This window comes from Electrophorus electricus, chromosome 4, assembly GCF_013358815.1.
Source record: "Electrophorus electricus isolate fEleEle1 chromosome 4, fEleEle1.pri, whole genome shotgun sequence".
Taxonomy (NCBI): Eukaryota; Metazoa; Chordata; class Actinopteri; order Gymnotiformes; family Gymnotidae; genus Electrophorus; species Electrophorus electricus.
The window spans coordinates 20,019,638-20,163,816 of NC_049538.1; the positions used below are offsets into that span (position 1 = coordinate 20,019,638).

Here is a 144,179-nt window from a genome sequence, read left to right on the forward strand (position 1 = left end):
GCTCTACACAATAACACTACCCCCTGCCCTTTCCTCAGCACATTATCTTTTCTTTTTCTTTTCTACTCTTCTTTGCGCCTTAGCCCACTGATCCAAAAAATCCTAAAATGGACACTGGGGAGAGGAGGAAGGGTGTTTAGTCTTCCTAAAAGTTCCCAGAGTGTCCCCATTCTCTCTCTCTCTGCCCCCACCCCCCGCTCTCACACAAACACACACACACACACACACACACACACACCACTAACCACACAAACATAGTCTGTGAGGAACCCCATGGTCACTAGCTGTATTTAGGCCTTGTAAACAGTGGGATGTGCATACAGGATTTGAATGTGTCAGACTAGTGGTAGAAATTACAACATTGGTGTAGACACAAAGGCAGCATTCTGCCTGAACACAGTACAAGTTAAGTAACATATTTTCACACAGTGTTGGTGTTTTTTTATTCCATGTGCAAAAGGTGCTCATGGTGTTGGGTTGAGCCATATTATTAAGTAAAAATGCCCCAAAGTTAAGAGTGAACAAAACTATCAACCAAATGCAGAAATGAAAATGCAGTTTGGTAAAATTACATGACCAAGTCATCTTATTGGCTTTCACCAAATGTTATGCAAGTGGTGTAATGTTGAGTATGATTGGCATGTCTATATCTAGAGGATACACACTCACACAATATACAAAATATATAAAGTGATATGTCTTTTTTCAAAAGAGTTAAATACTAATAGGACAGAGGTGTCCTCTCTCATTCTCAAAGAGCTGATCATTTGCAGATCCCTGCAATAGCTCCACATAAAGCTATCCATAATTTTAACCTCAGAGAAAATTCTTTAAAATTAAAGAATTTTGTCTTCCTCATGAATGGCAACATTGTTTCCATGTTTCCATGGTGTTAGAATTTTCAAATATCTCTGTCATTTTAAGGACAATAAATATCCTTCAGTATTGCTAACTGCAAACTAAACTTCTGCCAGCAGTGTTATCTTAAGAAACAAGGTGTGTATGACTGCTTTTATTCTCTCATCATCTGCTTTTGGCACATTCACTTCCTGCTGGGGTACAGCAAGAACAGGAAGGAATGGATGGTCAAATGGTCACAAATTGTGTCCTTAAAGCAGAGCCACAACAAACCGGGCACAAACCCAAGTTCCGCCTAAGTTCATGGGGATGGGAGGCCTGTTTGTTTACCAATAAATAATCTCTTTAGACAGGGAACAGAAGGCATGCCAAATGTAAGTTAAACAATTGTGGCTGATGTGAACATAGCAGTAAGATTCAGAGCGTCATAGCTTTGGTTGATCTGAACAAAAACTGGGGCAAAGGTTGTAGAGATATTGAGAGGAGCTGTACACACTCTTTTAGTTGAATGTTTTTACCTGCAAGCATGCTGTGAAAGGTTCCAGGTTGCATGTAGCTCAGGCCAAAATTTTGTCACTGGCTGAATGGATAAACAGGAAATTATATAATTATGCAGCCCTATGTAGGACTATGGAGAAAAATTGGAGTATGTCTAGAAGATTCCACTATCATGTTTTTTAGTGCTTCTATGAGGAAACCCCTGTTGGGGATCTTGATATATCTTGTCTGTTGAAGCCCATCAGTGTGTTGGAGCATTTGTGTATATTGACGTATGCCATGGAAGCACATGAGTGGTGCAAATGCTCTATCTGGTATGAACAGTGTGCATGGCTATGTGTCAGTGCTGGCTGTGTCAGGCTGATAAGGTGAACTGGTTTCGTTTACTCCAGCCCTCTAGCCCTAGGCGCTGGTGGCACCGAGACCTCCCCAGCCTTCCCCATGTCATAAACAGGTACTGCTCCTGGCATTCCAAAGGACATATAACATCCTGCTCTACTGTTCTTGCTCTGTTTTCCATAGACTCATCATCTGGTTTGATAGATCCCATGTTCCATGGGGTTCCATGGGGTTCCATGGGGTCCCCCCCCCAAAAAAAAGACTTGTCTAGTCTTTAAGGATCAAAGGCAAAAGCAAGGACAATGTATTTGTTTAAATGGATATAATGGGAAAACTCACAAAAAAAAGAAGTGTAGAACATTCTTGGCCACTTTTCTCCTTTGAAGAAATAACGGATACTGTGGGTTTGCATTCAGCCTTGCATTTCACAGGAAGCAAACAGCAATAAGGAAATAATAACTATGCGTTGCATAGTATTGATTTCATGGCTCAGACTACAGAATGTAATCATGCCCATAATAAGAAAACTCCTTCCTTAACCAAGACATTAACTGGCCCAACCCTGTAGAAGAGCCTTTGGCTATGCTTTTCAGTCTGCATGTCCTGTATGGACGGTATGTGTTGAGCATGTGTTTGAAACACAAACAGCCATGGCACTGAGGTTTCAGCTCTCCCCACTTGGGGGTGGGGTGGGGTGACCTCATGTTTGTCTTTGGGTTTGAATGTCTCCAGTAATATGTGTTTTCTTGTGGAGTCTCTGCTGCTGAGCTTTTGACTTGACACTGCTTCTGTCAGTCTGCTCAGCTGACATGTATTCAGAGTGGGAAAGCAGTAGAGTGGATGAGGAGATAGTGAATTCCATTTGTTGACCGGGAAAGGGGTACAGATATGCAAAGTGAGAAGAAAACAAAGAGAAAGATTACCAAGAGGTGAGACTATGGAAATCTTGTGTTGCACTTCTTTCTGGCTTGAGCTGCATGCTCTCTTTCTCTCCCTTCCTCTCATCTCCAAGCTCTAGGGGCTAGGTCAACAAATGAGCTCATAGTCTCCACCCTCAGAGTCCAAATTCAATACGGCTGCACATTTGCCTTCATGTATTAATACCCCACTAGCCAAGAGCAGCTGCCCATAACTCAGACCGGTAAGGTAATGCCCTGGACTACCCAGTGACTACAGAGCTTTAAACTAGCTAGCTACGTATACTTAACTAGCCTTAGGTCTGAGTGTTACAGCTGAACTTTTGTGGTCACAGTAATCTATCACAGGGGGAGCCTGCTAATTGTCAAGTCCGCTCTTAATAGCTATATGTGTTGTCTGTCCGCAGATTTTTCTGAGGAATGACTGCAATAGGTGACATAATTTCACGGAGAGGGCAGTATGTCTGGTGCGGCCGGGGGGCTACAAGACCAAATAAACATCCACACATGCAGCTGGATAAGCCTGCTTCTCAGAGACAACAATAACACAACTGTTTGTTGATGATAGTTTATTTTGCTGTGAACTGGTTAGGTGATATAAATGGTGGCATTTGATGTAGTGTAGATTGCTTTTAGGTGTTCAGCTGATGCTTACACATATAGACGAACAGATGTAGGTCAAACACGGTTATTAGAAGGGTTCCACTGATCAAAAAAATCAACAAACATGAAACATTTTCCTTTTTCTTTACATAAAATAAACAAAGTTATAATGACTATAAGTGACATGAGCATATACTCACACTCAATATTTCTCTCTCTCTCTAACACACACACACACACACACAAACACACTTGTTATTTACAACAATGAACTGTAATTTGATTTCCAGTAACAGTGATAAACCTCCTCCCGACAGCAAGAGCTGGCTGGTGAAGGGAGATGCAGCTTTCTCTGCATTGGTGATAAGCCAGACCTGAAGCGTCGCTGTTCCGCATGCCTACTTCCACCCTCTACAGACCAACAACCACCATGCAACATGTTGCGGTTGCCTTTAGCTAGGGTCATAACGGACATGGGTGTCAGGAGCCAACCACCCAAACCGCTGTCGGTTGACTCCACAACGCCTCCTGAAAGAGCTGCTGTTTGCCTTGCCAAAGTTTTGTAACTGTCATTTAGAGGGAGAAATGCGTCAAAGTGGAGTTAAATTAGGTTATGTAAACCTGGAGAATGCACTGCCTAATTTGGAACTCCAATTTAAAGTGTCTTGAAATTACTGCAGTTATAGAGACGCATCATTCATGCTGAAATAAATACTTCAAGAAATATCAAGACATTTAAAAAGGGCAAGTACTGAAGCTCCAAATAAAAACGTGTTTATAAAAGCCTGTAAGTAGGATCAAATTACAATAATTATGCCATTTTTACATCTTAAAATTAAGTGTAATGCAGTGCACCTGAATGCCTGATGTTCAAGCAAATCACTCAATCCGTATGAAAATTAATTTGTACATACACACACTTTATTAGAAACAGCTGTCTTGTACTGCACTCAATCACCCCCTTATTAGGTACATCTACCTCACAGGTGTATTTACTGCCATGCACAATTTGTCAGCTACCCTCAACTCGATTAGTACCATAGGACTGTCATAAACCAGATATTATCTGGTTGGTGGACCATTCTCAGCACAGCGGTGACACTCACATAGCAGTGGTATTGTGGTGGCTTGGTGGTGCGAGATGTTCTGGTATGAACATGTCAGTGCTAATGGAGCTTTTACACCTGTCACTTTTGCTAATAAGCTAAGAGTGGTCTGTCACCCAATCATATCTAACTAACAATGCTTCTGTACTACTTATGGAGAATTGGAGCATGACTAATACAGAGGTACCAAATGCTCTATAGTTTCTAATTGTATACATACTTTTCTAGTAAAAGGTATCCATATGCAAAATTTAAGAATTAGTAATTGTTGTATTTGCTTGCAAACCATTTGCTGCATTATATCAATTGAAATAGCTAACCCACTTGTATTGGCTGAAATAAAACATATTGAATGAAATGAAATACACTGCATGCAAAGTATTAATACTCTATCAAGTAAATAATTTATGTCATCAATGCAATTCATAAGAAAAAAACCCCAAAACATTACATACAACTCTTCTCACAGAAATTTCATATGTTCCTTCTTGTCTAACCTTATTCACATAAATAATGCAATGAATAGATCATTGTGAAGATTTCACTGTCTTTCTCTTGTAGAATTTTTTGACTGTTGCCTAATTTCAAATGTCTTTTGCATCGAAAGGACAGGATTTCCTTCCTGAATGGACGACTGTCACTACAGTCCAGAGACCGAGACCAGATCAGTGGCACAAGAAAGCCACCATTCACTCATAGATTTCAATGAAGTTAATTATCTGTTGCCTAATTGCCTTTGGGGCCTTTTGGACACTGCCATGTGTCCTGGGAAAAATGCCTGCACATAAATCTTTAAAAACAGCCAGTTGCAAAAAACAAGCCTTGTCCCGCACTGAGAGAGCCGAATGCTGAAAAGCTGGCATTTAGGCAGGTCCCAGGGGAATAACGCACAGCAGGACACAAAGATGCCTTTACCATGCAGGGATGGAATACAGCCCCTTAGCCCAGTGTTTGTAGTAATCAGATGCCTGCCCCTAAGGATCCAGCCTTGCTGCTCCATACGGGCCTAGCCTTGGTACAACATGCACCTGGGCAAGAACTGAAGAAACAGAAGGAAACGGGCAAAGGAGGAGATAGAGTGATGAGATAATGAGAGAAAGTGAGTGAAATGCAGGAGAGACAGTGCCAGACACACTTATGTCTAAACCTGTGTACCTATACAAATTATTTTTTTACAATCAGGTCTAAAGAAATAAAGAAGAAAATGTTAAGGAGTCTTTCCCTGTTCATCATTCATTTTCTAGCTCCCACATTGCCTACCCAGCAGCCATTTCTGATGGACTGTGCCAAGCTTGTCCTCATGTCAGCCACACTGCTAGGAAGAATTATGGCCTCAGGTGCCTTCACCATGTTCAGAGTTGTGGGACCATGTTCATGCGTTCATGCTTGTGCATCGGAGCAGTACCTTTTTCTTGTTTCTTTCTTGAAAAACAGGATGTGCTTCAATTACTGTGGCAGATCAGCACTTGAGGATTAACTAATGTATGACAACAACCTAAAATCTTTTTTAGGATTCTATATTTTAACCTTTCAAGACATATTAGTGATGTAAAAGCTATGGTGATGCTGCAAACATGTGTTACTGGGAAGCCTCAGTAGCCCTGGCATGCTTCTTTAATGGACTTACCACACAGCAGAGTTCTCTGATCTGTATGGCAGAGCTGTTCCTTGGCCTTTCTCAGTAAAAAGGCACAACTGTAGGCAAGTGCAACAGTAGAGGTGATGCAGGCAGCAGAGTGCGCTCTGCACGTGTGTGTATGTGCACACGCTTTTTGAGTGCATTTCATGCCCCAGCAGAGCACTGAGTTGGCGGCACAAAGCCTGGAGTCACAGCAACCCAGAAGCCCCCAAGAGGGGTGGGGGGGGGTGTAAGAGGCATAACCTCTGACCTCTGACCTTTCACAGCTGCTTTTCTGAAAAGTCCCCAATACCTTTTTCACTCCTCCCTCCCTGTCTCTTTCACTCTGGTCATGCAAGGAGAGAGCACAGACAACAGGATTTCTATACTTTCTGTGCTAAAGGCTCTGAATGCTCAATGTGTGGCTCTCATTCAGCCCCTGGGATCCAATCACAGTGACGCACACACAGTTTACTCACACACCACACACACACACACACACACACACACAGAGGCACTGCCGAGGTGGTAGCAGTTCATAACAAATGATGCTTCAAACCTGACATTTTCTTCAGTATGTCTAATTAACAAAACATGGAAAATGTAAACCGTACTTAAATATAATTACAGCAATACATGTCTGTTGCTACAATAAATAATTGCAGCAACAGACATGTACCTTTGGAAAGTTTTAAAATACAAACATTAACCAATCATAATTTATTTAATATTCACAGACACAAGCACCAGAAACACAGGAGAAGTGGCTGTTCTATGCAATTAAAATAAAACCTACACTTACTTTCGAAACTTGTTTAGGCATATACTTTTTCTTATAAAAACCTAATGCCATGGGTTTCATTATATTTTCATTTTTAACCACTATGTTGATCAGAGTCTTATTTGATCTTTCAAAAATAGAAGAAAATCTCTTTAGTCATGATCATTCATTTATCATTACAGACATTTCAGCAAAAGATGAAATGTTCACTTCTAGAAGCCAGGCCTATGTGCTACTGATTCAGTAGCACAGCCAGGTGACTGAATACTGTTTTAACCAGTGCTTCCAAAATCACTGTACTGAGGACTTCAGTCTCTGCATCTGTATGTGCTATTACTGCTTCAGCACATTTGATTCAGATAATCAGATACGTATCATGCCCTTTATAACCTGGGCATGGCATGTCCAAGTAAAACACAGAGCATGCGGTCCCTGAGACTGAGAACGGAAACAGGACCTCCTGGTCTAAGATGATGTCTTACCATATTCACGTTCATCTTGAGCCTTTTAAAAAGCTAGTCCTGCATGCTCCCTGATGAGTTCATAACATTTCATATTCCAACCACATTCCTAAAAAAGCAATACGCAGTGATCGTCATTGGTCCGCTCACAGAGCCCCCTAATGCACCCCCATTATGACTCCTCCACAAGCTCCTAATGAAATTCTGCTGTGAGCTGAAATGTGACTTTTCCTCAGGCTGATTGAGCAGCTAATGTGATGCGTCTTTGGGGCTAATTAGACAGAGAGAAGAGTTGGTCATTAATATTGATCCTCCAATGCCACGTGCAGGAGCCCGCTTCACCTGCCACTGGCTTTCCCACGCTTCGTCCAAGTCGCGCTGGCTCCGGCCCCCCGGCCTCCACACACATAGACTGTCCCCTCGCTCCCACGTCATGACAGGCACAGAGAAAAGGAGAGAGAGAGACTATAATATGATGGCCATAGTTAATGAGGATCACATTAATTTAAGCTTCTTTTCTGAAAAAGTGGGGTGGTGTTACGTAACCAATGATTGAAGCTCTTTTGTTGGAGTCAAAGCTGAGGTCTGAAATCCTACTAGTTTAGATTACATAAGAGAGCTCCATCAGCTCCGAAATACAGTTAATGACTCGCAAAGAGACAGCATCATTTTCACATCTTACTATTAGTGGGAGCGGAAGAAAGGAAAATGCTAAGTGAGTTATGTAACCTCCATCACAAATAAACTCGTGCCATTAGTCTGTTCCTGAACAATACCGAGTCATGTTCTCTAAATTACTGCACTATGGCCAAGTAGTCCCACTGTGCTTAATATTCTTCCTCTCTCTATATCCCTTTCTCCACCTAACACCTATTCTTCTATTCCATTTCATTGTTTTATTTTTTTTTTCTTTTTGTGATGTGGTCTTTTAATGTGTGTATGTGTGTATGTGTGTGTGTGTGTGTGTGTGTGTGTGTGTTTACTTCTCACTTGCCTGCCCTGTCCCTTCCCTTTGTGGCCCAGGGGAACAAGACAATGGAGGGTTTGGCGCTGGCTACACTGTAGCAGGCTCCGCTGTGTGGCTCTATCCTCGTCTCCCCTCATCTCCACAACAAAAACAGGGTCAGAGCATTCCCACGCTGCCCTGCAGGCCTGCCCTGCAGTGCCTCTTATTAGCGCACACACAGACAAACACACACCCACTCACACACCCACATAAACATGCACATATGCACACCACACATACGCTCAATCACACATGCAGACACACACACACACACACAGAAGCATGCACATATGCACACCGCACATACTCAATCATACACACACACACACACACACACACACACACACACACTCACTCACTCACTACCCCCCCCCCCCCCCAAATGTGCACACACATACTTAAAATGATCGAGTCATTGGCAGCTTGTAAGGCACACTGCTCTGAACTTCTCTGCCCTCCCTCCCACTCCTCTCCTGCTTCTCCCTCTTCCCCAGGGGGTGGGCTCTCTCCAGCTGGGCAGGCACACAAGCCTGGTACCGCATCCCGCCCCATTCAGATGTAGAGCAGGCCGGCACGCTGTTTATGTGGGGAGTGGCATGTTGCGAGATAGTTACACAATTCATTAAAAGCTATTTTGAGACACAAAGCGAATGGCTGCGACTAAACGTGCCTCCCTTTCATAGACTGAGGCCTGCCGGAAAAGCCACAAAGAGCTCTCATTGTTTTATAAGCAGTGGCCTTCATTACTGTTCTAGCCCAGGCAATGCAATACCAATTCAGCACAAAGGGCCATATTGAACTCCAATCGACCTGCGTTCTTTGGCTTTTCTGTCTTTTTGGGAATGAAAAAGAGAGAGAAGCAGACTTCACATCCTTCCCGCAGCTTGGGCTGAAGGTCAATTTACATAATTACTACTTTTCCGATTGCTTGCGTTTGCTCACTCACCTGTCTAAGAGTGACAATAGAATACGGGCCAGGAAGGCAATGTGGCTTCACCATTTGTCACTTTGGTAGTTGAATTGCTCTGCAATAAAGGCTAATTCTTATAGTGGGTTAAATCTGGCTTACAGTTTTTTTCCCCCCACAATATAAATCAGATGCAATACTGAACTCACTTTCTCAAAACTCTTCGTACAATTCCCTTTACCAACACACAATTTTAAACACTAGTTAAACACACCCCCTAAAAGCAATAAAAGCACCAAACCAATTTAGAAACATCTCAAAATCAACACATTCCACCAGAACGGTCCTTCCCAATAAAAACACCCATAACATGCTGACTGAAAAAACAGCAAACTACAATACACAATGTTTCTACTTGGAGAGTCTTGTCTTTTTTTTTTTTTTACATTTTCCTTATACATATTTGCATAGTGTGGACATGAGAAAACAGAATACAACAACATTACTATATAAACTGTATTGCAGAACATGTTAGATGAATCAGAAATTCTGCAATTTGTTCAAAAGTTTATTTTACTAGTATTTTGCAATGGCAGCTCCAAAAACAAAACTAGTCACTGTTATTGCAACAATAAAAATATATATCTCTCAGTAAATATACATGCATTCATACACACACATTTGTTGAACACATGTTACAGTGCCCTATTCAATTCTGTCTTTGTCATTTGGTCACAGGTTCCCCATGTTCTCTCGTGTAATACATCTGGGGTAAAATGCTTCGAATGCCCCATCCGTCCCTGGCAGTCTTCTGCAGATATGTCATGGCATCCAGAAGACATTGCATCAAGAAGGGACATTTAAGTATGTGGATGATGGTCATACACCTTCCACCTCTATGAGGAAAACAATTTCCTTGTGCAGCTCAAGAATGGAGAACATGCTTGGAGGAAAAGTATTGTTGTTCCCGTATGAGCTGCAAACCACTCTCAGACCACATTGTCCCAGATATTCTCTCTCACCTGAACTCCGTCTTCTCTGCTACAAGCCTTCCACAGAGATCATCCATGAATGATAAGAGGTGTCCCCATGTTGTATGGCCCAATGACAAGCTTGTGCATCAACTGTCCATTAGTGGATATCTCATTTGTTACTAAAGTTCTTGACCATCCTCTGTACTCTTCCACCACATACACACTCCTCTCTCTCCCCTGTCCATTCCTCTTCCTGTGCAAGAGTGGTTCCTCTTCTCCCAATCACTTTCCTTTGTCTGGGTGAGTCCATGTTAAACATACATATCATGATAAAGGCACCACCTTTTGTAGGGATCCTGTATTGGATAGAAAACACCTGGATAGGTCTTCTCTGTAATCAGTTGTGAAATGGGCATTTGCATTGAAACAAAAACATAAAATGTTAAGGTATAAATGAAGAAAACCATGACTCAACCCACAGTTTAGTCCACATAGACCAGTGTAATGTCAAATAATCCACAGTTTAGTCCACTTAAACTAGTGCAATATGGTGTGTAGTCTGCTTAGACTACTGTAATGTTAAATGTGTGATAAGCTTTGAAAAAGTGAACATGGAACTGAACATGTTCTGAGTATTGTACTAACAGCTTCTGGTCACATCAATGAAGTGTTCATGAAGCTAGCTAAAAAAAAAATAGACAAAGATTCACACACAGAGACCCACAAGCAGACAGACATACACACATATAAACATACACAAATGCAGAACATAAAAGCACATGCACACACAAACACACATCATTTACCAGCACGCACATTCCCACGTAACAATCCTCCAAACATTTAAGTGTAGAAGTCTGAGATCACTGCCACTCACTTGTTGTCAGTGCAGGCCTATTGCGCTTCACTTATGAGCACTCAAAACAAAACCCAGACCAAACCAAAAGTCCTTCTGCTACCAGATGAAAAAGGCCAAGATGACCCATCAAGGTTGTCAGGCTGACCTCTATGATGCCTGTGAAAGTAACTAACTCTTATGCACCCTATTAATCTTAAGGGCTTACACTACACTACTTAAAGTGCTATAAGAGACAGTGGAAAGAAACATTGATTTGAAAGGAAGCCTCAGCTTTGTTTTCCTGCATGCAACCTTGCACATGCCATCTCCATGCAATTCCCATTTTCATTATATGCTCTGCAATTCCCAACCCTGTTATACACGCTTAAGGACCAGGAGCTGCTCCTTCCCTGTCTGTGCTGAGAGTAAATTCAGATGAACACAGAGCTTTGCTTTTGCATGCATTTCTCTCCTGCTGCCTGAAGGATGGAGATGAAGAAACAGAGAGGATGAAAAAGCACTTCCTCTTCAGAAAGCAGACTGGTGCCAGTGCTGAGTGTTTTTATCCTCCTCTCCCTTTCTTTCTTATGTGTTACTCCCTTCCTCAGGGACAGATCTGGGATAAATGAGCACCTTGCTCAATTTGCATTTGAAAATAGCCACACCTCTTGAGTGGCCACAACAAAGATAACATGTGTCCTTATGAATTTCCAATAGCATTTGTGAGTTGATTTTAGCATCTGGAAATTTAAGTGAATTTCAAAACAGGCGGAACACTACCGCAGGCACTAATAACAGCATTCCTGTCCAGACTGTTATACATTGGTGGGGGAGGGGGTGGGTTGACAAATGGGGCCATAATATGGGGTACCTCTGGGCAGGAGTGTGGTTGAACTCAACAGGTATAATCTTAGATAAAATTAAGGGCACAGAAAATGTGTGCCCTAAGAAAACAAGCAGGAGGCCAGGTAGCCATACTCCTGAGCAAAGCAGGTGGACCTCTGCACAGTTTTTTAGCACCTGTGTGTTACAAACCAGCAGACTGCATAGGACTGTAATCATGTGGGGACTGCTCTGGCATTCATGGTAGTTATTTGGCCCCAGTGAAAAGGAGCAGTCTATGGGTCTGGCATGGCCCTGGGGCATATTGGGTTATTTGCTGCTGAGTGAGTGGTGCATGCTGATTGTGATGGAGGGTGATTCAGAGTCTTTCTCCAGTGCCTGCTCAGCTTGCTCATTATGGCCGGCATCCGGCACCGCAGCCGCAGCATGACAGGACCTGGGGCCCTTAGATGTGTAGAGAGATGGAGGGGATTTATAAAAGGCCAAGATCAAAGCTGCCACTCATCCTTGCGTAGAGGACAGTACACACACACACACACGCTCACAGCACAGATTTAGGAAAACCAAGAAAAAGGTTCATATATTTTATCTTTTAAATCCTTTGTTACTGTGATATTTTTTATCAAAGGGTGGTGGCCTGTAGGATGAAGGTATGTCTTTTACATAAAAACCTTGATGAACTGTGATCATGGCCTTTGTTCATCTTTGTTTTTTTTTTTAATCTACATAACACTATATGGACAAACTACCAAGAAGTGTATTGCTTTAGTTTTCAAGATCATTCTATTGCATGCCCACATAATCTAATTTTAGAACCTGACCATCATACAGGCCTGTTGTCACATTTCTGATGATGTAATGAACAAAAAGTATTCAGATAATCAATGACATGGCAATCACACACCATGCCAGGAAAATAATGGCAGAAAACACAAAAACGACAAGATGTTGACACCTGGCTGAGCTGAAGGCCTATTTTGCTCCATTATTTTTGCAGTTTGACAGCTCCATATGGGTTCTGGCACAGAACAGGACAAAATGCTGGCATTCGCTGATTCTAAAAGAGCTTTACCCTGGCATGCCTTTAGAGAGGCTCCTACCCTACAGTCCACTGAGAAATACTGCAGAAAAGGAAAAAAAACCAAAACAATAATTAGCTGATAGTCATTTGTCAAGCGGGAATCAAGAGTCTCTAAGAGACAAAGAGTATCATGGATGACAGTGTGATTATACTATATAAAGACAAGCGAGAAGTTCGATGAACAAACACATCATCACTACAGTGCTTGTAGCTTGCCGCGACCTATTAGGCCCTTGGCTTGGTAAAAATGCTGCCACCACGCGGGATTTCTGGTCCGTTTTCCCATCCACCACAGTAGGATTTCCTGCCCACCAGCCTTTCACATGGCGCAGCAGGACAAATGTTGACAGGGTGTACTACGCATAAGTCTGAAAGTTAATTCCAGTAATGATCATTTGTTATTGATGTTGTTCTATAATCGATAAAAAAAAAATCCATTTTGGTGGAAAAAACAGGACTACTGTGGCTGACTGTTTCGCGAGTTCTCGAGTGGGCCTCGGTAGTTGCACTAAATGAACTGCATTACGGACAGGAAATGTAGGTCCATCTAAAACGACCGAATAATTCAACTACAACCGTATTGGTAACAATGATCGAGTTTAAAACTCATCCGCAGATACAGTGATTTGCACTCTGTGCAGTTTTAGTAAACAGCAAAATTGTGGAATTCGCAATAAAGTTGTATGTAAGATACGCTTACCGTTCAAGTACTAACAACTTGAGGGAACATCTCGAAAATACGCATCCATATGAGTATGGCGGAAGGATTTTTATGCTGCCAGCTAGCGTTACCGTTTGGGGAGTAACGGTGTTAAGAATGTAAGTAGCCTGCTTTCCCCCCTTTTTAATAGCTCTGCATTGTAAATTATTCCTCGGGGTAAAACATCTTTGTTGTCACGTTTCTCAGAATTGTCTGCCTTTAATTTATTTAAAAAAAAAAAAAAAACTACTGTAAATAAACGCTGGCTACGCTTCTGACTAAATAGATATTGAGAGAGAAGCTTCCTGCACTGCAAGTCCCCAAGAGTTATTTTTTTCCCCCGTTTCGACTCAAGGAAAAGTTAAAAGACGTATTTATGTTGAAATAAACATACCTGTACACGTAGTTATGTTGTGTTGGTTTTCCTTCTTATGGACGTAATGCGTAAAAATAGATACTCGAATGGTTCGAACCTGCGCGGTTTTGTTTTTTTTAGAGGGAATAATGGCACGTCATTTTGGCCAATTTTTCACAGCTCTATTTGTTATGGTGCCTGTGCGACGAGCTTCAGTGCAAGAAGGAGCATAACATAACCACAGTGTGCGAGAGAATATAGTGCCAGTGCATTTGCCTTTAAATGAAGTGTATCTCCCCACAGGCACGAAGACATGAAGTTTTATTCCTCTGTTTTTATCACATTTGTACAGTAGGTTAAAGAGAATGTTTTTGGCCCCAGAGCTTGCCACACTGATTAAGGTTTAAAACTGTAAACACTCAGTCTGTCTTACTGTGAGGACTGGAGTAAAATAGCACAATTAAACTTGAAACTTGTTTGTAAAAACTTTCACAGAGTGACATGACACTTTCTTTGTAAGAGGGAAAAGCACTGCAGTCCAGTCCTGTGCTTCTGCATTTCAGCTCTCCATAGATATAATATCTAACAATGCTACCAATATAGGCCGAACAGGATGCAGTGATGACTACTGTCAAATTTTCAGCCTATTTTCCAAATAATTCAAATATGAACAATGTTATTCCTCTCTTCTCCTTAAGAGTTACTTTTCTATAAATATTTGTCAAGGTTTGGTGATACATGCTGGGTAGGTATGTTTATCTATGCCTTTGTGTAGACAGTGAAGAGAACTCCCAGAGGGCCTAGAGCAGCTGACATACTTGAAGGTGTTTCCCAAGATCTGCACTCAGGATTATGTGAGTGCCACTGTACAGTCGTGCATATGCAGACACGTCATTGCATGGGAATTTATGTGTTAACCAAATGTGGACTACCCTATGCATTCACAATTACCATAGAACCAGTAGGTATGTAACTGACATCAGCACAATGCAGACATCAGTTTGATTTTTAAGATATTGTAACTACTAATGACATATAATGACATAAATGACACTAATCTAATCTAATGACATCTAATGACACTAATGACATAAAAGAAATGGTTGTTGACTTCAGGAGAGCAAGGCGAGATCACTCCCCGCTTGCCATCAACAGCTTCTCAGTGGAGATCGTCAAGAACATCGAGTTCCTTGGTGTTCACATAGCAGAGAACCTCACCTGGACCCTGAACACCAGTTCCATCACCAAGAGAGCCCAGCAACGTGTTTACTTCCTTCGGAAGCTGAGGGAAGCCCATCTCCCATCACCCATCCTCACTACCTTCTACAGAGGTACTGTAGAGAGCATCCTGAGCAGCTGCATCATTACCTGGTTTGGGAACTGCACCGCCTTTGACCGCAAGACCCTCCAGAGAATAGTGAGAACAGCTGAGAAGATCATTGGGATCTCTCTTCCCTCCATCACGAACATCTATATAACACGCTGCATCCGGAAAGCCACCAACATTGTGAAAGACCCCACACACCCTTCACATGAACTGTTCACCCTTTTGCCATCTGGAAGAAGGTACCGCAGCATCCAGTCCCGCACCTCCAGACTGTGCAACAGCTTCTTCCCAGAAGCCATTAGACTCCTGAACTCTGGCTAACTCCAATTCCAATTCAGATTCCAAAATGGGCACTTTTATACATGCTTATATACAGTCACACACACACACACACACACACACACACACACATACATACATACATACATATCTATACACACACTCACACATTGTTTTGCATCGGACTAGTGCAGAAGTCAAACCTCACACAAATAAACGATGCACTCCTGTTGCAGTCTTGCACATTATCCTACTTGCTGCTACAGTACTGTACTAAACCAGCACTGTACTCTGAACTGTTCTGGCTGCTACCGGTGACTGCTATGTTCAGGGTAGCATGTCACTGATTCCTATGCACAACTCGCTTTACATATGCCCAGTACTGTGTACTGGACTAAATAATTGCACTGTCTACTTTTTTGTATTTGTCCTGTCCTGTATTTATTAATGTTTATTTAATGACATTTTTGCACTATATTGGACTGTTTGCACTTGTGTAGCATGTTGTCTGTTGCACTGTTTTGTGTTGCACCATGGTCCTGGAGGAACATTGTCTCATTTTTGTTGTGTACTTGTATATAGCTGAAATGACAATAAAACCTCTTTGAACTTTGAACATCATTCTATGTCATTTGTAGTGTGCACGGAATAGTTGGTTAAAGGTGTTTCATAGGATTATGGTTATGGTTAGATGTAGACTTGGGCTATGGAACACCCTTGGCAATTAGATGAGAAACACCATCAAAAGAAAATGAGAAGTAGAAATAACTGCATAAAATGTTTCAATTTCACATCTTTGCACCATCAGTGTGCAGTGTCTGGAGAAATCTGTAGTCACTGCTTTGACAGACAGGTAGAAGGTGTTGTCATGCAAAAGTGCTATGGCCTATGTTGTAAGATTTAGGGACTCAGCTGTAGGCTGCTTCTGTTTCTAACAGGACAGGGTAGCGTGCAGAGGGAGGTAAATGGGTCATCACTCACATCCATACCTCTTACATAACCCCTGTGTGAACAGTGTATTGGATGCGCAGACTCCGCTGGGAGCCTAACACGAGTGTCTATGCTGACATGTTCAGAGAGGCTAACTACGTTGCGTTGTGATCCAAGGGTATGTGTGGGAGTCGACATCGTAATTTATTCACAAATAAACTAGCGCAGGGCATGCAGCATGTGTACGCGTGCGTTAATCGTTTCATTAATTAGACAACAGCATTACATTGTCAGTGATTTGAGAAATGGAGACAAAAGTGCATACACAAAACTATTGAGTATGCCTATTATCTACAGCGCTCTGCTATGGCTACGGTGGAAAAATTGCTCGGTGAACATTCATTAACATCTGATCAAGCCGCTCCGAGCTTGAGCTAGAACCCAAGAGCTCTTCGGCAGTGCTTGTTCTGGCTTTTAATGAGAAACAATACGGCATCTGTTGAAACGGCAGGATATCTTGTAGCATTAAAGCCACCATGAACGTACAAATATTTCGATAGAGGTAGGCTCATCATTTTTATCGTAATGCAGAACACAAAATACTTGTTCTTTCTTGCTGTCATCTTACTGTCTTGGCACATCACATGTTTTGGTGGAGAGCGGAAAGAAAAGGGAATATATATATATATATATATATATATATATATATATATATATATATATATATATATATATATATATATATAAAACATTTGACGTGAGAGACAATGCGCAGCTGAACTGACACAGCAAATCCGTGTTTGAATTCCGCCAAATTGACTGTTTGACCATCTGTGATTCTGTGGCATGCCGCGCCAGAATCAGATTAGCTAGTTAATGTATTCTAGTCCAGAGGCCTGGGTAGGGCCCGGCCTAGATGGGAAGTCATGAACTTGCTTATTTACCTCTCAGATCGCTAAATACGGCCATAACCTGTGGTCTAGGTTAGGTTAGGGGTCCCCGTATACATAGAGCACAATTTTGTCTGTCTTATAATAAAACACTTGCTTGATTAAGCGAATAACTAGGTTTAACGTGATCAGCGAATTTATACATCGTGGGTCTTGATAATGTGACATTTTAATACAGTCAAAGCAACTTGGACGCAAACTACGATGCGCCTGGATTTATAAATAGATAGATAGATAGATAGATAGATAGACAGACAGACAGACAGATTGATAGATTGATAGATTGATAGATTGATTGATTAATTTCGGCATTCCTTTCATATCCAGTCACAGTTTGTCGTTGCTAAACCTACTAAAAAATGCAATAAACTTACATATCTCTGTACGTTTATTAAAGTTGGCTCTGGGGCACGCTCATAAATAAATAGATAAGAAAACAGATAGACATAATCTCACTTTGCAGCTGCTATTCAAACATGAAGTCAACAGCAAGCAGTTGTACGAACAAGGTTAGTGGTGACATCCTGTGGTGGAAGTAATCATTTTCCATTAAATCTACCAACACAGCATTCCAGTCCCATTGGCTACACATCAAAATGTGCAAAAAGGCTTTAAGAAATACACACGGACCACTAAGATTAATAATGTGATGGCTAAATTCTAATGTGATTAAAATATGTATGGAGATTAAAGGTGTATGAGGAGGATTTTGATATTCAGTCTGCTGAGACTCTCTGAAATGCAGAGTGATCAAATGTCTAATATGACCTGAAGCACTACAAAATTAAATGCTAAATGAAGAGTTAAAATGCATTTAAATGGACCTAATAGCAGTAGTTTAACAACACGTACCACTATGTTTCAAATACAAGGATTCCTTAAGAATAATATGTAAATGAAACTTTTACTATTTGTCACTGATATGAGAAGAATGGTAACTTTTGCATTGCTATTACAAGAATGGTAACCAGAGCTAAATAGTTTCTAAGGGAAAAAAGTTTCACACATTTTGATAAAAATACTTTATTTCTTTATAAATCCACATATAGTACCTATGAAAGCATAAAATTCCATCCCAGGACATTATTATTTTCACTTATAATTCAAATCATAAATGGCTGAAGGTGTACCTCACATACAAATACGTATACAGTCAATTGGAGAGAAGAAATTCTTCATTAGGCCTGCTTTCAAAACGGCCCATTTATTGTTGAACATTGTTTTTAATGTCTGTGAAAGTCAAGGTGTCTTAAAAGTCAGAGTATTCAGGTTTTGTTGGTACATATCATTTTAAAATGTTTCGGTGCAGGGTGAGTAACGAAATCCTAGTAGTGACTTTTCCTTTCGTATAAATCTTCAGAACCCATGTACAATCAGCTAAACAGATGTCCAATTTCCCTCAAAAGGGAGGGAAAGTTACAGAGAGAGAATTGAGACAATAGAAGAGTAGAATATATTATCAAGTGCCTGAAAAGTTCACCAAATGGTTACTCAGTATACTGATTTTTTAACAACCTGCACTAACACTGTATTTCCATCAACCATTATCTGTTAAAGTCGAACATTTTAATCCTTTGGCTTTGCACCTTTGCACAGACTGGACTTCCCACGGTGACTGAATATTGAAACTCAGTCTCGATAATTATTCAGTTTCCATAGGTTCATGAAAGAATAGCCACACAAGTCCAATGAGGGTAATTTTTTTTTTTCTTTCTTATTCTTTTCTCTAGGAATGATGGCCTGTGGTTGGGACAAACTCTTGCCCAAATGCTCCAAAACAGGGTCATTAATGTCCATTGTTTGTGTAGGAGCTTGCATAAGGGACCGAAAACAGTTGTTACTGGCTTCCACCCACTTCTTCTCCCAGTAGTATACTGGCTCCAATCCCAGGCAATTCTTATTAGCCTCCAGCTTGTGTTTGCCTAGAAGAACCAGAAGTAGAGATGTTAGAGCCAGCTGCTGCCTATTTTAAAAAAAGGAAAAAATTGTAACATGTGGCAAAGACTACGCTGAATAAAATAAATAATAATAAAATAAAAACAATGGTAGTTTCATTTAAAAAGTTCTTAAAAATGAAATAAAATTACTTAGAATTGTGTGCCTACAGTATTTGCAGCAGGAGGAAACTCAACCTACATGGCTGCAGTTCTACAGATTTCTGCTGAAGCGTTTCATAACCATGCCTTACTCAGCAGATTTAGAATATGAGGAGCATATGGAAGGTAAATTCAGCATGTTAAAAACCCTGCAGACAGACTGGCTTTCCAGAAGGTTCCTAGACTTCTTTCACTCATGTGCTTTTCAATACTTCCTGAACAGCATTAGCATCGGAGAAAGCATAGTCCAATATGAAATAAACAGCTCTTCCAGACAACATAAGCTAACTGAGCATAAATGAAAAGGGACAATGAGGGGGGAAGTCGTATGGGGTAACCGAGTGAGGCCAGACGCCGTTTTCATGCTCCAGCTCACTAGTGATCTGCAAGCAGCAACACGCTAACGCTAAGTCCTAACTATTTTTAGCACAGACTAGCCTGACGCAGTCAGGAGGGATTCTGGGTCGGAACTGTTGTTGGCAGGAAGATGATGAAGAGGTTATGGCACACTTTTGGTAGCATGCAAACAACAGTGATTACCCTCAACGACAGGGCCCCATCCCTTCCACCGCATGCTGTTCCCCCTAAAGATTAGCCCATCTGTCTCCATATCTGAAGCTCAAAGCTTTTGCCCCTCTATAACTGTCTAACCCCTCTCACCTTTTCACCTATCTTCACTTCACATCAAAACATCCCTATTCTCCTATCTCCCGCATCATCCGTTCTTGCTTTTTTATATTCTGTACTACCTGTCTTCTCTCTCTATGGCTCTTTTGAAATGCGCTCTATCTTTTGCCATGTTGTATTCTCTCCACTTTTCAGGCCAAGGTAAAAAAAAGAATTCCAGGTTAGCTAGAGAACTCAGTGCATGTTTTCTTCCATTTCTTCTTGCACTATACTCAAGACCAGTTGCTAAAGGAAATGTCCACAAGAAATGGACACTACCTGCTGTGATTCACATTATATTCTGAATTGCAGTTGAACATGTACCTCAGGATAAATAGTAGATAAACTTTTACTCAGAGAGAGTCCAGCTTCATTGCAGCTTTAGAAAGGTTCTCTGTCATCCTGAGAGCAGTTATAAATTAAGCAGTATTATTTTATGATGGCCATCCTCCTTATATTTTCACAGTATAGGACACTTCCTAAACTCCAAAACTTTAAAATTTTTTAAGTCTGATCACATAATGAATCTCTCCGCATCTAATTATATAGAAGGATAAACACTTATGGAATAATCTTATGAAATGTTCATTTGCTTCAGACTGTGGTCAGGCTGGAATCAGCTTCTGCTATTACAGGGCATGCTTTCACACCAAACACGACTGACAGGAGCACCTTTCATACCGGTATACCTGTTCATGGCCATTTTTACAACATGCTCTGCCAAAGCACTTCAGTAGAACTAACCCATGACCAATTGACCAAGATGCCTGTCTCACGTTATGTCCATGATGTTAAATGGAGTAATCTCAAGAAGCCAAGCGTTCTAAACCAGCAGCTATAACCCTACCCCTCTAACCTGGCCACCCAACCACCCATGTGCCCAGCTTTGGCAAGAATTAGCCATTCTCCACATCCCACACTGAGCTCCATTCACACTCAAACTGCACAGTTGTGGAGGAGATTGACTCTCCAGATGCACTCGAGCTGCAACTAAAATACACCTTAATGTCGCTGGGGCGCTGATGATTGGTTTCGCAGAAAAGAAAATACGAGAGCCAGCACGAGGACAGGTGGCAAGCCAAGTGGGGGCTTATTTTCCTCTACAACCTCGCTCCCCCTTGCCCTCCTTCCCTCTCTCACTGCATCTAGGTGCTGTGTGAGGTTTATGATGATTGCTTATTCCCACCAGTTCTCAGACACGTGGGTGGGGGTCGTGGAAGTGGTGGCTGAAATAGAGGGATTTTCATCACTTTCTCTTTGTGGACGTAATGCTGCCGTGAAGTGGATATTTAAATACACCCCCTGCTTCACACAAATACCTATGTACAGCTCTAATGCTTCATAACAACAAAGTAAGCATATGCTTGTTAATCCTTAGTAGGGATTATCATAACAAATGGACATAATGTGCTGATATACAAAGGCGTCTGGCGAACATAATAGTGAATGTTGTAAACATTCACTATTATGTTCACTGGAGTCTCCTTACTCTTACAAAAAAGCAATACAAACACATTTGAACTAATCTGTAGTCAGTCTGTCCATTTCAAGACAGATAAAGGAAAAATATCTCTTTGTTAGGCTGTAATGTATGTACTAACTGGCAGTACTAACAAATACTAAATGTCTCACCATCTGCAACATTGTGAGGTTCTATGACTACCAGTTGCTTAGCAACAAATCTTAACAGAAGAAGAAAAGATGAACTCACCTTGGACAGGAGGTAATCTTCAGTAAGGCAGAGAGACCCCAGCACCAGAAACAAACAAACAAAAAAAACAACAACAAAAAACAAAAACCATACAGAAGAGGAGAGTTGGTTGGGTGGTGTAGCAGAGCTTGACCCTGTGTTATTGCGATATAGAATCCTCCTCTCTCACTGACTTCCCATAGTCGGGATTCAAGTCCACCACTGTGGTGCCTTTCAGGGTACCATAACCCCTCTCCTGGGCTGCGTAGCCCTCTGGTCTCTCCTGGCTCAGTGGGGCTGAGGGCTTGCTGGCAGCGCCCGAGCAGGAGGAGGAGCGGGGAGGGGGGCCCACCACCAGGGCTGCCCCCTGCTGGCTACCGTTGGTCTGTGAGCAGACGTTGCTGACGCGGGCGGCCTTCTGCTTGTAATGCTGGCTGTGAAGCTTGTACTTCATCAGCAGGATGAAGATGAAGACGAGCACGGACGCCACAATGATGCCGCCAATAACGATGATCATAGTGCCACCCAGGAACTGGTCATGGAGCGATCGGCAGTGGTGGAAGTCGCGCTCAGTGCTGAACGCAACGCAGCCCACCAGACGGGTGGCTGTGAGTGCCGTGATGCCGTCGTCATACACGGCCAGCACGCACAGCTCATAGTCGCGCGACGATGCTAGGTCGTTCAGCTGGAACAGCTTGTGGGAGGCGGGAATCATCCTGAGATCGTGTGTGTATGTGTAGAAGCGAGAGAGAGGGAGAAAGTGAGTGATGGGCAGAGGAAAGTGGAAAGTGGGGGAAAAATGGCAAGAAAAAAATTAAAGATTTTTTATTTGAGAAAGATATAAAGACATACATGGCCCTGTATTATTGTAGAAATAAGGAAAATATGTGAAATGCAAAATGCAGAAAAATCAAACAATACACAATGGAGCAATACGTTTTGTTACATTTAGTGTCTGGTATCACTGTAGCACTGACAGTATTGCTCAAGCTTACCACAGTGAAGGGCAGGACAAATCAAAGCATTCTCTACTTGTGACTAGGGAGATGCCTGATTGGCTGGCACACTGCATAGCGACAGGGGATAAAAAGAATCCTGCAGTTTCTAGCGAATAGCAATTGCAGGGACCCCTGGCAATAAACAGCTCATGGCACAATTGGGACTCAGTCCCGCACACTGATAATAAGGGACATTAAAGATAGGCTGTGAGTGGTTAAATGTGTATTCCTTGAAATTTTTATATATATATATATATATATATATATATATATATATATATATATATATATATATATATATATATATATTTTGTGTGTGTGTGTGTTTGCAAGGCACACTACTGTCTGTGTTTATTAGCACACTACTGTCTGTGCTTTATAGAAGTCACCTACATTGCTTGCGGACAAGTCTAGCACAGCCTTCACAGGTGAACGACTGACCCTACAACTTACATTCCGATTACAGTCAAATTACTTGTGACCTTCACATTGTAATACACACTCACACACAGACACACATGCATGCTCCTCTACCATGCATGGCCATGTGTAAATATTATGTGTTGCTCCCCAGGTTGTGTGTGCCATTCAGTCAGTGGGGGGTTTTCTGACAAGGCTTTTTGACCTATGTTTCCTTTCTATTTATCAGTGTTACTGCAACGCCCTGGTGTACTGGCCTGATAAGATAAAGACCTGCTTGTATAGGGTAGTTGTTCTCTGTGTGTTTGTGTTTGTGTGAGTTTGACCATGAAGTTGTTCATGTGTAAAATTACTCATGTAAGGTAATGCTTGGAGCAAGTGAGGTCACATATTTCAGAAACATTCAACATGTATTGGATATGAATTGTAATCCTCTATTGTGTAACAGAGTCATGCACATCACATGAAGATCTAAGAACAGCATAGGGCACTTTCAATATTACCATCAAGGACCATATAAATATTGTGCTTTTTCCTCTCTACAAACCAGTGGAACCAAATTATCTGCATTTGAGGCACTGTAAAATTCACCCTGCCTCAGTAAAACCAGCTGTGATGGGGCCACATCTGATCGTCCCAGCACATCATTCCTGTGCATGGTCTGCTTTCCCATAAACAGGCTGCTTGAGTGACAGTGCTGCAGCATGCCACAGCGGCTGTAAGTGTGGCCAGCCCCCTATAGCCACCTGAGCCTGGCTAGGCTGCTCTACAATCAGCCTCTAACAAGCTGCCACACCGAGCCTGCGGCGGGCCGCGTGACCGACACATATTGAGTAGGGCTTCTCCCCTTCATGACTGCAGCAGACGCCTGCTAAACAGCTGTGGGGTGTGGGGTGGTATGTTATATCCTGCAGTCACGTTGCCTGGGCATGCAACGGGTGAAAGGTCAGGAGGGTGGCGGGGCACACGGAGGTCACCGCATTTGACACGTTAGGAGTGTGGCACTGCGTGGCAGAAGTGGTGCGGTTTAATTACCTACTTGTAGCATGCTGTGAGAGAAAATCTAGAGAAATGAATGGGAGAGAGAGAGACTGGGTGTCTTCGTGCGCTGGGGATTCAGTAAGCCTTCTCCTAATGACAGCTGACAGTAACCTTCTCCGACATGACCTGCACCTCACCCTATTCTAATAATCTACTTCCTAATAAGCCACTTTCTAAAACCTCCCTCTGCCATGTGCTCAGCATCTTCATTGTTCTCATGGCAACCATTCCTGTTCCCTCTGCCGGACCCACCTTAACCCAGCTCTGGGTCGCTTTCTATGCCATCTCTCACCACTGCCATGTACCCTCACCCTGCCCAGCGTTTCTCCAGCCAGTTCTACTTATTCGGCATCTCATGATTCCCTGGAGACCTGACATTTGCCTTGGGTTTCAAATGTACACTATGAAGTCTTCCTCGAGCGTCTGGTGTTTTCTGAGCTTGAATGTATACCCGCATTATGCTTTTGACACCTGTTCTTCCCCTTTCCTTCTTGATCTTACCACTCCTTTCCCCTCACTTAAAAGTTTGCAGCACCTGACCCTTCCGCTCTTTGCTGCCAGCTGCTTCATGTTCTCAGGCAGCTTCTCATCTTGCAGCTTCCTACACTATCCAGACTTTATCCGACTCCCTTTATCAAACCCCCCCCAAGGTCACACTCTATAAACAATCTCTGGTTCTCTCAACCCTTTAGGACAGCCTGCACCTTGAGTTATTTTCTACCAACCTCTCACTGTCTGCAGGGAGTCTGCAGCATGTATACCTAATTGATTCTGAAAGGCATTTTGATTACTCTCCACCATCGTAAACCAAAAGCACTCCCTTTGCTTTTTGCATAATTAACAGCAAATTGCTTTTCGTATGTATCTTTTTATGCTCGTAATCTGTCCAGGGGGACATGGCAGAAATTAATTACACCCTCCCAGACCCCTTTAATGAGGAATCACTAGAGTTAGTGGTGAAGGGGCCAGGACAGAATATTAAGAGAGAAAAATCAATGTAGTCATTCCTGCATGGTGGAAATCCCCGAAACAGGAGTTTGTGCACAAAGAGTTCAAGTGAATTCAAGCAACCAGGAAAATTCAACAATCCTTAAGGCATCTTGGGCTGCATGAGAGTATTGGTTTTTCATCTTATTAGTGGAGAACGCAGAGCATGTGTCTTTTAATAAATCATTGCTGGCTGTGGCCTTTTGAGTGATGGAGTGACTCCTAATTGAGCACCTTAAGAGCAGACTAGGACTAGAGATGGGCTTTTGGAATGCTGCGAAACGCAACAGTTCTGGCTCGCCTCCAAGGCTGGACTTCTGCAAGCCCATCCATTGTCTAATGCAGATCCTGCTTGGCAAACATCAGGCAGCTGCTGCTAATAACTTGGCATTCCTTTCATATGTACAGAAATTATGAGACTTGAGACTTGACAGGGATTCTCCTCAGGCAGAGGATGCTCAAAATGAATGGGAATGGCCCTTTCATTGTCATATAATGTAGAAAAGAGACCTGCTAGATCACTGCGTATCAGAACCTGTCTTTGAAACATATTGCTGTGTCCCTGTGTGGATGCCATCTAAAGCCATTTGTATTGATCAGTGGAATTTGGGTTTTTTCTCCTAAACTGAAGAGGATTCAGCTGAGGAGCAACAAAAGGCTTACTCTTTGAAGCTTGTTCCCTACAAACAAAATGCAGAATCAATTCATTAATCAATTAGAATAGTATCAGCTTTAGAAACCTGTTTGTGTAGAGAGCCATTATAATCTGATGAGTTCTCATAATAAAGAGAAAGAAAAGAGTGCTATCCAAGTGGATGCTTACCAGATCATTTGAAAATATTGTGTACAATCAGGGCAATGTTTATTGATCTGATACACAAGCCACTCAGTTGTAAACAGAGTCCATGGCAAACATCACCTGATCTTTCTTAATATTAATTTAAACTCAGCAATGACAAATGATGCTCCAGATATTCCTGAAAGACCGTTTCCCCAGTTATTCTGAATCCCATTTTAGTGTCAACACATCTACTGTGCTCTTCTATCAAAGAGGAAAAGAAGTGAGACATATTAAAACATATTAAAACATGACACAACATATTAACAGGAATCTGGATATCACCAAGGGATTATGTCTAAAACATGATGATAATGATACATAATCTTATTTCATTTATCCTCTGATTTACATTTGATGGGAGTAACACAAATTAACTGTAGAGGTTCTGTTTCCATAAAACATCCATCAGTCCAAACTGCATTGTCCCTACCTGTACTAAACCTGTACAATTTGGATTGACTAGAGGAATCTCTTTTTTAGCAGTAACTGCTTTCTGTAGCTACTAATTAGCTGTGCTTAGTGGTTAAGGTGTTTTAGCATCTGCATTTTAGGCCAATTTATAATGGCTCACCCTGCTTCTTTTGAGTTTCTTTTGAGATTACAGATACCCTGACATTTTGCTGCAGAATCTCCTATAACATGGAGATCATTCTTCAGCCTTTGCAAATCCATCATATGCATACACATGCTGTCATACTTGTTCGATCATGCTTCAAAGCTCAGATTAGGTTTTCATGTTAGGAGGCTGCGCTTATTTTTTTTTCAAGCAAAAAACAATGTACATTTGCCAAGAACTTCAACTTTCATCTCATCTGTCCTTAAAAAAGGTTTCAGTGGTACTGCACAACATCTAGTTGGTGTTCAGCAAACTTGTGATGGACAGCTATTATATTTGGGGCAGCAGTGCTTTCCCCTGTGGTAACCTCCCAAGAACACAACTTTTTTATTGTTTTTCTTGTAAAGTGTACCTGATTTTGAAATGTTGGAGGCTCAATTCCTATGAGTGGGAACAACTTTTCTTTGGAGGTCCCCAGAAATCATTTTGATTGAGCCATACTGCTGGATATAATTCTGTGGTGTATAGCAGGTAACCAAGATTGTGTCTTTTTTAAAGCAGGGCAGATCCAGTCCAGACACTGATTTGACTGGAACACTTGACTCCAAGTAACCGCTTTCAAGAGGTATTCATTCTATAGCATATCAATCAGAGGAACTTAGCCATCATTTGTTTTGATTGTTTAATCCATTTGTTCAATAAAATGTAACTTTAGAACCTTGAGGATAGGGAGTAACTAAGCATCATGTTTTTCAAGGAGTAATGCCAAAGGTAGACAGATTCCATGGAATTGTATGGTTGAGAAGAGGATTTGGGCAGCAACAGATTTAACTAGAATCTTTATAGTTGTATGCTATGATTATTCCCTCAATTATTGTTTGGATGACAGTGGTAAGTGAAGCTGAGCAGATGCTTCATGCGACTGAGTTTCATTAAACTGAACCACAGTACTAGCATGGAACGAAGATTTTTCATCATTGTTTCCATGCTCATTAATGTTATAAATGGTATTTAGAATGGTGAGATTAAGGCTTTAATGTGAAAATAGTCATATGTTATTTGTCACTGCTATGTAGCCATTGATAGCAGTTAATTTAAAAGTTGGTACTGTCTTTGCTGACACCTTTGCTGACTATTGTCATCTACTGCTATAGGCTCTCTCAAATTAGTACGTATGCTAGCAAATATGAATGCAGCAATAGACACATGACCAACAATCTAACTGAAAGGAACAAATATGCCACTGCTGTAGTCATGCTTGAAACCCTAGGCTACAAAATACAAGTCAGAGGACACTCCTGCTGTTCCTTTTAGAAATAGAGGCAAGAAAACAAGATTAAAAACAATTTGGAAGAAAGTCAGCAAACTGTCAGAGCTCCAGAAGGACATAAAGATCAAAGATGGGGCCTAGCTATGGAAGATGTACAAAGGGACAGCCAATAAATTAGGCTCTAGTATCTTCTAAACAAAGGTTAACAGCACTGGCAACCAGACTGCACAGATAAATAAAAGAAGCAGTGGCCAAAAGAGTACATGTCTTCTTCACCAATAAACCATCCAAAGTATATTCTCAGTTTCAGTGCAACCCTGACTGTGGATCCATGCAGAGCTCAAACAGAACAGTACTGAAAGAGCATAAAGGAAAATGAATCATCACATAACACCTGCACTTAGAGGTTAAGAGACCTCAAAGCAGAACACCTCAATCTCCCAGAGCAAGAAACATTCAGCATTGCAAAAGCAGATGTCTCACAGCAGGTTAGAAACATGAATAATTGGTTAGTCCCAGCTACCAGCTAATAACTACTGGCTCCCATCCATGCTGGCCAAGGCAGGACAGGTCTTGTCATCAAAGACATCAAGGACATCAAGATGAATGAGCATATATGCAAGAGTACTGCTCATAAGGGAGTTGGTAACACTACCAGAAGTTCAAAACACCACCTACTCACAATCAGTTGTCCATCAGGATTCCAAGGTCAGACAGACCAACCTAAGCATTGCTTTGATGGACTACACATCTGGATACTCAAATGCCTAGCCCTGTATAAAGTCAAAAAGACCATAAGGGCCTTCATCCAGAACTCAAGGGAACACTGGAGGACAACACCAGAAGCCAACATAAAGACACTGTCCAGGTCACCATAAAGTGTGGCATATATGAAAGATGCAATGTCCCCACTGCAGTTCTGAATAGGCCTGTTTCCTCTCAGCCAGATTATGAATAAGAGTGAGTACAATTACAGATTCAGGAGCAGAACTACCATCAGCCACCTCCTGTACATGGATGACATCAAGCTGTAGGTCAGCATAGAAAGAGACATTGACTCACTGATCCACCTGAACAGCGTCTACAGCAAGGACATAGGAATGTCACTGGCGTTGCAGAAGTGTGGTTGGTTGACAGTAAAAAGTGGAAAAAGTGATCAGGACAGAGGAAAATGAACATCCATAATGTTAAATAACAGACCCGAAGGACAGCTTCAAATACTTGGAGATTCTCCAATGACATTGAAACCATGAGGCAGAAACAATAACAAGAGCAACATCCAGTTGAATTCGGAAAAATAAGGTGAAAGCCATAAACATGTATCCCCTGCCAGTCATCAGATGCCCAGCAGGCACAATAAGTGGGCCAAGAGAAGAACTGGAAGACGCCAATGCCAACATCAGAAAACTCATCACAATGAATGAGACACTCACTGGGGCATACATCACCTAAGATCCAACATCCAAAAGCTGTTTGCCAGCTGGGTGGATGTGAAAAGAGGCCTACAAAGAGCAAGATTCATTGTTCAGGGTGAGACACAAAATATCCATGAATATATCAAGCAATGGCCCCCAAGAATGAGTGCCTTAGTCAAATGGTGATGTGATGGAGAACAACAAGGCTAAGATCCTGTGGGACCTTCAGGTCCAGATAGAAAACAAGTAGTGGTGAATCCACTGGACATCGTGATAGTAGACACAGAATGTGGAAAGTTTATGCCAAAGTTGTCCCAGTGGTGATAAGCGCATTTGTGACTATGACCCCTAAGATGGAGTAGTGGCTCCAACAACAGATCCTAGGAATGACAACATAAATCTTAGTCCAGAAGAGCGCAATCTTAGGAACAGCAAAAGCACTGCACCACACTCTCAAACTCCCAGGTGTCTGATAGAAGGAAAAATATGACTGGAAGAATTATTATTTGGTGTGTGTGTGTGTGTGTGTGTGTGTGTGTGTGTGAGAGAGAGAGAGAGTATTTATTAAATACTCATTTAAAAACAAATAATTCCATAGGGCACACAAACGTAAGTTCTATGTATGTTTATGAAACTAAGATTGACCTTATCTGTCATGGGACGCTCCCCCCCCACAAGTCACGTGGTACGGCCTGCCACCTGCAGGGGGGTTCACTCATGTTCGAAGGCACGCACGTGTACAGCATTACGTGTTTAATGTGTGTATGTCTATTTAAACCCTAGTCGGTGCATGCCTCATCGTTGGTTATTGTTTGTCTGCATGTTAGTATTTGAAATTGGATGTATGTATTTAGGTTTGTCCTGCCTATGTTAATCCTTTACCCAAGTGTCTTCATGTTTGTCATAACTGTTATGTGTGAGTGCTACCCTTGTCTGCAAGTTTGCCGAGAGAGTCTGTGCGTCCTGCTCCACGCCCTGCGGCACTCGGGCAATGCCACATTATCAGGAAAGTCATAACATCTGGGTACTCAAAGAGTAAGAAGAAAGCTGTTTTTTTGAAACATTACTCAGTAATTGTTAGACAGTGGTGAAGAAGTAGAAGTCTTTGGCACTCACCTATAAATGAGGATATCATCTGTAGAACTGTTGTACTGGATCTGGTACATACGAATACCAGGGATATGGCTTTGTGAAGGCCAGCGGATAGTGGCTGACGTTGCTGTAATCTCAGAAACGCTGACACGGTGCTCTGTCCGTGGCTGACCACCACTGCTGTTCGACTTGATGGAGGTGGGCATGTCTGAGGGGCCTGGTTCAGGCTCCATTTTGGGGTCGTAATGGGGCGAGGGGTTTACTACCAGCTCCACAGGTGCCGTGGCCTCGCCTGCCGCATTGGACGCTATGCATGTGAACACGCCTGAGTCCTTCACCGAGGCGGTGAGGATGTCCAGTGAGCCATTCTCATATGAGGTTGTTCGTGATGTGTTGCTTATCAGCTTGCCGTCTGGGCTGACCCAGTGGGTGGTGGGCTCAGGGTCACCTACTGAACGGCAGCGTAAGCTTACCTCCTGGCCCTCCATTACAAACATCTTGGATGTGTGCCTCGTAATCATAGGTGGCTCGCACACAAACTCCTCCTCACGAATGGTCCAAAAGTACTTCCCGGCAAGCTCCTTAGGTGAGGCGCACGTCTCCAGGTCGTCCTCACGCGTGAGACGCCGCAGCCACACCAGCTCACAGTTGCAGTGCAGCGGGTTGCCGCCAAAGCTCAGCACCAGTGCCGTCAGCGGTGAGCCCTTCATCTTGGCATAGACGGGGATGCGCAGGAAGAGTGGGTCAGGCGGGATCTTCTTGAGCTTGTTGGATGTCATGTCCAGCCTTGCTAGCTTGTGCAAGTTGGAGAAGATGCCCTCAGGTACAAACTCGATGAGGTTGTGGTCCAGGCTGAGGGTGTTGACGCTGACCAGAAGACCAATGGTGTCCCATGGCATGTCCACCAGGTTGTTGTAGGACAGGTCCAGGTCCTCCAGCGTCTCCAGGAAATCCTGGAAGGCGCCATCAGAGATGCTGTGCAGCTGGTTGTTGGCAAGGATGAGGTGACGCAGGTTGACCAGGCCCTGTAAGTGTGTGTCATCCAGCATGGTTAGGCGGTTGGCGTCCAAGTGCAAGGCATGCAAGTCCTGCAGGTCAGCGAAGGCATAGGGCAGGATCAGACTGATGGTGTTGCGAGACAGGGTCAAGTGGATGAGGCTGCTCATGTTGGCGAAGTCCCTGTGGCGGAGTGTGGTGATGTAGTTGTCCATCAGGCGTAGTTCGGCGGTCTGGCGGTCTATGTTGGGCGGCACGAAGAGCAGGCCCGTCTTGGCACACAGAACAGTGTAGGATGGCAGCAGGTTTTGACAGGTGCAGCGCTTGGGGCACAGCATGGCGGTGGCGGGCAGCACGAACAGGGCCAGGCACATGAACACTCTCTCCATGGTGCTGCTCCTGCAAACCAAAAATGGAGAAAGAGGCTTTAACACACATGCTGAGCACACAGTCTTGCTGGGGCTCTCTCATACAGCCACCTGTGCACGGACACCCCGAGTCTGAGATCAAGCAGTGTCACACACACAGACAGACAGACAGACAGACAGACAGACAGACAGACAGACTGATTGATTAAATACATACTCAATATACTCGGTAACATATCAATGACATAGCTGTAGTAAAGAATCTAAATACATCTAGTAGATTAATCAAGAGACTTAGCTGTATTTAAGATGTTTATAATTTGATTACATTTTTCAGTTTATTTTGAGTGCCAAGTTCATATCTGCAGATGTTAACCTGAGAATTCACTGAACATATAATAGGTATAATGCTTACCATCTTATACCCAACAAGCTGTTATAGACATGCTGTTTTCAAAATTTTTTAACTCGATGTTGATTAGGGTTAGGATCAGGATTAGGTTTTGGTTTGAGGTTAAGGTAAATTGGGTTGGTTTGAGGTGTGATAGCTGGTGTCTGACTCTTGAACTGTTCCGCTTATGAGTAAACATGACTACAGTTGTATGCAAACTCTTATCTGATTTATTAATGACAATGTTACAGGTACTCTGTTGAGTTTATTAATCATTTTTAAAGGATCACTGAAATTCAAGTGTTACCACCAATATTATATATGTTATACCTTGCATCACATAAACTCAATGATGGTGAAATTAAATTAACAGAGCTCTTAATAATGCATAGATTTTTCTTTTTGACATTCATTGCACTGTAAATTATTTTATACAATTATTTTATTTTTATGTTTTTGTTTTATAATCATGTTAAAATTACTTTTAACGAGTTTCCTTTCTTGTACCTTTAACAATGACAGTAACTTCTCCTTCTCTATCTCAATCTGACTTTTGACAGAAAACAATCATGAATTTTCTATAACGTGCCTTACATTTGTTTTAAATATATATTTACAGTACTGTATGAAATAAGGTATTTTGTGTTCACTGCTAGGAGGAGAAGTGCCAACATTTTTGTCAGATAATGCTTTTGATACAGAGATTACAATTAGCCTGAAACATCCCTTTAATCACATATAAAAAAGGACACTTGAATCAACAGTTTGAAAAAATTACACTCCGCCACATGCAAAAGTACATGAGTTTGCGGTTCAAAGATGATTTATTTAGTCCCTTATTGTAGCAGTTGAAGACAATATTTAGTTTCGATAATATATCTAATGCACTGAATCTGTCCATACATTCTAACAAAAAAAGCCACAGCCACTCCCTTTTATAATGTATGCAGGCATATGCTGCAGAAAGAAACAGACTGGAGCGTGTGTGTGTGTGTGTGTGTGTGTGTGTGTGTGTGTGTGTGTGTGTGTGTGTGTGTGTGTGTGTGTGTGTGTGTTTGTGTGTGGTTTGTGTGTGCGAGAGAGACAGACAGACAGGCATGTGTATGGAGAGGTGTGTCAGTGTACATCACTGCTGGCAGTATGCTAGTTTTAATTGCCCTCCATCGCGTCATAGTCAAGATATGTGACACCTGCTCCTGGCTTCCACAGATTTCTATATGATACTGAGGCCATTTCACAGACTGGGTGGATGTGAATAATAATTGCTTGCTAATACTAATGAATTTTTTATTTGTGGCCCTTTGTTTACAGCTTGCAGATACACTTCCACTTTGATGACTTTTACATAAAACACATAAATGAAATTATTTTCACCACCAGTGCAGATTCTCTGAATATCAAGAAGCTGTGTGTGGAGAGATGAAAGGAGATTGTCATCTGCTGAGGGGGAGAGCATAAATGTTGGAACTGTTTTACCCGTCACAGCCAGCAGAGGGAAATGTTGAGCTGCAGGCGTTCTATTTAGACAAAGAGTAATGGCAGGCAAAGTAGAGTTGGAACATGGGTGCTTGAGTGAGAAGCGGTGTTTCACTGTGATGCATCCGGGCGAGCTTAATCTCCCTCTCCATTACATACAGAGTCACGGCAACCCTCGAGACAGAGCCATTATCCAGACAACTAACTAAGGAAAGTACTAAAGTAAGGCAAAGGGAAGAAGTCTTTCAATCATTATCCAGCTCTCTCTCTCTCTCTCTGTCTCTCACCGCACTCAGGCAAGGCTTCTGTCAGCTTTTTAGGAGCTCATACTTGCAGAGCACTCTCCACCTTCTGGAATGTGAAGGAGCAAAAGTGATGTGCCGCCCATAACGGGGAGAGACGCTTCTTCAGTTCTCCTATGCTTTAACACCAGCCTTCCACACTTGCCATTTCTCTTCCAGTGCAAGCTAGTGATTCAGCCACAGCATAAGCAGGGTAAGGATGAAGTACAATGAATTTCCCTTGCACTCCTCCATGGGCTCTGCCATCTGTTTTTAAAATCTGGGATCCGCATTTCGGGAAACGCACGTGCAATTCAGTGCATGGTTTTGTTCCATGCATCTTTCACAGGTGTCAGTTCAGAAAGAGTATGAATTTCAGTAGGTAGGAAGAGGGACAAAATTAAATTCAATCATATCATGGAACAGCCAGGGGTGTTGTTAGCTGGTGCGGTACTGCCATCATGCACTCCCTTCTTTGCTTTTCTTATCCCCCCCCCCCGCCCTTTCTGCATTCTATCCTCCCGCATATTGACAGGATGCATTAATATTTCAGGGAGGACACAGTCAACTGTGCGGATGTTTGACACAGTTGTGAAGTTAACCCTTTCCATGCCAGAAGCCTTTCAAACCAAAAAGGAAAGTGCAACAAGTATGACGGATCATCTGTAAACACCCACCATGTGGATATGGATGTCTTAGAGAAGCCTATACAATATAAGCCATGTGCGGAGAGATGTGATACTCCAGGTAGACCTAGGGTGTCCTAGGGATTTTATGCCGGTAGGTCCTAGAGACACAGTGGAAAAAAAAATGCGAGCCCACTTTTGTAAAGGTTAAAAGCTGAAAGGAGAAATAATTTTTTTCCAGTGACTCTTCTTCATCTTATGAAGCAGCCATTATGCCGACACCTAGTGGTCTGGATGTTTCAGAAGTTCTGTACTAACGGTGCATCCCAGTTGTGTAGTAATTACTAATACTAATTACTAAGTAGTTTTTGAGTATGTTGTATGTAGTATAGTAAAAATGTCAAAATGTAGTATACACAAAACCCACGATGAATACTTAGAACCAGTCATTCTTCTAGTACGGTTTGGATGGACACTATTGTCCCATAATGCAATGCAAGACATAAAGGGTGGAGCTAATCACATCTCGAAAATATTTGAAAAAGTAGTGGACAATGATGCAAGTTTAGCAATAATGTGGGCAGGACAACAAATAAATGTAACTAAAACTTAGATTTAATAAATATAATAGTGACAATTTTAGTGAGAATGCTGCTTGTAACACGTTACTTTTTGTAATTTAGCTAGCCATGGTAGCCACCTAGCTCAGTGTGTGGCCTTTGTAAGCAAGCTAATTAGCTAGCTAGTTAGCTAGCTGATGGTAGCTAAATTTAGCTAACTTATCCATATTTGTAAACAAGGTAGAATATCAGGTGTAACTATTTTAGGTTTAATACCTATGTCCAAAGTAATTGTCACTGCTTGCAATGTTGCATATTGACATAGCAGCACTTCATCACTTTGTGTTAGTACAACACGGAGCAGTATATTAATATTTTGTATAATAACCTGCCAAATTAAGATCAGTATACAGTGTATACCTCTTAGTATTATTGTATAGTACGTAATTAGCATGAAGCCTAAATCTTAAAAATTGCTGCCTCCAAGTGGAGCATAAACTGGTTTATTTGAGGACTACAAAGCAATTTGTCATCTCATGTGAGTTGTACTTTACATAAAATAATGAAAATAAAATAAATCACTTTCATTAATATTGTTCGCTTGTTTTTGCTAGTTAAATGATTTATTGCTCCTTTAATTGATCTACCAACTAGCTTTATGGCCTATCAATTTCTTGCGCTCTCCCTCTCATGTCAGAAATTTTAGATACTGGCTCAAACACTTAGAGCTGAATTGTGGCAGTATAAATTGATGAGTTTCAGAATCAATACTCCTGCAGCTACTTTCACTGTCTGTCATGTTTGTGCTAGCTAGCCTAGCTAATGTTATGTTATCTGGAGGGCATCTTTCTGTAACTTCCCTGCCCCTGATTACATAACCTTGACAAGTGAGATTTATTCCAGAATCTTGAAGGAGCATGGAGAAGGGTGGCAGGGCTAAAAGGCAGTTGTTACACTTTAATGTCTGGGGCATTAAATTATGCAATCTTTGGCAACAGAATACTCATTTTCAACACATCAACCACAGTTTTCAGTCCGTCAATGGAAATAGTAGTTGCTGTACTGTTTGCTTTTGGCTCTTGCTACATATTCAGTAAAGCAGGCTAACAGAGAAAAACAAGCCTATTCAATCTGATCACATAGAAGAACAATATAACAGACACCACACCTGGAGAGAAATAAATAAAGCAATAAACAGATAAAATTACAACAGTAATTTGAAGTTTGTGTCAATTCACCTTAGATCAATAACAATTTGGAGTTTTGCTTTTGCTTTTTCTGTAATAAATATTCATTCCTTTTCAAAATATTGTAAAGTGTTTGTCAGCTCTCATGGGTCATTAATATTGTGTATAATCAGACTGTATGTACTCAAAACCTTAAAGAACTGGAGAAAACTGGTGCATCAGATGTGTGTGAAGAGCACCATCATCCAGGATAAAATGGAAGAGGGCTGCTTCAGAAAAGAGCTTCTCGACTGCTCTGCTCTGCTGCCACTGATTGGAGTTCCATGCCTTTTCTTTCATGCACCTATGATGGAAGGTTTGCTTTCCTATACAAATAAGTCTACACAAGAACTTACATGTGAATTAGGATACTATTTGTCCTTATTTGCACTCTCCTGGCTCATACAAATAAGCCAGTTAACAAAGAAATACTGGCAGAGTATTGTTCACTATGGAGAGCTATTTTAATCAACTCAGTAGTAAAAGCATTCTAATTAGTCATCTTTGAATTGGTAAAAGTCTAGGGGGAAATCCTTGTAGTGTGTGTGTGTGTGTGTGTGTGTGTGTGTGTCTGTGTATGATGCACTGCAGAGTCATTATGGCAGAAATGATATTTCTCCCCATGCATTAGCCTCCCATTTCAGACTGAACCTCAGTTTGCTTAAGAAAACAGCTGGGGGATTGTGTCTATTTGCCTGTGTGTTTGTGTGCTTTCACCGTGCCCTGGTCGAGGCAGAGCAAACAGGGCTAGTAGGCCAGACTTATTTGAACACGATCAGGCCTCTTCATTATCATTGGCATCTGGAATGCTATAAGCTCAAACGGTGACCCTATATAGTTAGAAATCTGGCTGCTGTGTGTCACGTTCAGCCTGGGTGGATGTGGTACAACCATTGTTTCTCAAACACTTTGAATTGCCGCTTTGAATTGTTTGAAAAGTGCTACATAAATAATCGTGCCTTTCCTCCACTTGGTAGTTCCCTTCCCCTGCCCTTGCTCTCCTACCCACAGTGTCCCATGCAATCTGCCATGCCAAACCTGGCATTACAGTTGGCACTGTGGCAAAAGCAGCATGGGGCGAATCAAAAGAACGGATCAACAGACGCACATGAGCGCCTCTTCCTCACGGAGCCAGAGTTGCAGTCGCGTGGCGGCAGCCGATAAGGGGTGGCCGGGTGAGTGTGTGGGAGCGGGGGTGGGGTGAGAGGGCAGGCAGGAGAGGGGTAACAGAGCCGTTTCGTAACACTGACCACTTCAGTACTGAATAATTGCAGGCTGCTGGTGTTTTAAGAGAAAGGGCGACGTCGGGTGGGCGCTCACCTTGCAATTAGCCTTTATTGCACATTAAATGGGGGGAAGCGACACCTGCTTGCATTACCCAGCTCAGCGTTTTCACAAAGTTCCATGTTTGAGCTTAAAGAAGGCGACTGGGAGACCCCAGCACACTGCAGTTGGGTTCTGTTTGTGGTTTGTGTTGCAACACCAATCATCAACTGAGTACAAGCTGACATATGGCAAACACTCATAAACATACAGTGTCTAGGGATAGCAACAGTTTTTGCTAAGGAAAAATATTCATTCCTAATTGTCCATTGCCACTGTGTGTTAAGTAGTAATTACACTGTAGCCCTTAAAAATGGAACCTAATATCTCTCACACATCTCTGAGTTGGTTACAAATCAATTATAACCTGTTGTACTGTAATTGCTCTATCTATGAATAATACAGCCCAATAATAAAGTCGCAATTAGCATAATAAAGCTAGTTTATGCTACCGAAGGTGTTTTGGGCATAGAGCGGGGTCTGAGCATTTCTGTTGAGTTATTTTTGGTTGAATATTTCTAGAATATATACCCAGTGTTCACAAAGTATACTGTTCCTGCATTTCCCTTAACTAGCACAGATTTCACATTTACATATTTACACATCTATGAATATTCACAGAGCACTTCCTGTTACTTTTTTTTACTTCTCTCTCCCTCTTTTTGTGTGTGTCTCTCTTATACACACACACACACACACACACCTGTACACACCTCAGTGATATTCTAGGACTTAAAACATCCAAACCACTCCATCCACTCTGCAACATGCATAAAATTCACCCGCATTTGCCTTTAAAACAAATGTGTACAAAGACAGAAGCCGCATTTCATGTCAGACCCCAAGTGCTAGTGTACTCCAACCCAAATGAAGCCGCACTTGCCTACATGCACCAGCGGGGTTTTCAATCCACCTTCCGAACCCGCCCTCCCTTAGCCCAAACAAGAGTGCAGGCTGAGCACTCGGGGCCTGGGGGGTGGGCGACAGAGTGGTGGTGCAACACTGCGTGGATGCACTCAACAGAATCCATTAACACAGTCCTCTCCCATCGCAGCCACAGCTAACAAAGCAGCCACAGCTACCGTTTGTCAACCTGTTTACACAGAGCCACCCTTGCTCCTACTCTCTCGCTACCCCTCTCTGCCTGTCCCCCACTGTCCCTGGCCCATGTCGGGCAGCTGTCCAGGGCATCCTGGAAGCCAGACCTTGGGAGCATGCTTGTCAAAGCGCACCAGGCGTCTGTACTGGGACTCGGGCATCGGTGCTGGCTGCAATAGTAATGCTAATCTAGTCAGAGAAGCAAAAGAGTAAATGGCATTAGCGGTAGTAATTACTGCCTGATCCCTCCCGATTCTGCCTTTAAGAGGACTGACCTTTGGCTGGGTAAGCTGCTGAGAGGGTCTGGGAGACCTGCTTGTGCACGCACGCACACGGACACACACACGCACCGAGCTGCAAATAAATGTGCGCACACAGACACACACAGCCACTAATAAGCACACACACACAAACGCAGGGAACTGCAAATAAGCAGACACACAAAAGCACAGACATGTCTGCACACAATGCACACATAAGTAAATATATACAGACACAATTATCTGCAAAAATATGAAAAAATATATAAATACAAATATACCAATATGCAGACATTGACTAGAGGTAAACCGTGACAAAAACACAAAATCACATGCGTGTGTATATGTGACAATATTCTCAGGGAGCACACCAAAGTGTCATTCTGACATTCTGCCAATGCTATAAATGTGAATGATTAAATATGTTTGTGTATCTATAAAACAACTGGGGATAAATAATAAGGATATGTCACGGCCATCCTTTTGCATATTGCATCAGAATCTCAATGAAACTCTATTCATTGAACCCTACAGACCGAAGGTTGACTAACCAGAGCAGAAAACTTCCACCTTCTGCGTTGATTATGTTGCTGCTGCCAAATTGCTGTCCCCTCATGATAAATCATTTACAGACTAGTCCACATCCTGGAGTGGGGGTGGTTTGGAGGTGGAATTCTGAGCTGTTTTCCTATATTTCCTTAGATAAGTGAGTTTGTATGGAAAGCTGCAGCTGTTTAACATGATCAGCTTTATAGGGCACTAAGCAAGCTCATGGAATGCAATAAAACTACAATAGAAGGAATATTGTGGCATGGTAGTCGATAAGCCCATCGAGATTATGCTGCTTGCTCATTTCACCCCTGCCCGGATCATGTGACACGGTAATGTACTCACAGTGGCGCTCACGCGGAGAACACTGATGTCAGGCAGCAAGCCATGGCAGCTGGGGGAAACTCCCCCATCAGCGAAACTGTGGTAGGACAGGTGGGAGGTCTCCAGGGAAACCAAACGATGGCAGAGTGAAAGTTCACGAAGGAGAGCTCCCATTCTTCAGCAGGAAGAGGCGTGCTGAAAGAGCAAAGACCTCTGATTGGAGGGAGTGTGGCATGCACCTCCCTCTGGAAGCACTGGCTACAAGGCCACAATGGTGCGCAGAAACATGAGCCGGGTAAAGCTCGCTCTTAATGGAGAACTGGAGGAGAAGGCAGACTCCAGACATCACCCTGCCTGCCACTTACAACCAGCTGTCCCAGATGGTACCCACGGCCTCCTGAACTGGACGGATTGGGAATCTGTCCCACTCTGGATAAGGTGTCTCCCTGAAAGCATGACTGAGAAAGGGCTCTAACCCCATTAAAACCCTGTGGGAACTCTAAGATAAAGGAAAAGGCAGAAGGAGAAATAAATGGAACCACAAAAATAATGAAAAGCAGTCAAGTGTGGCATGACTGGGAACTCGGGTAGTAATGAATACTGAGAATTTAGACTTCAGTTACATGTCTGGAGCTGTCGTGCTCTCTGGGACTACGTAAGTGTGTGTGTTCTTGCCCAAGGACGGGGCACCAAAGAAGCACGGGAACAAAAGTCATCTAGGAGCCAACGAGTCTGTCGTATGTGTATGTGCGTGTGTGTGTCTCACTCTAACAAAAATGCTGCAGAATGGAACACTGCTTCCCAGAAAGCAGACGTCGTCCTCACGACAAGGTGAGATGAGTGATGTAATGTTTGTTATTTAAAGTGTGACTTATCAAATGTGTGTTTGTGTGTGAGATGCTGGCCTGTGCAGAAGTGTTGCACCAAATTGTGTGAGCTATCTTCGTGTAGCCACATGCCATTCTGTGTGTGCAGTCACGTTGTGCAAATGAATGCGGCTGTGTGCTATACAGCCTGGCCTTGTGAAGAGAATAGTTCGCTTGGCTGAGTTACATGGCTCTTCTTTTTTTTTTTTTTTCACCTGCGAAGGCTGGGTTATTTATCAATGCCTGTCACTCCTCTAGAGGAAAACAAGAATTGGAAAGAAAGAGAAACAAACGAGAAGTGAGAGACAAAAAAGAGGGAGCAAGCAAGAGAGATTGGTGTGGAGTGAGAGAGAAATGCGGGTTCATTAGAATATGTGATAAATTGGTGCATGGAGAGGAAAAGCTTTGATCTGTAATCTGCAGCAGGAGCTAACATTGATGAGTGATTTTAGCAGAGAGAGAAAGACAGAGAGAGAGAACTATCTCTCCTAAGCGCCAGCTAATACTTCGTTAGCATTAGCCCCCAGTCATTCTGGCATGACAGCTGAGGCGGAAGCATGTTAGCATCAGTGTTGGACACTGGCTTCTCTTTTCTTGGCAGACATCAAACAAATGCCTTTCTTTTCTTTCCCCTTTTTCATGCCTGTGGCCCAGAAGGAGCAGTGTTGCTGGTGATAATGACTAGTCCCCGTTCAGCCAGGAAGTGTCCACAGCCACTGACTGAGTCTCAAGGGGGTTGGGGTGGGGGTGGTGTTGGGGTTGAGGAGATGGCAATGAGGAATACAAATTTGGGTTTAGACTGCAGACCTACTGGGGTTCAGCCAAAAGCACAAAATAAAAGGCAGCTTTTGCAAAACCATCAATACATCCTAGTGCTGTGTATAGTGGAGTCTCTGTCAAGCAACAGAACGGGTTTGCACAGACACACACACACACACACACACCTCAAAGCATTTCAGCATGCATTACCCCTCCACCCACACACTCACAACAAACCAGAATTGCACCCACATACTCACTCTGTCTCAAAGACACTTTCTCACCTCATGCATACAAACACACACACACACACACACACACACACGCACACACTCATTTGGACAAGCAGACAGAGAACGCATACAATGCCCTCCAGAATTACTGGCATCCATGGTAAAGATAACAAAAAAAGCTTTGTTCTGTACAATCTTGATATTATACTGAAAATATGAGAAATATAACCTTTCAATAACATACAATTGTGAAGAAAAGATATACATATAAAACATCACTGTTAATGGCAAACATTTTGCATGTCTTTGCCATGATAACAGTAGTGAGTCTTCTCTTCAGATAGTGTACTTGGTTGTGGACTACATTGCTTGTGTTCACTTCTAACCACATGGGCTTTGAGAAAGGTTTAGATCAGGTGACTGGGGTGCAAAAGCAAGACTCTGTGATCGGTGCACAATTTTTGTGGCGTTTTGGAGGTATGCTTCACAGACCTGCTGCAAGATCCAATCATGATCCATTCCTAGACTCTTGACATAGGACGTCAGATTTAGATCTTAAATCCTGTGGTATGTGATGGAAACAACAAATGGCATGTATTCTAACAGGATCCTAAGAAGAACTGCCACACACCTTCACAGATCCAACACCTTACTTTTCAGATGGGAAGGTTGCGTTCTTTCTACTAGAAAATTCCAGTGATGGAAGATGTTTGTACTCTGATTACAGGCCTGCTTCTCCTGGCAAGCTCTTGTTTGTTTGTTAATTGTGTTTTTTGATTGCCTTATTGGTGAAGATGGGTACATTTAGATGCAAAATATTGTATAATCATTGCCTGATCAACATTTACCCACTTAATTTGTATATTGTCTGATCTTTCTAATATTGATGTATGACTAAACGTATGCTGCATGTCAGTATGTCAGGTCATATTTATATCACAGTGAAACAGCCAGCTGTGAATTTCCACTTAAGAGGCTTCTAAAAACCCATAGGCACCTATAATATATATGAACAATACTATACAATACAACAGTACAACATGAACGAGAAAAAATGTCAATACGAATTTATTCATAAGAATACCTAGGGTGCCAGTAACTGTGACAAATGTTCAGTGCTAGTTTGGGGAACAAGGTTGTGTATTGCTAAGGCAGCATAGCTAATGACAGTGCTGTACCTGCATGGGTTTGCACACTCTGAGCTGTGTTGTATTTTGGCTTTTTTGACACTTCACCCAACACCAACCCTACCAGAGTTCACCTCAGAGCAGAACCTGCTGCAAATAATGTGTGCTTACAAACACACACAAGATAACGGGGAGAGACAGAGAGATAGAGAAACAGCGATAAATCACTTTCGCCACAGTAGCGGGGCCACCCAACACCAGGTCAAGGTGAGCTGCTGCTCTCACTGCAGTGTCAGACTTACAGGACTGTTTCAGACCGCTTTTAAAGATGAAGCACATGAGGATTTACACTGCAGACCATAAGTACCTGCTTCCTTTCTGTTTTTCCACTTCTCTACAGCTCACTACACTGGATTTGAAATGAAACCACTGCAATGAAACGCTGTGAATTAAATAGCAGTAAGAGATTATAATAAATCTATTGCAGTCATTTAATGAGTCACTGACCAACATTTGTCGCCATAGTCCTTGTTATTTCTAAAGCGGTCTTTCAGAAGCTGTATCTCCAGTACATCCATAAACATAATAGAGGAGGAAACAGCCTGACTGTGATTGAAATGTCTATATGGCATTAAAAGACCTTTACCTACAAATTACATTCCCTGAGGGGTTCATTCTTCCCCATTTCCCAATTTACCTTGGCTTGACAGCTCTAGAGAAGTGGAAAGCTTGTGTGCAATGCTGCATTTCATACTGCATATTCATAATAAATTATACATTCTTAAAATAGGATTTTTTTTCACAACACAGTGGCAAAAATGCATTGCAGCAGCACAGCTTGAAAGGAAACTTCCCTCCACCGCGAATATCGGTCTGCCACCATCTCTGGATTAACCGGACTGCAGGACAAGATGAGGCCAATTTCTATTACGGTAGTTTAGATCATAACCAGCGCTGTGGAGTTAAGAACTATCGGTGCTCTGCTGCGCAGTCAGAACCAGATACCCGCTGACACGCAGTCACACGTCTGGTGCGCTCTACCCAGGGGCCCGCCACAGGGCACACACGCCGGATGGCACTTCCCACTGCGGCGGCTCCATGCCTGGAGGCAGAGCCAGTGCAGGGGCCAGACTGAGGCGGGGGCAGGAGTGCAGGGTGCTGACCTTGGAGGAACAGCTTGGCTGGGTGGTGGGAGGCTGCCAAGAGCTGACACAAACCGCACCATGAGCCACCTGGAGGAGGCGAGGGCGGCTTTCTCGCACTGCGTGCTTGGGCAAAGGTGACATGCATTGTCAAGGAACTGGAGCCACTGCCTTTTACGTTTACTGGATGTGCCTTCAAGAAAGCTCACACACACGTGCCACACATGCCTCACGTGTGCCCCGCATGAAGACGCACACACGCTTACACGCACACGCACACACACGCACACGCACACGCACACACACACACACACACACACACACACACACACACACACACACACACATTTTAGCATACTGCTTAGGTAGCAATGCAGTCACATTAATATTATGATTAAGCCTCACCAGGCTGTTTACTTTAAAATGTCATATAGTGTCAGGCTATTCTGCTACTATGCTCTGTAAGATGAATGCCATATCACTTCCTTAAACAGCCTATGAGCCACAGTCACTTGTCGTATACACCAATGCATGTGCTCATGGCCAGTAAGCACAGAAATTCAAATATAATTACCAGGTAATTATACCCTCAAAAAATATCTTGGGAAACTTATATTCTGTTCCCATTTCTGTTATGGTATAGTAGACCATTTCAAAGGATAGTGACTGAACTAGATCCATTAAATAGGAAGAGAATACATCTCAAGTTGTACAACATGAATCTCATCCACTCCTTAGGTGCATATGCTGCCAATCTCTCTCTAGCAAAGGAAGAGGTGTCATATATGCTATTTACATCTTTCATTTTCTCTTTTCATTCACCCCCCAAGGCTCTCACCATATCACTTATTAAAATGGAAACTAGGAAGGAGAATCTGTATCATGTGGATTATGTTACTACCGCTCACAGACAACTTGAAGTGGCTGAATACACTAATTAAGACATCCAGTAGTACTTATTTTAAACAACTGGAGAATATTCTTTGTAAGGCTTCATAAGACCTTAAAGATATTCGAGACAGCAAATCAGTGTGCTGTTGTGCACAAATGTGTACAAAAATACTGTTTATTCATACATACTATTATAATGTAGTCATACCAATATAATGCTATAGATATACAATAAATGGTATCTAAAATGTTCCTGAACAAGAAATATAAGAAGGTAGGGTTCAACAGTTAAGACTAACCGAATGCCAGGGGAAAGTAAATCTCGATGTTGGTACAGCAGTATGAAAAACCATTAGCCACTTCCTGTTGTGGTTGGGGCGCAATGTGTTAACAGAACAAAGTAATTGAGACCAAACTCAATTCACTTTAATATTTAACCCCTGATCATGCAAAAAAATTGTGTTATCCATGAGCGTGTCCAGTCAAAACAAACCAATGATATTATCTGTTATCAAATGACATTTTCTCCTGGAAATGTTATCATGGGTCAGTTTTGACCCCTATGTACCTGAGATATTGTACAATGTTTGTAGGGAATATCCTAAGAAGGCAGATAAAAGTGTCAGAACTGCAAATTTTAGAAAACAGTCACTCGAGTGTCACAACAAATCTCTGGAACACTGGAGCACTATACATGTACATATGATGGATGAACAGTGAAGCCAGTTCTAAGTTGACCAAACGACTCGCAACAGCATGTCACGTACTTAAAACAGAAGGATCTAAGCAATACATAAGAAACTGAAGAGGATATGATTATATGAAATGAGTTCAGTTTGGCATTTTGATATGGACTCCATGGGGATGATTAAAAAGGAAATTTATTGTTATGACAAATCAATGAATCACTGCATACTAATACATCTGATCAGATTCGTTTAGAATTGTTCTTCTATTAACTTGATTTCTAGGATTCAACTCTCCTGTGTAGGGAAAAAGGGACAGGTTTCAAGCCTTTTTTTCTACTGATAACCACAGAGATGTGATGAGGTGGGATTCACTGCCATCTTCCTTCACGCATGGTGTCCTAAACCAATCAGGATTTGGCCCCATTGACACTTCCACGGTGTGCCGAATCCAGCTGTCGCTGGGGGCCTCAGCAAGAGTGGGACATGTCAGGACTCTGGTTGTGTGCATTATCTTTGCGTTTAATCAATGTGTTACAAGTGCTGCGTAATGTCCATACGTTAATTTCTCATCCCATATTCAGCTCTTGAATTAACCGCCACCCCTTTTACACGTGCATTATGGCATGTTCCAAAACTATTGATTATCTTGATCTAATCAATTGTCATGAAAAATGTAATGAAATAAAACTGATGAAGATGAAGAATATAATTAAAAAGATGTGTTCTCTTTCTCAACTAATGAGAATCAATACATACACACAGAGAGAGAGAGAGAGAGAGAGAGAGAGAGAGAGAGAGAGAGAGAGAGAGAATACAGGAAGCCAGAATTCTTCTTTGAGGCTTTGCCCTTTAGCTCTTGTCCTTTTCTACTCAAAACCATTAATTATCAATCATTACTGCCATCATTAAGGGAAATGACTCTGGAAGACAGGAGCATAGACAAGTGAGTGGAGATGAGCTGACGTGTGTGGATGAGCAGAGCTGAGCGGCGTGCATGGGAGAGTGTGATGAAGAAGAGTGGTTCTGTGGTTTGGAGAAACAGAACTACAAGCCAAGCATTTTGTACAGATAGGTAAGATAACCTATTGGCTGTATTCCTTTTTATTGTCCCAAATCGATCATTTGCTGCAGCTGTTTTTATCATTCGACATTAGTCTCTGCTAACATGGAGTTTTACCATCTGTTATTTACCAAAAGTTTTTAAAAATGAAATCAGATAAAATGTAGTAAGACTGCACATTAATTACCTGAGCTGTACTAACTTGAGAAAGCTAAGATTTGGTCTGTCCTCCATGACTTTTAATAGCAACCTTCTTGGACGCCAATCAGTTTGGTGCACAGTTCCTGCGGTATTCCATGTTGCCATATGCTGATAACAACTTCTTTTGGTTTAAGCTTGTTCTTAATCTTTGGCACTATGATCACTGCATAACCATACATTCTGCAGGCATGCAATACAGGAATGTACACAGCCTGCACTTTCCACAACATGAAATTCCTAGTGTCAAATTAATGCTTATAGTGTTCTATATAAGTCTAGCTGGATACAAAATGATGAACACGGTAAGAGTTAATTCAACACTGTAGGGCAATTTGGCTAGGTTGAGTTCCTTAACTACTGTAATCACTTACACCCAGGAATCAAGGGCAGTGGAGATGTAATGTGTTTGTAACGCAATGAATAATCTCACTCTAGTAAATATGAAATAGATATTGGCTATGTGTTTACATTTGTAGACATTTAATAGACACCTGTTAATTTTAAGGCATGATCACAAATATATCCAATGGTATATTTAACATTTCCATTTTCATTATATAATGCTATCTTGACAGCTGAGCTTTATATAGTTCAAGATAATACAAATGGGTTTATATAACAATACAAATCCAATTAGTTACATGTTGCAATTAGACAGATAATGGTCAGAACTTATAAAAAGCAGGTGACAAATGCAGCACAGATAATTTGAGAGAGAGAGAGAGAGAGAGAGAGAAAGAGAGAGAGAGAGAGAGAGAGAGAGAGAGAGAGAGAGAGAGAGAATTCCTCCCAACCTCACAGCACTCTAGCAAAGTCTATGAGCAAGGTTCAGACCCTCGTCACTCTTCTACTGAACCATGTTTTTGCTCAAACAATTTGCATTTTACTCACCAGTCAAAAGTGACCACATGCTAGAAACATCTCCCATCTTATCTCAGCCATCAGGTATCACAACCAAAGGAAATCACACTTTAAAAATAAGGGCCTAGTGATTTGCAGACTTGAATAGCAACTGAAGAATTTCTGGCAGGCAGGACAATTTGTGACGCACATTTTTAGCATGGGTTAGCGTGACAGCCAGAGATACCGATATAAGACCAGAGAGGAAAATTATAAAACCCTCCCAGAAACACATCAGCTTACTGAGATTCAAAATTGTTCTGCTGGGTATGGTCGAATCTAATTAACTTTAAGACTATGTTTTTTAGGACAAGTTATTGTGGCAATATAAAGTTGAAGGAGGGGAGGTCTAGCGGAATTGAGCAGAGCCCCAATATCCAAGATAAACACGTCTATTCCATTCTGCCTATTCCCTACACCTATGTTAAACATTCCTGACACACTTTACTGCAGCACACACATTACCTCCAGGTAAATGCCCTATATCAGCAGCCTATTAAATGTCAGACGAAACAGGAAGACATCATAAACAGGCGGCATAGGCTGTAAAGACCACAGTGCTCTGTCTATGATAAAGGCAAAAACCAATCCAGCATGCAATGGTGGCCTTGATGATAAGACACGTGGGGCCTGTTCCCCACCATGGAAATTTATGTGCTTGTTAATACCCCTGCAGCATGGGCGGTTCAAGTTACTTGTTTAAGGTTTCTTCATGACACTGGCTCAGGATTTATGGAACAAGGCCAGAACACACGTCTGGTTTCCCAACCTGACTATGGTCAGTTAGTATCAGTGTCCTAACAACAACCCCCCACCAGTCACTCCAGCTTTGCTATGCTGCCGATGCATCCCTATCACCGATGCCCCTGGGCATGCTCACAGCACCTGGGCGAGAGGGAGGATGCACCATTGCTAGCTCGGGGTCCTGAACCGTCACTGTGCACCAAGAGAAAAACATAAGGAGGAAAAATCCCCACAGTCCGAAGGTCCCTGAATGGGTCTGATGCAAGGTTGTGGGGTGCATTGTAGTGACACAATAAAAACCTCCCCAGACGATGAACATATTCTATTCTATTCTATTTCTGCACTGCAACACTGAAAAGCTACCAGGCTACTGTCAAAAATAATAATTTGAGATTGATAAAATTCCTCCTCATAATGCCGTAGCTGTTTTGGTGGGGGGCAAAAAATAACTGCAGTGTTCAGCTCTGACAGTGTCATTAGACTATAAAATGATAGTAGATAAAAGTGTCCCTTGCAGTCAGAGCAGGATGTGCTCACGTTGCAGATGACTGCTGCATGTTTGCACTGTGTGAAAGCGCGTGACGCAAACGGGTCTGGGCCCTGATGACCCTGACAGCACGCGGTGCTAGTGGGCCTGGGCCCTTGAGAAGTGACTTCTGAGCTTCTGGATGTGATCTGGTGACACTTTCGAGAGGTCTTCGTGTGCTGAGAAGTCAGGAAGCACCTGTGTGGGGAAAGAGCATAGCGAGGGGCTGTCTTGGGCCCTCAATGTGTGAAAGAAATTATTTAAAGTAGCTAATTAACAGACACACACACAGACACACTCTTGCCTTTCACACGTTTGTGGTGTCTTTGTCTTTGTGTCTGCGAGATAAATGTGAAAATGGTGACACATTCATCTTTCCTTTTTTAAAGCTCTGGTGGTGTCTACTCCCACAAACACGTGACACAGCACATATTGAGGTTCAACGATAGCACCGTTAAAAGGAATTATTTTCTATGTCTTGCCACCAGGCTGGAGAAAGTGATACAGGAAGGGGGTTAGATGAATGTGGCTCAGCCCTTGGAGCCTTCATAAGAAACGTGTCGATTTACTGGGTCATAGTTCTGGTTATTCAGCACGGTGAAGTCTTATGACTGTATGTGTGTGAGAGAGAGAGATAGAAATAAAGGCAATGCAAGCTGAAATGTGTGCTGCTGCTCATATGTTAGTGTGATGTGTGTGCTTGAGGTTGAGGGAGGCTGGCTAGTAATTAGCTGGTATCGAGGTGTCGAGGTGTCCTGTTGGGAAGGTGATGATAGGCTTTTGGCAGGCCTCCTATAGGGCAGTGTAAAAAGTTTCTCTCTCTCGCTCTCTCTCTCTCTCTCTCTCTCTCTCTCTCTCTTTCTCATATTCTAATCTCATCCATTTATGTTTACTCTTACTGTATGTTTCCTCTTGCTTCCCTTTTTTTCTTTTGCACACGTATCCTGCAGCTCAGCCTCGGCCAACAGCAGAAACAGCAAAACCCCACAAACACACACATCACAACTCCATATGGCACCATTTCTGACATTGCCCTGACAGTCAGAACCAGGAGTATTCACCAAGAAGCCAAACACAGCACTACACATTGATCTGCACCCTCCTGTCCAGTGTTAGCTTAATACTGAGCAATCCTCTTTCTTTCAGCTCAGCATTATTGCATGATTGTAATCAATCGAGCTTTGTCATCATATCACATAATCAAGTCCAAACCACACCATTAAACAATTATATCAGTTACATGCTGCTTCTACACATTTTGTTTGCTTCTTTTCTTTGTGTGTTTCTTTACGGGTTATTGGATACTGCTGTGGTATTTTGAAATAAGGCTAAATGTTAGTAATGCCATAAGCCCCAAATGGGTCAGGCATATATGCCCCTGGCTCGACTGGTGGGTGAGTTCAGAATGGCACTGGGCTGAGACTTTGGAGCATGCTTCAGAGAGTTGTTTTGTGACCAATCTCCTCCTGGCCTCTTGGGAGCGGATGGTTTGTTGAGGGGAAGGTGCACAGAGCACGCCCTAGCTCTCCAGGTAGAATACATGCAAGGAAAATGGTAGTTTATCTGGGCCTGGTTTGGAAGTGAGGGATATGGAGAGTCTTCTTTGCACTGATGAGAACACTCTCTCCAATTGAGAATGAAGGACAACAGGGTGGCTGGCTAACACTTTACTAATATGCTGTACACACACACACACACACACACACACACACACACACACACACACCCCACACGCATGTACACACACACACACAAACACACACAGCTGTGTTTGGCTGGTGACTCACATCTCACTGCTATCTATCTGATGTTAATAATTATATAAACTCTCAGCTCCTTGTCTCTCCTCGATGTGTAGATAATATGCATGTGGCAATGTTCCATTTGCTAAGAATAGAAATGGGACCAGTGTGAGAACACTGAGATGAGTGGGGTTTCGGAAATTAAGTGTGTATGTGTGTGTGTGTGTGGGTGTGGGTATGTGTGTATGTGTGGGTGTGGGGGTGATCATTCAGAAGGTGTTTAAACAAACTGAAACCCACTGGGCCATCTCCACTGGTACTAGGCTCTTCCCTGCACTGATGAGGACACTCTCTCCAAATAAATTTTTCCATATACATGCTACCATCCATGTGCCTAGTCTGTGTTTACAGGTGTTTGTTTGTATGCAAGTGTGTGTTTGTGGTAGACTGGTGCTATGTCCTTGAACTCCAGAAATGATCTCTATGCCAAAATTCATCTCTTTTAAGATGTCTCTGATGCTTTCTGGTTGCGTTTGTATGCTCTTTCATGCCTGCCTGTGACTCTGGCTGGCCTGGAAGATCTGTCACTCCCTAGAAGCAGTGAGGACACTACCAACACATCTAGAGTCTCCCAAGCGATTGCGCTTCAGATCCCCATCAACCAAGCCGTATTTCTCTACTCTTTTCACCTTAAATTGTGTGTGGTGATCCTTCCTGGTGAGCCCCTATACACTTTGGCGGCCTGATGTGAATGTCTTCTGGGTAGCCCTGGTGTGATGTCTTCCCCACCCCGCCCCCTGGGGTCAGCCTAGGAGCAAACCTCAAAATCAGGATCTGTGTGGAGCTGTCCAAGGAGTATCAAAGAGTTGAAATCAATCAGAGATACGGACACTTCACAGGAGAGATGCTGAATCATGGTCCTTCTGCTGACGTGCATGCACGTGCACCTGCAGACACACACACACACACATACATACACACACATGCAGAGAAATAGACCTCTGTGCTCCTTCTTCTCTACCTCTCATCATGCTGAGAAATCACTGATATCTATCACTGTCTTCTCTCTTCTCTCATCTGTGGCTCTCTCTCTCTCATACACACACACACACACACACCCACACCTACACCAGTAACCTCAGCCACACACCTGCCCTCCACCTCCACCCACTACAAACACTGGTAATCATGGTTCCTCTGTTCTTTGCTCCCTCTCTCCCTTCCCCACTTCACATCTTTTCCCAGGGCAGATTTCTTCTCTGCACTGTCGTGCCTTTATCTGTCTATCTCACTCACCTGCCTCATTCTCTTCCCCTTCAGCAGGGGAGAGGCTATCTTCTGCTGTCTCTGTGCTGGCCCTGGTCAAGTCTGCCGCTCTTGTTTTTGTAGTGTTTGCTTGTGTGAGGCAACCTAGCAAGGCATCGAGAGGGTAGCTCTCAAGTCAGTCCCCTTTGCCTTGCAGGCATCTGTCCTCACACAGGCACACACAGGCACACACACACACACACATAAAATAACTGCACTCAGTGCAACATTACTAGGCTAGGTGGATGAAAAACATTTCTTGCATGCAGGTGCGAAAAAATAGAAAAACCCAGCCTCAAAATACGCGTAACACCCCCCCCCCCCCCCCAAATGGGCAGACATGTCCAGGCTAGCACACAAACAAAACACTCTGTAAGACTATTATAGAAAGACAATAAAAAAGGAAAGATGTTTTTTTGAACACATGTACAGCAATACAGGACCTGTTGTTAAAACTCCCAGACACACAGACACACATGCACATATGTAGCCACATGGCCATATGCAGCAGAGGGTCTGGTTGTGTGGCTTTCTGGCATGGTGCTTGCAGAGCAGATGGATGTTGCTGGAGCTGCAGCCTCTCCACGCTCTTTATGGAGGGCAGAAGGGCCAAGGATCTTCACCAGCCAGCAGCTAAGAAGCACCTTTACTTCAGCTTAGGACTTGATAAATATTCCCATCACTCCCTTGCGCTGTCTTGGCTGTGTGTCTCTCTCTCTTCCTCTTACACACTCGGTGTCTATCTGTCTGTATGTGTGGCCTTCCCTCTGTCTTCTAATCTCTCTCTCTCTGTCTCATCTCTCTGTCTCCCTCTCAGGGCTCAGTGTTCTATTATCAATTAATCTAATATCCTCTCATGTCTTTACTCCAAACATATTTAGAAAAGAGAATGTGATTTTCACAAGCAACTGACAGGATGATAAGTCTATATCGATTACATAAGTGACACTCTGGAATGTATCTCCAAACATCTGGGCAAAGGCATATCTGATTAGATCTGTAGTGAGTTGAAAGGACTCCTGACCCACACACCAGGATCCAAAAGCAGTCTACTGACAGAAATGAAATACCACCCCCAGTCAACCATGCCACACATTCACCTAGTCCACTAACTGGCAAAGCTATTATGAAAACTGATTCAGAAAGCCATAGGAAGACACAGTGGCAAAAGGACAAACATACAAATGTCTGTATGTTTAACTGAACAGTTTTATTACATCTGTCTATAATGTATGCAAAGAAAATGATTTAATGGTAACTATTTCTGTAAGCATCAGCATTTGGGAGAGACATCTCTCTTAATGGCATTCAAATGCTGGATCCTCAGAAACATCATTGCAGTGTTCGTCAGTTTATTGCTTCCTCTGCCAGGCACAGTTGTCAAAACTCCAGAGGCACGACAAATCCATGAAATTAATCACAGCAGATGTCAGCATTCCGGTGAGAATGGGAATCAAATTATGCACATGAAACAAACACCAATGAGACTTCATACAAACTGCTTCAGCATCCGCCATTTTATGGTATTATGACCTAACAGTTTGTTGTACTATAATTTACCTTTGTGAAAAGAAAAAGATCTATATGTGTATGCTGTACCCATGCAGATGTTTATCACCATCTTCTAGCCACAAATCAGAAGACCGTTGCTGATCACTACACCTGCTGCTGGCTGGATAGTTCAAGGTGGCAGATGTCTTTCATCCCGGAACCGAAATTGACATGTCAGAACTACAGCTGTGCCTGATAAACTCATATCAGCGCCAATCCCACTATCATACCACTACCCATTCAATAGTATCCGGTCAGTAGTTATCCTATAGACAGAAAAGGTCCGGTCATGAGTAGGGGAGAGCGCAGCAAATTGTGCAGGCCAACAGGCTTTGGTCTGTAAATGTACTCCTGAAAAATGTACACCTGCAAGATAGGTGTTCTTTATAAAGTAGTCACTGAGTGTGGGTACTTGGCAATTGGGCACCGAGTGTATTACGTTATCCCATTATGTGACATGGTATTTCAAATTTTAATGCTTTCACTTACATTAATCTCTGTAAGAGAACCTTAATTAAAACTGACATTTTCATTAAATGCTGAATAGCTTTTGACCCTTAGATGTTCCAGACTTTGTGGAAAGGACAGTAATTTATTACTCCAAACAACATTAAAACAGCAGCGTTTATAGTTAAATGGCTGTGGTTGTAGATCACAAAGACTAAAAGCCCATAAAATCATCACAGTCATCCACAGCATGGTCACCTAGATTTTGCTCTGAAATAATCATTCCGTCGCTGTCTCATTTCGGGTGTAATAAGCCCGAACTTGCATCTCATGTTTCATTTGCTATGGTGAAAATTCCTAAGTGAGGAAACCTGTGACAGAAATGACTAAGCAATTCCCATTGTCCTTCTGCAGGGCTGCAGAAGCGACTCATTTCCATGATGACTTAACAGCTCCTTCCATGAATCTGCTGAATTGCGTCAAAGGAAAGTTATCATGTCGGCATGCCCTTTTTGGGCCCCGATTGGAAATTACGACTCATTTGAGATTAACTGAACCTCCTTCAGCCTCGCCAGAGCAATACTTGTGAAGCCATGTGCAATAAAACAAAGCTAACATCTCTGGGATCAACGACGCAGCTAGGACGACACGCTCCAACGCTTGCGCGTAAAAACCTCGCCATCCTCACGTCACACTTTTAAGGGATGACACACTGCGCCACAAGCCATTAAGACAAACATCGCGGAACGTTTCACGGAGTAATCTGTGAGGCGAGGGCAGAAAAGGACACGGGAAATATTTGTGACAGCATGTTTTATCTGCCCCTACAAACCCCGAGGTCGGCTATCTCACGTCTCTTTGCCCGCGAAATGTGTTTATCATGTCAAAATACAGAAAGTTGCGAGGGTGTTGTCGGAGAGGCTTCTGATTGCTCTTTCTCTTATCACTTGAGGAGAGCAAAAGCATCATCAACTATTTCAGCGCGCACCCAGTGGAGAGTCCTGGCACTGGTGAGAGGAGTCATCATTACCTCCTTAATAGCCCCTGCATAATGACAACTCCATCTCCTTCCCAGCACCTGAAAAGGCTTTGTTGATGGCGGGCTAATGGAGACTAAACAGGAACACTCAGAGGCCTCTTAAAGTCATGCCTGCCGTACTCTTTCATTTGACTTTCTGCCTTTTCTTGTCTTTTTCTCTCTTTTGTTGTCTGCTCTGTTGTCACTGCGTGCTTCAAAAGACCACTTTGGACATCAATCACATTTTGTTTCTCTCTCTGCCTCTTTATAACACAATCTTTTGGTCAATAGAGCTGGTAGAAGAGCCAAACTCGCCTGCATGTAGTGTGGCACTTGGTTACAGACAAATTGGCTGAGATGGGTTCACCGCTGACAGGTTATATGTCATGTGGACAACAATGTATTCTCTTTCCTCAAAGTGGGATGAAAACCACAGCAGTGCGGCAGCTAAATACATCAGAAAATATAGCTAATAAAGCCTCCTTCAAGATGCATGTACCAGGGTTTTATCTTAAAGGGAAGTGATTAAGTTCCCACTGGGATCACTCACGTACATCTCAGGTCACTTTAAAGATCTCTCATGAACACATTAAATGCTTTAGTTTTGTTAAAATGGCAGCCAGGTCCTTAACGTATTTAACCTTTCTGTGTCCTAAAATATTGTCAAATTTATTTTGTGTATTATCCTGCCCTATATACAATTTAACAGCCAGTCTAGCCATAGAAAACATATCCCTATATATATATATATATATATATATATATATATATATATATATATATATATATATATATATATATCAGCAGAGCAAGAAAGTCAGAGATAAAAAAAGTGAGCTGTGCAATAAAAAGGAAACCTGGTGCCCTTGCTCCAGATTAAAAGTGAACTCAAGGCCTGTCCTGTACAGTTATTGATTTAAACTCAGGTTTGGTCACAAAATGGAAGGGCCATTGGATCAGGGAAGCAGTGGATGGAGCGGCTGAGATGAAACAAGCTAAAAGTGTTAGTGAGTAACCCCTCTGCTCACTCCACGATCTTTACGTTACTGCACAAGTCATCAAAGTTCACAAATAACAAGGAGAGAGAGGGAGAGAAAGAGAGAGAGAGAGAGAGAGAGAGAAGGGGGGATGTAGGAATTCTAACCCCATGACTCTAGGATGAGAGCTCAAGGAGGATTCAGCCATGGTTCTAGCTATTTAATCCTCTATCATGCTGTTCTTTCACTCTTCAGGTGCTTTTGCACACCATGGCTGTGAAAAATGACTGGGCTGAGGAGGATCTGTTTTCTTGTTACATGCTGTTTGGTGTCGTGATATTCCGAGGGGGTGCTAATTTATTAAAGACGGTCAGGAAAATGTCTTTATCTGTTAAGGCAGTATGGCTGCTTTGCATATTTGGGTTTCTCTCAGATGCTTTATGTGGTTTCACAGCTGATTTTTCTCATACCCTCTTAGTTCAGTTAATCATTCACATAATTAACAAAGTTAATTTTAGAACGTCTCCAAGCTGTAGGGCATAGTCCGCACTTTGACTACATTAGCTCAACGTGACTGCTTAATACAGAGACCTTATTTCTAAAACATTGTCGAGTTTCTAAAAAATCATGTTACTGATGTTACGCTAAGCTTCATCAGTGTTTTTCATACTCCAGTTTAAGGCTGCACAAAATGAGGACAAAATGTGATCAGCAGGCTACTGTTCCTATACCATTGCAGAGTGATTATGATACGCCTTGTTAAGAAAACAATGGCGAGCCGTTCTTGTGAGATGGTGAAAGAGCAGCCTGCATTATTTACACCACAATGAATTACCTTCTTTGGATCATGTGAAAGACGTCATTTATCAAAACGCACTGCAGAGCACTCATGCAAAATGTCAGATTGGTGAAGTTTTGCGATTTGTTTCAAAGCTTGCTTCAATCCAAGGCGTACTAGGGCTTTAAGCCCCTGGATCCAACATAAGCAAAGAGCCTTAGTGCCTTGAAAAAACAGAGAATGCCAGGAGATATCTCTGCCTGCATGTGAGTGCACGCAGCACTGATTGTTTTGTCTGATTGTTTCAGAGAGCAGATAGGCCTGTCTTAAGGAGTGAGAGGGACCCAGCGACGCATGAAAAAGGAGGAAAAATTAAATTAGCTGATATATCTCTTTTAAGCGTTGTAAATATTCATCATCGTATCACCTACATCACATCTTTTAATTAACCACATGAGCACGGAGTAGAAAAAAGGAAAGAAAAAGAACCGAGAATGTCTGAGCGGCACAACGACTTTAGATGGACCACTGCCATCATTATCAGTTTCAGCAAGGCACAACAGAAGCATCCACCTAACATTAGTTACAAGCTAAAATAGTTAACGATGCTGTTCACACACCAGTGAGTGCATCTAGACAAAACACATACTGAGTCACGTAAATTACATAAGTGTTCCTTTTCATTCAATCATTGTCCTTTCTGTTAGCTAAAGCTGTTAATCAGTTGGCCTTTCTTCCTGCCCAGCACCTAAGAGTACCATTAGCATCAGTCCACAGAGCTGCCAGTGCATCAGCTGCAGGGCAAACTCCCAGCCAACTGCTTCCAACCTCCATGAAGGAGCAGTTAGGTTAGCTAACTAGATGTGTGGTAAACAAACTGTTGAAGCATAAGCACCTAGCGTAAATACCGACTAAACTACTTTAATATCGAGATAAGGTTCTGGTAAGTAGTGCCAATTTAAGTCACTGGTTTATTTTAAATATTGGCAATCGAGTTAAAATATTTAATAGTATACACTTTTTCATAGTTCACAATTGCTTCTGATGTGGAGTAAAGGGATAACAAAATATAAGCTATTATAAACTTACAGACAGTAATGTGTGATTTTGTACTGATGTGGAGGTGATAGTATTTTATTAATTAGGTTATTCTGCACATCCAATAAGAGGCAATTGGAAAATGCTATGTAGGTTGGGCTTATGTGCATATTATAGCCTCCTGTGATCTTAGACTACATTCGCCTTACAAGCCACATTGTACAATTCCGCTTTTTTTGCTCTGATTACATTTTTCTTAATGGTTCACATTCATAATTGCAAATGACCTATATCTATCTGCAATGTGAACACATCTGTCATCTGAAAGGGTACATTTTTGCATGAGTCACCTGCGTCACCCGCAACAAAAAATTCCATATTTGTGAGACGACTCATGGTATTAAAATCACAAAACGGACGTGTTAGTAGCTCATGTGTGACACACATTTTGCTCCGGAGGATGGCAAACAGTTGTACATGATCAGGTTGAGAAGGTGAAAAGCCAGACGGCTAACTTTAGGCCTTTTACAGCTACTGCTCTCACTGCTGTTGCTGCCCTCAATGTTGTCTTGCTCCACTGCTGCTGCTGGCTGCAGTGCTAAACACATGCAGATAACTTGTAATAACAACCTGTAACAAAGGCTGAAGGCATCGTGATGGAGAGTGTCAAGGCACGGTGACGGAGACGCTCTCTGAAGGAGAGGACGGTGTGATGGAGGCCGATACTTAAATGGGTGCTCTGGCTGCTATGCTAGCTCGCTGGCTCTTTGGTCTTGTTGTGAGAGCTCATGTTTACCTCCTGTCAGACCTGGGTTAGAGTCCTGGGTAGGCTGGCTGCTTTCAGCCTTCGTTACACATGGTGTCAGAAGTGGGATGGCGGCAAGGCCATTGGGAGCGTGCCCCAGGTTGATGAACCCACCTCTGCTTTGAGGGGATGGTGTAGGGCAGTTGTGTGTGGAGGGACAGGTGGAAAGTGTCATGCACAAGGGTGCTCCACAGAGGTGAAGACGTTATGAAGGAGACTCTCTGAAGGGAAGGATGATGTGATGGAGACTCTCACTTAGGAAGGTCAAATGGGTGCTCTGGTTGTTATGCCAGGGAGCTGGCTCTTCAGTCTGGTGGCCAGAGCTCACATTTACCTCTTGTCAGACCTGGGCTCGAGTCCTGGGTAGGGTTTGCCTTTGGCCTTCGTTACACGAGTAACAAGTGATATATTGTGTAGCCCTGCTCCACATGACAATTTTCTGATTTCATTATGTGTAAGCGCATCAGATCCAGTGCTCCAACATCGGCACATCTTAATCCCCTGACTCGACAGGGCAAAGTAGTAAGAACACAAATTCAGGCAGTGTTCCACTAAAAAGAAATTCGATCACTATTAGCACTTCAAGTGGCTTTCATTGGTGTTGCGTACCCTTTAAAGCCTGTGCTGGGGAAGGCTGCTCCATGTAATCGTTGTGTTGAGTGGCTTTGGCCCTGCGGGATGAGGAGCTAAGTCCAACCTTGGCCAAGTCCCAAACAGTGGTCAGCATCGATCTGCTGATAGGCGGCCTGCCTCGGGTCACCGCGGCAATAGTGTGGTAAGGGGATGTGGGCCCTGAAAGAGGCGGAGCTACCGAGGCATGTTGCAAGGGGCACGAGGAGGCCCTTATCACACTGATCTGATCTCAGATCCATTTGCCTAGGCAGGACACCATATCATTAGTCTTTGTGTGCTGTTTGTGCTATTTTTAAGGGATAGATTCAGGGAATTGATTGGTCTAGCACTGTGGCCTTGAAATATGTTATACAACTGCTTTAATTTTGACACCTGAAAATAGGATTAGCAGCTACAAGAAAAGACCACACAGCAACAAATGGACTTTGGGTGCCTGCCAACAACATTAGACAGAAGGGCATCTACATATACACTAGTATTACAAGGACTTCAAAACTGTGAGATAATGGCTACTAGGACAAAATGCAGTGGAGCATAATTCATCATAATTGCCAAAGACATAAGTTTAATCACTCGTGTGCAGGGTCTTACCACCAAAGGCATAACAACAACAATCTGACCTTTAGATTTTCTGCAATTAGGATTGTGGATTTAGTGTTAAGAGCAAGCAGTTCAGAGTACAGAGAGTATGTGCTGTAGCTAGGCAGCATTAGAACTGTGGGGCACTGTGGATGAGAGCACCGTTACCTCCTCCCCAAAGCATACCGCAGAGAGGATTGTGGGAGCAATCCTGCCTGGCTCACTGCAGTGTTTAAACAGATGGGCCCTTCGGTTCATACAGAACAAATACACACAGACACACACAGATGCACGCACCCACCCCATTAAACTAGACAGTGACAGTGAGGAGGGGAAAATGCCCTAGAGAGAGAGAGAGAGAGAGAGAGAGAGAGAGAGAGAGAGAGAGAGAGAGAGAGTGTGGGAGTGGTGGGAGGGAGACAGGGATGACAGGAGAGCAGTGGGGAACAGAGAGAGACAGAAAGGGAGCGATAGCAGAGAAATAGAGAGAGCAGAGAGACTTAGAGAGAGACAGAGACAGAGAAAGAATACTGAAGATTAGGGCATTATGTTTCTGCGGCTGGTAGATATATACGGGAATTGCTCACTTTATGGGAAAGCATTGATAAATATCCATAAAGTGCAATAGCTTCTAATGTAATCGACTTGACAAAAATAAACAAAATACTGTATATATTGTATGTATGCAGGGTTAAGTGTGAGTTTATCTCTGTGTATGCTTGTGTGTTTAATGATTAAAATAATAATATATGATGTAGAGACTTCGATGTTAAACAAAACACACACAAAAAAAAAAACCCAAAATGAATTCAAAAGTTTGGTGCTAACTGGTACTAAAATTGCACATTAATGCATGGAAGCACAGATGAAAGGCCGAGGGAAACACGGGTGATGTAGAGACTCCGAGAGCCCAGTCAGGCCATCAGAAGGGGCTAATCAGTAAGACCTGGCTACTCAGTACATGTTGTGCCTTCACGGCCATACTTCCAGACTGTTCCATACGTGTAACTGAATTAGAAAGCCAGTAGTGTGTAATACACAGGTCTGGTCTGGAAAACATAAATTAATGTTCTAACGCTTGTCTCGAGCTTCAATCTGTGCATGTTCACACACTTGCATGACCACAAAATGTAGAATGATGTGCTTGGGTATGCTTGATGTGCTTCCTGTAAAGGAAAAAATTATTCAGCTGAATGAAATAATAATAATAATAATAATTATTATTATTACTGCATATTTACTGTACATACTGCATAGCTTCATGTAGTAATTGTGACAGTGCCCCCCCTTGTCTGTGTGGCTCCCCCATGTGGTTTCTTGCTTTCGTAGCCATGTGCTCTGTGTTGTCCGTCTCCTTGCTGTCCAGCATTCCTGCCACCCACCAGCTTACGTCTGCCCACCTGTATCCAGCCAGTCTCTCCGTTGTCTCAGCTGTGCCGCTTCTTTCTGATTCATGAGTATTTACTCGTCCTGTTTCCAGTCCTTTGTGTCGGCTGTTGTCTTTATGTGTCAGGCTGTGTACAAACTGCTTTTGTTTTCATGAAATCCTTTTAGTTTCTGCACTCGCGCCTGCACTCATACCTGCATCCAGCTTTTTTTCCCCCCTGCACCGTCATGCTATTATCAATACCTTTTACGCTCAAGATACTGAAAAACAAAGTATATATCATTGCAAGCAAAAAGTTGGTTGTGTACTGTTTGTTGTTCACTGAATCCAAAATTCCAACGTGATCCAAGCACAGATTGTAATGTTCTTTTAATAACAAAGTGAGTATATGAGCCTTTTTGCTTCAGTTGACTTTAGGTTTTGACTTAATAAAACCTAGAACAACTTAATAAAACCTAGGCAGACAAATGTCTTAACCTTGTTATTTGCTTCCAATACTGTATAATAAATTTAATAGAGAATATATATTACTTAATTTAATACTTTACATATAGTATATAATATAAACTGTGATTTTATTAGTATCTCTGGTGTATAATGAATGTAAAATTAACTACAAATATTTTTCCATTCTGTTTATTCTATATAATATGAAAAAAACCTTAAAAATTTTTAAAAATCTTGGTCTTGGTCTTGTCTCGGTCTCACCTAGAACCGGTCCCAGTCCTGACTCAGGCTCGACTGCTATGAATTCTTGGTCTTGACTCAGACTTGATGAAACCCAATCTAGATCTAGACTTGACTCATTTTTGTTTGACAACAGTGTTAGAAACCAGTCTATAATAATGCTACTGTTATCCCTGAGTTTCTAGGGAGCAGTAATAAAGCAAAAATATCCTTACATTTGGAATTAAAGCATCATTTCACTTTACTTGTACCCATTCCATTTGTGTGTGTGCATAGCTGGAGCTCAGCCAATGTGTGTGACATGGAGAGCAGGGGAGAAGGGGAGACCCATGTCCCTACCTGCTCACAGCCTGGAGCTGACACCAGGAGGAGGGATGTCACTGTCTGTCTGAAAAGCAGCTGTGTGCCCTACTAGAGGAGGCATGGAGAAATTTTACACATCACACATACACACACAGGCACACACAGGCACATACTTGCACAACTGTCTTTCGGATGACTGACTTTTCCTCCTCCTCCTCCTTTAACTCAACATCCCTCGCATGAACCACAGAGCTGGCGACATTCATTAATCTGCCATCTGAAGAAGCTCGCAGAAGCAGATGAAAAAAAAAAAAACATTTGGAAAGTTCTTAGAGCTCTCTGAACCTGAAGAGCCTCAGATTCTAGCACACACAAGGCCTGACATTCCTTCATACTATCCTGCTTCAAAGGCATGTTGGTTCTTTTTTCTATAAAGTTCGCCACCAGTCAAACACACCAGATGTCTTTGACGTTCTTATTGCTATATAGTTAACATCTCTATCATGTCAATGCAGTTGGCGAGTAGGTACTTGTGTATTTGAATTACTGGTCTGCATCCAAATAAATATGTCAGCTATTCTTTAACAATGTCTATATAAATAATTTTAGGCACAAGCTGAACAGCTGGTCACTGCATCTGTGAGACCATGTAGCTGATTAAGATCAGACGGTGGCCCCGCCACCCAGAAAAGATGGTGGGCAGTGAGAAGGGTAGGGCCTCCCCTTAGTTCCCCATCGCCAGCACCAAGCACCGATGTTGGTACTTTGTGTTTTCACTGCTCTGCCATGAATCTGTAATTCATTTCCTACAAAAGGGAAAGGAAAGCAGGAAAGTACTAGTCAAAGGTGACTGGGAACCCAGCTCAGTGTTAGCAGGGGTGCACGGTGCTCCAAGATCGGGGGGAGGGTCTTCCCTATTCCGCCTCGGCAGAAATTCCCCCACACGTTGCTATGACGCGCTTTGACAAGCTTCCATGACATCACAGCGCACCTTGCCATACGGGCGAATAGCGAAGTGGAACAGCAGGGGGATCTTACAGGGCCAGCCTGAGAAGGAGGGGAGCACAGCCTATGGTATGGCTGTGGGTGGGGGGGACAGATGGCCAAGGTGTCTGTGAGTCTACAGTCATCTTTCTCTCTTTTCCTCTCTCTCTCTCTCTCTCTCTCTCTAGCAATCTCTCCCAATTACACCAGTCCCCATCAGCATAAACGCTGGTTTAAGCTCTGCATGTTGCCTTTGCAGCATGTTTTGTACAAATTTATGTGTTTGTGCTCATTTGTGCTCAGAACATACATAACACTTCATAAAAAACATTCAGAATAAAAGAAGGATGTTTGTAATCCCTCTATTCTTAACTTTCATGGTATAAATGTGGGATTAATTCTAACAAAGGTTGTGTTGTCCATTTTAGTGAGAGAACAAAAAAGAGACATGTAAGTGGTTTCAAAATGGCAGCTTGGGGACTGCATTAACAGGCTGATGTGCAAGCAGCACACACACACACACACACACACACACACACACACACACACACACACACACACTCTACACACACACCTTATAAAACAGCTCACAGACAGGAGATAAAAAGCCTTCAAAGATTAAAATATTTTCTCTGAACTTTTAACATCTGCAACTGAGAGAGCGAGAGAGAGAGAGAGATAGAGAGAGAGAGAGAGAGAGAGAGAGAGAGAGAGAGAGAGAGAGAGAGGTAATAAATAATAACTGAATAAATACATCTTTCCCAAACCATCTGGGAAAGAATCCTTTCAAAAGAAAAATGCAACTTCAAAAACATCAAAAATAAAAGTGTGAGCAAAGCTAATGATGGATACGCAGAAAAGCTCTAATTTAGAGTGAGAGGTAAGGTAGGTGAGTGTGTGTGTGTGTGTGTGTGTGTGTGTGTGTGTGTGTGTGTGTGTGTGTGTGTGTGTGTGTGTGTGTGTGTGTGTGTAGAGCTGCAGGTCGTGCAGAGACAGCATATGTGCTGAGGATGCAGGAGATCAAGTGATATTGCTGGTGCTTCTGCACAGTCAATCTAGAAATCTCTAGAAATCATACAGTTCACATTCAGTCTCTTATTCTCTTTTCCATTAAGGTATCTCAGTGACTGCAAGTAGCACTGTTTTTTTAAGCACTGCAGCATCCATGTAATGCATTTGTGGGTACAGAGTGTGGTAGAATGAAGGTGTGCACAGCAAGCAGAGCTCCCTGAATCATCATAAAGTGGAGCAGAAACAATATACACCTCTTTTGCAAACCACTGTAAAGCTTTCTCACAGCAGTGACGCCTTGTTTCAGGACCTTGGAGAGCGGCAGCACACAGGGTCTCAGCACTGAGGTGGGGAACAGCGGAAGGAAGGAATCTTTCACGGCTGGCAGGCCATGCTGAACAACGCCCAGCCCAGGCCACGGCTCTCATATAAACGTGGGCCCCAAAATCCAGTTGGCCTGGGGATTGTGTGAGTCAGACAGCTCCTGAGATACCTCAGGGTACAACCTCTCTCTCTCTCGCTCTCTGTATGTCCGCTTTTCTTCCCACGCGACATGGCCAGAGCCAAAATCACAGCATGAGCGACTCATCTCAGTACCAACCTGAACAGCCTGCCTGGGTTCCTCTCACCCCTCCCTGGCCTGCTTCTAAGCTCATCCGCACGCCTACACCGCCCCCTCAACCCCCACTGCTCTGCCTGCTTCTAACCTCATCCACACGCCTACACCTTACCCCCCCTTCCCACCATACTGGCTGGTTCTATGCTCACCTGCATGCTCACACACCCCCTACTGCTCTGCCCTCACTATCCAACCCTTTTACTGCAGACAGACTCCCCTCTGGCGCCCTACTCTGCCTTCTGTCTACGGGCGTTTGTGTTGATACCACGCCTGCGGCATCCTGTCACGCTGTACACGCCTGTACACGCCTGTACAGAGGCTTGCACACACACATGCACACACATATATATACCAACATGCTCACCAGTGCACACACATACAGACACACACAGCAACACAGCTCCACTACCAGGTTAACCTAGTGGATACAGTAGGGGGAACAATACACTCTGTTCCACGTGTAGTCCTTTGAATTACTTGTAAACTGTGTAAAACCCAGAACTGCAAGACCAAATAAGAGCGAAATTTTCTACAGTTTGCCTCAGTTCTCAGTACCCCCTATTAGAGCCAGCGGAGGAGAGGGGGATGAATGACCCCCCCCATCCCCACCCAGCTGCAATGAGCACTGATTGCGCCCAGCGGGACACATGTAAGAGATTACTATCCAATAGAGTGAGTCCATTAGTGCAGGGTGGTGAGATGCAAACCAATAACAAGACATAAGGGGAGTGGTTGTTTGGGGATGCATGGGTTACTGGAACATTAAGCAGCTGCACAGCACAATGCATTGAAAAAAAAAAAAAGTATATACATTGCAATTGAAGCCTTAAAGCAGGTCTAAAAGATATTTTAGACCCATATAATGTACTGTTTTAATATCGATGAGGTTGACACGGTAGATGTTCTAAATGAAACACCAAGTGTTTTATCTTTTGCACATTCTACATTTTGTAGGGGTGTCTGTTAAATGGTCCAGAAAGGATGAGTTTTTCAACATTTATCAGTGTGCTTCCAACACAGTTGGAAAATGGAGCATGCACTAGAAGGGACTGCATTTCCAATCTTATAATCCTTAACAATGCTCAATCTAGCACTGATTGGGTCCTAATATTTTGCCCGTGTCTGTCATGACCATCACAAATGAGGGTCATACTCTATGGTAAACTACCACATGTGGAAAAAAAAATGTTTCTGAGTGCAAGCTGGGCGAAGCCCTTAACTTGGCCTAGATTTTGACAGTCATTAAGAACATATAAGCTCTCAGCTCAGCTTTGCCATTAAAGCATTCTTATCCCCCCCCACTTCAGTAGTAGCTAAATCCCATTTCACATGTGGGTCTCAGTTGAATCCCACTGTGGATTTATTTCCATTTTAATGTGATTATCATTGTACCAGAGCAGGATGTGATGGCTTAGGGGGTGTGAGGATGAGACCCTGTGTGTGGCTTAAGGGGTGTGAGGATGAGACCCTGGGTGTGGCTTAGCTCAATGATGACGTGGCCACGCCCAACACTTTGTCATGAGTTAAAAAAAAGAGACGACATGTTGCCATTACCATCTATTAGAATTTAGGAGCCAGTTTATTAATGGTCATTATGCAAATGAACAGTGACGCAGCCATAGCCAGACCAACATGCACAGCCAATCAGAAGAGCAGCCAAGCAAATCCCTTGGTTTGCAATGCCTCTGAGCGTCCGCAGACTTGCAAGGGGGTGGGGAGTTCCAGATTAATCTACCACATGAATCAGGACTCTGTCCAGTGGAATACTGCTCTCTTTCATTAGACAGACTGTATTCCCAAGTACTTGTGGTGCAGATTCATGCTTCTTTTAATGGAACTGACATTATTGAACTGCCTGTCCTCTGTCCTCTGGTGCCCCCTTCTCATCTTTTGCAAACTGACACAGTAAATTCTAAGGCTGCATACAGCACAAGTCTTTCAGTAATGTCAAAAAAATAGTGAGGCGTGAAGCTGCAGAAAAAGCTCTGTAAATCTTTTCCCGGAGGCGCCCGGCTCTGCCGTGACGTGGCACAGACGCCCGGCTGGCAGACAGAGCCTGGGCAGCGTCAGGAGTTGAGCACAATTTGCCGCCCCTGCCTCCAGATGTGCAAGGAGCTGGTAGCGTTCCCAGGAAAAGCCGAGGCGAGGGCAGGAAGAAGGCGAAGGCGTGACCCAATGGCTGCCTCTGAACCGCCGCAGCTAGGTCTATGTGTCGGGGGACGCAAGTTGGAGTTGCATCAATAGAGGAAGTCCCCACTCTCAGGGCCTCGAGGGTGAGTGGAGGAGACGTTGCTGGGTCGCTGCCTGTCTGTGAGAGACAAACAGCCCCAGTAACGCCACACGAAACGGGAAGGGGCAAGACCGTTCCCAGACCGTGCGTGACGAAGAAAAATAAAGTGAAAGAAAGAAAGAGAGATTCGAAGACAGCAAGAGAAAGACATGACGGTAAACTACATGCATTGGCGCGAGAGGGACTGAAGAGGGGGAGGGTGCCCAAATCATGAACACCTGCTTGTAATTTGGTTTCCAGGCAGGCATATTTGTCAGATATTATCTCAGTGTGTCCAGCACTTTATTATCACCATGCCAGTCCACTGCCTGTACCCTCCCAGTCGTCTCCTGCAGGGTAACCGCAGGGTACAGCTAGCTGCATTGGAACCTCTGGAGCACCTGTCTGTGGACAGTGAGAACACATAGCCGTACACGGGAACAGGCAGCATGCCCGAATAGCTTAAGCCTCTCCCACGGCAATGAGTCTCCACTACAGGCCTTCCACGGCACACCACTACAGGCCGTCCATGGAACATCAAAACCTGATGTGCGATAGTGGCCTTCACATATCTGTTCCAGTTGCGCACTGGCAGCTACTCTATTTTGGGTTTCACAACTCAGCTACTCTGACTATACCTCTCTATACTGGTGGACATGGAGGTACTGACATATTCCCACAATAAAAAAAAGAGTTCTATATGATGGCTATGCAATAAGTCTAAGTGGGTTCAGAGAAATATCTCAAACGATTATGTCTTGATTAAAACTGACGAATTGGTAAATTGAAAACAATTAAAAGCCTATACTTTAAACCATTAATTACCAAAACAGTCATTCTTGTATTTACTTATGAATTCCCTTCAGGAATAACTCCCTCATCTGCTTTATGAGCAGATAATGGATTCAGAGACCGTATGATGTAGTGAACAGTCCAAAATCTGCAGCATGAGAGGCAAGTCTGAGCTTGTTTGCTAGGGCAGATCCAGCTTTAGGGCAATCCTTGCATGTGAAAAGAATAGCAAAGGAATCCAAGCTTTAAAACAAGCTGAAAGTAATAAAGAAAATTTAGATGAGACTTAGCCAGATTCACAACCAACATGGACACACACACACGTATACACACTCACACACACACACACACACACACACACACACAAAGCAAGCGCAAGCTGATAAACAGTCTGCAGACAGATCGTTGAAGTGTAAAGCAGCATCGCGAAATCTGTGCCCAATACTATACACAAACACACACCAATACGCACTTGCATACACAAGCACAAATACACACATGTGCGCACACACACACACACACACACACACACACACACACACACACACACACACCTTATTTGTCTCCCAGCAACTGCACTACTTTGCATTGCAAATGAGCAGAGATGTCATAACCCAGTCGTTGTGGTCTGAACACTCATTCGGCACTTAGTGTTTACCCTGGTACTGTGATTTTTAATTAAGTTTGGTTTTCATATTTTTTCGCATCAGAATTGTGCATAATGACATTTGCTTCTCATTCATATAAATTGTGTGCTTGCAGCAGAGTCCTTCATTCAGCTCTATGAAATGCATAATTGTGAATTGTAAACTAGGACTGTGTAGTATGTGACCACCATTATGATTCTGAATTCACACAGACCTGAAGCATTCCATGACAATAGCACCAGCTTATCATGACCCACAGGACGGCTTTTCAGCTCCAGTCCTGTGGACTGGCTGCCCTGCACAGTTTCAACTTTCCCTATTGCCTAAACACTTATTCAGTGCTTCAGAAGTTCGAACAGGCATGTGGAGACAGGCATGTGCTCTTACGAGACATATAACTGAATAATTCTAATATTTGGCATTTATTTATTATATTTTGGTGAGTTATCACAGGGTTTCTGTCCATGAGCTTGTGTCCTGCTACAGTCCTACAGGATTGATATGTGCAGTTGCAATAAGAGAGTGGCATCAAAAGGTCAGAGACTAGTGACAGTATTCATTCTGGGTGAAAAGGGTCAAGCATGCAGGAGATTGTACTAAAAAAACTGTAAAAGAACATCTTTGTTGTTTTTTTTTTTCAAAAAAGTATGTCTGTCTATGTATTTTTAGCTGGGGTAGTCAATGCAACTCCAGTCAAAGTGTCCTAGTGGAAGCCACTGGGAAAGCTGGTCCCATTCTTTGTAGGACAGCCCTGTTATGCAGTCCCTGAAATCACATGAACCTAGGAGATGGCAGATGAACGGTTCTGTAGTTCTTCACTCAGTCCTCTTTCTTCCCCCCTCCCTTTTCCTTTCTCTCTCTCTCTCTCTCTCTCTCTCTCTCTCTCTCTCTCTCTCTTTAGGACAGCTTGGAGTCCCTCCACTTTATAGCGCATGGTCCCCTGGCCCCACAGTCATTTATGTAACACCTGACAGACTGAGAGAGAGCGAGAAAAGGGTGGTGGGCAGGGCGAGGTAGAAGCGAGGGGTGTCGTGAGATATGTAAATATGGAAAGAAAAAAAAATATGCTGATTAAGATAAAGAGATTGTCAGGATATCTGAAAAGGGGTTCATGTTTCCTCATATTTATTTACCTACCGGATGGCAATTGATTCTAATCAAGTCGAAAACACTGAGTAAGGGAAGCCCTTCTACCGCTCAGTGGCAAGATGTACTGGAGCAGAAGTGCAGATTGGTTTCCATTCATCAGCAGAGTGGAAGATGAATGATAGGCTGGCCTATGCCTTCCACTGAGAACAGAAGTATTCCAACATGCAGTAGAGTGTAGATAAAATAGGGCACACTCCTGAGCTACTATGGGTGGATTACGAATCAACCACCCAGGTCCTCTTCGATGAAGCCTGAATAGACTCTCAAGGAGGCATAAAACCGAGGAGAGTTCACGCCTCAAGGAAACTACTAAACCTCCTAAATTTTAAATGTAAATCAGTCCTGTGTGCACAAGTGAACACTTTTGGGGTTGGTGGAATATGACAGGATTGACATTTCTTGTCTTTTCTGACATTTTCTCCCTTTGCTAATGAGACTCGAACGGATTCTTTACGCCGCACTGCAAGGCCTTATGAGTGGAGCTTTCATTACAGAGAGGGTCAGCTTCCTTCAGCTGACGCAGACTCCCTTTCTCAGTGCTCTTTCACAGTGCAAAAGGCAACCCCCGCCGTCTGCAGGAGTGGAATGCTATGAACTGTTCATTTCTTTGGCTGGCTTTAGCTTCATGGCTGTGATCAGGAACTACTGAAACCTCATCAGACACAATGACAATGGCCTTGGAGTTGGTAATGTAAACCTTCAATATTCATACGAGGACGTGACGTTTTCCCCAACCTACTTGCTCTTAAAGGCATTGCTTAGTTTCAGTAACCAATGTTTTTCTAGCTACAGAACATGAAGGAGCTATTAAAAATGCAACATACAACATTGGGTAACTCTCCAGCCGGGAGCTGATACATCACTAGCGGAGTCATTAGGGATCATACTCAAAATATTTCAAATATGATGCTTCCACAAGGTTAAGAAAACAATATAAGAGATCCACTGGCTTACAGCAAATAGCCCTAAAGTGTTGCTTCACATTTGCCTGGATGAGCTTGGGTGCACACACAGCCAAACCCATATCCACCTATACACACAAACAAACAGAGGGCTAGATAAATAAAACATGAAGTTAACCGTACTACACCAAGCAAAATGTGTGACACGGTATTTGACTCCTATTCATGAAGTTGCTGTGGCAATAATTATAAATAACCTTCTGCTGTAGTAAATTCACCTGTGCTCAAGGTGAAAGCCAATCACAATCGACATGTAAATGAAGCAATACATATTAAAGACCTGTGCCAAGAGACAGATGAGTTAATAACCCCAGTTGTGAGACCAGTGGGATAATTAAAACTGCAAGTTACATAAAAATGTAATGCATTTGTAAATTACCAAGATGGGAACGGCATGGTTGTGCTGAGCTGTTGATTTCAGCATTTCTTCTAAATCATGGTTGAGCACCAAATCTCTCTGCCATCTATATTTGTTTATAGTTTCTTCTTATGTAACACCTAAATTTGCATTTCTTATGGCAAAGGTTTGTGGCATTCGGGGCTTCTGCTCAAGCATGTCATCTTCCTCTTTGTGTACTTCTACTAGAGCAGTTGCAAAGTTCACCATCTTGCTCACTGCAAACAGACCAAAAATGCGCCTTTTAAATAACTTTGACAATTAGCTAAATGGGTGTATGTGCAGAATTTTTGCTGAAGACTTGTATTGATGGAGAAAAACTGATAGAAAAAATAACACGCGATCCGCATCAGCTTATTAACAGGGAATTTACTGACAGGTTCAGCTGCTATTTTTTGCAGAGCAGTGTTCTATTAAGAATCGCTAATGTTATATGCAAATGAGAACAAAAGGCGATAACATCATATATCACACAAGTGCTAATATATGCCAGCAATCCACATTTATGAATGAGGAAATGTGTTACTGGAGCACCATTTGCTGTTAAAGTTACGTTAAATCTGGCAGTTGGTTTTACGAATTTGGCCCAGAATGTCATATTTTTGTACATTTTTAGGAAGGTTATGGGCAGTGTCATCTCTAACAACAGTTTTCACCGATTTCCATCATGTACCTGCACACAAAAAATGTGTAACACAGACATACAGACAGACAGACACACACACACAGAATACAGAATGCATGCAGCTATAAACAGACCTGATTTTCTGGCTGTGAGATGAACAGTGATTTTTACACTCTGACACTGCCTCTCTCTCACTCTCAATCTCTCTCTTTTCTTGCCCTATTTGGCCTGCAGAGTGCAAATGAGTCACATCTAAGAAAATGTCACTGTCTTACACATATACAGCCAGAGAGAGAGCCAAACCCATGAGGAAAAACACTGGTGAGTGCACACACATTACACTGACACATGCACACACACACACACACACACGCTCAAAACATACAAGCAGACACCCACACATGCACACTAACGTGTAGACACACAGTCATAATTGACTGACACAGTCACACACACACACACATGCACATTTACTGATGACATTGCTTATCTTCTCAGGCATGACATTGTAGCAGCAGTACATATAAAATCTTTCCTTTTCAATAAAAGCAAGATGCTCATCCAGTCCAATCTGGCAGAGCGAAGGAATACACATAGGGGAATGCAAGACAACAAAAAATTCAGAATCATTGCTTTTCCAGCATCGGTGCTCTTATTGCTCAAAACAACCCCTCTGTCTAGCTTTATTAAAGGGCATGCATATCAACCCACTTCCAAACCAACAAGGCATTTCTCTGTCTGCTTTAATCCAGCTATCCTACTATTTAATCCTCACTAACATGCCATAATAAACCAGTTACCATTACTTTATCATTTTACATCTCACATTTATAAAATTACATTCATGAGGCATATGTATTTTATTAGTAATATATGTAATGTATAAAATACAGAATGTGTAACAGACCTTACACCACTCCAAAGTCAAACATGCTAATGTGCACAGAGTTCAGGGACAGTGCTGGCTCTGAAGCTTAAGGTCAGGCCTCCTGAGCCCTGGCCAGGTCACTCGGGACGCAAACTCAGCAGCACAGGCCCAGCAAATCAAACGACTGCTACTCTGCGCTAGTGCTGGCCTCGCACTGCCAGGTGTCGCAGAGACATAACGATGCTGGAAAAACCACCAGCCTGCGTTGTGTTTTAACTTTGCCCAAACGGCAGAATGCCTCTCTGTGCCTGACAGCTCCATGCCAGGTGCTGTTTATAAATGGCCTAGTAATAACCTGAAGAGTTGACGCAGGTGTTTTATAGCAGTGAATAGTGCAACACTGTGCAGTGCAAAAAGCTCTAGTGCTGAATTAACCCCTACAGTGATGAACTCTTACTGTCTGTTCGTTTGTGTTTTTTCTGGATCTACACTTGGTGGTCACTTTATTAGCTAATCTTTAGCTGTACCTGTGGGCAGCCATGCACTTCACAGCCAATTGTAAGCTATAATCCACCACTGCTGGCACCACAATTGTACTCTGAATTCAAGTGAAAGACTGAGTTCTGAGTATGTTATGTCAACGTGTATAGGCTTTTCATGAGCGACCCACTTTTAACCAAAGCTTTTATTAAAAAAAGAACAAATAAACATAACAACAACACCCCCCCACCCAATAAATTATGAAAGAGGCCACTGGAAAAAAGGGTACAACTGTGCATAGAGCAAGACAAGTTGCAATAATTCCACCAACCAGAAATGAGCAAAAAAGGACTGGTAGTCTCTAGCTGTAGAGCAGGTGCACCTAATAAAGCAGTGTAGACTGTGGGTGCTACACCGTAGGTGTTGATTAAACACCATTTTTTTTTTTTTTTTTTTTTGCTGATGCTGCTGCTGCTGCTGCTCTGTGCGGCCTGAAGAACTGGGATTTGGAACAGCTGAAATTAATATAAAAATAAATCATTTATGCCATGCAAATCACTATCATTTCAAATTAATTTCCATTTGTTGTAATCCTAAGGCCTGCAAGTGATGGTGAATGCTGGCTGAAGATGAGTGTTGTCATGCAAGGCTCAGTGTGGGGCTGGGATGATCATTAGGACCTAGACAGGCTTTGATTGACAGGAGACATGTCTGCAGAAGTCACACAGCCAGCAGAGAGCCATGGCTGACACTCTAATAAGATTGTGATCAGGCAGATGAACACAAACGTCACTGACCTGAGACACTGCCATTGCCATTTAGTGGGATGGGGGGACAGAGAAGTAAGAAAAGAGAGAGGAGAGAGGAGCAGAGAGTAAGGGATGGAAAGAGAGAGAGGAGGGAGGAGCAGGGAGTAAGGGATGGAAAGAGAGAGAGGAGAGAGGAGCAGGGAGTAAGGGATGGAAAGAGAGAGGAGGGAGGAGCAGGGAGTAAGGGATGGAAAGAGAGAGAGGAGGGAGGAGCAGGGAGTAAGGGATGGAAAGAGAGAGGAGGAAGGTCCAGGGAGTAAGGGATGGAAAGAGAGAGAGGAGGGAGGAGCAGGGAGTAAGGGATGGAAAGAGAGAGGAGGGAGGAGCAGGGAGTAAGGGATGGAAAGAGAGAGAGGAGGGAGGAGCAGGGAGTAAGGGATGGAAAGAGAGAGAGGAGGGAGGAGCAGAGAGTAAGGGATGGAAAGAGAGAGAGAAGGGAGGAGCAGGGAGTAAGGGATGGAAAGAGAGAGAGGAGGGAGGAGCAGAGAGTAAGGGATGGAAAGAGAGAGAGGAGGGAGGAGCAGGGAGTAAGGGATGGAAAGAGAGAGAGGAGGGAGGAGCAGGGAGCAAGGGATGGAAAGAGAGAGAGGAGGGAGGAGCAGAGAGTAAGGGATGGAAAGAGAGAGGAGAGAGGAGCAGAGAGTAAGGGATGGAAAGAGAGAGAGGAGGGAAGGAGAATGGCAGAGCAAGTGAGAGTGGGATGAGAGAGGAGGGGAAAGAAGGAAGAGAGAGACAGAGACAAGCAGAGCGCAAAACCACAGAGGTGAATAAGAGAAAGCAAAGAGAGAAGGGTGAAAGTAGTCTACTCATTTGAACTGTGTGTGTGTATATATATATAAAAATCAATGAGAATGTGCAAATCAATTTGTTTCCTGAAAACTGCAATGAAATAGAAATAAAGCCAGTCTCCAGTTGAATTCAGACCCAAAGTACAGCAATGATCACAGCCGACAGAGGAATACCATGCCACGTAGTTCCTGACACTCAATCGGCACCCTTATGTCACAATGCCCATATGAACCCAGAAGAACCCTGAAAACATCTATGATGAAGCTTAATTAGAAGAACAACAAGACACCCTGCTATCACAGAGAATATGTTACTGAGGGAAAACAAGGCATTAATTGTCTTTAATACACTCAGCCGGGACACAAAATCTGAGGCAGCTCAAGGCAATTCTGTCTTGGCCACTGCCTGTGAGTGTTGTTTTATATACCTGAGCTTTTATTGATTCTGGTAGTCATGGATTGATATTTTGAGGGCTTTTTGAGAGCTTCCCTCCAGTGAAGATGAAACAGTGTCTGAAGTCTCAAGAGCCCTCAGACATGGGGGAGGGTTTCTGCCTGTCCATCTGAGACCGCACAAAGGGGAAGCTAGATTCCCAAGGGTTTTTAGGAACTCTGTGAGGCATACACACATCTCAGGAGTTCTTAATTATGTTGTCAACAGGTAAAGAAAGTATAGTGAAACAGAATTATTGTTTTTTGATGATAAATATGTACATGAGTACATTTGTTGTTTTCATTCATTGCTATTTTGTACTTTTTCTCTTGTTTTGTAATCACTGTATTTCAGCAGAAAGACACCTATGAGAGACAGAGACATTAATCTCAGGCAGGGAACTTTTTCATCCTGTGAGGTTAAGTTATTTTTCAAGTCTCACCTTGCACGATGTGAAAATGTTTTGACTTTGATAAAGAAGGAGAGACACAAAGCCTGACGAAACCTAGACAGAGAGGAAGAGCACAGTGCGCAGACCTGCCCATGCAAACTGCCACGCACAGCCAGACATGGGAGTGGAGGAAACCCCCGAATGGGCTGCAGCCAACAGCTGAAACAAGTCATGCCCCCAATGTCTCCTTTAAAGAGCTATCAGAAAGAACAGCTGAGCGGTGGGGGGTGGGGGGGTGGGGTGAAAAGATATCTAATTCCTGTTTCAGAATTTATAGCTGAAAGAAATGCCCCATCCATTCTGAAACCTTTCGGTCCACAAAGCCATTTTATCAGGATTAGAAGGTGATGAGCAGACAGGGCCTCAGGATTGAGGTTGCACCAATCACTCCCTCCACTGTGGACACAGCAGCTCCAAAATGACCTGCACACCTTGAAAACAGTGTGCTTTTCTATCACACACTGAGTTTGGGAACTGTCTCTCAGTTTAACACACACACACACACACACACACACACACACACACACACACACACACACACACACACACACACACACACACACACACACACCTTTTAACCTTTCTTATAACCCTCATTGTACTTTTGTACATAGCACACATAAAAGTGACTCACATGGAACACTTCTCTAGCTATTGCTGCAGAATCTCTTCAGTGTCAAGCACCTAAATGAGACAGGAGCATGTTTTGGTCATGGCAGGTGTTAACTGATCTCCAACTGCCCATCAAAGACCAAGACTGACCTTCATTTTTCTTTCAGTGATTGCTTCACCACACCCTTGTTCACAGATCAACAATCCCTAACATGCTCTCTGTATAACACCATATGGAAAAGAGGCTTCTCTTCTGTTGGTGCACTTCAAATGTGGGAATTAGCATTCTAAAAACTGGCGAGGAACAATGAACAGTGGCCAAGACCAGTGCCTCAACTTTTTAATAACCTGTCATAATTATAATAATCCTGCCCCAGGTAGTCCTTTACAGAGGTGAAGTGCATATACGGACAGCAGCACAGAGAGAGCTCACTCCCACAGAGCTTATCTGATGGTCTAAGTCCACTAAGCAGCCTCACGGCACATGCTATGTGTGGGGTGGAAGGAAGGCATTGTCGAGGGTGGAGTAGCTACAGTTGGATACAAGGTGGAATAAGAGAGCATGAAGGCAAAGGAGACCTGCTTGACTCTTTCCATCGCGTTAGCCATGCTAGGAGGCAGTGTGGCAGCTCCTGTTTGGAATGAGGCTTGTCGATATGCTGCTGACCCTATTTTTAGCACAGAGTTGTGTTTAGGGTTGTGTGCATGAGTGTATGTGTGTATGCGAGCACAGCCTGATATCCTGGTCTGCCAGCAGAGTGTGAGAAGATACAGGTAATGGTCCAATTACTCCCTAAGGGTAGGTAGGACGGAGAAAGCCTGAGACACACCAGCACACACTGCCGCTTCTGTTAAGAGAGAGGCTCTGGTGCTTCTACCTCATGTTGTTACAGGCATCGTGTCCAGAAAACATGATTTAACATTCATTTATCCAGCATACAGTATACAGGTTTATTTCATATGTGATGAGTGTAAGAACATGGCCATTATCATGTCACATAGAAGAGCAGGAGTAACTTTCAATTTCAAGGTCTTTAGCTGTTCAAATGGAAATTATGAAAGCAGCAACTTAGATAAACTTGAGATAGAGTGGTCTTTTACTGAATGCAACCCCAGGAAAAGACCAGGACATTCAGAATAAAAGCTTTATTAGAAAAAGTGTCAATACATAATTTTGTGGAGGAAAATTAACCAGATATTGAACATATGCTACACGAAAGGTCGGACCTGAAGGAAACCAGTATCAACAAAGCAATTGAGCAAAACAGTTATAAAATAAAACTGGAGTGGCAGGCAAGAAATCAGATGAGCTTTTATTATGATCAGCAAGGCCGTATTTTTGATGAAATACAACAGCACTGACACAGTGAAATGCTCAGCACTTTCTTTCTCCTCTCTCTCTCTCTCTCTCTCTCTCTCTCTCTCTCTCTGTCAACCTCAACTGACTCACTCTCTCAGTGCTCAAAATTTTTTTGTGGAACCTGAGAGGCTCATCAAATTAATTTCCACTCCTATGTCAGAATGTCAGAATAGTCAGAGCCTGCATTCATCAAATATTACAAAGAATTATTCATGTATTGCAAAAGAGAAGAGAAGTTCATGGAATTAATGTTGAAATGTCTTTAGTTAATTGACTTCCCTTAACAGAATGGAGTCTGTAGGCCCAGAGTGTGTTTTTCAGCAGAAGAGAAAGGATGAAAGGTGTTTTCACCCACCACACGCCGCCAGGGATGATTGCTCTTCAGATTTGTGGGATAGACTTTAGTTCACTGGGTTAGCGCATAGACACAGCATCAGCCGATAATGATTTCAGCCAGCGCCATTAGTTAGCCGGCAGAGGCTAGCATAGGTCCCACTGCTTTTTACTGAGACAGAGAGAGACAGAAAGTGTCAGAAAGACAGAAAAAGAGATACAGATAAAGAATGAAAAGGAAAATTGTAGAAAAGAGTGATACAGACAGAGAATGAATGTGGGAGAGAGTAATAGAGAAAGGGAGAGCGAGACAGACACTGGAAGAGAGAGACACACAGAGGTACTGTCTGCCTCCCCAGAATCCACAGGCAGATGATTATGGTGGTTGGTGCTAAAAGCAAATAAATTCTTGCTGAGGAAAGCAATTTGGTTTCGGTTAGGATATGACGTGTTTTGCAGAGGATCTATATTATCACTGCCACAGAAGTCAAACCACCAGACAACACATATCATCAAGATACGATACATCCTCTGCTTCATGTCTGTGAGCAATGCCTCACAATGTTTAACTCTGCCTGATGATGGAGGCTCTTGTGTGAAATGCAGTGACTGTTATTTTACTCAGGGAAGATGTTTTCCCTTTGCTGGTTTTGTCTTAAACGCCCATTTAACGCAGTATTTTTGCTTGGGTGAGATGTCAGTTTCATTTTGAAACTCTCAGCTTTAGTGAGTGTGTGATGTCTTCCACTAGCAGAGGAAAAATGTTTTCTTCATCCTGGCAGTATCCTGCTGCCTTAACACGTCCCAAACACAGCAATGGAATGAGCGCATCCATCAGGCTCAGGCAAGTCCAACGTTTAAGGTAGTGAGATTACTTGTATTTTAAAGATAAAACAAATAATTCTTGAAACATGGAAGACAGAGAAGACCTTGTTTCTTAAAAGAGAACAAGAGACCACTGTAAGTGTATGATTGTACAAGGATATTCAACGGCCTGTCTGCTGGACCACAGAAGTAAGTAGCAGTTCTGTGGTCAGAAACTGACCGCATTTGAATAGGGATGAGGGTGGCTGAAAATTTGTGCATTAAATTGCCTACTACTGTGCACTTAAGTAATGTACCTATAAAGCATGTGTGCCAATAACATATCAGCGTTCACTGGTATGAAGGAAATGTTTTTAACAACATGATGAAGCCATGTGCCCCATAACCTGTTCAAAATAGCAGGGTGAACGTGACTTATATTACCCACAATTTTCACACTGCTGTTGGGCTATTTATTCCCAAATAAGCACTGAAATCAATGACGCTACTCTAAGTGATGGGTACTTAGTGCGGAATTTTCCTCCATGTATAAAATATCGGACTTTAACATGAAGAAAAACATTGATAGCAAAAGAAGCCTATTGCGAAGGTAAAGACAAGGAAAAATGTCAGATAGCAGATTAAAATGGCTGCCTCTTCTTGAATGTTGCACTTTCTCTCTGCGGACCTAGAACACTTCTTTCCTTTCAGCTGACATCACACAAAAGAACATAACACACTATCAAAAAATTAATCTTGATTCTCAAGAGCAATCTGTTATTTAGAGGGAGCCCTTGATATGTTGTAGATTGCATGATATAAGGATGTGAGAGTCCTCGTTACATTACACATATTTTGAAAAGATAAAATCAAGCCGCATACCCAGCACAGCCATCTCTGAATTATAAGAGAAGAAGGTGACCCTTCCCTAGAACCCTCTTCCAGCAATCAGCCCGGGAAACACCTCACCCCCTGAGAGGAGACCTTTCCTTCAGGCCCCTCTCATCCCATGAGGATCCCTATGCACTGGCTTTCATCTCTGCTGGATTGTTATGAATTACGGCTCTCACATTTAAGCAGGCACACAAACACACACACACACACACACACACACACAAACACACACATGCACAAGTGCGCACATGGCTGATGTGTTGTCTGTTGTAGAGGGAAGAATGTCAGAACTTTTAGTGTTTCTGATGGTGGTGGCATTTCAGTCTTTTCTTCATTCCTCTGCTTCTCTAGCTGTAGATTGTTTATTCCACCACACTGTGCGATTTGGCTGAGAAACATCTATTCTGCTTCTCCTTACTTAAATGGATGATATTATAATCCGGAACTGACAGCAGGGGTGAAACAGGATAGCAAAGTATACAATACACCATACATTATGCCAGCACAGTCTAAGCAAGCTTATGTGGCATCACATCTGAAATATTATTTGCAATGGGGTACTGAGGCCCCCCCGACATATTAAAAATGTAGTCTCTTCTGAAGTTACAGTAACTCAAAGGGTAACAATACCCATTGCAATACTCTAATCTGTAAACAATTTATGTCATTATATCACATCACTTAATGATGGGAAAGAATGGTTCATTGATATCTCAACTAAGCTAGCTGTGTGGTTAGCTGGTTAGAAACTGGTTAGGCACATCATGAGTATTAGCTGAAGCCTCCTGTTTTTAACTGTATCGAGTGCCCACAAAATGGAGAAGGCATGACACAGATCTCCATCTGAGAGCTGAAATCGGGCATGGCTGTCCCAGCTTCTTTGGAGGCTAGCTAGAAAGCTACCTCAAAAATCCTGCCATTTTTTCCAGCTCCACCAAGCTGGCCTATACAAAACACATGGCACACCTCTCGAATGTTGCGTCCAGCCACTTTTTGTCATCAGTTGACCAGCTGGAGCCCACCCGCTCGTACCCACAACGGGTGTTATCTTTCTTGTGCCTCTTGCATTAATGAGCTGCCACTCGCTTGCTGTTGGCCGGATGTGGACCTGGACCAGTCTGGACACACAAGGGACACTGCTGAGCTCAAACAACCGAGCAGCACAGCAGTTTTTGACACATTCAAGCCAGCACACCTACAAGCAGGCTTGGCTCAATGGCATTTTATACTCTCTTCCCACCCATTTTTGCCTCACATGCGCCATTTTCCAACTGCATTTGGTCTTAAAAACTCTTTTTAACTTGGTTTATATGATACAATACCTACAATTCATACTCACTATACTGGACCTGACAGGTGAAATGAATTACATACTGTATTTTTCACATGCACAGACATATACAAAAAAGTACAAGCAATATTTAAAGTCTAGTGTTTTGTGAATAAAACATTAGCAAGCCACTTTTCTCACGAAGATTCAAAAAGCATATAGTTAGACTAAATATTTCCACCAAAGGTCTATGTTAGATTAGTGCCGGACTTAATCAGCATCTGGAAAACAAACCCTGCTTGTTTTTGTTTGTTTGCTTGTTATTGGCAAATTAGCCATACAAGAATCCATAACAAGCCATTTTATCTTTTTTCCATGATCATTCGTCTTCTCAGGAGGCAGGTTATGGGATTTGAACAATGAGGTGGTCTTAATGGGTACACTTAAACATATCCATGGATATTGCTTTTGACTACTCTTTTAAAGCTTTAGTGAATAATAAATACATTGTTTATGGTCATATAAACACATGTTTTAACATGTGAAAAAGCACTCATCCAATCAAGAGTCCACAATACATTATTGGCATTGACTAGGTAGGTCTTGATGGCAGAACTTCCTCACAAGTATACAGTTAAAATCTATATGTCCTATCCACAAACGTACCTTTTGACTACATTTGCCACTTCACCGAACACAATGTGTGATTTTCTCACCAGGCTTGGTCAAGCACCTCACAAAAGCTACTCAAAGGCTGCATGATTCGGTCGTGATTTCATGCAGCCATTGGACATTACTTCAGCTGAGGTGAATGTGGCCTTTTAGATAGCGGTAATTAGAGGACAAAGACCAAAGTGTGTTGCTCTCCTCAGTGCTGCTGTTTTCAGATTTCAGACAGTTTTTTTTTTTCTCCAGTGGAATAAATAACTGATAATTGAAATAAATCTTCTATAATACAATAAATAAGCCCTACTTGTTAAATTCACACACTAAAAAGAGCAGCAAGCTACTTCCCCCCCTAGACTGTTTCTCGGGTCTGTTCAGCCACCCGATTCAACAGCTGAATGAAACACACCACAAACTTTAAAGTTCTGCTGCATATATTTAACCGCAAGTGTCCAAACCTGAGCTTCTGCTTGTTTGGGCTGGGTTTATTGTTTTGGTATTTGCCAGTATTTACTTGCCAAAGTCAACACACACAGCCACTGTAAGATTACAACCAGCACCTGTGAAACTGGCCTTGGGAGAAAAGCCACTGCCCCAGTGCCTGCCAATCTCCCATTCGTAGGGCTACAATAAACACATCTTTCACCTGTTCAGAATTACAGCAGGCAAGAAAAAAAAACATTCAATACCACATCCATTTCAACCAATTACCTCAGAAGCCACACAAAATGGTGTTTAATGGACTACCAACAAACAGCACCGAGAGACATCCTAGGCCATGTGCACATTGAGCCTAGTGACTGAATTCAGCAAGTCTAGAAATATAACGCTTAACAAAGGCATTGTGCTGGAAGCTATCATACTGGTGAAATTAAGTATAAGACGCATGACATGTCAACGGGCCAGGCCAGTGAAGCTATCATCAGCAAACTATGTATGAGACAATTTAGAGGTTAAAGACAAGTGTTTCCACTAATTTTTAACAGGAGTGTATTCTGAGTTACTAAACTACAAGGATTATCAAATGAAGAATACAGTGAAAATTCAACAATCAATAAGCTTTATCACTCAAATCACTCAAAAAATGGAAATCAAACACACAGAAGAGAGGCAGGTTTAAAATCATACAATTTTGCTTTAGTGCCATGCTAGCCCAAGCAGGTCAAACTACTAGCTAAACTGCTACAATATTATCGTTTAAATTCATAATGTTGTAAATGCACCTTGGCAACTATGACAGACTACACTAAGTGTTCTTATATAAGTGCTCCGACATTTAGCAAAAACTCACTTTTGGTGTTAAACACCAAGGCAAACACATTTGTCCTAGTTTTTATGCCTGCCAGCCAGTGAAATGCTCTGTATTATTTAGCCTAGATATGCTCTCCTATCCAAAAGCATGACACACTGGGTAAGCCAGGCATTAATAGTGCATTAATGGTTTAGTTGACACTGGACAGTTATCAATAATTCTTCCCGTCTGGCACCAAAATCTAAAATAATTTTTATTAAACATTCATGCCATGATGCACTAGATAGCATATACACACAAATTTAAGGTCACAAAGAGAGAAGTGTTGCTTCATCTCTCTCTCTCTCTCTCTCTCTCTCTCTCTCTCTCTCTCTCTCTCTCTCTCTCTACATATATATATTTATATAGCTTCTAAGGTTTTCTTTTTAACACATTCCTCTATATGCGTGTGTGCACGTGTGTGCATGCTAGCTGGCAGCGGTGGAAATGAGAAACAAAGACATTGTCTGTGTGTGTGTGTGTGTGTGTGTGTGTGTGTGTGTGTACGTGTGTGTGTTTGTTTGTGTGTGTGTGCAGCTTTCTCTGTGGCCAGTGTAAAAGCTGTAAATTGCAGTGACTCCGAAAACAGCAGCGTGGAAGGCTGCAGGAAGGCGGCGATCTCTGGGGACCAAAGCATATTGCTAATACCCATCTACAGAAACACACAGTATTGCTGGTTTGCGGTTACACATCACAATGTAGCATGTGCTTGCCAAACAGCAAATAACTATATCTATTTTTTTATGTTAAAAGCACAGACAACTGGACAGCAGAGTGGCAAGATATACCACTGTCTACTATAAACCATGCCACTGAATCACTTCCCTAAGCAAAAGCATCATTTCCCAGCAATATAATACATGCAAACCTGCAATTTACAATTAATCCCTAATGTACTGTGGCTTTTCATTATCTTTTCAATCCACCTCAGGTTTAGCACAGCGGCAGCACAATCAGGTCCAGATGACTCATGAAGGGGTCACAGCCCACTGCTTTCACTCTCCTCTGCTAATGTTACGGGCTGCGAACAGCAAAAAGATGTCACTGCACTAAAACATGATTGCCCTTTACCTGCATTCCATTAGATATGCCTGATGCAGCCTTCTTCCTAAAGGCAATCATCTATATTCTTCTTGCTTATTACAATATGCTGCTCAGATGACGTCTATAGCCAGCCTTAGGGCAGCACCCCAGGAGAAGCTCAGAGTTGTGTGTCCTTTTTAAGATTACGATGACATTAGCAGGGCTGTATCAGCTGGGATCTAGCCCATTATCATGTGCTGCTCAGGGGAAGGGTTATGTTTTCTGACTGTCGCTGGCTCGTTTGAGGAATCTCAGCAAACTGATTTAAGATCTGAGATCTGAGATCTGAGCTCTGTGATCTGAGCTCTGAGATTTTAGCTCTGAGATCTAACATCTGAGCATTGAAATTTGAGCTCTGAGATCTAAGATCTGAGATTTGAGATCTAGGATCTGAGATCTATCTTCTCAAGCACTTTCAGTGGGTTGCCAGTTCAGCAAGAGCTAAAGAGTGGAAAAGAATGTCTAACGAAATGTTAAATGCCAGACAGCGATTCTCCTCACCCTTCATACACAAGAGCACACATACCAGCAACTGTGCCATATTTGTTTACATATTCCTTTGACCACGGTTAACTAAAAACTTTTGTTCTCAGCAATATAAGGGTCATGACCCCAGTTATCCCCAAACAATAGCTGTTTTCATCAGCCTTTGGATTGTGACTCAATGGTTTATCCACCTCAAAAGATACAGCTGGTTCATGGTTTCCCAATCTAATTTCTGATACAGTATTCAATCTGAAAAGAAACAAGGACAACTACCATCTATTTCAAACAACTACCTATGGAAAGAACACTGTAAGACAACGTCTGAGGCATTGCTCTTCTAAATACTCTTTTGGTGTTCCTCCATAATCTGTAAACAGAAACATGGTAAATTTTTAAACCTCACTGATCTTTTCATATCTCAACTTGTGGAAAATGCTGTAGTATTAAAGTGATGCATATCAAAGGCAATACACACCTCAGTAAATATCTCTTACGCTACCATAATCACAGCAGAGCACAATATTGATCATTTATGCTTAAATGCCATGCAGCCTCAAATGTGCTGAGTTCATTTCTTTAGGTGCAATACATTTGCATTGTTTGTGAGTAGTCGGCTTGCTTATTACCTCACAACCTATCTACAGATGGACCTGGCTGCGGAAATCATGATTTAATGCAGTTTTAAAAAGTAACTACAGTCCATATCTAGAATCACCGCAATTTGCAGTCTGCAGGAAAAAAAAACCCAATAGCACAACACTGAGGGATTCCCAGACTATCATGCATCTTTTGAAAACCACACATTCTTCAAAGTTTAACATTTGTCACTGATTTATGCATTCAAATTTCATCCCTCTGCACCTGTACCATTATGCTTTATGCTACAACTATGTTGCTTATTGAACTTTTTTTCCTTATTGCTTGTGACTCCCCCACTGTTTATGGAAGCATGCAGTATACATTCCATTATCTTCCCAAACATTTTTGTTCCTCTATGGAGAAGTGAGGTCAGACTGCCAAGACAAGGCATGATGTGGCCCCTTCCACTCCATTTTTAAAGAACAATAATGCACAGCACAAATATATTTCTAAATATAATCAGCATCATTCCCCAAGCCATCATTTCTTGTGTATTTATTTTAAAGTGAAACAGAAATGATTGATTCAGCTGCAGTCTAGATAGTAGATATCATATAGGTTTACAGGTTGCTGTAATTATTCGCTAATAAACCTCGACCTATATGAATTACAAAAGTGACACTGTAAGTACGCTGCTCTGACAATGAACTGAATGAACAATGTTGTCTGCATTACAGCATAACTGTGCCTCTCCTTTTTTTTCCTGGGGGGGGTGGGAATACAGGCTGTTAATGTTTTCAGTGGCACAGAACGTTGGCAGCTGTGACAAATCAGTTAAATTTATTATCAAGGTCTAGGCATGAAGCATAAAGGACCCACAATCCTAGATATTAATGGAGCCTTGAGAACAAGAGAAAGCATTTAAAATGCATACAAACATCCGAATCACACACTATCTAAATATCCATCAGTGGTGTTCCACTGTCCCCACTGTTTTCTTTTCATTCAGAACCCACGTTAGGTGACTGCCAAACCTGACGCAGCTTTCTACACTGATAAATAGCAGAGGGGAGAGATATGGTGAGAATAGAGGGAAAAGAGCAGTTTGTGCAGTGAAAAAATGGAAGCTACTTAATCTAAATCACCACAGTGCTGTTCAATAGTCATAAGTGTCACTTAACAAGAAATCCCTCTCATTTAAGGGTGAAATTTAAGGTATAACAGTGGAAGCCAGATAAATGCTGATATGCTTATAATGATGCTTGGTTTCATACAGGCTTGCAGTAAATGTTCTAATAGCATGTAAGCACATTAAAAGACAGAGATGGAGCCTTATGTCACAAAGTCAGAGACATTGTTCACTTCAATAGACCAAAATAACATATACTTGATGCAGAATGAGAGCAGCGCTGAACATTATTTCAATTAGCCCCTTCATTGGAGGTCCTGCTTTATCGAATCCTGATTCCCTTGGAGTTCTTGTTACAAACTGCCAGAATTCAGGGCTGTAAAGGCATGTCAGGAAGCACAATCATTCCTCTATGATGGGGAAACCTCATGGGTCAAAGAGCCAGGGAGGTTGCAAAGAAACTACACTTTTATAGGAACCTTTCTGCAGTGTGTGTGTGTGTGTGTGTGTGTGTGTGTGTGTGGTCACATACCACCTGGTCACATACCTACTGGTCACATACGTCCTTATTCATATATATTGCAGTCTAAAATCAAGTGTTTGCTGTTATAGTTGTGTAGTTTTATTTCACCAGAATATGGGTGTTTATGCTTTTTAATTAGTTTGTAAATGTAGTTTGCATAAGATATTCACTCAGTGCTTTATAGATAGATAGATAGATAGATAGATAGATAGATAGATAGATAGATAGATAGATAGATAGATAGATAGATAGATAGATAGATAGATAGATAGATAGATAGATAGATAGATAGATAGATAGATAGATAGATAGATAGATAGATAGATAGATAGATAGATAGATATTGATTAAATATTTTTATTTTTCAGTGAGGTAGTGATACATTCAGTCCAGTTCAAAATTAGCCCATCAGTGCTACTATTTTATTCCATAAATGGTTACTAGTCTGCTGATAGACTGATTGACGTAATGGAACACTGTAAGCAGCGTTGCTAGTGTCACAGCAGTGTGAGGACATCTGTGGCAGATGTTGGCTAAGCATGAGCTGCCATCCCATTGGTGCAGAGGGGAAGGTTTGCCATCCAACAGGACAGAGGCAGATGCTGGCTCTGATGGGGGCAATGGCTCCTCTGTTTGGAGGAGCTGAGATGAAGTAGCAAGTAATGCTCTGTTTTTGATAACCAATTACTCAGCCTATTTTAGGCCGTAGAGAGGCAGACTCGAGCAAATGCAGGGTCATATAGTCTTTAAGCCTTTTAAAATAGCATTTGATCGTGGTTAACACTTTATCATCCTTTAAATTAGGGTAGCAAAACTACTTCTGGAAAGCCACAAACTACACATACTGGATGCAACTCTAAAACCACACACTTTTATTAAACAGGTGTTCATCTGAACTGTGTAGCTGAAACAAGTTTGTCTGTAAAAACCCTTTGCTAAAGGAACAAAAGATTATTCCTCAAACATAATACAACACAGACATTTTTTAATAAAGAAGAAGATGAAAATTAAAATGAAGTGGCAGTAAGAGTAGTATAGTATTAAGTGTTCGACTTAATTAGTGCTGAACTTTAGTGCTGCATTATGTCATGGTGTAGTTCACCACTCACAAAGACAAAACCTCTCTGGATTTAAGTGTCATTCAAATGGATTCAGTCTTCTATCAGGATATCAGAGCACCCCTGCTGCAGGAGGAGAGGTGACATGCACATATGATGTAAATGCCCTGATCGCAAGCCCTGTAGCTACTTGAGTTTTCCCCAATGCTTTGGGCTTTAATTTTCTACTGTTAACACAAAGAAGATGTGACAAAAATGTCCTAATGGTCTTTCTCAAGTAATGTATTAAAAAACATGTAATTTGCATCTATTATTCATTCTGATTATTTCATTAATTATGATAAATCTGCTTCTGCAAACACATTCAACAACTTTCCCACTTGAGTTCATTTGTCAGTAGGGAGATCCACACCAAATCAGCAGATCTCCTCAGACGCTGTCAGTTTTGCATTTTGGTGGGCGGCACTTGCATTTAAACAGTGGCAGCAGCTATCAAGGAATTTTCACATCGTCAAGATTTCTTAATTTAATTATACTACTTCAGGTTTTGCTCTTTCTCACAATGTTCAGCCAACGGTGCCCTTTTGGGAACTATACTTCTACAGAATAGATTTTCTGCAACACTATAGGAGGTTACTAGTAGAAGTTTTATTTTAATTTTGCTTATTTGATTTTTTCTTCATACATTCATTTATTTGGCCTATTCTGATCATCACTGATATGGGCAAAACCTCTGCTCTGTACTCAGCTCCAAGACTGCCGGTTGCTATATGGAGTCCTGGTTAGTAAGATGCAAATTATTTGAAGCTGTGTGTTTCATGTCTTAATTAAGCAGCACTGTGTGCTTGCCTCTGAAGAGGGTGAAGCAGCCCAGAGCAAATTCATCATTTGTTTAGCTGGTGCACCTTGGCTAGCAGGTGAGCAAGTCCTTCAAGGGCTGAGACACTCAGCCCCCACCATTCAGGAACTCCATAAATAACTCCATAAATAGCTACAGTGTCGAAAATGCAATGGGCTGTGTCATACAGCAACATGCCTTATTGGGAGAATAAAAACACTGATGATAAAACACTCTACATTTTCATATTCTTGTTTCAACAGGACTTGTAGCTAAAATAGATAGTATTGTTTGTTCAGTTGTTATCCGCAGTAGTGGATAATTTGTGGTTAATTTTTTTTTTTTTGTGACTAATGTGATAAATTTAGCTGAAAATAGCCTTCTTTTCACTGGCATTGTAGAAGTGAATGACTGATGCTTAATTTTCTCCTGACGTCCGAAATAATTACACTTTTATGCAGTATCATTCACATATGTGTGCTTGGTTATTGTGCTGTGACAATTTCGTCTTTGCCTAGGTAATTAACCCCAGAAGAGTTAAAAGTTTACAAATGTGTAGTTTAAGGAACTCAAAACACAAAGCCTATATTGGAAGTGTGTGCATATCAGTACTGATTGATTTTCTTGGAAAAAATAACCCTCATATGTGCCAATGCAGTCTATTTGAGCAGTCTAAATATATCATGCTTGGTAATGCCCTTATCCAGGGCTACTGGTGAATCATTACGTGCATTTTTGAAGGTATCTTCAAGCACTGTGGAGAGCCTTGTCATATATAAGATTGGTATGTAATTGATATCTTTGCATGTACTAAATGTGGTCTAGAAGTAGGTGTTCCTTTTCTGCTGTGCACATACATTTGCACCCACGCCATTGACAGGTAGATTCAACATGACATACAGTATACACCCACACACACACACACACACAGTCTCATTTACTATCCTTGTAGAGACCTTCCATTAACATAATGATTACTGTAGCTAATCAATACTACATTGAGCCCTAATCGTAACCTTAACCTCAGTAACCAAAAGTAAACTGTTTGGCTCCTTTAGTTTTTAAAATGAAAGTACCAGTCTCCACAAGGTCAAATATGTCAGATGTTCCTGGCCTTAGGGATGTCTGGCATAGGGATATTTGGTCCCCAGAGAGAGATAAACACACACACACACACACACACACACACACACACACACACACACACACACACACACACACACACACACACACGCTCGCACACACAACCACACACACCACACAGCACAAATACACAAATGCAAGGTCACTGCTAATCTGAATTTTGGACCGATGATAATATGCACTAATATGCACTAATTAAGAGTGAGAGCCTCCATAATAAACTTCTGCTTCTCAACAAGTCAGATTAGAGTAGCTGTGTGTGGACTGCTATCTTTATGTGTAAAAAGAAAACCAAAGCAAGCCAAACAGACAGCCTTTAAAGGTTAAACTAATTCTTGGAGATTTGGATCTAATTGGTACCTTGCAGCTTGCAATCAAAAAGCCAAGCTATAATTCCATTAGGTTTAATTAAATGCACAAAACCATGATACAATAAATATGTCCTTTGTCTGACCCCTATTGGCACACAATAAAAATTAAACAGACTACAAGGCAAAGTAGGTAACCCCCCTCACAGTGAAACAATAGAGCTGTCACAAACTACGCGCTAGGTCACAATGTTACACAATAAGAGAAAGGAGGTGAGCATCTGTTGCCATCATAACCTGCGTGATATTTCCATACTGCTGAGTAGCCACCTACAGAGCCCCATATGATATGAATCACCATATTATCTCATAAAAAATCGCAGAGTTCTGTCCTTCCTGCTCTTGCATTCCAAGTCGTGCACGCACAGGATCTTAAGGGTAGAAAGATGAGGACATTGCCAGTACATCCATATTGGCTGATCTGGAAATTTTGCCAGCTTTTCATATTTAGTTGGCTGACAGCAGCTCCATATTCAAACATTCGAATGAAGCTGAAACACAGTAAAACTGAATAGAATTTATTGCTGTCACCCTGTTTGTAAGAGGCAAAATTTAACATCTTATTTTGGACGTTCCTTCATAGTGACCGAAGTTTTGAGACAATTTTGAAAGAAATTCGGGGCCTTGTGTTCTGGTGTTGATAATGTGTAACATATTGGAGTAGTTAAATAAGTAGTTAAATAAATGAAACAAACTATATTACTAAGAGATCAAGCGCCAGAAGTCAAGAGCTGTTATTCACATTGCATTACTCAACTCAGCAGCAGGGAGGAAGAAAATATGAAGGCAAAAGGTAAAGATGACACATAATTCCCAACACTCATTTAGGTACTGCAGCACCTTTTATATGTAAAACATTCACACATTCTTCTTCCATAAAGGCAGGACGAAATACATTTTTAGACTTCTGTACAGTTCACAAACTATATATGCATATATACATCACACTAGAGGTTTACTGTACATTTATATGAGCTATTCGTATTAGCTATTATTTAGTAATTCAATACAGAGAATCAAGTGTTGTCACTGAAGAATTGTTTTTAAAAATTAAAAAACAATACAGTCCAAACATAACTAATGAAAAACGACATCAATGTGGCATTAGTATATACATTTAGAAACACTTGTGACCTGTAGGTTTTTGTTTGTTTGTTTGTTACTATGCTTGTTTGTTCAGCGAATACAGAATTTAGGAGCTTGGTCGCTGTTCCAGAGCCTGTGCTTGAGCGGACCCTGAAGGAGTAGAAAGCGTTCTAAAGTGTAAGAAGCAAAACACTATCTGCACATGGCCAATCCCATCCACTGCACCTGTGTCAACACTGCATGGGAGGGTCTTCTGTTACCGACGTGAGCAGACGCAGTGAAGGGAAGGCAGAGCTTTTTTTGGTTTTTTTTCACGAAGTCAGTAGCTTTATTCTATAAAACAATGCAAGGACTATTTCAAGCTTCAGTTACACCTTGGCGAAGTAATTGCGTCGCGTTATTCACACGTTCAGAGGGATGGAATACTTTGGGGGGGGGGGGGTTACCTCTTTCTAAACGGCTCCAGCGCTCCTCATGCATGTCAGACAACAGCAAAGAGAAGGAAATCTATAAATTGATCTCCTGAGAAACAAGAAGAGGGGGGAGGAGACAGTAAAGAGAGATGCAGAGGAAGGGAGAGAGGGATACTGGGATCAATCAGAGACCTGACACAGAAAGAAAAGGCAGGTTGGACATTGGGCGGGGGGAACCCTTAGAGACAGTCAACACTGAAAAAAATGACACATTGTCACCTAGTCCTGATTTGCTGAATACACGTCTTGCCCAGTATTGTCTCGTCTCATTTCTCTACTCAGATCCTCGAGCAACAGACTGATACAATTCATTCTTTTCAGAGGAGAGAGCCCTCTCACTGAAAGGTTCGTTTGGTGCAGCTCCACAATGCATGACAGCAATTTTGCTGAGAGCATCAACAGAATGACCTAAAGTCTGAAAGCTGGAACTGCTGTGTTGCAAATTATAAACATTTTTCCAGTCAGGTTCCTGTGATCTTGCTTGCACAGAAGTGATGAGAAGACTTTTATGCAACTGCCCAAAGCGAGTCCAAGCTTACTTCTGAAAAGTAATACAGTGATTCAAAACATTCAAATCTCAGAGACAGTCATTACTTGGTAAATAAAATCCACCACATTTATGGTTCCATTGCTTGCTCTATGATTCATATGAAACATTGTGGGAACTTGGTCCACAGAGACTTCCTGAATAGTGAGTCTCCACTCTACTGCCATAAGATATGTGCTGAAGGATTGTTTTTTTTTTCCTTCTCTGAGAAGCACTTTTAATGTCACAGTACAGTTCTCCATAGAATAGTTCTTCCATTTAGCTGACTCTACAAGAAGACGTTTAGTGTCTGTGGGAGGACTCATCTAAGGTTACAACACGAGACGAGCCGCCATTTTTTACAGCCCTTCCAACTTGTCTTTCCTTCGTCTTTTCTCTCTCCTAATGTTTTTACATGAGCAGCCCTCATAGATCACCAAGACTCCTGCTGAGGCACTCATACAAATGGACCTGAAAATGGATGGTTAATTCTGGAATCTTTTTTTTCCCCCACTGTTGGGTTTTTAAAGGCTGGATTATGTCTCAGGAATTTCAATTAAGCACTGGAAAGGGCACAACTGAAGAAGAATTGTTAAAGACATTATACAATACCAGTCAAAAAATGGCACAAATATATATATATATATATATATTTTTTACAAACATATCAGCTGTTCAAAGCTTCATTCCTTCATTATATCCCATCTGTAGTAACACACAGAAATATGTTATGAGGTATAATTAGATGACATTCCAATTGGGACAAAACAGATGAGAAACACAAAGTGTCACTCAAAAAGTGCCTGGAGTCCTTGGGTGATGGATTCCATTTGCTTAAATATATTCCTGTCATCTCCCATTACTTGTCTGTGTGAACGACCGTGCAGGTCTGTAGCAGCGGGAAAAAAAATTTGTTCACTGGGGCCGATCGGACTGATAGTCTTTTGGTGGGTCTGTCAGATACTGAAGAGCGGGAACAGGACACCTGTCACCTGCTATCAGGCAAAACACTGCCGGTGTTCGTCTACAATGCAACGAGGGTGAGGCCGGCCAGACTCTTTGCACTCCATAAGAGGCTTTTTCGCAGTACTGTGAAGCACAGAGGGAGAGGCGGACGCTCCACCGCCTCTTCGCCTCTCATCATGCACTACGCATGTTCAAGTGCAAATAGCATGCGGCCGCATCGTCAAGCGCGGCGGTGCACCTACTGCAAACGATCTCGCCATGGAATGCATTCCCACCTGGCATGCAAGTCAGTTCAAACCATTCATGAGCTAACCTAAACCCCAAATGACAAAAAAAGGTTATTGTCTCAATAAAGGTTGACACAGCAAATCCCTTGTAATACGTTAGTCTACTAGCAGATTTGGGGAAAGAGTTCCAAAGCCCTGGTTCTGGCAGGTAAATAGAAAAAACACACTGAAGTGGGCCGTGCTTCAAACAACCACTGCAGGCACCCTACTGATGATGGAGATACTTTTAGAATTTCTGCCTATGCTCATTTAACTAATTCCACCAAATGTACATGCCATCATTTCATACCTAATAATATTGGTCAAAAGTGTCTTTGAAAGTATGTTAGGTACATCCACTAAAATGAATTCTGAGAGAATCATTTTTTGTTTTTTTGACACAACCTTTAATATTTACATTGAGTTTTACAAACTCAAAAATCTGTTCAAGGCAAATTGCCAAATATTGATCTTCGGAATCTGCACAAAAGCTTAATAATGCTGTCCTTGTGCTTACAATTTATTCCCTTAGCCAAATTCAACAGAGAGACTCGCATCACTGTTCTGTTATAATGTTCAGGAGGAACGTCATTGGCGGAGTGACACAACCCCTACTAGGCTTGGTACTGCATCGCCGCTGCCATGCTCAACACACATCATCTTTAAACGTCAATCGTTTCAAAGTCAAAAGTGTGAAGATACCCATGTGGCCAATTTCAGGCTTAAGTTTTAATGGGATAGTTAGTTTGGGGGCAGACCTGTCAGAGCCTCAGTCTTTATATGACCGTTATCTTGATGTCTCATCCTCCTCTTACTGCTCTTAGGCTGCAGGAATCAAGGCCAGAGCTGCGTTATGCTACCACTCTATCTGCATACACACTCCCTCATCTGTCTCTCTCTGAGGCAGAGCAGAACAGCAGGGGCGAGTGGAAGACTGGGCAAACAGGGAGAGTGAATAATGAGTATTTCTACTTTCAGCAACCATACTCCCCCTGAGCCCCCTACCCTTGTCAGCTCTATCCAGGTGTATCTAGCTTCCACACCTGCCACCCCCAGACTCACAGAGTTCTTGGACTGCCCTTCATTTCAGGGCAGTCGTGGTGTCGAGCAGTCCATCTATCCTGGCAACAGCCTCTCTTTGAACAGTTTCGGTGACTGGACAATCATTACTTCACAGGAAAAGAAGCACTCGAACACGAAGAAAAACTTTTTGGATTAAATGACCCATTACAGTGAGCTCTTGGGCTTGTTCAGTGATGCTTGGTGATCAGAGAGGACTCAACTGAACGGCCCGTTTTGGGATTGAGTGGATGCTGTTCCTTCTGAGTGGGACAGGCGGTTTTACTGATGCTGTATAATCCAGTACTGTCCAGGCCTTTCTGCCTACCACTACGGCGGTCCCACTCTTAATGAGTGTTCACTCTGCTTAGCAGAAGATGTGAGCTTAATTAGTGCAGTGGTGTTGTGGCCTATGCGACAAACCAAATAACCACGGACGCCATGGCCCTTGAAGGACTCAGCTGAACGCCCATATTGCATATGCTCACTCATAACTAAACCGTGGGCCTTGGTGAGCACAGAACTGTAAATGGCGGAATAATTAATGACCATTTAGGACAACAGTCCACCTATATGTCACTCTCACCTTGTGCTGAAGCCTGGTTCTCCTGTGATAGTTCTGTATTTGGGCTTTCCTACAGCACTATAGTCATTCTGTTAAAAGAGGCAACAAGGACAGAAGAGGTCTAATAGCGTCCCATTTAGTAAACATCCCTCAGAGGCTTTCATGTTCTTCATCTCAGACACTGTACAGTGATTGTCAACCTGAAGCAAACAAACAAAATAACTCATTAAGATGTGCTGCCAGCCCACTGATCATGTAACCGAGCACTCTCACGCACCTGAATTTATTCGAAAATGAAAATGAACAATCAGGTGCAATGTACTCGAAGTCCATCCTAATATTAAGGCAATTCATCAAATAATTGATGTTCACTCCTAGAAGATTAAAGATGTGGCCTGCCAAGATGGTTCATGCTTTGGGTGAAAAAGAAACAGGATCCTGATTGAGCTGGCCACCTGCATGGTATCAGAATAAACATCGGCAGTAAGGAGGTCTGTGACAAAGCTTATTGGTCGAAGAAAGAGAATCCATATGTTGATTGTACTTCAGTCTGCCTAAAACTACGAGAACGTGTAAGAGCATCGATTTTAAAAGTACAACTAGACACAAGTGGAATGAAAAAAACAGATGAACACAGTTAGAAGTTGCTTAGCTGAGCCTCTGTTGATTTAGGTGGTAAAAAGGAGTCTCCCCAGTGAATGCGCTAACAGTTCCAATACATAACATTAAAATGAAAGATTAACAACATTCTGACAGAGTGTCATCCTCCTTATTTTATTTTCTTCCCAGAGACAAAGATTTTTTATTTATTTTAGTTTGGGGATTTTGAAAGCGTAGTGGTCGTCAATGATTCAGAGTCCTGGTGGTTTCGTGCAGAGTCCACTGACCTTTTGAAAACAACCTGCTGCAACAAAGTGACGAGCAGTGTTTGCATAGCAACACTATGACGCCTCATGCTACCAGGTAGCTGGTGATAAAGGTCAAACATAAAAGCTCCCATTTTCCCCAGTCCACATGAGTAGGGAATGTCTGTCACACTGGCTTACCAGGGTTCTCCACAACTAGGTCACTTAAAACACATATAAAGGTCTCTGTAGCCCTGGCAGGGTGCTGCAGAATTCAATTGGGCAATGCATAATTGAGCTGGCAGTGGGCTTCCTGCGGCATAAACTCTTAAACAGCGACACCCCCTCGGCCTCTCTGCTGGAAGCTACATAGAGGCAGGGTCGTAAACTGATTAAAGTCAAACAGTCTCCCGACTGGTGCTAAGTGAAGCTCGCTGAGCACAAATAGAGCCTAGTTAGAAATGCGATCTTCGGGGCATGGGTGCAAATGCTCTCCATTGGCCCCTAGCTGCACCGCTTTACGGGTGACGCAGAGTGTGAGGCCTGCACCAGTCTTGACCGATTAATTGCATTTTCATCGTCATCACGATATGAACATGCACAATAAACACATCGCAAACTACACAATAAATAAGAAATATTCACATGCATGGTGCATGTAAATGAAACAAATTTTCTTATTTGACCTATCAGAGGAAGCATTAATACCATTTGCTCAATCATATTAAGCCCCGTTTGCTATCCTCAGATTGGTGTCAATTTGGTGGTGGCTATGAGGTTAGCTAGCTAGGAATGAGAAAAGAGTGAGTAAAATGGTTGAAAAAGAAAAGTACATTGTTATTATGTTTTGCTCTTTTAAAAGCCCTTTTTGTTTTGGTCACTTATTGTCCCTTAATGTTCGGTTAGGCTTTTGTTTTAATTAGTGCAGTTTTATGTTCGGTTTCATGTTTGCTCGTTTCATTCAACACTTTTATTTGGAGACTGGCATTTGCTTCCTCATCATTTCCTGCACGTTTTATACCTGTGACATTGTTTAGAAGAAAATATTTTAAAGGGAGCAGGAGAAGTTAATATCTATTTAGTTAAATTGTCTTTTTCAAATGAATGTTCTTTTAATTGGTTGAGTATTCATGTGCAATTTGCTCAATAAAAGTATATGAAATAATTTCATTCAGTTTATTATGTTAGAGGTGCACCTGTTAAAGCAAAAGGACGTGGGAACTGTATGGCTAATATGCACACTATTTGTTCATTTATCGCAAGTATCATCATCGCAGTGTTGAACAATATTATCACACATCACATGTTTTCTTCATATCATGCAGGCCTAGCCTGCACCAAGCTTTATCTAGCCATCTGAAAAGCAGTGAAAAGCTTGTAGCGATTAAGGACACACCCAGACATTCGCATAACAAATAAACAATGAAGGACATTTAGACTTGGTGAAATGCTCCATTAAGGCACTCCTAAATGCAATGTTAAAACGGCATGATATAAACACACTAATTACCATTAAGAATTCTGAGAGTTTGATCTAACTGGTCGAGTGGCCAATGAGGTATTTTTATTGATATAGGGACATATTATTAACTCTGTGACATTATGGTAAGTTCATAAACTGATAGTAATAAAAACGTAATGGAATCGTTTAAACACCAGAGGCATAAAACTCTATGGTCCACTTCTTATTGATAAACTGAGTTATCACCTTGATTGCATGAAGTAAGTAATTTTCGTATGTTAATAGGTTGTCAGGAATTAATTGCTCATAAAAAAAAACAAAAAAAACCTTTTATTTAATTACCAGTTAATATTTCATTCGATTTATTTTTTTATTTTTTTAAGCAAGATGCCCTTTGGCCTGTTTGGTATAAAAATAGAACAGCGAAAAGAAAAATCTGAATTGAAAACAGGACAAAATCTACACAGGAACAGCATCATGCTTATGAGTAAATACAGCAACAGATGGGACACATTTATGAGTTCTGTCTGCCAGGTATTTAGAAGCCTAGGAACAAAGGCTTCAAGCGACTCCTGTCTAAATCTTCTGAAGTCTACATCAAGCTCCACAAACATCAAAATCTGCACTGAGTCATTCTTTCAGGCGGAGAATCAATTCTGCAATCTAACACAATAATCGCAGTAAGACCTTGGGCCTGTTTGGCCTTCCAACAGAGTACTTGAAGCCTCCAAAAAAAAGAAAAAAAAAAGAAAGAGCCCATACAAGCGCTGAAACAAATATCACCCAGTATACGTCCAGTATACACCAATTTAAGAACTCATCCACCTTTATTTTCTTCCTTTACATGTCAAGCTCAATCAGATCTATGGATTACAGCAGCAATAATTGTCGACTCATCGGACCCAGCATAGCAAGCTGGGTCACGACTCACAACTAAATGGAAAAACTGAAAACCTGGTTAGTACATTGTGTTACAGAATGTAAAAGTAACAGTTAAAACACTAAGTGATTATGCATGACAGAAAGGCACAGCATGTATTGTAGCCTCGCATTCCTGCTCTACACGTGGAAAAGGTCGTAGTGGATGTTTGGCTCATTACTGACGGCCAGTGGAGGAGCTGCGGCAGACGTCTACTTTCAGGTCTGTGACCTTCTCCTGCGGGGGTCCACGGTACAGGCTGCACGACAGTGAGGGCCACTAGTGCTGAAATGTGCATTTAGAGCAACATAAACATAGCCAATTAGAATGGAAATGGGGGGCTCTGGACTGAGAACCACACTTCTCCCATCTGCTTGATGGAGGACTTGCTGAGGACTAATGAAACATGCCTTAATACCCAAGGCAGGCATTTTCTCTTACACATTTAACATTTATATGGCTACTATTCCCCTCCACTATATGTCACTACTAAGTGTAAAAATGACTTGGATGTAAAACTATTGATTTCAGTAATGGCTGTAGAAAAGGTCTATTGATAGTTACACAAATTTTAATAGGCAATATACTTGTAACGAAGAGGAGGCAGAGCAGGACGAGTCGAGTAAAATAGAGACATACATTTATTAGCACACACAACAAAGAAGACGTAGCTCGCAGACTATCAGGGTTAAACATCAACAACATTCGCGACTAGGCAAGAGACTTATATACGCACACGATAATGACATAGAACAAGGATCAGGTGAGAAACACAAGAGGGCATGACCATACAAACACACAAACACACACACACGAAGACTTCGAGGGGGAGGGGCAGTATCGTGACAATACTAGACAGATGTCGACCATTGCAAAGGCTATTTTGGTCCATGTGTAGTGCAGAAACTTATTCTAACAGCTTAATATGGAGTTAAGTCACACCATCATTCTTAAGGTTATGATATTCACTAAGACATCCCTTAATATTTAAAGAGCTTTACTAAAAGTGCTCATCTTTTAGATGACATGATGACCAATTGGAGAACTCCTATATGTTCGTTGATTTCAGTAATGATCACCACAAATCAAGCTTAAAAACTCAGGTGCATAATGCAAACAATCTAGGTAATGACCTCATTCTGCGTATTTATGAAGCAGGCAGAGTTCAGCAAAACTATCTGCATACCCATAAAACTGATTCATAATGCAATTAAGATGCTTGGTATCCCAAGTCGTTAACTTATCAAGAAGTAATCATTCTCACTCTGAAAAGCCCATAACGTTTTACCCTAAATATGGGCAGAAGGCACAAGATTAATGACCTGCACATAGACACCTGAGTCACACACATGTCTCTGGTGAATGAAGATCTCCTCATGCGAAACTTCAGGCTCAATGTGCCTAATTATCTCCTCTTTCAATCAATTAGTTAAGCATTTGAAAACTGCCCACCTTCATTGCTGTTATATCATCCTTACACATGTCCAGCCCATTTTGTACCCCACAGAGACCCAGAGACAAGGAAGCATCACTACAGAGACACCCAGACAGGGCAGCACTGGTTCGGAATCGGATGCGCCCAGTACTCCCTCACACCTCATCCACCCCTGCCCGCTCCGATTAACTCCCCTTGAAGACAAACACGCCCCACATCCTGAGGCCTTGGCAGTTATCGAACCCCATCTCCCGCACAAATATTTGCCAGCCCCCTGGTCTCCTGCTTCCCGTCTGATTTGCCGCAATTTGTGGCTCGGTGCCTCTTGCTTGCCTGTGCACTTTTTTTTTTTTTAAATCCCCACCGCATCTGAGGCATAGCCTAATGGATCCTAATTCCTTGCCAAAGTGAGCAGTGCTCACCAGCGCCATCTTATCTCTGCTCCTTGAAGTTAAGGCATTTGAGATGATGGGTGCAGAAATAATCCAGGCACAGCAATGTGCAGACCTGGCAGAAATCGAGCAAGGGGGCAGAGGAGGTTGGGCCGAGAGGATCCGAGCCAAGAGGGAGGATCGCCAGGCTTTTATAAGGCCCTTTTGGCCCCTCTATCAGCAACATGGCTGGAGAAATGGTTCTTCATAAATAATGAAGCATGTATTATCACACAAATGGAATGGGTAACAGTGATGGAAATTAAAAACAGGGTGAGTTCCACTGCCCTGCCAGGTAAATATAAACCAACAATGAATGACAATTTCTCCCTCTGCCCATTACCACCTGGACAAGGATACACACACGTAACACACAAACACTCACATAAATGCAAACTTCTGTTAATAACATACCAACACATCAGCCCTGATAAATCTGGCTCTTTCTCAATGAATTATAAATAATCCTTCCTGCATAAAGGTAAAAAATAGTCATCCTACAAGCTAAGAGGCATATACATTTAAGAATTGTAGGTTTGAGTATGCGGGCAGTGTACGGTTACTCCTCAGCAAATGGCTATGTATGGTAATTATTAATTAGTAGGAGGATAATCACTGGTGTGGGTTGCACCTTAGAGACCAGCAGACGTGTGGGGTACATTTCCAATGCCGAGTTGAATACTAATACTTCTCTCAAAGAAGGAATCCAAGAGTGTCTATTAAATATCAAGCAGTATGGCTCATCTTCAAGTTTCTCTACGTAATCGCTGCCTTTTTCCGGAGCAGAAGAACTGCTCACAGCGTCTCGGGTGCAAACGGAGCTGCGTTTCAGGCCATAACGACAAGACATCCTTGACACGGCGTTGGTACATGTGAGACTTGGCTGGGAGGGGAGTGAGTAGGAGGGTGGCAGTGTGTCGGGTGTGTGTGTGTGCAGGGATAGGGCTCGTCCGCTGTATCGCACATGGTAAGCCTCGTCCAGCATCGCTCCGCCTTCTCCACTGCCCCCACCAGCACACACAGGAGTGGAACCTTCCGGGTTTTCGGAGGCCAGACCTCTGAAGGTCATCTCCACAACTTCATTAAACCCACTGCTGTCTAACCCTCCCGTGGGCACTCAGCATTCATGTCTCGTGCAATCAGCCCACTGCTCGTGAGTAGCTATATATGAGCTGACTTTAGACGTTCTGCTGGAGTGCGTGACCGGCCTTAGAAATGTTTGTAATTTGTCGAAAATTAATTTGAGGCAATGCAGCACCATACCTAAAATCATAAACCTGGCTGCAAAAACAGTATCCAGTTTTATAATCACAGTGAGGTCTTCAAAGCTTCAAAGTGAGGTCTGAGGAGCTTGTCTGCCTCCTCCCTGTGATAACCTTGTAATCGTTCTTTAATTTTAAAATGGAATTTGAACAGGAATCTTTACATTCCTCAGCCCTGTTCTAAAGGCTATTAAGAGAAACTACAGATGCTCACAGTGAAACTTTTCCACTATGTCTGTCTCTTATGTTTGGTGGTTTGTGAATTTATTTGTTTATTTATCGGCTGTTTTACGTCAGGAAATCAAGGTAACTTTTCATTTTGATAAGTCTCTGGTCTAGCAGTCAACTTCAGATTCATGAGCAAAACTCTCTTCTGGTTGCAGAACTCAGTGATGTGCAAATCTATCTTACCCCACTGCATTTGATTAAATGCCTCTCTCTCTCTCTCTCTCTCTCTCTCTCTCTTTCTGTCTCTCTCTCTCCCTCCTCCCCTCTCTGGCACTGTATGGGATTAATACTAGGTATTAAAAATCTCAGCCAACCTTTGATCTATATTTTTTTGGTATCGCAGTTTTAAGGAGCTGCCAGTATGTGTCATTTATTCCCCAATAGGTCGCTGCTGCCTTAATTTGATGCAAATACATGGCACAACAGGATGTAATCTAGTCAGACAAAAAAAAAGAGCAGTGATGCATGCAGTACGCCATATAAATGCTATCATTATAGGCAAATAAAGCAAAATGCTGTAGCCTGGAGAAGTAGGACAATCACTATTTACCATCTGTGTAAGAGCTTAAAAATATCGTGCCTTGGAAAAAAGCTACAAAGCACCACTATTTTGGTAAAATAGGGTAATACTGCAGTATTTCATGGAAAATCTACACTAGATAAAGAACAGAGAAGTCTAAACAAATTCAAACTTCCTCCCACACACATACACACACAGCATTTTCCCTAATTCTCCAAAACAGTAAAAAATGCTGATGTTCCCAAAGGCTGAAGTCATTAGCATTTCAGATGGGCAGGGGACCAGGGCTGACATAGGTGGAATTGCCACATACAGTAAGCACAAATACAAACACCTCCAGGGTACTATCCAAACCCACCCAAAATGTCAGCACCCATTTGCCTTCAAAACACGTACAACTGTCAAACAACTTACCTCAATGTGAAGCACTTGACTGCACTGCACTTTTGCTTGTGTGCATGTGTGTTGGGGGGGGGGGGGGGGGGGGGGGGGTTAGTTTGCTCTTTATTAATTAATTATACAGCATTACAAGATGGTAAGAGCCACAAATGGTTGCTCGTGTAATGTTCTGTAGAAAAAAAGTTCATTTTCAAGCTGCATTAAAGGTGTTGTGAAGCTGCTTTTGGAGATCCAAAATCTGCCAGATATTAATGCTATTGCCAGATGTTAATTCTATTAATGCCAGATATTAATAAGTGTTTAGATATATTAGTGATTCTTTCAAAGTTGCAGCAGAGGCAAGCATCGAGAAAGCATGCGGGTGCAACTGCCTCAAATCTCTCAGGAGATGCTGATGCAACATTCACCTATAGAGCTCATGCATCTAGAGGTCTAAAAGCATTCCATGAACAGCAACGGATCCAGAACTTTATGAGCCAAAATACACAAATATTTACATCACCTGTTACTCCAAAAATATGGCAAAATACAGCTGAGGTGATATGCACTGAGATGCCTGCCCTACAATGAGTCCCCATTCTATATTTTCCATATTCTTATGTGCAGGCAGCAGGCAAGGATGTGCTGCAGCTCTGTAGCAGGTGGGGGGATGCCCTACTTAAATGAATGTTGCGTGCATCCTGACAGTGGAACTGGGAGAAATCGGCGAGGGCACCGGGGGGGATGAGAGTGCAGCTTGATTAGAGGAGCGCCACGTTCGATCAGCGTGATTAATGATGCTGTCAGAGCAAGGTATTAACACAAAACATGAGCCATGATGCAATGCACAGCTCTGGAGAAACTAAAGTCAAATTTCTGCAGTTTTTACATGGGCTGTTGTGTTAAGCAGGCTTTCATTCGTTGTATTTCTTTATTTATTAATATATGTAACTTATTTTTACTTACCTACTTAGCTGCTCACTTACTCACTTACTTGATAAAATTATGACCACTGAAACCCCACCATGCCCTACTTTCCATTGCTTAGATTTGCATTCAGGTTACATTCTTATTTTTACTAACAGAATGGTGTCCATTCATCCATCCATCCATCTATCCATCCATCCATCCATCATTTGTTCATTGGGCCACCCACCACATGCCTGTGCACATTTTTTAAAGCATCCAAATAACTCTCTGAGGCATCAGTGGGCACTAAAGCATGCAAATCATACAATGCCTTTGTTTGACAACTGCTTTTGCAAAACCCCAGTATTTTCTCAAGGTCAACTATGAAGACTAAACCTTTCTTACTGCACAGTGAAGTCTAGCTGTGAAATGTGGTTTAGGATGTAAGCTTGACTATTGATCCACATGCTACTGTAATATACTCCGTGTAGACACGAGGTACCAACCGGTCTTCTGGGCTCCAAAGAAGAAAAACACCCAAATTGAGTATAAAACCACCAGGTCCAGTGGACATCAGCTGTATTTACTAGTGTGTTACACATCCTTCCCCTCAACACTACAAAGGGTTTCCTCACCTCCCCTCTGTTCAAAGAAAGATATGGGAAGAGCAGCAACTTTGCTTTAAACAACTCTTCATCCAACCAGACGAGGACCCCACCTCTGCTTTCATGCCTCAGCTGCTGTGATTGAAAATCTTGACATTTCCAAGAGGTCAGATTTTCTTAGACCCATCCAGATCACAGTGACTTTAGAAGTTCCACCTTGTCATGGTCAAACTGTCGCAGCAGGGTTATCGCAGTAGGGTTAGCACAGCAGCACTCCAGTCATTAGAGTCAGGCGGTTCCTATTGGCACCCGACATTTTCAACCAGAAGCCACCGCTCCAGCAGCAAGCCGGCCCAACGCACGCTTGTTATAATAGGAAATAGTGCCCAGAATAACTCAAGGCATGTATTTCCATTCAATTCAGTCTTAGCCTCCTCTAGTAAGGAAGCGACACAGAAAATGCCTTAATGGAGAATTGCACCCGAGGGGACCGCGCTAGCCGCAAGCAAACCAGTCTCCTTCTGGCAGAGCCTCAGATTAATGCGGTGTTGATTTTATCTCAGCCACATCTCAGATGAGAGGCCTTAAATCCCGTCTCTCAGTCTCACACTCCAAGCAGGAGTGCCTCAGACCACTGACAGCGGCACATGGCACGGGGACGGCCTAGCAGGCCCCTGTGCAAGCGTGAGGAGCGACTTGGGAAAAATTTACTCAGCTGGGCAGAAAATCCATCTGAAGTAATGACCCACCATATTATCAGCAGAGGCAGTGCTTTGCTTGCTTGGTATGAGAGAACAGTGTTTATGGGCATGGGATAAATGTCTAATTCTTATGGTCAAGGAGCCTTGAAGAATAGCTTTTACGTGAACCACCTGATGTTTCATACGGGGATATTTACTATTACAGCTAAATGTACTCTCCCTTACAGGTCCAGTCACTCTTCTCAAAGTTATTTTAATATGGCAGCCCATCATTTTACCTGATATGCTTAAGTATGTAATGGTATAATAGTATCATGATCAACTGAAAGCAGGAAAGCTTAAATTCAGGAAACAAAAAAAAAAAGGATTAAGGGTTAGAATAATACAACAGGCACATGTTTAACACATCCTGTAATATGCATGAGTAGCTTTATGGCATCAACTACCATTTGCTTGAGCATTATTATAACATCTCTTGTCCATTGCCTGTGTTATCTCCACGTGTATGCAAATCAGCTGTGCAGATTTGCTCTGCTGAGTTTCTGGCAATCTCTGCACCCAATCTCTAAGACATTGAATGATCTTAAATGTGTGAGTACGCGTGTGTGTGTGTGTGTGTGTGTGTGTGTGTGTGTGTGTGTGTGTGTGTGTGTGTGTGCGTGCACAAGTGTGTTGGGGCTATCATTCTGACAGCTCTGAAGCATAGAGCTTTGAAACAAAAACATGTCTGGGAAAAAAGGAAAAGATGAAGAAAAAAAAGTCTGTCAGACTGCGGTATCATGGAGCGTCTGAATAATTGGAGTGAATGCCTCATTTACCATCAGACAGAAACAAACCCAAACCTTCAACCTGGAGAAAGTAACATCAGCGCATTTGCTAAGCGCTGAAGACAAGCTCACTCAGTATTCCACGATTAAATCCCAACTGCATTTAGTGTGCCACTAAAAACACCTGCCTCATATTTACATATTTGTACATTATGTACCAAGGCACACTGTGGCCTACAGAAGAATGTACATCATCTAACACAGTGCACAGAGTTCTTCCAACTGTTCTGCCAAAATGAAAACTGTCTTTGGAGGCCAAAATGTCAGTGAGTGCTGAAGAGTCAGAGATAGTGAGCTCCACAAAGAGTTTCCATTTTGAGAGCTGAACTGTAGGAGAATTCTTACACTGCTGACAGGGCCTCAGTGCAATGAACTTTTAAACACACACACAGCTTAAGGGTTTACACATACACAGACTTTAAAGGGTGACTGCAGTGTGGGAAGACAATGAATGAATGAATAAATTAATGAATGAACAAGCAAACAAAGAGCTAATTTAAAATACCCTAGATTCATGATCCATCAAGTATAAAAGAGAAGCAACATTTTACTCTCATCTATATGCCATGAGGGTGCTGTGCATTATCCCAAAGACTAACCTACTAACTCAAAATGCTGTTCATTCTTCACCCTTATCTATTCTTAGTTTTCCCTATTCAGGGAACATAATCATTTTAAATGAAATGCCTTTGACTATTCTCATATTTGTTCTGTAAAGCACAGTAAACTCTATGACACATGTTCACTAATAATGTAAGTTTGAAGAAAGTCAAGGTAAAATTAAAGAAACAACATTTTGTCTCAGGTTGAGGTACAAACTGGATTAGGCCCCAAAAAGGTCTATACCATATATCATGGATTTGATAGCTGTTTCGTCAGTGTCTACTGGACATAATATATTGGTCTACTGTGGAGTAAATGTATGAATTATCCCAAATGTTCAATTTATTCAAAGTCAATTATTTTACTTTACTTAAAAATAACAGTAATAATTTAACACACAGCTTTTTCCTGACATTTTCAATGTAACTATGGGCAGCTGGAAGAAAATTAAATTTCCACTTAAAATTTAATTTTGTCTAAAACCCAAAGGGCCTCATCTCTTGCCTACACTGTCAGAGTAGAAATATGACCATGACAAGGAGGACTCATATTGTTTTCATCGCAAGGTGCATTGAAATTGATTTCCATGTTTGAAAAATGTTCAGATGACACCGTAGTTGAGGTCACTATCCGATAGGGAACAGTCAGCTCCTTTGAAAAAGGTCGACCTCGGCATTGGGGATCCAATTTCAAATGGTCGGATTTTTGGCAAACAGACCGTCTTTTTTCTTAAGGAGTTCATGTTTGCTTGACACAAAATGCTAAAAAAATATTTTAAGCAGTATTCCCTTCCTTCCGTTTTCATATATAAAATTGAAGAAGGTCACTTACACCAAATATGCAATGAACCATATTATAAGGCAAAGTAGCACAATGTTTATACCGCAAGTCGTCACAAAATAGTCATGCATATTTTCAGCGGAATAAAACATGGAGATAAAATGAAAGGCATCAACCTTGAGTAATGTCATTTGGGCCGAAAATCAGATTTGCCAATCTCCTATGAATATTTTAGCAGCTTTTCCGTGCCAGCTCAAACATAGGAGAGGCATTTTGGACCTGATGCTATTCTTTATGGCATTTTAAAAACTGTGAGTCCTGGCTTTGACAAAATACACTGAGGGAAAATTAAAACAAATAATGCACAGTGTTAATTTGAATCTACAGGAACACCTGCTCCCCTGGGTGAGCTCATTCAAAGCCTTAACCTGATCTGGACCAGAAAAAAAAATCAGGTAAACAGACAATGTCATTAGTGATTCAAATTGTCATTACATTGATCAGAGTGGGGTGGTTCAGGGAGAAAGTCGCAGGAGAAATCTGTCATTTCTACATCTCTTGACTCAACTTTAAATGCAATGGGCAAAAGATCTGCAAACATACATATAAGATATGGTGCCAATTACTCTGATTGTTTGGCAGCCATGTGACGGGCGCATGGGTGTCTTTGGTCAGCATAAGGAAGGCACTGTCAAAACCCCACAGCGCTCTAATTACTGGGGCAACTCGGACACTCTTGAGTGTTTGCAGGCCAACAGCTCGGTGCTCCGATTGCTTCCCCACTGATCGATGAGCACTGTGAGCATGTGCATGTGTCTGTTTGTGCTTCCATTTGTGTTTGCAGCTCTAAAGAAAAGATGTCAGTGGGTCCGGAACAGTGGGGGAGGTATTTCTTCGTTGTGCAAGCATGCGAGCATGTGTGTGTGCTGCAGAGATGTGGCAAAGAGAGTCGAACAGAGAGCGCAAAAGCATACAGATCCAATTATATGTAATGCTTATTAAATGTGCAGTGGGGGGGGGGGGGCAGCATGTTAACACTGTGATCTAATGTGGTGGTAAAGAAAGAGTATAGAAGCAGCTCCGCATACCTAGCTTTCACAAATATTAGTGATAATGGTTTATGATCAATGGGGATGGTTGATGTGTGAATCTGCCTTAGCAAAAAGGAGCGGCAGCTGTCGCGCTGACAAGACCCCTGAGCATGGTCTGCTGCATCCCAGATGAAAGATTCATGAAGATCCCTTTCGAACAGAATGCACCAAGAGCTAGATGAGACTCCCACACACAGCACACACAACACACACAACACACCGGCTCTTTCTTCTCTCTGGTACAGACACACACACTGTCTTCAGCCCCAACTGAAAGAACACAGAGTAAAGCCTTTACTCCACTCACAGTGCAACTTTTCATTAGAGTCATTCTTAATTACTCTCAGCATATTACACTGGACAGACTTTCTGAGGGGTATTCACAGTTATTAGCACAATGTGTAAATTGATACAGAAGATAATGAAGCCAATAATAATTTCCTACAGGGTGCATTGGAGGTTTAATAACTGTATTATGAATCTGCTAGATTAAAAATTATTTTATGTGCCAAGGATATGGGATAAAGTCTCATCTATACTTTTAATGATGATAATGATGATTGTGGAACTTTAATGAAGGTTCAAAGAAATAAAGTAACTCATATTTATTTATTTTTCCCTCTTCAGACTACTTATTTTGTGTCAGAGGAGAAATTATGGTAGGCTTATGAAACGCAGGGCACTCTTGAGTGGTTCAGCAGAGAGAACAGTGGAACCACAAACAGATTAAGAGTGCTAAAACGCTGAAATAATTGAAACAGTGATAACGGGGTGTGTGTGTGTGTGTGTGTGTGTGTGTGTGTGTGTGTGTGTGTGTGTGTGTGTGTGTGTGTGTGTGTGTGTGTGTGTGTGAGGCGGGGGGATTCTCTAGTTAGAAACTGCTCTATGTAGCCTGCTTCAGCTTTCCGCATTAGAACACCAGCAACTGCAGAAAGGCTATTAGCTTTGCCTGTCACTTTGCAAGAGAGCAAACCTTTATCACCAGCCAAGAGGGAACTTTTACTGCTCCAAATTTATTTTTTTTTTAAATGTGGCACATCATCAAGAGATGCAGCAACCTGTGTAATCCTCACTGCATTAATAATATAGCAGGGAAACCCCCTTAGGCAGTCTGGCTTGCAATGTATGGGTCATCTCTGTAGCTGACACAGGTTTGCAGTGATTAACTGAGTCAGGTTTGTGAAATGTCTACCTCACAGTGGGCATATTAGGATTAACAAGAGCAATTCACTTACAAGAGTGTTGAGCACAGCTAAAAGGTTTGATTTAGACTCCATTATCCCACACAGGCATGGTTATACAGGGAAAACCAGTTTAATGCATAGTATGAAAAACCAAACAAATAGTTGCTCTTGATTACACATTTGTGCTCCTCCAAATCTGAAAGGGTATAATGAAATTGCAGTGCTTACTGCATGCAACACAATCTTCTCTAAATGTGCGAAACATAGGATTGCATTAAAATCATTTAGTATTCATGAACTCCTATACAAAATGCAACAAATGATGTGAAATGTAATGGAATTTGATAATTAACATGAGCATGTCTTTTTGCATCACCGGTGCAGTTAAAATGCCAAAGACATTTATGAAGTTGTGCGGGTAGTTGTGCGGGTAGGGTGTGCAACAGCAGAAATACCCAAAGGGAAAAATTAAAGTCTGCCTTGTATCCTTCAATGGACAACATTTCCAGTGGGCCATCCTGACACTGCAGACAAAGGATGGTGCAGATGACCCCTGCACAGGTGGTGACTAGAACATGGCCAGGTTTGGCAGGACCATTAACACCTTAACCTGGATCAGAAAGCAATTTCACAGCAATATTGCACAGAGAAATATACACATACACGCACGTGCACACACACACACAGACACACACACACACACACACACACACACACACACCAATTAGTGAACAAATAAATAAATGAATAAAACGCATAAAGCCATTTTCTGATTCCCAGTTCAAGCCTGGTAAACTGAATTTAAGACTATAAATGTTTGCTATAATTAAAGAAGTGTAGGTTTTGTGGCTGTTTCCTTCTGAAACTATGACTATCCAAAATGTATTCAAATAAAGTGACGTGACCTCACACAAGGTGAAAGTGATCTATTAATGCCCACCTAACATCTAATATCTGACCACATGCTAATGGAATGGAAATTTACCTTCTTTATTTGTCAGGTTTTGTGTAATCTGACAGCATTTCGACAAACGTAATCCCTCTATCCATAAACACTCGTGCTGATTTTCAGTCATCCACACGTTTTGGCTATGATGAAGTTAATCCTTTCGATATGGTGAGCAACCACAAGCTGCCCTGAAAATACAACTCCCGTAAACCCCAGCCTAAAGCATAGCACACCAAAATATAGATGGTTCCCCTCTGTCATTCAGAGAGCTCAAGGCAGCTTCTACTTCGCATTTGCATTGAGCCCAAACCCCGCCCACCCCCAAGCCACCAGATGTGCTGAAGACACAAGAGATTTGTAGAAGCAAGAAAGGAGACATGGAAAGGTTGGGGCAGGGTAACATCATGGTAGACAACAGAGAGAAAGCTGGCAATATACAAGAAGGTTTCCAGGAGGCAGAAAGCTCAGGGTGTGGCCTTTCTCACAAACTTCAGTCACTATGTAGAGCAGCTCAATCTGGACACTTCCAGACTCACATATTTTAAATGAAAGTGTATGGTCATTTTATGTGGTGGGTGATGAATCCTCTTTATGAGTTTACACATGCACCAGCATTCTAGGAGAGCAACATGGAGGGCATAATATGATAGCAAGGGTTCAGCTGATGCAAAAGTTTATCATGTACACTTCTCATGCACACGTCTTATGCACACTTCTTAAACGCTTTCTACAAAGCCACCCATCAGAGGCTGCATGGGTCTGGATTAGCCCTATCTACATGGTGGATGCATTCTGTTTCCCAGCTGAATTTAACACATCATTAATTCATCAAATTATCTTAAAAGGTTCAGAAGTTCCCAAATAAAGAAAGAGGTATTCTGCAAGAGTTTTCTCGCTAAACTTAGCATGCCATTGATCTGTCTAATTAAATTAAAAGATCCTCAGAGATCCTCTGGGGAAACAAATTAAGGGACAAATGTCTACATCTTAGACATGTAGGGGAAAATAAATGCAGGGACCCTGATTGATGAGGCACCAGTGCAGTGACTGAAGTACGCATACTCTATAGCACTTGGGGCAAAGCATAGTACAACACTTCTTAAAGATCAGAGTATCTGATTTTCTTGCTCTCCAGTCAGCATATCTGAGATCAATAGAGGTTCGTGACCCAGAACAGGGCCTCAAGTAAGTGGGCAGGAATAAAGATTTATTGTTTTGCCAACTCAAGTCTTATTATCTTTATCATGATGATAAATATCATCACCATAAAGATTTACGCTGCTGTATTTCTACACTGTTGCTGTGCCATGATTCGAAACATTCTCATTGTCCTCATGATATACTGCATCACTAGAAGCAATCACGGTCTCATTGTGTCAGTTTGGATCCTCATCGTCTTATGCTTTTACGTAAGTGGAGTTTCACAAGTGCTCCTTTTTTCCTATTCAATTGGAACGTGTTCACCGCTCATCAAATAAGCATATGAATACGGAACTGTGAGTCATATGTGCGAGAGCATCTGCATGTCTGCATGTAGAGTAAGATGGCTAGCACTCCAGTGACAAAATGAGAGAGCGATAAGAGTGGGAGAGGGAGAGACAGAGAAAGAACCTGAGCAAGGGAGGTGTAGAGAGAGAGAATGAGACAAAAGAGAGTGTGGAAGAGAAAGAGACAGCGAGAAGAGAGAGAGATAGAGAGATGAGGGAGAGCTTGACAGTGGCATTGGGCATCACCAGCACCATGGGCTTCCTGCAGTGCATGGGTCATAGTGGAAGGAGATGAGGAAAACACTGGTGCTTAATGAAAAGCGATTCTTTAGGCGTGCTCTCTTGCTGAGACAGGGAGTGAAGTCAGCAAGGGCGACGGAGAGATTAATCGCTTATTTACAGCAACACTTCTTGCCCAGAGAACCGTAGGGACACATCCACTAGCATGAGGAAGTTGTGCATGTGTTTGACACGGACGAGGTGAAAGCTGCATTAGAAACCAGTTGTAATTCATGCTATACTGACAAGCAGGATTAAAAATTGTGGATACTGTATATGGGCAGCACGATGATTCATGGGAAAATAATGACATTCACAACATGGGAACATATGGGACACCTGTGAACAATATTTGTAAATCCACAGTAAAAAAAAAAAAGATGATGCATTTACCCAATAAACGGATACTTGTTTATCCATCCAGCAAGCATCTTTGATTGCTTATGTATGATGCACATTGACAAACATCTCAAACAATTATTATAGCATAGTACTGCAATGCTTTGAGGTGTTGCTTCATTCATCATGCTGCTGTCCAGCATTCTGGGTCTCTCAGAAAATAACAGCAAACATACAATCCCTGCCAGCTAGAGATTGGGATAGCCATGTCTTTTCCGTGGCTAATTGTTTCTGAAAGCATTGACTGATAGAGGGGCTTGCCGACAGCTTTTTCCATCCACAAGCCATAACCTTACTGTGGGGAGATCGCTTCTGGCCTTCAGAAAGTGATGTGTCTGAAGTGAAACAGCAGATTTTCAGTAGACATTCATCCCAGTGGAATTGGCAGGACTTTGCAAATTAACGTAAAACTACTGGACAGTGTAATGACCACCAAGCAGAGATAAAGGAATGTGAGACGCTGGGAGACCTGCAACTCGAGACGGCAGCATGGGGCTATGCAAGAGTACTTCACAAGCTGATAGCAGATGTCACCTTGATGGACTACAGAGTGGCACAAGGGGATGGATATACTGTCTCTCCAAATAGACCTGTCCATCATCATGCTAGCGCCAACTCAATGACTGCCAGCAGTCTGCAATATTTCCCCCAACATCAGAACCATCTCTCATTAGCAAACATCCAATGTGTAGTCACCAGTACAACTTTAAATTGCTGTTGTTTTTCTAGTATTATCTTGTGACTGTAGAGTTTTGAATTAACACCTAAAATGTTTCGTTCAAGTCCAGCTTATCATAGAGGGATACTCTAATGATGAGTTCTGCACTGAGGATCTTATAGCAAGTATAAACTTTGCATTAATATCCCGGCATTACCAGCGTGTGTGAGTTTGGCTTACTGTGACCTTCTGATTTTGACTCAGAGGTTCAGGCATTGGTGCATATTCAGTAATGCCTGACATTCTTATTTACCTCAGAGAGAATTTGTACTTAGAAGGGTTTTTTCTATCATGCTATTTTCGAGTCATTTGAACTCTGATTAGTAGTGAAAATCTGGGATAGACATTTTTTATTCTGACATTATGAAGTGGCATACTCATTAAATGAAGCTTGTGGACATGCTGTTTGCCAACTGTAATCTAAAGGAAAGGTTTATGTCTGAATGTTATCCACAAATGAAATCTGCTCTGCCCACACAAACGCTAATCTCTGCATGAATGGCATCTGAATTTTGCTCTTTCCCACATTAGCATCTATAGCTTCCCTTTGCTTTCTCACATTCATCCCTAATGTTAGAGAGCAACTAACACATTTAAAGAGTTTTCATCAATAGTGATGTTTGCTTTCAAATGCAATCTTATACATGCATATTTCACACTTGCAACCTTCTAGACAACAGATCCCACTACAAGTAGGCGACTACACATCAAAGTAATGCAAGTATTCACTTCTAAATACCTCCTCATGCTTCCCCAAGTTACCTACCATAATTCCATTTAATATACCAACACTGTACATCTTTTAGGCCTCACACAGAAACCTTGCACCACCCACCTCTTTTTTGTTCTTTTACCGCCCAAACAGTCTGCATGAGTACAGAACACTTCCTCCAAAGAGAAGAGCAGGCATAAACACAAGTGTGCCCGCCTCCCCAGTCTCACCCTTCTGTGATCACTTCATTGTTCTTGCCGCCGTTTTGGGTCCGGTGTTCATAAGGAGCTCTCCGTGCTCAACGATGCAGGCGTGGGGTGGTGGCTTCGAAACACGCAGCCAATTACGAAGTTGGTCCAGAGTTATGTCTCATCTTCACGAGGGATCTATTTTTAATGCCTCACTAGCAAACAGCCCTCCCTACTGTTCACACAACAATGATTGAGATAATTGGCCAACATTTAGCTGAGGAGCCATTTAAAGCCTGCAACTCTACACACTGCCACTGCCTCGTGGCCTACTGGCATTAGGAACAGTATGTGATCCATCCACGGCCATTAGCTATTAGTCATTTAGAGTCTTCAAGTGCAACAATGGGGGCCCAGCATGAAGGCCCCGTGCAGCCCAGAATCACAGAGTGTGTTTATGTTACTGATGCAGAGAGTGGGAGAGTGCGCTGAGAGGGGAGCTGAGGAGTAAAAGAGAGATGGGGAGATAGAGATAGGAATGAAACAAGAGCAGCAGAGTTAGAAAGCACAGCAGAGCGCATTACACTGGAATAGGTGCAGTGGAGTGGAATGGAGAGGAGAGGAGGGGAGAGATGACATTAGGAGACTTCACAAATGGGAGGAGCATTGGTGAGATTTTTGTCTCTAAATCTGGGTCCAAGAACTGTAAAGCTTATTATTAGTGCACGTCTCATTTGAAGATCTGTTCCTCAGTCGTTCTGCCTCGTAGGAATGAAGACACGCATGCAATGTCGAAATTATAATACCTCCTGCCGCAGGCTAGCACATGGTGCAGATGAAACTTCCCAAACCCTTTCCAAGACCCCCTCCAGTGAAATTCAGGTTTTTAACCTTGTTAACATGTCTATGGAGTTTTTTATATGCTAGAAATGAGCAAAAGAAGCAGTCGATGCTGTGGCTGAGCAATTCAGCTTTGGAAATGCTCAAAAAGACATATTCATGCAGCCAGGGTGTATCACAAACCAAAGGAACCAATCTGGTCAACTGGGGCGTTGGGGCTCTCCATATCATTAGCATAGTGCTACAGTGAAATGACGGCCATCAAAGGAGAAACCAGATGTAGCATTGTATTTTGCAAGCTAAGTTTCAGTATTATCAAAATGATTGCAGGGACATGTTCAGTTTTCAGTTGCAAAATTGCAAAAGGACAAAATGAGAGCCTTCATATAGTTCATAATGATCTGAAAATCAGAAAGAAATGGATGTGCTTCATTTGGAAAAATTCACTGCCCCAGCCAAACTTCCAGAGAAAGCTCAGGTTTGTAGTACCCAATTTACAGAAGACTGTTTAGAAACTTTTATTTAAAAAGATGGGTTTTGGCACAAAACTAATGTTGGCCATGTGGTAAGTTTATTTTTCATGTGGCTTGGGTGTGTTGATGTAGAAAGTTAGGGAAAACATTACTCAAAACAGTACAACTAACTGCTGAATTAGATAATGACTATATTCGTTACAATAATGCTAACAGAGTACAATGATAAAGGTCATCTTCATAAGCTGCTCGTGTAGTGTTACCATGATAAGGTTACTTATTTCAAGTGCATATGCCATGTGTAGAACACAATTTTCTGGCAGAAAGCCCTGAATGCAAACTTCTCACACATGTGGTCAGATGCATGATCTTTGGTCACAAAGTAGCCAACCATGACAACCATGCACGACAGCTAATTACATATCAAATGTCATGGATCTGAGGTTGTCTATTTTAAAATACTTTTTAAATGAGGAATTCTAAAGTGTATCTTCTGTTATGGTTTAAAATATACATATCATCATGCACTGTCACTGTAAATATAATTCCTGTTTGCTGTATTAGTTATGAACTAGATGCTTTTCTCCAGAGACTTTCTATGGTATTCAAAGCATTTCTTCCTAATTGCTCATATGGATGCTTATCTTTACAAAGTAGCTAACTTGTCAGAGCTGGTGATCAGGATCAAGGTTGCCTAACATTAGCAACACAATATAAGATGTTCGATAACATAGTCTAGCTGAAGGCTAATTTTATGTTACATTTCTATGTTGTAGACAGCAACAAATAAAATACATTACCATCAGCTTGTAAGCAACCCTGTTCACTTCACTGTTCTTCTTCTGAGTGTGTTTCCAATTCGAATAAGTATGACTGAATTACTCCAACATTATCAGTTGTACCTGTGTAGTGTACAGTAGCTAGCAATACAGGAAACAAGCAGAGTTTTGCGTGTTTGATGAGCAGAGATGAACATGAGCAGGTATGATTGAACTGCAGGTGAGTGGCAGAGGGGACTATTTGTATATTCATAGATCCACAAGTACTGACTGAAGGAAAAGGTGTAGAGTTACATCTAAGATAGGTTTAGGGCAATAGGGGATTGCCCTAGGGGAGAGATGAGTTTTCATGGGGTTTAATCGATGATAGGAGAGGGTTTTTAATGATACAACATGTTGTCAATATGCATGTTCAATAACATTCCGGGTATAAAATGCAAGATATGGATATAGTAAAACTAACCATCTTTAATCTGTGCCTCAGAGAAGACTATAAAGCAGGACCACTAAAGTCAGTGTGCATAGGCACTGCAAGCCAGTCTTAGTTACACAAGAAAATTTCTAATAAATGCACAAATATTAAAAAAACAGACCAACAAATTCAATAGTAAAACTGGCCTCCAGTCAGAAGCATTCATGGACACAGCATGACATCAAACAAGCCAAGTAGCTATAGTATCTCAAGCTGTGACATGTGCCAAAAATGGTTTACCCATGGACCTAGTGAATGTATTAAACATGTATGCAAAGAAAACATGATGTAAAAAACACGTGCTTTAATAAAGTGCTTGCCGTCTACTTTTTGGTTTGGACTATAGTAAATTCATTTTTTATTGGGTCAAGCAGATGTGAATTTCTCAGAATCACAGGTGGCGATGAACTGAAATGAGCTTGGAAAATCACTACTTAACAATGTGTTATCATTATTTTAATAAACCTTTTAAGCATTAAAACCCATCACAAGATTCCCTACAATCTTTCAAATTGTGTCTCCTCTGTGCATAGGGATGAATAGAGGGCGGGTGCGTTTGGAACATTACGGTGTCTGATAACAGACTCTTTCAAACAAACAAACAAAAATAAACAAACAGGAAACAGCAATGTTTTTTGGGATATTGAAGCAAACAGCTTGATTGTTGGCTGATTAATTGAAATAGACTTACTAGAGCAAGGAAAACACCATGTGCAAAATAAGAGTCCTAATACAGTGGCAAGGAATCAATTTTGGGGTTTCTTATAGATTGTATGGTTCTAGATGCAAACATTTAATGAACATCAAATGTTTCCTGGATGGTTCTGAAGGTTCCTTTCCATATTAACAATGTAATCATGGTTATATTTAAAGCTGTGACAGCAACTATATTTTACATCAAAACCATGAGGCCACATATTAAATTCACATCAGAATCCATCATGACATCCAGATACCAGAATATTTATATCTTACTGTGAAACTGAATTCGATGATATCTAGATGGTTCTTATTGCCTCTCAACCACCAAACCTTTAGAACCACCAAGACAGTCTTTCCCCCAAAATAGTCCAGAGGCAGTAAGATAGCTAAGAGTTTAGCAGCCACAACAAAGTGAAGGCATCTATTGTAATAAATGTCTTCAACAGCAATCAATGTGGGTCTGTCTTTTAGTTTTTTAGACATGCCATAAGATGACTTCAATTCAATGAAAAAGATTCTGCACCTTTGTTCAATGGTGTGGATTTCCAAATGAGCCATACTTGATAATGGGTCATGATAAAAGCCTGATCCAGCAAACATGGCCCTTCCTTTTGACCACTTAGCTGTGGGAGCACTCACTGGGGAGCCACTCAACAAAACGCCAACGAATGCCTGTCCAAATCCCTACCTTGTATAGCGATCCTGAAGGATTCTGAGGCTAAATATCTGCCAAATAAAGCAGATGAAATGTCTGTTCTAATATGCCGTCTAAAGCTGCTGGTTTGATGAAAAGATGCCCTAAGCTGGTTGCCATTCAGAGCCCCTGCAGCAGATTCTGTGAACAATGACTAGGAAATGGTTTTACCAAATCACAAAATGGCTCTCCAAATCTCTGACCCACACAAAGGATCCCTTTAGGGTGACATCTCAAGAAGCCCAAGATGCTCTTAGCTAGCTGGCACTGTTTCTTTTACAACACACTGGTCTGCGTAGCTTGTGTCAAACTAAGCCCAAGCAAATTCCGTCTAGTCCTAATCTTCTACCATTTTCTTTGGCTATATGCCTAGTTACTCAGATACATGTGCCAAACACACATACGTACATGCACAGACCCCAACTCTCAGCAGGCCAAGGGCATTGGTGGTTGCATAAGCAGCAGTAGTAGGCTGATACAGGGGCTGGATGGTGTTGCCTGGGGAGACGGTGGCAAAGGAAGCCATGGAGTATTCTGGAGCCTGTCGTGCCTCAGGGTCACCCCATTCCCTACAAAAGACTCCCGCATGCTAATTCCCAATGTAGTCACAGAAGGGGAGAGTCATGTTGATGGAGTGTGTATGTCTGTATGTGTGTGTGTGTGTGTGTGTGTGTGTGTGTGTGTGTGTGTGTGTGTGTGTGTGTAAGAGACAGTGAGAAAGAGGGTGGGAAGAAATAAATAAGAGAGAGTGAGACAGACAAAGAGAAAGAGCGAGGGTGAAGAAAAAATATTGTTTTTGCATTTGAAGGAGAGAGAGAAAGAACAAATCCCAAATAGAGGGGCAAAGAAAGTAATATCTGGTAGTTTCTCCAAAAAATGACCTCCACCAGAAATACACACACAATGTTGTTCTTTATAACAAGCAAACATACACCGCCATACATGCCAATGCATACAATGCAATTGTTTAACACAATGCTAATAGAAACCTGGCAACAATTTTATAAACTAGGTATATGTCAAACACACAGACAAGCATGCATGCAGTTGTCCTACACAGTGCCTTGGTAAGTCTGGCATCTACTGGGTGTGGCTCAAAAACACACATGGCTGGCCACTGGGAAAAAATCTAGACCATTCTATAATAAGCAAATGGATCAGTGATGTGCAGTGCATTTCTTAGTGTGTTCTAACTAGTATGGAGTCCCCCTGGTTTTTCTTCGCATGTCAGTCAGTCAATATTTGTCAAGCACAGCAGTATTGAGTGTCCCAGTAGCAAGGCTGTCATGCTCCTGACAACAGAGCTAACTGATGGCTCTTTGAAGCATATCATAAAATAAAGACTGTAAGACTTCAGCCAAAATGACCTTCAGAATGTCATCATGATCTCTAATCATGTTCATGTGATTGTTTATAACATATGTATCACTGTGTGTGTGTGTGTGTGTGTGTGTGTGTGTGTGAGAGAGAGAGAGAGAGAGAGAGAGAGAGAGAGAGTGAGAGAGAGAGTGAGAGTGAGAGTGAGAGTGAGAGGGAGGGAGAGAGAGATTGCAATGCAATTAAACAGAAATTCATAGACGGTATATTATATCATTACAAAGCTCAATATACTACTATGTGCAACATTTAGTAACACCAGCAGCAGGTCCAGGCACTTGCACAAAATTCTCGTCTGATTCTCTACATGAATCATAAATGTGAAAGTCCAAGCTCACAACGGAGTGCCGCTTTGAGTCCACTGCCCAATGTCCTAAATCCCATTACTTGGCTAGACTACACTGAAAAGGAGAGATCGTACGTAAACGATCACGAACGCCTGGTTCACAAAGTGAAACATTCTTACAGCAATTTGCACATAACTACAGCTCATAATAAAGACAAAAGACAGAACACTCACTATCAATGTGATAAAGACAGTGGGCAAAAAAACCCCGGCTCTCTCAACATTTCATCCGTTCTCTAAAACAGATTTTTTTTTGTCATTTAACAGATATCAATTAGAATACATGGTGTGCGTATGAATATCACATAAAGTACTATGCAGTATTGTACTTTCAGGATTTGACGATGAAACGTAAAATACATTAACGCTGTGAAATAAATCGCCCCAAAACAGCTTGTCCGGTTCCAAAATTATTATTTACGCACACACACAACATACATATACATAGACACACACATACCAAATAAATAATGTGTTGTACAAAGAAAGTGAAAAAACAATTTCACATTTATCTATACCTTGTTTTGCCTCCTCTGGAATTGAGCGTACAAACGACACCTTGTCTCGAGCTTTCGGTAACTGCGCTTAACTTTGCTCTTCTTCAGCTACGTCCGAGACACTGCACGAGCCATCAGAAAAACGGAGGCGGCGAGAGATCCTTCTTTACCGGGGGCGCACGGCGGGAATGCTTATCGAGTTGGCAGTAAGAGGTTGCGTGCTTTCCGAAATCCAGACAGCTCTAATGATATAATGTGGGGTTTTTTTTGTAGCGCGAACTCTACTTGCTTACATCCACACGCACATAAAAAAGCGGCCTATAGAAAAAACGTAAGAAAGTGTTTTCCTGAACTGATCTGAGTCATCCGCGTTTGTGCCGGATGCTAATGCTTCGATCTAGCTCGTGCACACCGCTACGATGTCCTTGACAAGTATCCACACATTTATTAGATGAAATAGAAAACACCTTCTAAAAGATGTAGTCCGTTGTACAGATTTCCATATACGGAATACTGGAGGAAACGTAACACTGGCGAGCCATACTTTTACGTGAAAATAACACAAAGTCATCCGGGCTTTGCATAATCAAATCCATGCACCAACACGAAGTGGTGGTATACGAGTATCCAGATATCCCAAGTAATATCGACAATTATTTCTTCCGAGTAGATGAAAGCCGCTCTTTAAATGAATGCTTTCTTGCTACAAAACTGTCATTCTTTCCATCCGTGTGACATTGCAGGTGCGCGGACCTGACTGACTGTCAAAAAAGCTGGACAATTCCTGCGCGGGGCTGCAGCTCTTTGGCCCTTAGGTAAATGGGAGTGGTGGGTAGGATCGCGAAGTGCGGGGTCTACTCGTGGCACGCCCGGTCTGTCGCGTGCATCCTCCCTCGATGCAAATGCGGCGCTCTGCCCGGCGACAGTTCGAAGAGAGTCGTCGTTCTGCAACCATGTAAACGAAACAGTTTCTTTAGATAAGCTCGTTCGGGTGTTGAGGTACTACGCCGTAACCTCTGCAAGCCTGAAATGAGTTTTCACCGAAACGCGAAATGTGGGAGAGAGACAGACAGACAGAGGAGGAGGGGCAAACTGTGGACAGGAGACGTGGTGGCTTTTGAATTTAAATGACTACAAATACAGCGCGTGAACGAAATTGATCGTTCTTGTTTAATCGTGAATAGACTTTCCATATCTAACCTAGAGCGAGGAAAATAGGAAGCTAGGTGATCAACCACAAATCAGAAGACTTCTTTTACACTTATAAAAACTTTTCCTTAGATGTGAATGTAAAGCTTTCGGGGGAAAAAAAATCGAAAAGAGGCCTTTTTTTTCCCCTCATTTCACCTCGCGTCACACAGGGTTTGAAAAATATCTTGCAGTATTTTAGAAAGAGGTTGATAGTGTACATGTTCCTGTTTTATATGTTCCCCTACCGTGTAGTGTGATAGCGTATACCCTGTGATGCATGGGACTTTTTCCTTTCCAGAAATAAGATGGGTAAGAAAACCGTACACGTCTTGCCGACTGTATTCTATATAACTGTCAGAAACACTCCAGGGAACCACATCGGGCGGAACTGAATTTCTCGAGTACAAACACCGTTTGTTAATACTGCAGAACAGTGAGCTGAAGATGTGCACCTTCAGCACCTACACTAGACTGAATAACAGACATACCGAAGAATTCAGTCACAGGCTTCCTAAATTCGCTGACTGGTTGTTAACACATTTTGCCTCTGCACAGGATGAGACTAGCCATTTTTGCCCTGTTCATAATTAGATTAATGTACGTAAATGCTGAAGAAAATCAATATCTCTGGTTAAGATGGTGGATCGGTGGTTCCATTAAGTGATGTAGAGTAGCTGGTTCATAGTCAGAGTTTGGTATCTGAGACAATGATGTAATGAAGAACTTTCCAATCCAAACCCTGGTGGCCATCTGCAATGCAGTATTGTTTTCTTCTTTCTTTTTTTCTCCCACTTTAATGCACATCAGCCAGCTGAAGAAGTGCTTGATAATTAATAGCAACCTGAATCAGGTCTATTAGGGGATACATAGGCTGTATTTGAAATAATTTACTACGTGCTACACACATACTGATTGGGCCGCAAATCAGTATGCTGCATGCAGTCTGCGACCAAAATAAAATTTTCCGTTAAACAAAAGATACCTGAATGACCTACTACTTCCACCAAATATTCCAGTACATGACCAGAGCTATCTTCATGATGTACTACATCCCATCATGCAATGGTAGCGGAAAATCTTTTCCAAGTGGGTGGAACCTTCAAACGTTCACCTGATCTCATAGTATGGTTTGCATTTGTCATATACTGGATACTATTCTGAACATTTCTATTTGGACCTGTATCCAGTATACAGTATATACTCAGTGCAGTATACAGTATGTACTAGGCTATTTTGAACAGAGCCATAGAGATCTGCAGAGCAGGAGGTCCCAGGCTGGTGATCAAGGGCAGCTAACAAGATTCTCACCACTGCCAAGCTCAGCTTGCTGCAGGTTGGTATCTGTGCTGCATCTCAGCGCAATATATTCTGCATCGGTGTCCTTCAGAAACACCCATACTCCTCCATAGCTCTGCTGCCATTAAGCAAAGGTTAGCCAGATCATTTAGGATGTCACTATTCATCTAGCTGAAAGTCCCTTATCTAAATGATCTAAATTTCCATGTGACAACCTTTAGTCTAACCACATAGGCTTTTGCGATTGCCAAATAGTACACACTTATAGAGTTATTCACCAAGATAGAATATTAAAGGAAATTCCCTCAATCTTTTTTGTTATATCTTTGGACACTTGAATGTATCTGTATATGCCTAAAGGTTAGGCCATTTAATACCTTTTTTTCCTGCCAAGTTACTAGATGTACTTGGCCACTATTTCACCTGTCCTTAGACCCACACATCTGTGTCATGGACCCATACCTAAAATGTAATTTTCTAGTATTAATTCTAAACAAAGACTAAAATATACTGTGTGTAGAGCCTGGCACTATCTGTCTTAGATATGCCCAAACTACTTAATGACACAAGTTTTTCCTTTCTGTAGTATAAGTCCTTATTATCATACAAGTCCTACTTCAAAACATAGTGAAAGTACAAAAGACGATGTTGCAGCAGACATGAATGGTTAATTACAGCGTTCAGAGATATGGTTAGCTAGAATCTGCTTCCCCCGAGTTTGCTGTCAGAAACCTAAAGACTTACTAGATAGTGGAAGAGATGGCATGCAGGACTGATTTCACAGGCCTGTCAATAACCTCTGAAATCTGACACAAGATAGAGAGAGACAGAGGGAGTGAGAGAGATAGAGAAAGAGCTGTTTACTCTCAGTCTGCTGACACAGACCGAACAGATCTATTTCTCAAATGTCATTATTCCTTAATATAGTGAGAAGCATGAGTATTGGGACAGTGGTCTTTTTTGTGAATGTTATGTCAGATCAAAAGATGGATATAAAGTTAAAGGGCAAAATGATGACTTTGATTTCTGGCTAATGCTTTTCATATGTTGCTGTTTGTTTCACTCAGTGTCAGCTGATAATAAAAATTGAAACAAATAGATGACAAGAGTTTCTAATTGCTCAACTGTCCCATATTTCCTTAACTATGCACATACATAAAGATGCATGGTTTGTAGAATTTACTTAAGATTTTGGAGCAGTAGATAAATCATTATAATGCTAACAGCAATTTTAAAGACTAGCTTAAGGAAAACATCATTTAGCTCTATTGCAGACCAGCTGAGTTGAACAGCAGTGTAGGCTGACCAGGTTACCTAAGGAAGGCAACGGCAACTGATTACAGAAAAAAATATTGGAGTGATGAAGAAACCTCCCAAAATAAAAGCCAAAGAAATTTCATGAAAACCGCAAAGTGCTGGCATAAAGTATTATGATTCACCACTCAGATAAGCCACTGAGAGAAGAAATGCAGAGGTTATTGAAGAAGAAAATCACTCAACAGCACTGAGAAAGGGCAGTCTGAAATGTTCAAAGAAGTACAAGGGCATGCCAAAAGAGTTTAGAAACAAAGTTTCATGGAGAGATGAAGTATGTACCTCTGTCAAAGTAATGGAAAAGGAAAGTATACATCTCTGTCAAGGTAATGGAAAAGAAAAGTGCAAATAATTTTCATAATGTCAAAAAAATTTTGATCTAAATGATTGTTTAGATTTCCAAGGTGACCATAAACTGTGAAATATATATATATATATATATATATATATATCAATGTAACATTGATTAGCTGGAGTGATCATTATGTTTATGGAAGGTCCCTTCAAGGATAGTAAACAAGACTGTGTATGTGTGTGTGTGTGTGTGTGTGTGTGTGTGTGTGTGTTTGTGTGTGTGTGCGTTGTTTTGTTTATTTCTTAATAAATCATGCCATTGCCTCCATAACTAATGTATTACATAAAGCTGTTCGCAAAGCAGCACCTCTGTGTTTAAGTCACAGTGTAATTTTATAATGTTTTCTCATAATGTTTTTGTGCTTATTATTATTGTAAAATATGAGAAATATTTTCTGTCCTAGCTCCCAGGTGATGCAATGAATATCCATTGGCTGTCCGGACAGCAGAGTGACTTGCTGTCTGCAAACACAGATTGAAGATTCATCTACTTGTGTAGTATTTAAATGACCATTAATCATGCACCTATGGAAATTTTATACTACTGTTGATTACCTGAATTCTCTAGCACTTATTGTTTGGTATTTTTTGGTATTTCACTTATTGTTGTTTGATATAGAACATCTAGCATTGATTCTTGTATTTAGCAGTATTCTAGTTCAACAGTGACTCAAACCTACTGTACTGGCTAGGATACATTCTATTAGTAGATGACAAACCATAGTATGTCCCTCTGTATAAGAGCAAAAACGTAAATGTAAATGTAAATAATAAAAAGAAAGTGGATATGTACCAAACAGTTTTGACTCTTAGCTTAATGTTAATAGCAGAAACAGAATGAATTCTCTATAGTACAAACATACATCTTGCTGCACTGTGTCAAAAACAAGAAAGAAAATGGAAAAACAACCCCAAAAAACAAATGGGCAGAATTGGGCAGGAAGACCCCAAACCTAAATATATTACTCATTTAACATTTAACAATAGACAGAAAGAAGTAGAAAGTTTTGAACTAGCTATGCCTCTAATTTAAATCCATCTAGGTGTGAATTTCAGCTATCAAACACATGGTGCCTTTAAGGCTTAGCATACTGCTAGGCCGTAGCATCCTGTTAGGCCTTGAGACAAAGCATGCCTTTAAGGCTTAGCATGCTGTTAGTTCTTAGCATGCTATCAGGCCTTGAGACAGAGCATACCTTTAAGGCTTAGCATGCTATTAGGTCTTAGATGTTAGGCCTTAGCATACTGTTAGGCCTTGAGGCAGATCATGCCTTTAAGGCTTAGCATGCGTTTAGGCCTTAGCATACTGTTAGGCCTTGAGGCGGAGCATCTCAGAGGAGCACACTGACAGGCTGATGGTGCTGGGTGGCAAAGTTTAAACAGTTCTTCCATGTGCAAGGTGTGCAGTCAAATATTAACTACACTATTCTAATTTGCTTTAAATTCTAACTACACTGATTAAATAATTTAAATGTATTTGTATTAATATTTATGCTCAGACGAAATGGGGGGTGGGGTGGGACTAAACACCACATTATACAGTTTGAACACTGTTTAGGATGCATAAAAACAAAATACAACACCTAAATAATAGCTTTAGCCTCATATTTCTATTTTTACAAATTTCATGAATGTAGAACAAAGTTAAATTTTATTCACCAATACTAGTGCTTCTGAGTATAAAACCAGGGCCTTGTAGATATAGATGTCCCTTCCTGACCATAGAAACTAACTCAGACTGCTCACATCCCATTTCGTTCTGCAGCCCTTGACAAAGATTCAGTGTGTAATCAGAGGAATTCAGTCTTTGCTGATCCACCTATCTTAAACATGCTATAGCCATACAGAGGCAGGTGAATGAAAGAGCAGCATGAATGTGGAGGAAGAAAGAGCAAAAGTGAGCAACTGAAACATGCTTTGCAGTGACAATGCCAGGCGGCAAGATAAGAGGTCTCCCCAAGGTTAAACGGAGGCTAGTGGTAGGCCTGTTCCAAGCTGAACGTATGCAGCTGTTGTTGAAACTCGGAATGTTTGTGCCAAGTGACTTTGTGTGGTTTGACAGATGGGAGGAAGGGTGTGGAGTTAATGGGGGCAGCTGCCTGGCTTTCTCTCAAAATGAGGTGACCAGAGAGGAGGTGGTGGTACAGATGTTGATGAGTGCCTCAAAGAGCCAATTTCCCTCTCGGTCCATCCTTGGCTCGGAGTCGCACTCATAGCTACATTACTGTAAATACTTGGCTAAGTGCCGCATTAAACGTCAGGGCTGGAGGCAATCTAGTGCAGTAACTGTGGTTAGAAATGTCAAACACCATTCCACCATGCCAGGAGTAAGCGTGGCATTTCTGAGCAGCCTCTTGTTCAGGCATCAAAAGGTGAGATGATACCAATCAGAACCTACACTCAGACAATGAAAGGTTACATTAAAACAGAATTTAGTGCTTTGTTTCTTATTGAGACAACACATCCATCATGTAAAGTAAAATAAACAAACAAATAAATACCAAAATTTAAAAAAAGTCAGCGTAACATTCACATGTTTCTCACACTCAGCTATTACAGAATGGTAATGTAGTGTGGTTATGCTGCAAGGTTAAAGGAAGTATACTTCTCAGAAAGCCATGTGCATGATGCCAGAGCCTCTGCAATGCCAGGATAACCTTCCTGATGCTGAGCATGACCTCTCAAAGCTTCCAGACAGCCCCCTCGCTGAAGCGGTCATGAGAAGTGTCTGCCCTTTATCCTGATTCATATGGTTCAGTCAAGAAGTCTAATAACTTTGTAATTACCATGCAATAACCCTGTAATAACTGTTTAAAACTAAATTGCCGCTAACATGATAAGAGTCCAAATGGGAGCCTTCTGTTTACAAGTGTTCTTCAATGAATGGTCCTGTGGTAGATTTCTCCCTGAATTAAGATAGCTTTCTTCTTCTGCAGAGACCTCAATGCTCGAATTACCATCCTCTGGGATTTATTAACACTTACAGAGTTTATTTGTGCCCATAATTTGTGTCCATTTGCGTCCATCTGGACTTACATGGACCTGTATAGTGATAGTTCAGCACAGGTTTTTGCTGTGCTTTGGAATCCCTAAATCTGCAAAGATCTGCATTGGTGCTCAAATGCGACCTTAATGCTATTTCTGTTTTTCCTCTAAGAAGTTTGGAAAAACATGAGACCTCACTCTCTAGACTGACTACATGCGTGATTCAGCATGTCAAGCCCACGACTGGCTCTAATAGCACCGAGACTGGAGGCTGAACACTGGGGCCATAGTTGCTTTTTATAGGGAAAGTTGTTCCATGGATAAATGGTTTTTGGTTCTTTTTTTGTATTTCATGACAGGTAAGGTTCCCCTGGTTGACAGGAGGTTAAGGCTGATGGAAATTGAGAGAAAGGTCATGACTGCAAAGTTTTCTGCATCTGAACATGTAACAGGTATGAATTTGCTCAGACATTTTGATCACTCTTGGCTTCAGAGGAATTCACCCTTTTGAAAATGCACCATTAAATGGTAACGCATGACAACCACCACTAATATACAAACCCATGACTCCTACCATCCACTCCTGGGTTCCCTTCAACCTCAGATTCCTGGCACTGTGGTCGTTGGGGTGGCTGGCCCTTCCACACCTCTGTAAGCGGCCCACTCCAGACCTTGCTATAAGGCAGCGCTCTATGACCTGTCGGGATTCAGTGGAACTGGTCAAGTTTGGGTGCTAGGCCTAGAGCTAGTGAAGTGGGGCAAGAGAGCACTGCGAGAATTACTAGGTGGAAGCATGAAGAGGGGCACCTGAATGAGAGGGATTATCTCTCTCTCTCACACAGTTTCACTGCTTCTGTCTCTTACTCTTTGCACTGGCCTTTGTTATTCTGCTGACCATCCCCTCCATACACCCACATACACACAACCCACATGTTCCCACCATGTCATTAAGTTATTAAAGTTGTTAAAAGGTTTTACTTTTTTACAGTTGCACTTCAAACAGTTTAAACTGCCCCCTATTAAAGCATTTACTGTTTCAAGTTCCATTACTGCATTCACTTTTTCACACACACACACACACACACACACACACACACACACACACACACACACACACACACACACACACACTTTAGAAGGCATTAACATACGTGTAGTATGTAACATCTCTCTTCCTTTCTTAAAATGCACCGCTATTCTCAGTATTAATTTAAACCTTGTGTTTCATGAAGGCCCTGGAATAATTGGTTGCTCCAGGCAAAGTTTTTGCATTATAAGATGTTATTAAACAGGCACAATATGTCTCACCTTAGACCTCCTTGCTGTTCCAAGCAGTGGTTTTAATTAAGGTAGAAACAGAACTGTTGTTTTATTACCCCCTGCCCTTATTAACCACCAACAGGAAAAACAGTCACTTAGTTTCTCACACTGTTAATGAACTAGAAAAGATGGAGTCACCAAATTTTCTCAAAGCCTTGGCAATTAGAATGATGTATCAGTTGAATTAGAAATCCTTTCCTTTTGTGCCTTGACATCAGCTTTGTTGCTCTTTGTGTAATTGCAGTTCCCTTAGCTGTTGCTATTCTACAGTGTGCAGAAGCTGTTTTACTGGCATCTGTTGAGTCACTCTACCAAATGGCCACCGCTGGGATGTCACAATCAAAAACAGCTGTACTTGACAGCATGAGGAACAACAGAAGTCAGGTGTCTTCAGTTTCAGGGTGTTGTGAATCATTTGTGCTTAGCTTTGGGCTCCTCTGTTGGCACTGGGGGCTTTAGAAGAACAGTGTCAGCTGTGTGTAATGCTTGCTGTAGTGACAATATATACATACAATTTTAAAAAGAATCAGTTCTTTAAAATGATCATGTTATGAATTGTCATTTATTAAAGTGACATATTGAATGTGAGATCTAGAACAGGATACAATTACAATAGAGTTTTATTACTAAGAAAGAAAACAAAAGAAGCTCCACAATGCAAACTAGGCAAGAAGAAAAACAAAACAGAAACTGAAACTGGAGAAAATAAGTACAGCAGAGAATAATGGGGGTTTCAATGAATATAATTGACAAATGCAACAGCACTTAACTGCGGACAGAGAAAATAAAACAACGCACAACATAATCAGGAGACAAACAACTGACAACATAAAACATTAAACAAGGTATATGTATACAGAGTATATATAGAGTAGCAAGTGGTTACAAGATATAGCTGGAAACAGTATAGGGTGGGGATATCAATATGTGAGACAAGGGTGGAGACAGGGACCAAACAAAACCACATGGCAAAGAAAGCCATGGAATCCAGTACAAAAACATAGGCACATGGTACTCAGTGCCATGCAAACTGTGACCCATATAAAACTCTGGATGTTCATTTAAATTCAATTTTGACTCATATTTGAACAAAATAAAATTGTCCTTATATCATTACATTTTTGTGTAATGAGGCCTAGCATGTGTCAGGATGTCAGGAAAAGTCAGGATGCAGGGACATGTTCCAAAAACATAAAAGTGTTTAACTGAAAATGAAAGTAAAACAGTAAACATGTTTGGTAGCATAAACACATTGACAATAACCAATACAAGAGGGTCACAGGGAATATTTACACAGTTGGAACTAATTAGGAGAGGTGGTAAACAAAGAGGAGCCATGGCAACATGACAAAGACAAAGTATAAACACAACACACGTGGTGACGTGGAGACAGATAATAAAAACACAAAACCATGTTGTGAGCATCACCATGCGGATGAGAGAGTATAGGAGTACAGTACATTACAGTTACAGTAGCCCTGTACGAACGCATGGCTCCCAACCTGTGAGCCAGATGTGCAGTGGATCTTAGGCCAGCAGGATCCAGCAGCCAGACAGGATTAGGTGGACCAGGAATCAGAAGGGGAGCTCTTCCACAGAGTGGGGAGTCAGAGCTGGACCTTTTACCATCATTGAGGATGACATGGCTGACTGCATGGGGCACTTGGCTTGGGGCTGAGGGACTGAGCAGCACTCTGGACTAAGGGTTCCACTGCAGGACAAGCAGGGAGCCAAACAAGAGGTTGAGCAACAGACAGGAAGAAATGGGGAAAAGGACAGTGACCAGGACAGGAAATGCACACTGTCTGGGAAAGGAAGGGACAAATAGGCACAAAGACAAACACCAGCACTGACAGGGTGACAGGCAAACGGATGACCACCATGACTGGCACGAGAGGCCAAGCAGGTGGACAGGTGAGGGAAAGGGGCACATGTTGTCTGGTGGCAGACTGGGAGGTGGTGCTGGTAATGCTCCCTGAAACAGGACTTGGTCATAGAGGAGTCATATGTGAGATCAGTGCTCGCTGAGGATTCAGGCATGAGAGGAGTGCTTGCTAAGGAGTCAGGCGCGAGAGGAGTGCCTGCTGTGGAGTCAGGCGCGAGAGGAGCGCCTGCTGTGGAGTCAGGCGCGAGAGGAGCGCCTGCTGTGGAGTCAGGCGCGAGAGGAGCGCCTGCTGTGGAGTCAGGCGCGAGAGGAGCGCCTGCTGTGGAGTCAGGCGCGAGAGGAGCGCCTGCTGAAGCACAGGGCACCAGGTGGACCCCCTCAGGCACATCAGTGGCATCAAATGTGCCAGCTGTTCCCTCAGCACTCACACCTGGAACAGGAGAGAGAGAGCCAGATAAACAAACTCTTGGGCACCACCCCGGGCCAACCAGACCAGTTAGGTCTTTGTCTAAAGGAAATGTTCAGTACCAGGATGATGCAAACTAGAAGCCGTTAGCCCCCCCCCACCCCTCCCCCCTCTGATGATGTAAAACTGAACATATGATGATGTCACCTCAGGAGTCTTCTGTGAATACAGCAGAGCAAGTTGGAATTTTTCTTCAATATATCAGGACACATTGAAACAAAACTCTTAACTAACTATTAAAATGTAGCTTATGTTGTCCTTAGCAGGGCAGTTTATGGATTTAAAATTGGTAATTGGCTGAGGTATGTCTTTGCAATATTATTTTCCAACTGGAAAGGGTTAATAGGAGTGTATCCACCCTCATTTCAGACTGCTTGTGGCAATTTAAAAAATCCATCTTTCTGATTGATCAACAAAACTTTCCCTAGATGGATTAATTATACCTTTTTTCATCTGAGCCTTGGAGAAAGAAATGACCAGAAAATGGGAAAAATGTTTCCAAATGACTTAAGTGCACAAACTAGACAAACAACTTGCATTCCTCACTTTTCCTCTATACCTTAGGGTTCCATGAAATGAATTTTAGGAATACAACTGTTTCCCAAGAGATTATTTACAGAGTTACATACAATTCATCCCTTTATGGATTCTTTTAAGATTCTCTCTACTACAAAATCTCACTTTGGGTAAAGGTAAAAATACCGTAACAAGTATGCCAAGACATTTCTGCATGTCAGCACATGAGTTGTTTGTGTCAAGATATGGAGTTCATATTACTAAGATGCTGTTCTAAAGTTTTGGATTAAGTTTATATATATATATATATATATATATATATATATATATATATATATATATATATATATATATATATATATATATATATAAATATATAATTATTTTATTTTATTTTTTGTAAAAAATATAGTAATGGAAAAGAAAGCTTTAGCTAACAAGCTATCAAGCTAAACCCCATGGTAAACAGTCCCTACTCTCCCCAATTTTGGCCACTGGCTATCCTAGTGTAGATATGGTTCCTTATAGACTAATCCACAGAGTGCAACCATCAGAGAATTTAGTTCCTAAATTGCTTCTCGTGAGTTTCTGGATTATAAATATGTTTGTGGATATGCAGTCACAGGAGGACATTAATGCTGACTGCACTTGCACAAATCCTTCCAAACAGATTCACCATTTTAATTACACAGGCAAATCTCGACAACAGGTGAGTCAGTATACACACAGGGTGCTGACTAAACAAATATTTTTTATTCATGAATTGGCAGTGGAACCCATTTTGTTTTTAAGCAATGCATTCTTCATTAGGCAATTTATCACTTGATAAATAATTTTTATCATTCATCGTTGGATATCATTTTCACATACACAAAAGAATATTTAGTTTTACAGTTCATAGTTAAATAGATACATCATAGATCACTACTTATCTATTTTTATCATGATAAATGGACCCACAAATTACAGCAGACCCCAATGACATTACAATATTTAGTTTGGTACTTGTATAATTATTAGCATCAGTGGAAAGTTGTAATATGTAGATTGTCTCAACAGCCTGCCAGTTTTCCTTTGGTCAAATACTGGACTAAAAACCAATCAATCATATTGATTTAATATGCTTTAACATTCATGAAAGGCTGATGATGAAGTCAAGTGGATGCAAAGTCACTTTATTCATGCTGCTTCCAGTCTTTCACCACCAATATATAGACATCCAAATATTCATACACAGTTACACACACAGTTATGCACGCACACACACACACACACACACACACACACACACACACACACACACACACACACACACACACACACACACACACACACACACACACATACACACACACACACACACACACACAAAGCTGGAAAAGTACATGCTGAGTGCTAATATACCACAGCAGTAACCTAATTCTTGCTGAGAGTTTTCAAATCTGTTAAAAGTACATTTTCCTGATGTGGGGGAAGATTTCCATTTTTTCCTATAACAACTGTGCATTATGTCTTAAATAAGACAGCATTTGTTTGAGCAGTATGTATTTATTTATTCATTCTTTTATTTATTTATTAAAAAAACAAAAAACTTTTTGATATATGTTTGATCTCTCCAGAAACTTGAATATGGAAATGTAAAGCGATATTTCATGAAAGCTTTCTGTTGCTTGCTGAATATCTGACCTCCAGAGAGCTGTAGTTTTCCTCATTAGACTGACTGTCAGCCAAAACACTGGGAGCCAGACAGGGTTTAAATACATGAACTTCATACTAGAAACGAGGGGCAGGTGTGGAAAATCAAACGAGGGGAGGAGAAAACAAAACCATGGAACGGAACAAAAAAAACACAAGAGAGGGAAAACACGGAACCCGGGAGGGACTGATCGTGACAATGACACTCTTTACTTTTTTGTAATTTTTCCCATTTTTGTAGTTGTTTAGAATCTTGCATTTTCAGGAGGCTTTGTATGTGGTTAGCTGCATTTCCACAGCGGTTTGCTCTCCATCTTATTGCGTTAAAGAACAGACAGAGATCTGTCAGGCCGATTTGTGCAACAAGCACTGAACTGAAAATAAACACAAAATCAAAATTTTCCAATTTCGAAACCCATTTGGAGAAGATATGCTGGATGAGCTCGCTTTCAATGGCCAATTCAAATGTCTTTTCTCTGTTCAAAGAGCAGCATCTGGGTGCAATTGAAGCCCCTAATTTATCACTAAATCCTGTGCAAACCAAGTAGGCGAGCATTCAAAACAACAGCCACTGCGTGTGTGCTTATGTGCGAGTGGGTGGGCTGGGAGTATCCTTGAGGTTAATAGAAATAGAATCTCCCCTCTCCTTGCACAAACCAAGCCTGAGTAGCAGCTAGAAGCAGGACTAGTCAGTCCTCCTAACATCGGAATCAGATCATGATTTGAGTCAGATTTCATTGTGTAAAATAGAAAATTAAACTTTTTTAAGGGAAAATCTCGGAACGTTTGTTTGTAGGAGACACCATTTGTTGACTTGTGATAATCATGGGTGTGTATGAGGCAGCACTTTCTAAAAGAAGTTGCCAAGTGCTTGAAGCAGGCCAGACTGGAGGAGCCCGGAGAAAAAATATTGGGTAGGCTACCAAAATGAGTCTACCCTGAATTTGAAAGCATTCTCGCTGGTGACAGCCTCTGTAACTAGGCTGACTGTATCCTGATGAAGGCATGCATTGAAGCATGGTGCAGTTGTTAATCAAAATTTATTTCAACCTATCCCATCAAGTGTTGCTGATCTACCCTTTTATTCTTAGACACCTGAATTCATGGAACAAATGTCTGTGCATCAGAAATGGGTTGTCACTTAGGTTGTTAGGGACCCTGCCTGCACAAAAGATTCTCTGGAACCTTTGGTCACGTAGGGATGACCAGTGGACCCTGTGCCCCACCATGTTCCCTATTCCTGAGTCTGCCTCACCTCATTACCGAAGCAATGCGCTCACCTGTGGTGACAGGGCACCGGGGCAATTATGACTGCTCGTTAGGAGGCTGCTCATTAGGAGGCCGTCGTGGCAACCGCTCTGCCGTTCACTCGGCAGCGTTTTCAGCTGTAATTACACATCATAGTTCACCAAGAAGAAGATGCTCCTATTGAGCTGATTAGATGCACCCCTGAGCTCCTCATGGCTATAAACGGAGAGCGCATCGCTGCTGTGTGTCTGGTGTGCCGAGGGGGAGACCAGCCACAGTGGCTCTTGACTGATGAACTATAAATGAGTATAAATTAGTGCTTCGGGGGTCAGTCAATTATGACTGAAGTGGAGGGGAGTATTGGCAGGGGAGAATCTGAAGTGATGCTGGGTTCAGTAGGTGCATCTCGGATGGCGGGTAATTTAGGTGTGCATATTTCCCAAGCTGAGTTTTTTGTAGTGGCCTCTTTGCATCTAAAAGGAAACAAAGATGCACGCAAGGTAGAGGTTTTTAGGTGTTCTCTTTATGCCATGTCACTGACTAATAGAGTCAGGTATTTTATCTAAGTATGTACTTTACAGAAATGGATCCGTGTGTGCACACTTTTTCTTCTTTTTTCTTTTTCTCTCTCTCCCACATACACACACAGACACTCAAGCACTCCCCTTCCTCTCTCAGGACGTCATCTCCTTCTTCTCTCGGTGATTGTCTCCAGGCCCCATACTTGAGAGCAGTGTCTCAGCACTGTGTAGGATAACAGCTGTGTGCGCAGCCAGGCTTTGCCGCTTTGTCTTCCATGCATTCACAGTGTGACTCATCAAAGAAGCTGCATGCAGGCTGTGCAGGTCTGATAGGGCCTGGGTCCTGTGGCCCACTCTATTGCCACGCTGCTCACTTGTCTGTCTCCAACACACACCACATCTTTCCTCCTAATCAACACAAATTCTTTGGCTGCTGTTTTCTAACAAAGCCATTGTGGCCTCAAAACAAAGACATTTGTATCCCTCTTTCTCTTTCGGTTCTGCCCAAATCCTAATATTTTACACAGATGCCAAACAGATTGCAGTAATATGATTAGATGTAGCTCCATGACTTTGCCTTGCACATCAAAACAAAGGCAGATAAAGTAGAATAATGCAAGTCATTGGCAGTCTGAATTTCAAATATTTAAAAATAAGTTAAAAACTTCAAAATAGTTTGATAAAATGCTGAAATGAGTCCTTATTCTGACCTGATAATAGCATCACATAATGGCATAAAATGAGCTTCGGTGCAAGGTATACAATTTATATTTTTATGTCTATAATTCACACAGAGAGAAAGGCAAAACAGACTGTGACGTGAGGAGGCAAAGCAGGATGCGGGGACGAGTTGTGTCAAACACAACGAAACGTTTATTGTGACACAAAACAAAAACGAATGTGTGCTAACCGGGTTCAAACATCGACAACACTCATAGTCAAACACAAGACTTATATACATGCACACTAACGATACACAATGAGGAGCAGGTGTGAAACACATGGAGGGCGTGGCCATACAGACGAATGAATACACACACACACACACACACACACACACACACATGCACACACAAAGGGGGACATTTGGGAGAAGGGGCCATGCTGTGATGCAAACAGAGAGAGAGAGAAAGAGAGAAAGAGAGAGAGAGAGAGAGAGAGAGAGAGAGAGTGAAAATAAATGCCCTGCTGAACTGCCCACGCTTGTAATGAATGGAAGGTTGAACAGGGCAGATCATGGGCAGATTTCCTTTTATTTGGGATAACTTCAAAATAAGTGTTGGAACTAACACCAGTTGCAGAGAAGTCACAGGCAAACCAATAATCAGTAATACTTTGTCAAAGCTATGAATTGGAGTACCAATGAGTCCGAACATGTAGAAGAGGGGTGGCTGATGATTGGTGAGAGCTGGAAGGGTTGTGCCAGTTGAGTAAGCAGCCAATTAGGATGGGAAGAGACAATACTGGGTTTCAGTGTGTGACGGGGAAGACTGAACTGAACTGAAAATAGTAGGTTGAAGTCAGAATACCCAGATCATGTAGTGGAAAAATTGAATGACAAGTTTTCAACCTGTGTCACGTTCTATAACAGAGAGTGAGAGTGAGCAGAGGAGAGCACAGATATTTCTTTGAACATGTCAGTATAGTACAATGTTTACTTCTCTAATATGTAATGCAATGTTTCAATCCTGTTTATTTTCCCCTTTAAAGGAATAGATCATGACTGTCTGCAGCAGAGGTCATTATTTAGGCTGGAGTGTAATTACTCAGATTCTCTAATCATCAGGAATCATTTGTAAAGCCCATGAGCTGCAGTTTATTTTGTCCTTTTCATGGTAGGCCAGTCCCTTACTGGGAGGGACCCGTCTACTCCAGACAAGGACCGTACCACTGACCTGCCCCGCTCACAATCACCTGTCTTCTAACAGGAGACACCTGCCCCTCATTACCACCTGTCAATATATATTCCTGCAGGTTCGGAGAGACAGCGCTGCACATTAGCGGACGAGACCTCAAGTGCCCTTCGGTGCGACGCTGCTACAAATAAAAAGATTCGACCAAGACTTGTTTTGTGTTTATTAGAATTAAAATGGAAAATAAAGAACATGTCTGTTCTACCTCACTTCTCGCTTCCTCTGTGCCTCCTATATCACAGAATGCGCATCCACCAGGAAGCGAAGCGAGTAGCCCTGACTGGGCTCACCTGCTGGCTGTTCAGATGGCAGCACTGGAGCAGCAGAGGCAGGAAATCAGTGAGGTTTGATCAATGGTACAGACTCTCGGCCAGTACATCAACCGCCTCCCCTGCTAGCCCTCTGGTACCTGAAGGAGTGAAGGGCTTGATTGCCTCCCCCGAGGTGTACAGAGGAGATCCTGTGACCTGCGAAGGATTCATAGTTCAATGTGAACTGTTTTTCAGTTACCAGCTGCGAATCTCCGACCATGCCAAGGTGTCGATTATTATCTCCAGGCTCATGGGTAAGGCTCGCGTCTTGGGAGTGGCTCTGGTCACCATTAGTTCACCGCTAATGAATGATTATGCTGGCTTTGTGAGGGAACTGCGAGCAGCGTTTCAACATCCCCGCCAAGGGAGGCTCTGCGGACAAGCACTGTTGCGCTTGAAGCAGGGATTGTGATCTGCGGCAGAGTACGCCATGGAGTTCCGCACTCTGGCCGTGGGGATGCATTGGAACGAACCCACGGAGATCGATACATTTTTAAATGGATAAAGGGCCGAACTACACGTGGAACTAGCCTGCAAGCAGGAGGCTAGCACATTGAACGAGGTGGTTCACCTCGCCATAACCTACGACCGCCTCCTACAGGAGAGACGTTGAAGTGTACAGAGGAATTCCCCAGAACATGACATAATTGGACCCACCAGGCAGACAAACAACCCTGAGGAGCCCATGCAGCTGAATGCAGCAGGGGTACAGCCCAAGAGGGGAGACCAACAGCGGGGCAACAATGCGGTGAGTTGTTCCCTGTCTTGCTCTATGTGGAGGTGTCATACAAGTGTCCACTAGCTGCCCTAGTTGACTCGGGGGCTGCGGGGACTGTCATGGACTGGGGCTTCGCAAAGAGGCTAGGGATCAAAGCCATCATCCTCCCCTCTTCACCAGGCGTGCAAGCCCTGGTGGGGGCCCGGTAGGCACTCATGTCACTCCCCGTGTCCTCCTCATCACCCAAGATGGATACTCAGAATGCATCGCCTTTTTTCTCCTTCCCTCCCTCTCTCACTCTATCACTCTATCACTCTAACACTCTAGGTCTACCATGGCTGAGGACTCACAGAACTGGACAAAGAACTGAAACCTACAGTGGGCACCCTCATGTAGACAGAGGTACTTCCCGAACAAGGTGGTGCCGCTAATGGCAACTACAATAGAGAGCCCCAGAGCTGATAAGCAGAGCCCTATTCCCCAGGAGTACGGGGACTTGGCACAGGTCTTTAGCCCTATCGGGACTGGGACTGCGGTATAACCCTCAAGGAGGAGGTGGTACCCCCCCAGGTGCAGAATCTATCCCCTCTCCCAAGAGGAAGAATGGGCCATCACAGAGGCACTGGAACAAGGGTATATCTACCCCTCTACTGCTTCAGCCTCAGCTGGAGTCTTCTTTGTGAAGAAGAAGGATGGGGGCCTAAGACCTTGCATGGACTACCGGGGGCTCAACAAGCTGCTGGTGCTGTACCCGTGGTTCCAGCAGCACTGTAACAACTGAGAGGAGCCAGGTTCTTCACAAAACTAGACCTGCATAGCACCTATAATTTATTCCGGGTCAGGGAGGGGGATGAGTGGAAGATGTCCACTGGCCATTATGAGTAACTGGTCTTACTGTACAATCTGGCCACAGCTCCATTGATATTCCAGGCCTACATTAATGAGGTTCTAAGGGAGTTCTTGGGAACATCCATCATCACATAAATTGATGACATTTTGATCTATTCCTCCTCCTGGAACTGACATGTGCATGACGTGCAGGCCATGCTCCGAACCCTGTTACGGAACCATTTATACTGCAAAGCAGAGAAATGTGAGTTCTACTGCAAGGAGGTGGACTTTCTGGGGTATGTCAGCCAAGAAGGGAGTGTATGCATGCAACCAGGCAAGGTGGAGGCAGTAATGGCTTGGCTGAGACCACTCACATGTAAGGCACTACAGCGTTTTCTTGGCTTCACTAGCTTCTACTGGAGGCTCATCATATCCTTCAGTTCACTAGTGAGGCCCCTCACAGACCAGCACTGGGGCCCAGCCTGAAGGATCAAATGGACCCCTGATGTAGATAAAGCTTTTGAAGAGCTCAAGAACACTTTCTCAACAGCGCCTGTGTTACAACAGCCTGACCCAGAAAGACCGCTTGTGGTGGAGGTAAATACCTCCGACATAGGAGTGGGTGCTGTGCTATCTCTGCATACGGGAGAGAGAGGTGCTCTGCGGCCTATTGCGTACTTCTCCCGGAAACTGAGTCCGGCAGAGCAGAACTACGACATTGGGGATCAGGAGCTGCTGTCCATGAAGCTTGCCGTCAAAGAGTGGAGGCATTGGCTAGAAGGTGCGCAACAAACCTTCACCATGTATACGGACCACAAGAACCTGGAATACCTCCAGACCACCAAGAGACTGAATGCCTGACAGGCTAGGTGGTCAATCTTTTTTTCCAGTTTCCAGTTCCGGGTCACCTACAGGCCTGGGGACAAGAATACTTAAGCGAATGTGCTCTCCCAGCAACACAATGTGGAGGCCCTGTCAATGAGATCGGAGCCTGTTCTGTCTTTTTGGCATCTCTGGAGTGGGAGTTGGACTGACAAATAAAGACAGCCAACCTGCATCCACAGTGCCCACCTAATCGCCTGTATGTGCCACAGAAACATCGGGGGTCTCACATCACGTGGGCGCATACATCACTGGGGACAGGACACCCCAGTGCCACTTGCACCGCACAACTGATAGGGGCGCACTATTGGTGGCCGGCGATGAATAAAGGGGTGGTAAGATATGTGGCTGCACCCGCAGTAAAATGCCACACGTTCCTCCAACAGGACCTACCTGTTTCAGAGGGCAACACCGCCATCCTAAGTTTAGTGGACCAGTTCTCTAAAATAGTTCATTTTGTCCCTTTGGCAGCCCTGCCCACCATGCTAGAAACAGCAGACATATTGTTCCTCCAGGTTTTCAGACATTTTGGCCTACCTGAGGACATCGTGTCGGACCGAGGCCCCCAGTTCACATTGCGGTTGTGGAAGGAACTGTTGGGTAAGCTGAACATCATGGTCAGCCTAACATCCGGCTACCACCCTCAGGCTAATAGGCAAGTAGAGAGGGTAAACCAAGAACTAGTTAAGTTCCTATACCTCTACTGTCAACACCACCCAGAGACATGGAACGCGTACCTCCCATGGGCAGAGTACGTGCAGAACTCTCTGCGCCACATGGTGTGGGCCTTGTGGGTGTATGTCTTGACCAAGGATGGCCGTGCTGGTGCCACAGGCAAACTCAAACTGAGGTATGAGGGCCCTTACACCATCACTGACCAGATCAATGAGGTGACCTACAGGGTTGGCCTAACGGGGAGCAGTCAGGCATCCCGGGCTTTTCACATGTCAGCACTGAAGCCCATGATGGAGGGTCCCCTCACCGAGGAGGAAGGGTTCTGTCACGGTAGGCCGGTCCCCTTCCGGGAGGGACACGCCTATTCCAGACAAGGATTGTACCACTAACCTGGCTGCTCACATTCACCTGTCTTCTAACAGGAGACACCTGCCCCTCATCACTACCTCTCACTATATATTCCATCAAGTGCCCATTGGTGCAACGCTGCTACAAATAAGGAGATTCGACCAAGACTTGTTTAGTGTTTATTAGAATTCAAATGGAACATATAGAACATATCTGTTCTACCTCACCTCTCACTTCCTCTGTGCTACCTATGTCACAGTCCTCCCCTCCTCATGTACTTTTACCATTCTATCTAGTCTTCTGTGCTTACAGGACCTTGCATCTTCCTATACCCAAGAACAGCTTTGCATCTACACCAAAGCACTGATACTGAGCTAGCTAGATGATAAGGCTTTACATTTTGGTAACAGTCCCTTAATGTGTCCTGTGGCATTTCAGAGCACTCACTACATCACTCATTATATCGTCGCTTTTGACTTTTCCTGCTGCAGTCTTATTGTGTTGTTTATACTGTTTTACTGTGCATGCCTGCAGTTTGCCTTCAAGAGGCCTTATCCCTCTCAGAATAAAGGTCTGTCTTCCGCATATCACATTTAATTTAGCCTATGTAATGGATTCAGCACATTAACTCTAAATTGCTATAAGCTAATGCTGCACTTTGAGCACAGAGTCAGTAAAAATACTGTGCTCTCTCATTCCACAGAGGAGGAGAGAGAAATGAGAGAGAAACTGAGAGATAGAAGATATAATGGTTGGAGAAAGATGTGGCCTCTCTGCATTGAGGTCGCAGCATAGTTGTAAATGTCAAGAAATTGTTTAAATATCAGTATAGGCATGACAGCTATATAACTCTGTCTGTGCATGCCATTGTCAGTCATTCCTGTCTCTATAAATAGCATGACAGTTTTTTTCCACTCTGTGCCTAGTGTCCATTCTCCCCAGTGATAGGAATAGGAGTTCAGGAGTAGGAAGTCGAGATGAGGTGACACAGAGTAGCAGTAATGCAGCTTTTCTCCATTGCTTACCAAGGAGAAATGGTTTGCTGTGCAGAACATCCACATACCTTATACCAGACACCAGATAAAGACTCATACCCTAAACACATTCACAATTTTAACCTGTTTTTTAACACATTGCAGGTTTGTTGAGTCTTGTGTGCAAAGCATGCTAATTATATTCATGAGTCAGAGGTTGCACAACGTGCTCATTTTGAAATTACTGGCATTCAATATAATTAACTCAAGCCGGCTCAACGCAAAGTCAATTAACATGCAATTCTGAAGGTGCAAAAATCATTCACACATCAAACAAAACCTCAGGGCCAGTAAAAACGGCCACAGGTGTGCTCACTTTACTTGGGACCAACAGACCCAAATAACAGAGAGAATTAAAGTAAGAGGAAGAGATGTATATACGAGGAAAAGACTTCTGATGATATGCCGCTTTAATGAGTTGACCAAATACTTGCCCACGGAATGATGAGGACTGTAGCTGGGCAGAGAGGACGGTCAGATCTGAGCTGCTGGACCTTCCGAGGTAATTGGCTGCTATTTACTATAATTCGACTATGCTCTGATCTCTGTAACAGTGAAGGCAGGACAGACGGTCTAGGCTTTGTTGGAAGTAGTCCAAGTATTGTGCTCATAACAGTCTGGGGTCAGAGAACATACAGATGACATCACAGGTACATTCGCTAAATGAACAAACGACAGCAGAGAGGTGAAGTCAATAAACAGAGAGGTAACCATGGTTAAAAGAAACAAGGAAATAAGGACAACCAAAATAATAAGAAACTGTATCATTAAATACAGTGTAATATAATGAGTAACAATGTGTAACAACGCACTAGTAATCTGTACATAGACGTTGTACTGTATGTACATTGTTTTCTATTATGTAAGTACAGAGTACCAATACATAGTGTATTGCTATTCTGTGTGTTCATGGAATAATTTTACTATAATGATGGTAATGTAAAATTATACTAACCTTAACATGACAAGGTAAACACAACAACTAGAGAGCTGGTTCAGAAATAGAAGAAAATTAGACTACATAAAGGAAACTGGAGGAAAAACAACTGGGTATCCTGTATTTACAGACTTGATAAAACTGGAATGGGGCACAGGTATGGGGACAGTTCTGGGTAATGATCTTCAGGGATTCCAGGGCCCTACTGCAGGGACAGGAGTGGCAGAGAGAGGAATGGCATACGGTCAGAGCAGAGTGCCCCCAGTCTGAACCGCCATGACGATCTCTTACCTTTTGTTTGTTCTTTTCTATACTCTGGCTCTACTTGAAACTGAGAGAGGAAATACATCACTGTACTATATCACATGGTGTTAGTTTTGTACAAATGTAGATTACTGTTGTCCAACAATGCTTGTTTTGTTTTTATAGAAAAAGATGGCAAGTTCATGAACTCGTTCAAAAGATTCAGGTACTATGGCTGTCTGCAAAAATGTTACCTGTCTGTAAGAAATTCAGACCAGAATAATTAAATGTGGATGAATTATTTTAAGCATTTAACTAAATTGGCCTTTCAACACATCATTGGCAGCAAAATCTAAACAAAACCTAGTCTGCTATGTTCCTTATGAAAGAAAGTGGAGCCAAAGGCCAGTGTTTGGATCATGTGCAAGAAATCTCCATTCAATATTTTGGGCTAATGCATTTCAGTCGTATTTACTGCACTTAACACAATAGCCTACTTTTATTGCAATTATGTGTTTTAACCATTCGCTGTATTTCTAATATATATCTAATATTGTCACCCTATATGTAATCTCTTGTTTATGGAGAATATTAGAGCTTGAATTTAGGCTCACCAAACAAGCGACAAGAGGGCATCCCATTACTGGGCAAAGGTCATGGTGTTCCTTCCAGGGTAAAGGTAACACAGTCTGTTCTGTCACTGTCTACCCTGGTCCAGTATAACATAACACATCTGCTGGTCTTCCTCACTAGGCTATTCATATTTTATATATTGTAAAATCGTCATGCTACATTGTTACATTGTCAGTCTCCATGCCCTGGTATGGCTCACTGACAGTCTGAGATTCCCTAATCTATTTCTCCCACCTTATTCCTTATTCCTCAAGTGTACAGAGGAGTTTTTCTCTGCATGGTGGTGGAGGGTATATGACAGAAATCGACATGAGTGGATGACTGGAAAAATATGAGTAGGAAAACTTTTGAGTATGTGTAGAAAAACTGTCTGCAGGCTCATGGAGCTTGCTTGTGGAGACATTGTCTTGGAGTCCTGCAAAGGGTGGATAAGGCACAGTGGGATGTACCTCCCTGATACCTAGCCAGTGGCAGCATTACGAGCATGTCATGTGACCAGACCCAGCTCAGATTCACAAGTCTCAGTCAGAATAAATGTATAAATGTAGTAAATGTAAAGGTTTTTTAAGTATTTGTAATTGTGTATTTGGTGGTGTTTGTGTGCATCTGGATGTTGATTACATGCAAAAACCATAGATGATTTATATGTCCTAGATGTTTGATGTAACGTTGAGCGGTAAAGAGGCGGACGCATGTGTGGAGAAGAGTAAAATTTATTCAGGGCAAATCCAGAATCACAGTCGTTAAAGCAGTCCAGGGTCATAGATCCGACATGGAGAGAACATGGATACATGACTAAC

At 42.2% G+C, this 144,179-nt stretch overlaps 1 protein-coding gene and 2 long non-coding RNA genes across 4 annotated transcripts; 1 reads left to right on the forward strand and 2 right to left on the reverse strand.

The window, feature by feature from the left end:
* Window positions 1-9,641: 9,641 nt before the first annotated feature.
* On the reverse strand, window positions 9,642-14,649 carry LOC113576090. 2 transcript variants are annotated; one of them, XR_004775955.1, is made up of 2 exons: window positions 13,925-14,649; window positions 9,642-12,870 (listed from the first exon to the last, which is right to left on the reverse strand). It is a non-coding gene; the product is annotated as an uncharacterized LOC113576090 (long non-coding RNA). The 2 variants fall into 2 exon arrangements; XR_004775954.1 differs by lacking the exon at window positions 13,925-14,649 and adding an exon at window positions 13,531-13,915.
* LOC113576091 lies at window positions 13,563-15,045 on the forward strand. The gene is made up of 3 exons (XR_003410468.2): window positions 13,563-13,649; window positions 14,661-14,739; window positions 15,002-15,045. It is a non-coding gene; the product is annotated as an uncharacterized LOC113576091 (long non-coding RNA).
* A 3,333-nt stretch (window positions 15,046-18,378) lies between these two features.
* Window positions 18,379-121,071, reverse strand: si:cabz01090165.1 (uncharacterized protein LOC100333421 homolog). The gene is made up of 4 exons (XM_027008014.2): window positions 120,085-121,071; window positions 30,468-31,838; window positions 21,845-22,539; window positions 18,379-19,293 (listed from the first exon to the last, which is right to left on the reverse strand). The coding sequence occupies exons 2-3, from the start codon at window positions 31,826-31,828 to the stop codon at window positions 21,984-21,986; spliced, it is 1,917 nt and encodes a 638-aa protein (XP_026863815.1). The 5' UTR covers window positions 31,829-31,838; window positions 120,085-121,071; the 3' UTR covers window positions 18,379-19,293; window positions 21,845-21,983.
* Window positions 121,072-144,179: the final 23,108 nt, after the last annotated feature.

What these genes read in the sequence shown, in the direction of transcription:
- si:cabz01090165.1 (XM_027008014.2), bottom strand. Translation starts at nt 31,828, where the DNA reads ATGGAGAGAGTGTTCATGTGCCTGGCCCTGTTCGTGCTGCCCGCCACC. An exon ending in GATGATATCCTCATTTATAG is followed by an intron (nt 22,540 to 30,467) that starts GTGAGTGCCAAA and finishes ACACGATCTCAG; the next exon opens with GATGATTCCCGCCTCCCACA.